Below are 113,193 nucleotides of genomic sequence, written 5' to 3'. Positions count from 1 at the left end.
AACAAGGATACAAATGACTGAAATGAGCTTCTTCCAGATTGGTGGCTGGACTCAGCCTAAAAACAAGTTAAAGAGCTCCATCATCAGGTAGAGCTGCCGTTTCTCCTAATTTGACTGAGATGATTTGACTGTCGGATGGGAATGCCTTCTCTACCTCTCTGTTTGCAGGTTTTGCAGGGGAGCCCTCACTAGACCCAAAATCTACTGGAAGATCTGCATATGAGCCAGAGACTCTGGAGAAAATGATGTCTGGGTTTCCCTCATGGACCTGCAGCCACTTAATCTTGAATAATTAGAAGATGATGGATGGATGGTCTGTTTTAAGACTTATTTTAAGCTAATGTTTTGTGTGATCTAAAACCAGTCGCACAGTTTCAGGTGTTCTGACATTCTCGTGGTTTACCTTCATTAAATCTACAATCCAACAACACATCTGTAAGGCAAATAGGCTTGGATCTCTCTTTTTAGCTGACTCAATGTTAAATGTGGAATGACAAATTTAATTCTAAAAGTACTCAGATTTTTCTAGCTGGACACTTAAAAGAAATAACTATATTTTCCCCTAAACTACTAATTCCCAAAATATTAAGCATTCTTTTTCAGGATGCAAATCCTTTTGCTCCATTGTTGTATAATATATGGCATTAAAACAATCAAGCCAGCAATAGTTCTCCAGTGCTATGAGTACATTATTTGATCGTAAATAATATCCTTTTTGCGGCTTCCACAATACTTGTGAAAAATCCACATTACAGTCTCATATTTACCAGCTTTCCTTGGGCAGCATATGCAACAACTTGTTTCCCAGCTCATGCTACACGATCTCCTAAAATGCCAAAGAATTGCCGTGAGCATAACTTGAACAGACAGTCATGTGGGTTCAATGCGTTTGAATCTAGTGCTCAGACTGGCTCTACTGATGCAGTCCTCCCTCTGGCAGGCCTCACCTGGATGCTGTAAATCAGCTAGGATATGTTGTTCACACACAAACACTCTACAGGTGCTAACCTCATGGGCACCCCGGTAATGTACGGGTCAAAGATCTGTAAAAAGCTGAGAACCCCCCTCCCAAAAAAAAAACATAAGAGTAATGATGTAATCGTTAGAAGCAAATACACTGATTGTGGACACATATAGGTCCTAAATAAAAGCCCTCCAGATAAAACAGGGCCAACACAAAGACCAATTCAGCAATCAATGCTCAAAAGGTTTAAAATACACAAGCACTTTATTTATTTACACTCAACCACTGAATCTGAGAGCACCAAAGCGTGGAGGTTAGACGCCAACTGCCAGAGGAGTAAAGCGACACTAGCTGTTGAGCTATTAGGCCAATTAACAAAGTGGTCAGAAGGGGCCGGGGTGGCAGAGGAACAGCCTGAAATGGAGAGATGAGGGTGTGAAGTGACAGTCAGCACATCTGGTCTCATCAATAATGCAGCGGGCCTTTAAACGGCAGTTTGTCGCATGTTGAGCGCTGCAGACTGAAATCAAGCCTGACACCCAAGATGCTGTCAGGGGAGAGTGGAAGAGAGGAAGAAAAGAGGGAGAAGGAGGGCAAGAACCCTGGAGGGAAAAAAATAACTTTTCGCTATTGTTTTAATGCATTCGTGTGATGCTATGAACTCTGAAAGAGCAAGGTGAAACTTAACTTAAATAAACCCATATTGATGGAAAAAGAAGAGTCAACTAAAAAGATAAACACCAACAACTTCAGCATTTATCTATCATTTTTATTATCAAAATAAAAAAAACAAAACAAAAAAAAAAACAAAAAATCGAAATAATCAGCACATGCTGCACCTAACCTCTTGAGACACAGTGTTGTCGACAGTTTTTCTGTCTCAACAGTGTCCACAACATCCAACATCAAAAAGGAAAAGCAAAAAAGGTGAAAATACATCAAGCCTCTGCCTTCAAAACCTTCCTACAGGTGGAACCCTTTAAAAGTTCATTTTCCTGTGATGAGAGGATTTCTCAGGACGACGATCACAGAGTCTCCTCTGAGGAACATTTTAGAAATGTAGCGGTCCTTATTGACGGGCTTTGACTTCTTCTTTCCCTTCCCGCTTTTGGGAACCTCCGTCCACATCTCCTTCACGTTCTCCAGCACCATGTTACAATGCCTAAAACGACAGAGTAGATGCGGAGTGTAAAGACCTCCTCTTCAAAAATTAAACGGGATAAAAAAAATAATTAAAAAAAAACATTTTATTTTGCACTGCCGCACCACAAATTTACCTAAACTCCAGAGATGTATGTGAGGGTTTCAGAAGGTTACGGTGCTAAACTAAAAAGTTCAATTCATAAAATCCCTACAGTTTAAAGCCTCTTTGCTGATAGGGCAGAGAAACTAACAATGTCTGATGTTTTCTTCAGCTAAATAGCATGCTACCCTTCCCCCATCTGTTGCTGCACAATACTCATCAAACGGCAAAAGAAGGCTTCTACACCTTCCCATTACTTACAAGTAATACCAAAAGGCATGAAAAACACAGTTATGATGTAAAATTAAATTCGTACCATCCATGTGCTAAAGCAACTGTAAGGTAGGAGCAGCATGTTAATTAGCACATTGAAGTTCTCACAGAAGCAGCTAGCCTCATTAATATACATGTGCTAATATCAACTTTGTACTCTTCAAAAAAAGATAAATAAGCAAGAGAAATATATATTCTGCACATTAAGCACTTCTAAAAAAAACCTAAAGATTAAATCATGTTCCATAATCTTGTTTAAATGAAGCCATCAACAGTCATTTACTGGCAGCTTTTCCTCCTTTTTTAAATTGGTTTTATGTTTACAAGATTTTTCTTCACGCTCAAACACCTTTATCCCTAGACCTCTGCGGTTCTTGCGCAATCCTTAAACATTTTTAAGCAGGCACAGTTTGTACCCTGGGGCCTGTTTGGTGAGTCACTGGGTACCTGTCAAAGGCTTTGACTCTTCCAAGCAGTTTCTTGTTGTTGCGACAGTTGATGAGGACCTGAGTGTTGTTCTTCACCGACTGGGTGAGCACTGACAGCGGCCCGGTGTTGAACTCTTCCTCCTCACGTTTTTGGAGCTCCTCAGGGGTCATCTCCGATTTGGGCTTTGTTAACAGACTCCTGCAAAGGACAGCACAGAATAGTAGCTATTTCAGACCAACTCAGAAAACTTGGTATCGGCATGCTTCTCAGGTAAACCTTCAGAAAAAAACTGATACACCTATAGATTTTATAATATCATAATATTCGTTCAGCATGTTTTTAAATGTGCCTCATGCCTAATGGACTACCAAGATTAACTAATTTGGTAAAATAAAACATACTTTAAAAGGCCCAGCCTGGCCGAGTCAAAGTTGAAAAGTCAAACCACGGTCATGTGGTTGCAGGACATACGTTTTCACACACACCCTTCAAGGTCCACAAGACACACCGAGCAGAGTTCTTGTGAAACCCTCCTGCTGCAGTGTACGTCATGGGGTTTTGTCATAGGTGTGGCTTACAACAGTATAGTAAACACAGCAGTCAGGGCAGAGAGCATCACCTATTATAAGAAGTTCACAAACTCAGAGGTGGAGGAAATAATAACTGATGAGTCGAAACATTTAATTTTATTTTCTATGTTGGCGGAAAACAACAGAAAAAGAACAGAATGCGTCAGTGGGACGTTCGCCCGCTGCATCGGACCAGAATCGAGCTGGGGAGGTTCAGTGTTTTGATCCAATAGTACATACTTCCTCAAGGCCTCAGAGAATTGCTCCTCAAAACTATCCATCAAACTCTCTAGCTTAAAAAGAGGCTTCTGGAAGTTGAGTAGTTGGGTTGTTTTCTATGTAAACACACCCATGACCAATCAAAAAGTTGTTTGGCATGCAGAGGGCACCAAAAAGTTCATCAGGGTGTTGTGACAAGAAGTGGACGACATGAAGCTGAAAACAAAATGACACAATTTTCAGTTATGTAACTGCGACAACCAGAACTGATTTCGGCACATCGCCCCGACCATGCTGGGCCCTTTGGCCCAAACAATAACTTGTCCTTTATGATTTTAAAATGCTTTTATTCTCTTAGTTTTGGATCTAGAACCATCATGAACCATCGATACGCTGTCATTTGCACAGATCACTATAGGGCTGGACAATATCAAAGACAAAAAAAATTCTACATTTTCCTCTGTTTGCCAATGCAATGCTTCCACCTCTGCAACTTTTAGCATTCTGGGAACTATTCTTTGTGTCAGGTTTTGGTATCTGCTGCTGACGTGAAACTCTATCCAAAAGGATAAATAAATATTCTAAAATTTTAGAATAAAATTCTAGAATTTTATTCTAAAATTTCTCACCACTTACAATATTCAGAATATAACACAGAACAAATATTCCTAACAGTTCTCTACGATACCAGTCTCGCAAAATCTGATATTGTGATGATATATTTATGAAAAGTTGCCCAGTCTTAGTTTACTACTCTTTATTCTTTTAATTAGAATTCTTAGAATCTGTATTAAAACTCCCCATCTAATTATTCCAACTTATTTATTTTAATTTATTCTAATTTTAGGTTTTATGTTCTTAGTTAATTTCTGTTTTAAACATGGTAAATTATGTCATATGCAACTGTGATAAAATACTTCCTAACCAAGTACCTATTTAATCTCTTCAGTAGAAAGTTTGGTTCATATAGGTAAGCTACCAAGAACATCTGCAAGTTAGCGTTGTAAATACTGCAGTGGTGACATCAACAGCAATATTTGCCCATTTTCTTCTTTCCTCTCTTTCTCATCTGTGCTTCCATCACTATGTTACCATTTGCATTTTGGGCAATGTCATTTGCGTCCAGTGTGAGCATCTGAATGATTTGATTTGATACAAGTACACATGCTTGATTACAGTATTTAACTATAATGTACACTTTGAAATAGAATATAATCTATTATATTAAAATAATCTCAAATTAGCTGTAGTAAACATGACTGACTGGCTATTACGAGTGAATTACCTAAAACTTCATTTCCACCGGGTTTTTTTGGTATCTTTCATTGTAAAAGAAAAATAGTTTCTATTATTTGGGATCACACCATTTCACGTGTTTTAATGTTAACAGAAAAAAAAATTACATTATCCCAGAATATAGACTATATAAATGGCTTTAAAAAAAATAAATAAATAATAATAATAATCCCTTAATGTTCAACGTACACATATTTCATTTCTGACGGAATTTAATTTTTTAGGTAGCTTTTCTGTGTAAAGTAATTTGTTTTAACTCTTAAACCTACAAAATGAACATGAATTCTCTGTCCCTTTCTAGCATTAACTGAGCTTACTGCAGGTTGACTCAACAGAGACGTATCGTTCCATTTAGATACATTTGCTCTGTACTTTAATCTGAGCAAAACATAATGAAATAAAATCCATTTTACAAGATCAACCATTTTTATTTACAGTTATAGCTAGGTAGATAAGACCTAGCTCACCCAACAACACAACCAGCATTTAGTCGAGCTAACTAGCCTCTGTGCTGAAAAGGCTAACTTCATTAGCATTAGCCTAACTGCAAGAAGTTACTACTCATAGCAAAAGCTCTTGGAAAAACAATAGCATTTTACTAAAGACGACTTGCTATAAATTATACTTACATTATTGATAGACTATAGAGTCAGTCTCTGTAATTAATACAGCGCTAATCTCCACCGGTAGCTTCGTAACGACAACGATACTGCCTGACTCGCGTGTTCGAAGTCACTTCCGGGTTACTTGATACGCGCTTGAAGCTGTTGGTATAACTACCGGGTTACAGCAGATCGCCTCTCATTCAAGAGCACAGAACTCTCTCTCTCTCTCTCTCTCTCTCTCTCGCTCTCTCTCTCTCTCTGTTTTTTTTTTTTTTTTACTTTATTTGGTGTAATTCTCACTGAGTCCCGACAAACGTTTTTCAATTTTTCAGTAATAATGTGGATGTTCTTTTTGTACATTCGGGCTTTTTTGAGTTATTACATAACAGGTGCTCCTTTTTTACACATCAATCGCATAAATGATGAAACTAAATTGTTTTTCGACTGGTAAGTTTTAAATGTACCTTACTATACTGCTGCTGCTGCTACTACTACTACTACTACAACTACAAATAATATTTTTTTTCCATTGAAAATTATAACAATGACTTCATTTATTGTAATTCATTCATTAATAAAAATCAGCCTTGAATTTGAGTAGATTTATTTAGTGGAGAATGAACGTGAACAAATAACTAAAGGAGGGGCGGGGGTAACAAATCACTGTTTAATAAGGGTTGAACAAAAGGAAAGAAAAATCTTTGACCATTCTGTTTTGCATAGTCAATGTCATGTGGCTCCTTTCTTATGCTTTATTCTGTCCTCATTTCACTAGTGTGTTTAATAGCACGTTTGTGAAGGACTGGTTGAATGCATTATTTGGCAGCATACAATATTGTCTGCATCGTTTTCCACGTTTACTGTGTTCCCTATTGCTTGTGGCAAACCACAAAATGGCTTTTTGAGAATAACATCTTTTTATTGCCACTGTGTAGTGGAAAGATTCTCCCATCTGAGCTGTCAAACTCTGCAACTCCTCCAGAGCCTCTTGGCTACTCTCTGATTACTACTGACCTCCTTTCCCTACCTGTCAGTTTTGGTAGGTTCATGCTTGTGCCTTAGTTATTTAATTTTCAGATAATGGATTGAGCAAATTCTCATTAGATGTCGAAAGCTTGGGATATTATTTTCTAAGCTAACCCTGCTTAAACCTTTTCCACAACTTTGTTCCTGACCTGTCCACTGTGCTCCTTGGTCTTCATGATGCTGTTCACCAGTGTTCTCATGCAAACCTCCAAGGTCATCACAGAAAAGCTGGATTGAAGTTAAATTGCATGCAGGTGGTCTTTGTTAGTCTGAATGCCTTGGGTAGGACTGGATTTAATCTGTTAGTAAAATAATGGAGAGGACTGAATATATATTCATGTCAAATCTTCCTTGTACTTTTTATTTACACACTTCTTTTGTTTCACAAAAAAATAAACTGCTATTTGTCATTGCAATGTGAAACAACATCACAGTTTGAGTGGTATGAAGGCGTTTGTGCTCCATTATGTTAAAAATAATAAAAAGATGTTTAGAATCAAAAGCCGAATTTCTCCATTTTCAGTGTGACATCACGAAACCGCGACAAAAGATGAATTTGACTTTAAGACGTCTTTACAGAGGTGTTAATAAAAGTGACAAGGATTTCTAAAGTAAAATGTAAGAAAAAACAAATCAGAGGTCTTTATAGATAAACAAGAATTCACCCCCAAACAGTGGGGGGAGGGAGGGGGATGAAAACAATTCAGAGTGAAACAAATACGCAATTTTTGTATTACAACATTCGGACAGATGACAGAAAATGAATTGATTTTATCTGTCAGAAATGTTCTTCTCCTATCCTCAGGAAGATTTCATATACAAAAGACACTGTTAACAGTTTGTAGCTGGTCAATGTGTCAAACACAGCTTCAGGCAATTAAGTTCTGTGACATTTACTTTAGATGTTATGTTCTAAAGTCACTATGCAGATTTGTCTCACATTGGTAGAAAATACTTAACAGGCCTATTATTCCAGTATTAGCTGAGATTAATTTTTCGAGTGTGAGGACATGTTTCAGAATGAACCTTTTCTGCTTATGAACAACCCAGAGGAAATAAATAAGGATGAGGGAGCAGCTAGGTTGATACTGCAATCCAAACAGTTAAGCCTTTGTTATGCTCTTTAACGGAGTAACAGGAAATCGTGAATGTGAGTGTGTCTGTTAGACAGAGTGAGAGAAATGGGGATGTATGCTACGGTGAAGCAATGAGACACTAAGAGATTGGCTTTCTGGCAAGAGACAGACAGACGCCTATGGGTGCACAACCCACCCACCTTGTTCCAAAGGTTACACATCTACCTGAGGAAATCACTTACTGCAGATAAAGGCAGGCTGTGTGTTGCTGAGGGAGGTGAGTGTGTGGGATTGATTTTCAGGGTGCACGGTTCTATACCTTTATGAAGCGCACCATAGCCAAGAGACTCAAATCTTAAGAAGTGGAGAGCTCAGCGTTACCTTGCAGCTGATGGGACAGCAGAAGCTAATCTGGAAACACTTTTCAGCTGCCTAATTAAGAGAGCAACAAGCATTAAATCAGATGGGCCAGACAAAGATTTATTCAGCAGAACTATCAACATATGACACAACCTGGAAATCATGTAGGATTCATTTCAAAACTGGTTTCCTGCAGAAAAAAAAAAGAAACATGATTAACTTTTTTTTTCCAGCATGGATTAAATTTACAGAACCCTCACAGTCACAACATGTTTGCTCGGGTTGGGCAGGGGGGGCTGCTGCAAAAATAAGTCTATTAATTAGACAACTTTTTTACCAGTTGAAATTTCACAATTATTTCACTTTGGAACTGGGATGAGGCTGGAATCTATGTAATTGAAAGCATTAATTTTATTTGAATTTGAGCAGACTGGATTCTCAATGACTGCACCGTGGTGCAGTTTGCCCAGTTGCTCTGCAGCAAGAAAAGTCCCGTATTTGAATCCCGACCAATGAGTTTCTGCATGGAGTTTTATGTCACTCACAGTCCAAATACGTGCACATAACATGCACGCCCTACTTTTACGTTTTTTTTTTGTGCAACATTTTTGAATGTTGTATTTTTACCATCAACCCTTATAAAAGACTGCAATAGAAGATTGAAGTTAGAAATTTTACAGTAAAAAACAACAAACAAACAAACAAACAAACAAAAAAAAAAACAATAAACGTAAAAAAAAAACCCCGCTGAAGGGTTATTAAAACTATTTTCAGTTAGAGTGAGGCATATCCCCCTGCACTTTTCAGAACGCAACATAAACATTTTGCTCTTTTGATGTGCAAGGAGAACCAGTAACAACTTTCTAAAGTGTCGACAACTTGGTATTTCCGTCATTTTCAGTTCCCTGTCAGCACAGACATCAGCACCAAGCTCTGTTCATGAAACAATAATTAGCTCAGTATTTACGTTTATCAGGAGACCTGTTACAGGAAGGTGATTAGCAGAACTAGATCTTCTTACATCTGCTTTTGCAATTAAAACACAGCTTACGCCTATAGATTCCCACCTCTGTCCTCCTCACCAATACCCCCCCCCACCCCCCGCCGCCACAATTACTCATACCACTGATGAACATATTCACCTGCATCTATCTAGACAGCGAGTTTGCCAACACTGAAGTTACCTGATCCAGATCCGTCTGCCTTAACCACAGAGCGACTGTGACTGACGGGCTGATGTCTTTCCACATAAAAGAGCTTTTGTTTAAAGACGAGGCAGCCGTCCAGGGAGAGGTGCTCTAATCTGTTTCCTCAAAGATCTCATTTGGTTTTTTTGTATTAATTTGTGGAGGATGGGCGGCGGCGGAGGGAAGGTGAGGGAAAGTTTAACAGCCATGATAGAAAGACATAGCCAAACACTGATCAAGAAGATCTGCACCACTGGAAATGTGTCGTGTTTGATCACAGTCTCCTCACAGTTTCAACAACAACTGATACTATGATAATAATAATAATAATAATAATAATAATAATAATAATAATAATAATAATAATAATAGACTAACATTTCACTCACAGGCTGCTTTTCATATATTTCATATATTACTTTAAACGTGTAATTTAGTCCATCTGTTTCCCTTTTGCGGGCTCAAACCTCCAGAGTGAAACGCTTAATAACAAAGCCAAATAGGAACAATCAACAACAGCACAAGGCTTTAATGAGGAGGGAAGAAAACACAATTTAAAATGCATTATTTATCGTTTAATTACATGTAAAGTAATTAAAGTAGGAATGTAATATAGTTTTTTTTAGTTGCAACAACGATGAAACCGAATAAGTGCAGCAAATGAACAATTTTAAATTTCATAATGTTTGTGCAATCAGCAATCTTTAATTTTACAATTATTTTTTTTTTTTGGCTCTTTTTAGCTAATTCAATTATTTTCTTTGAACTAGACATTTTTCTTGCTGTTTTGTAGTTTACATTTAGCCTATACTCCTTTAAAAACAGCATTCATACCTGAAATATGTCGCTGAGCAGAAAGGAACCACTGCAACTGAACATTTTCCTTACTGATGTCCCTTTTGCATCTGTACACCAAACGTGCGCACAAAACCTCGAACACACCCAAGCGAATGCGTGGGAAATAATAACACAGAATACACGATAACAATGTGTGTTTCAACCAGAAAGTGTTGCACTATTAGTTATTTTTCTATTTTTAGATAATTTCTGTGTCTCATTTATAAAGTTATTAAATATAATTTTGCGCATTTGTTTGGAGATAAAGGCGTGCGTAATCAGTTACTGAGGCACAACTTAAGTAGTGTAAGCACCAGGAGCCTGTTTTATTTACAACATATTGCATGGCATTAATAATCTTCGAGTTGCATTTCCATCTTATACTATATCACTTAAAATTAACGCAGGTTATTCGTTCATAGTAAAACTTTCAGCAGACATACACTTGTCAGTTTAGGTTGAGTTGGTCTTTTTTTCTTCAATTTCTGTTTTCATGAATGCTACATTGATGTTATTTTTTTTTCTTTTCTTCCGACGTATTCTCATTTTTTTATATCCCAAAAGAAGGGCTTGGGCTGACTTGAGGGTAGTAATTCGGAAAGTCAGTACAATATCCTCCCAGTTCTGAGTGCCCACTCTTGGATAAAAGTTGTCCAGTCTTGGAAGCACCGCACTCCTCCGGACACGGACTAAATGCTGCTGCGCATGGTATTTGGTGGGAGTAAAAGTAGCTGGCCTGTCCGGAGATCATGTTAAATGAGCACGGGTCCGACAAAGGCAGGGTGCATGCGGGGATGGACGTGGCGGAGAAGGAGGCGCAGGCGGAGCCGATCTGATGGCGCCGTGACTGCGCGCAGCTGACTCCGATGTAGGACATCTCCTGGCGCGTCCGCACGAACCTGTCGGCGTCTGCAGTGCTTGTTGCACTCAGCCGGGTCTGATGTGAAACCACCGAGGCAGCGTGGTTGGACAGGCGCGGCTGACCGCGTTGGTAGGTCCCCGCGCCGACATGAGCGCGCACCGGTGCTTGAAGAGGAAGGAACGGCGGCACCGGCCAGTAGAACGAGCTTGCTGCGGCTAACGTAACACTGGCTGCCGTGTTGGGGGGCATCAGTCGGCCTCCCCCTCCTCTCTTCAGACCAAGTTTGCTCCTGGAACTGACCGTGGCTCTGCGCCGGAGTTTCCCAGACGTGCCGCCGATAAACACATCGTCACTGCAGGGGTCCAGCATCCAGTAGTTGCCCTTACCGGGGTCGTCGTAGTGCCGCGGCACCTTAACAAAACACTTGTTCAGACTCAAGTTGTGTCTGATTGAGTTTTGCCACCCCTGTCTGTTCTGTCGATAGTAAGGGAAGTTGTTCATGATGAACTCGTAGATGCCGTTGAGCGTCAGCCGTCGCTCTGGACTTTGGCGGATCGCCATCATGATGAGCGCGTTGTAACTAAAAGGAGGTTTCTCGGGCTTGACTCTTTCTTCCTCTCCTGTTTTCTTTGCTTCCCTTTTATTTTCCTCTCGCTTCGGAGGTTTGATATCCTTTTTAGCGCTTAGTTTGGAGTTTTCGCAGCTTTTGTCGCTGTCAAAGTTCTCCTCTTGACAAGTTTTCTCAGAATGAAGAGGGCGAGAAGAGGGCGAGTCCTGGTCATCCACCATCCCTTCTCTTCTCCACAGCAGACTGCTGATGCTGAAAGAGGACTTGTGGAATAATCGCTCCGGAGTTTTTAAATCCCCCATCTCCATCTGTGCGCGCAGTCGCCTACAGTCGAGCTGCCCGTGAAACTGCGGGAGGGCGCGTCACTGAGCGCGTATAGAGCAATGATGAGCGGATTCAAAGTGGTGACGAGCTAAGGACGCGCTGACCAAAACTTGCCAACACATGCGCATGATAGCAGCACCACCGGCAAAGCCGGGCCAAGGTATATGCAAACTAAGCCCATGGCGAGTGTGTTGCAATTAAATCGATCTTCTAAATCAAAGATGAGCCTTTGTTTTAATATCTTTATGACAATTTCCTAAATAGTGAATTTCAAAGGTTTAGAATCGATTTAAATGCAAATATTACAAAAAATAAACAGCGTGACAATTGTTTAAAGGGGAATCTTGATAGGGTGGTGATAGTTATGCTCAGGCAGTCACTAATGCTACAAGTTTAGTGACTTTCATTAATTATGGTTACATTTTCTGCACTCTGGTTCTCATTTATTAAACATTTGTGAAAAACAGGATCGTTTTAATGCTCACTTCAGGTCGGAAGACATGTTTCAATCTCACACATGCTTTCAGATTTCCACAGGTGTGAAAGTCAAGCTGCATTTGTCTCAGAAATACACTGATGTGAAAAGATCTCATCAGTGTAATTAAGTGTAACTTTTGTTCTCTCTGTCTTACTAAAAGATCGTAAACCAATTTTTAATATATTTTTTTTGCCAACCATTATCAAGGTAAACACAAAATCACTTTTTAGAAATTTTGGAAGAGCTATTTTTAAGGCCCTGGGACTCAAGTGAGTCACAGTGAGTGCAAACATTCATAAATGAAGAAGACATGAAAGAGTGGTGAAGCATACCTAAACCCCACCAATATTCTTAAATACCTTTTTACAGTACTGAGTTAGTCAAGATTTAAGCGTAACCACATACTTTTATGCTTATTGGTGTTTTTATCTTTTTTTTTTTTTTTTTAACAAAAGATTTAATTTAAGCAGTTGAATCTGAAGATCACATAGATCGGTTGGAGAAATGTTCCAATAGCTGGCGTTAAATTATGTCATTGGAGTGACTTTTTACGTTAAATATGAGTGGAAATTTACGAAAAGTCCTCCTTATGTGACAAGACAGAGGATGCTGAAGGAGAATAACTTTACACTTTTGAAATCAGAAATGTTCTTTTTCAGCTTTAACTGAGATGATATTGTTAAACAAAGTTGCTATTTGATTCTGGACTTTGTTTGGCATAAATTGCTGACCAAACATTAAATACTGCTGTAGGTGTTTGTGTGTAATTGCACACAGGAAGCTCACATTCGTACATGGGCCAAAGAGGAGAGGTAACTTGGGGATCCTGAAGGGGTATTGAGAAACCCTTAGGTTAAATGGAGAAATCCTGCTTTACATTTGTGACCTAATTTTGGGCACGTGCAGCATTGCACAATATTATGCTGGACAGTTAGTTTTAATGTGATAATTTCAAAATAATAAACTGATATAAATAAAAGTATTTCTATTATGTGACTTTTAAATACATTCTGAGATGAATGGGTTTAAAATATAACATCTGCAGACTTTTTTTTTTTTACATGCAAAACTATATTAAAGGTTAGGATGTTGCCACCTTCACATGTGACAGATGTATTTTTTACTATCTTTTGTTCTTTAGTATTGTAAATATTGTGGGTGAGGTCATCCAATTTATGAAAAGAATAAGAGAAAACATTTACATCAAGACTATTTCAAAGCATCAGACCTCTGCGAAAGTGTTTTCCATGACAACTTTACCCCCAAATCCACCCCAGTTTTGATGAGGCCGAGTTTGAAACAATACAAACCCAAATATTTGTGATTTACGATAATTGTTCTGGAGAACAACTAAGTACACTTTGCCTCCTCCTTCTTCACTAACAACACTTACAGGTCACACCATTGCAGGGGGTGCACACACACACACACACACACACACACACACACACACACACCCACACACGCACACACACACACACACACACACACACACACACACACACACACACACACACACACACACACACACACACACACACACACACACACACACACACAATATGAAACGGATTTGAGTGTCACAAAAAACAAATTTGTTTTACAGCCAATTTCAGGAATTTGTTAATTCATTTTTCACACTAATTAACTATAAAACAAGTTGTGTTAAATGCAAAATGCGCCAATGATAATACACGGTGAATTAAAATAATAGACTAGAATTGCTTTGGTGACTGAAGCAATGTATCCAAACCTAATTTAATAGCAACATGAAAAATAACACATACCACAATGCCTAGCACAAGTTGCACCCAAACTGTAAACCAGACACTACAACCTGGAGAGAAACAAAGGTTCACGCTGTCAGTCTGCATGACTGATTGGTTGCAATTATGACACTTGTGATGAGGTGAAACTCAAGCTCTTCATACCCTCCTCTCCCCGGGGCTGGACTCACCTTCTCCTTATTTCTCCATTAGCATATGTACATCAGAATCCAACTATTCATGATGTTACTGGTAATTTAATATGTTGTGAGCTTTTGTACATATAATGTTGGATTTTAAATAGTTTTACAACCTTATTAACACCAAATCATACAGAAAACCTGAGACATTTTATTATTATTATATTATTATTATAATCATGATCGTATTTTGAGATAATTTTCGTCCTATGGACAACAAGCCCATTATGTACATTTTTAAATACTGCTTCACAGTTAAACTGTTCAAACTACGTAATTCTGAGATGAAAAGGTTTTCGGTAGAAAGGGGGAAACATAAAGTTAAGAGATCTTCACACTTTTATGTGTTGGCATCCCAACTGGAGGCTCTAAGTCACCTGCTGTCGCGCCCATATTTGAGTCCTCTAAAACGCATCCCTGGATTTAATTAAATTTTGCACACAGTTGCATAATTCTCTATGCGCAAAACTATTTTTTGTGAGCTTTTGCGTTTGTTCAAAACTTCAATCCCTGCACCGAATTGTCTTTAAAATATCCGAGAAATAAGACCCAAATGGAGAATAGATCGGGATAGATTACAAGATACAAGAAGCGCAAATATTTTCATTGGGTGACCGATGCTACAAACTCATTTCTTTTGTTCTGAAAACAAATGTGCATAAAAAAAATCCTTATTTATACATCGCACCGAAACTAGATATAATCAAGAGTGTTTGCTTGTTTGCTTCCATCAATCAGAATCCTTGTTTGAGTTTCACCATGCAGATATCATAATGTTTCTAACTACATGCTATTTGTTCCTGCTGTTAGTCACGTTGATACGGAGGCCTCTCTGCACTATCGCCGCGCCACACAAGTGAGCACTTGTCGGGAATGCTTTTGGCCCTGCAGAAAAGGCGCAGCGTTGCCCCAACAGCTGTAATCCTCTTGGATGTTTTTCCTCTGTCTATCGTATGAATTCACCTCTTGTTTTGTTTTGAATGATCTCAGTGACACCCTGAGAAGAGCATCGCTTTCCTAAGATTTCTTTTGTATATATTTTAGCTTTATTTGTGATTCAGATGGTGAAAATTGAGCACTGATCTTTTTGCGTAGAGCGCTATAGTAAAAAAAAAAAAAAAAAAAAGAAGCACAAGTCCTGCAACGATCTTACAATATGTTTTATTTAAACACATAAAATACATATATAAATATATTAATTCATATTTGCCGGCACCCATTATGCTAGAATCAACAATTAAATAGTATTTTATAGTCATATTGTAGCTGGACGCAAGTAATTAGTCAAGTTAAAATAGTACAACAGAAAACATTGAGGTTTCTGTGTTGCAGATAAGGTGCTCCTTTCCAAGTCTCATCCTTTATCATTGCGCCCTCTGGTGGAGAAGCACAAACCTCACAGACGTCAAACAGGCTGAGGTATGATTCACCGTTTGGGTTTTACACGACGACTAGTGACAGGAAAGTCAGTAACACAAATAATCTCTTCATCACAGCATTTGTTAGTAGAACTAAGATCTTAAACAGCAAGAGAATGTTTTTCCTCAAAGTTGATAGGTGGCAGTCAGTCTCGCAGCAGCTCTGAAGAGCCCTCTGACTAAAGACTGTTGCTGTATGACAGTCTCATGGCCGTCACGACATGCTACATTTTCAATTTCTGGGCAGCAGTGATGATATTCCACGGTGACATATTCCAAATTAGTTATCTTTAAAATATCTGAGAAATAAGATATTTCTAAGATGGGAGCACAGCAGTTGATGTGCTCCCATCAACTGTTGGGAGCACAATCTCTGTCTGGGGTTAGAAAGCCAGGCAGAGAAACATTGGAGTCAGGGATATGATCCCTGCCCATTATGATCGATGTGGTTTGATCAAATAAAAAACAGCAACTGTTGCTCAGATTCAGTCTATCAGAACTGGTCCCATTAGCAATGAAAGAAGGTGCGGGGGAAAGCAGTATATCCTGCTGCCTGTGGCCTCTTTCGCCACAATAATACGCTCTGTAGCAAAACAAAAGCTGTTCAGGACTAATTTGAGAAGCAAAAAAACATGCCTGAGGTATTGACTTGGCCTCCAGATTCCTCTGATTTCAATTCAACTGAGCACTTTTGGGATGTCTTGCCCAATCTTTGGAGTTTCCACCTCACAAGTTGCAGGAAAGTTTTAACTGCCAGTATCTTAGTGTCACGGGTTACTTGTCGTTGGCATAAAACGATCTAGGTGTTTTGACAGCAGCAAATAAAAAAAAAAAAAAAGAGTTCTACCCTCATGACCCTGGTGGTTAAGGGTCAAAATAAATTCATAGCTTAGTCTTCCCCTTCCTCTCTTTCCCTCAAGAGTTTTCTTTAGGCTGAGTTTCTCAGTTGTGATAGTGCAGCATAAAGATTTTCTCCAGGGCATTGCGTAGCTCCTAAATCCCTGTGGCCGTACAGGGCAAACTCTGGCTGGATGAAGCCTTGTAAAACTCCAGACACCAGCAGCTGTTTGACTGACAATATTGCCTCTTTGCTTGGTGTGTCATCTGAAAGTGCAAGAAGAAGAAGGTGGTCTTTATTATCCACACGTTTTAGAGATTAGTCAGCATTTAGCGTCTCTTTTCTGTCCCACTGTTGATGAATCCAAAAGAAGTGCTTACTGTTGAAATTGCCCATGAAAGCGATGCCCAGGGAGTCACCGTTGTGACCTTTGGTATGCGCTCCCATCACGCCCCAACCTCTGCCCTCAAACAGACTCCCGTCTCCTCCAACAAGAAAACTAAAAATAAAAATAAAATTACCACAACATATGTTCACTTCAAAAATTTAGAACGATAAAAGGAAAAATACTCACTTGTACCCAATGTCATCAAAGTGTCTTTCGTCCATGTGAAGCCTCTGGATGCTCAGAACCCCATCTGTACACTCTGCCAGGCCTTTGCAGCACCGGAGGGCAGTGTGGTGTATCACAACTCTCTGGGCTGGACCTTCCAGACTGTCCTTTTGCTTCGGGGCCGCTGCTCCCCACTGTTGCCTTGAAACTATGTTCACTGAACAGTAGATTAAAGATCGAGAGATGATTAAAATTACAGGTTGGTTTTTGACTAAAAATAAAAAAATAAATATATCCATATATAAATATGTATACCTGTTTGTTCCATGAGGCTGAACACAGCAGCTTGTAAGTGTGAAGACTAACCAGGCAGCATACTGCACGCCTACCTTATCGGTTTGTTTAGGAGGGTGTGGTTATGGAAAGTACACCTCACATGTTCTTTGTTGTTGCACGCAAACAAATGATTATGCAACAGATGTAGCTGCCAGAGTCATAGTCATACAGTTGCCCAACTAACTGGTAGAAATAAACATACTGGAACTAAGGAGGAAGCGTAATTAAACATTGGCAGAATGTGGCACACTCAGGCTGAGAAACTGGCAGTTTTGTTCCAGCACATCAGACAGGATTTCAAAAGTTCTTTGGAGTTTTGACAGGAAATCATTGGTGGCAATTTTGAAATGTTGATTCGTTTGTTTTCCCAAAGTAGGAAATTGGACAGGACTTTTTTAATGAGTAAAGAGTCAGAATACCTTTGTAACGTGATAAAGAATCATGCAAAGACCATTCAGGGAATTTTTAAATTTTTTTTTAAACAATAGCAAAATTTCTGAAAAAAAGACAACATTTTTCTTGTCTTCAATTATTTCGAAATTCAACAGTTTGCAAGCCCACAGCCATCATTTCTGAGATTCATCATGAGATCTGCCAGGGTTCTGTCAAATTACCCAGTGATGATAAAATACATGACAAAAGTACCCACACGCTTTGAAATTTTTTATACTTTGCCAGGTTATAACTGAAAACTTCAATCCATCCTATTGGGATTTTATACGATAAAGCAACACAAAGGAGTGCAACACTGTAAAGTAACTCTAAAGTTAAAGCTAAATAATTTTGAAGATCATGTATACTTTCAATCACCATGAACTCTTGATTGACAATTATCTGCTACTTTGTATACTTAGGTTTGTGGTTTTATTGTGAAATATATATTTTTGCATGACATTATAGATGACTTCTGCATGTCTGCAGGTTGAAGTAAACAAAGAGGACCAAGTCAAAACAGTTTTTTATTTGCAAAAAATTAAATTGCAAAAATAACATGCATACAACAGCACATTCTGGCTTTGGATTTTTTGAATCAAGATCTTCCCAGACTTCCTTTTTTTCTGCATCTTTATTCACTGCACGATGATAAACCCAACATTTTTTTATATTTGCTTTTGGTAAGTGAGTGGGAAGTCATAAACCATCATTACGGGAACAAAGTCCTTTTACATCCAAACCAGATGCCCTCAGCCATCACCTGTTAATCTTCCTAATGCAGAAAAATCCAGAGTTTGTACAGTCATTAGTGCTTAGTGGGTTTCTACTGGAACTCCAAACTTTCCTGGGTTGTATCGTCTACGTCCAGATTTAGTTGATTATATATTCATTCAGTCCGTCCACCACAGTTTGTGCTGCATTTTAGAAAACTTAATATATACTTTTTTCTCATGCGCATTGAGTTTGAAGATAAAAAACATTTACCACTAGAAATCTGTAAGTATTGCCCAAATATTAAAACAATGCACTACCAACAGATTAGAGATATTCAAAATTAATTTCAGACTTTAAATTAGACACACAAACAAACAAAAAAATTGCATGAGGACTTCCAAAGTCTACTGATCCGTTTGGTGTGAATTCTCACCGTGATTTCACCATTTGCAGTAGTACTATTTTGGCAATTTTACTCTTCCGTATGAAATAACATGCAATTGACCACATGGAAAATACATCTGTTAGTCAAGATAAAGTACTGCATCTTGATATTTGTAATGAAATGCATTACAACAGCGTTTTATTTTTGGAAAAACTGGAACAACGTCTCACATCGACAGAAACGAGGAAGTAAAATGTTGCAATTTTAAAACTATAAATCAAGTGTACTTTACTGGTGTTGTTGCTTCTGTTTAGTTACAATCTAAACAAAGGATTCAGTGTGTAGCATCACTAAACTGAAACTTCAACTGGGTTCAAAATCACAGTATTGTTTCTTTTTTTATATATTTTTTTCCAAATCAAGACGTAAAACTAGTAAAACGACTTGGGAAAAGACATCCAACTTAAGTTTAAGAATTTTCCAATGAAGGCAGCACATTAATATTTGATTCTGTTGGTTTGTTGTTGAAGCAGCTTATCTGTCTAAATCTAAGTAATTTCCCCCACAGTGATTCAGAGATTAGGAAAATCCATCAGTCTTAGTGTGAGCTCTGACTTTAGGAAATAACACAGTCGTAAGTGCTGAACAATGGTGAATGAATCCTGTTAAAACATAAATCTGCCATTCATTTGGCTAAATCTTTGACTTTAAAATAATTTCTGTTAGTGCAGAAAAAGGTTTATCACAAAGATCTAACAGTAGATATTAAAGGAGGAAATACAAGGACAATGTGGACTGTACAGTACAGCTGAACTTACTGTTAATCTGCAAAAACCTCATTGTCAGCAGTTTTCATGCAGTCACAGGATTGAAAGTAATATTTACTTTGAGTTTTTTTTGGCCTAACCACAACATTTTAACAGAGTTTTGAGCGGATCAGCCCAGAAACTCCAGGTTCACCACTTTGATCCATCTCAAAACCAGTTTTGATAAGTGTTTGTGTTCATCTGACTTTTAGAAACCCAAACTGTGTCAACATAGAATTTTCAGGAACTAAACGGGAACCACTAAGGTCTGCAACCTACCAAACACTGTCAAAATGGGGCTTTAAAATGCAAGAAAAACATTGTGGTGGCAGCATCATAAAGATGGTCTGTGCCACTAGTGGTACTGGTACACAAAGTTGACAGACTGATAAATATGAAGGAATGACTTTATAATGTTCAACTTTTCAAACAGCTTGAATGTTGAAATGTATACAAAGTAAAAGTGAAAACACTAAAACTTTTTGGATTACACAAACCAACTTAAATGAGCATCAATAATAAAACAATTCAAATATTCAGGCAGGACTATGCCTGAAGTTTGTTGATGGCTTAAAAAAAAAATTGCATAGATTCACGCACCATTTTCCCCATTGTTTAGTGGGGTATATGCGCAATTGCAACTCTTTGTGGATTAGAGAAAATCTTCCATGTTCTTCCTCTCACAAAAACAGTTTAAATTCAGAACATAAGCAAAGCTGGACTCCATGGTTCAATATTTTAAATAAAATGTCCTAAATTTAAACAAATGCACTAAGAGAGTTTTGTGAAGAAATAACACAAGCTGAACTTTTTAATTTTTTTAATAAAAAAGTTTAATTACAGACCAAACCTAAAAACAGATTCTACAAATCTATAACTGAAACTGATCACTGCCAAACATATCCTATCCAGAAAGTGGTTGTCAGTATCAACACACACACATATATATATATATATATATATATATATATATATATATATATATATATATATATATATATATATATATATATATATATATATATATATATATATATATATATATATAAATCCTGCTATTAGACGCAAATGATGGAGCTCTTCATGATCGTACAGGCGCTACTCTGTCCACCGGTGTCCACAATGAGGGGCCGTGCAGACGTAATACAAACGCATAGCATCCTGGGAAGGGCAAAACACAGAATAATATAAAACATATACACAATCTTTGTATTTAACTGCAAGGGTTGTTTAATTTAGCAAGTTAATGTTGAAATTGTTTTTCTAATTTTAACATTAACTTACTAATTTTTCACTTCCAAAGCCGATAATTATAAATAGGTGCAACTGAAACATTTATTCAGCCAATTGTCTCTTCCCTGATTCAGATTGGTGTTAGAAGAAGAGCAGGTTTGTGGTGTAGTTCTGAGTTTTCTAGGCTGCAATAGTGAAGCCATTGTAGGTCATTTAATCAGGTGTGCAAAAACATTTATGTAAACATTGTTTTTGATCAAATAAGTTCAAAATATGTCAATAACATCCAATGAGGAACAACGACTGAAAGGTCATAAATACCTCCTTTAAGGGGAATTCTTACCTCAGCCTTCATACTGTGAGACTGGAAGAACACTGCCTCCTTGTGACCGCATCTGGGAAGTAACAAGGCATCAAGTAAATGTCACAAATACCACCACGTTTGGACAACTTGTTGTTGTCCAAACCTGCCATGTTTTAGTGAGATAAGGAAGAACAAGAATGGCAGGCTAGTTCTTTATTCAACAGCAAAATCAGACCAAAAGTATATACTTTTTTTAAAATTATAAATGCAAAGGAATCTTGAAACATTGTACATGCTAAGCTACTCCTAAAGACATGAAGGAAAACTTTACTGGGAAAGGAAGGGATCTGGCTGGTGGGAAAGACATAAGGTCTGTTTAGTGATGCAGATCTTTTCTATTTTCTATCAGTTAGACTCAGCAAATACAAACAGAAATTACGCATTATGCTTTTCACTGGCATATGTAAAAAGTCAAATAGAGCAATATCTTTGTCACTGTCTAGTGATTTTCAGATACTTGTAATAGAAAATGTTAGTAGTAACTGCCATCAATATTGCTATAAAGGCCATTTTCTGTCCATTATTTTTAGACCATGAGGTCAAATTGTAAAAAGATGGAAAAAGACATCTTTGAAGGCAGCTCCATGCATAATTTAGCCTCAAACAAGCTGCTTTTAAATCCAGTTTTCAACAGAGAACAGTTCTCTCTATCATTTAGTGTCAAATCTGCTGCTGCCTGCATACTTTGATTGCTTTAGTATATAAATAAAATTTTTTACCTGTCTTGTGGGAAAGTTAGTCTCTTACGTGTAAACGCAAACTCAACATTTCCAGAGAAAAATGGCACAGACAAAGAGAGCACTTACTTTGGACAGGGGTGGTCCTCTGTTCTCGGCAGCGTTGGATCCTGGGCTACATCAGCAATGATTTGTGTCAGTTCACTGAAGAGAAATCACAAGATTGTTTTAATGAGCAAAATCAATAATTTCAGACCACAAATGAAAGATTTGTAACAAAGCAAACTCTCCCTGATGTGGCATAATTAAGGAAATATTGTTAAACACGTGCAGTTGTTAAATTTGTGTTATTCCAAAAAAAAAGAAGCTACTGTTGGGGTTTGCATTTTAAAATCTTTTGCTATTTTTCAAATACTATTTTATACACCACAGCTGGTATTCATGATTATAACAATAGAGCAAAATCAGCATTTTTCTTTCGCTAAATAAGGTGCAGAGACTAAACAAGGTGCACATTTAAAGATGGATAGTAGATATGACGAAATCTTTATTACATACTCAACTTCGTGGGTGATCTTGTTGACATAGATGCAGCTGTTGTCAGCCTCCTGCTGATAGTCACAGTTTCTACACTGTAGGTTCAATGAGACAGCAAAACGTGATAAAGTCTATTAAAAACTGTAAAACAAGTGTCAGTATTTGTTTGTACTCTTTCCATGCTAACAAATGAGCGACTACTTTCTGACCAAATACTTACCGCATACAGCAAGATGCGGTTCTCTTTGTCTTCCTTTGGGTACAACATGTTGTTACTGAGAGAATAATGAACATTGTCACCGTGATATTTATTTACTGTAGCTAAAATCAACATCGTTATGTAGAAAACAACTTGGTAGCACTTGATATAGCTAGCATGCTAATGACACTTCCTTTAATGTAATTTCTGTCTAAGACTCACCATTCTTGACAAAACCGTATTCCAACAAATCCCGGCTCGTATGTTCCACCTTCTAAATCCATCTGAAATTGATTTACTGAAAGAAATAACCCGAAAATCAAGATAAACGGCGCAACGTCTGTTTATGTAGTCGCTACCATTCAAAAACAGCACGTAAAGCGGGGTGACGGTTGAGTTGCTTTCAGAAACAGCGCCTCACACTGGAGGGAGGACGACCTGCATTATGTATGCGAGTCATGTTTGGGATTAACAATTTTCTCCAAATTGTTAATAAACTGTTATAAAAAACTGTTATGAAAAAAAAAATCACTCAACATTTTTAGTGAAATGCATCTCAAATTTTTATTTGAGATGCATTTATTTTGTGTTAAATAGGAACACAAATTAACAACACAAACAACTTTTTAAAACATAAAATATGTTGGATTTTAAAACAATGAATACATGTCTCATAAAAATTTTATACATTTACATTCAATCAGGCCTTTAACCTCCATATTCCCTATGTTCAAGCACATCAGAAACACTGTTTTCAATGTTAATAATTTCAAAAATAACACTGATGTTTGCTTATATCACTTAGTGTATTGCGTAATATTTTCAAGTCTTTCATTTTATTCACCACCTTTTTTATGTTATCTTAGCAAGATAACATTATACATAATACCAATAAAAACAAACAAGAAATTATAAAATGTGGGCTTAGAAACAAAGTATGTTGTTTTATACTAGATAATGTTCTTATTTTATTAGAACCCATGATCTAACTTACTGAATATGACTGTAATTACAAAAATAATAACAAAAACAAATAAATCTGAAAATTCTGCAAATGAAAAAAAAAGTAAAATGTAGCTATGGACTCTTTGGATTTAAATTGGACATATAGACTCAGTAACATCTTTTAAAGAGATCATAAATGTTTGATGACAACTGTGGATGAAAAATATGATGTGCAGTTTTTAATATGTTTTTCAAAAAATAAAACATATTATTAAAGTTAAGGAGAAAATACACGTTTTATGTTGCATTATCTTTGTTCTGTTTAAGATTTATTTATTTAGCCTACAGATGGGATTACATATTGCATTTTGTGGTGCTCTGCCTGTTTAGCAACAGTCTGCCTGTTATATATATACATACACACACACACACACACACACACACACACGCACGCACGCACGCACACGCACACACACACACACACACACACACACACACACACACACACACACACACACACACACACACACACACACACACACATCCCATCCCCTCCCCACGACTGAGCCCTTGATCCTCTGAGCTAATTCCATGAATTGTCCCAATCTAAATCCACAGATGGAGGGATGCACAGTTGACAACGCAGTGAGAATCTTGATGATAATGATGGACAGAAGGATAAGGAAGACCCATAGACTACATATAAATGCAAAGCTCCAAGTGTCCATCTTGTTGTCATTTCTGCTGAGTTTTTCTATGGCTTTACTGTTGTGTGACCTCTCTTTGCAGATGTACGAGTGACCCAGTGTGCCAACTCATCAGAGGGGATGGTCAAGCCAGACTGACGTCACCCATCAGCCTCTGTAATCGAAAGAGACGCTAATCCGTCTCTGCCCCAAAGCCTTGCAGTTGGTGGGGAGGAAAAGGGAAACATCCAGAGACAGAGAGGGAGAAAGAGAGACGAAACCAAGCGAAGTTGGATACAGGAGAGAGGGGAGCACATGTGGGCAGATGGGAGGACATATTGACCTGGACCAGAGAAGCAAAGGGCTGCCTTGACTGACCAAGGAAGACCAAAGCTTCACTCGCAACTGGATCTTCTATCAAGCTCTGGTATTTCTAAAGGTCTGGAAGCCCAACTTCTTCCAGGCTTCGCCCTGGAGGCCACAAGTTCCTGTGGAAGGACAGCAGAGGGGGAATGCTGTGGGAGCTGCTCACCCCCTCATGCACCCCCTCTGGTGTCGCCTTTGCTCACCGTGGAGGAGCCAAGCTTCACCACTGTGGAACTATGCCAAGACGAACAAGACATGCACCTGACTGCTAAAGAAGGGTAGGAAGCATGGTGTTTTAGACACCAATTAAACCCTAAGTAGTAAAAATCTGCTAAATTAGCTGCCGTATTATAATCACAACTCTGGAATTCAAGTAAGAGTCATGAAGATATGATCTTGAAGAAAATAACTGCAGGCTTTGCTAGAATAAAAGTTCCTGTCAATGGTAAGAGATAGAAATTAACTGATAAAAACATGTTGAAATGTCACAGGAAAGGAAAGTGTTTTAAATTTATCAGTGGATATACACTGTATGCTTCAGAGGCATAGGGATTTTCCATTTATGCCTGACTCACAAACACCAAACAACTTCTTCTCAATGCAACATGGTTTAGACTAGAAGTTTCTTCCCAGGTTTTTTATACAGTGTTTCGATCTATTCACTTCAAGTTTCATAATTAAAGCTTGAACACTGTCAAATTACCTGCCAAAACAGTTTTTTTTAGTTATGCTATGAAAATGAGCAAAAGACTTATCCTTTTTAAAATCTGTATGTGAAAAAAGATATGCATTTTTGAAAATTATATTTTCAAAATGTCATTTGAAAGCAAACAATTTTTTTATGACATTGACATAAGAAATTCTTCCCTACAAATTCAAACATTTAGAAGTAGTGACATTTTTAAAAACTAAAGAAACATTTAATGCAGGGGAGGCAAATTGAGCATCCGCTACTTAGTAAAATCCCTAAGACATCTAGTTAAAAATAGTGAGATATTTGCCACCCACAGTTGCTGTTATTCTTATCTGCACTTCAGATTAGGTTAAACTTTCCCCTCTCATTTCTCCTATCAGTGTATTAGAGAATAAACCACTAAGTGCAAGATAAATATAAGAACCACAGAAAAAAATGAGGGGAAAATTAAAGTGTTCTATAAAAACACTGAAAAACAATCCCCCAAAACTCAGAGTGAATAAACAACTGTATTTGTGACTGAAATAATATTTGCATTAATGCTGTAAAAAACAAAAAATTCTCATGGACTAAGCTTGTTATAAAGCTGAAAATCAAGCAAGTTAAACATCTCATGATGATAAATGGTAAATGGACAGAATTTACAAAGTGCCTTTCTAAGCATATTGACCACTACTTTAGGGACCCCAAAAGCTTGGGGTCCAAAGCTAATCTCCCTTGTTAAAGTTCTGGCCATAATCATAGTTTCAATCATTGACAATAGCACCACAAAATTCAAACTCCATTTATAACACCATATAGAATATTTCCTGTCAACATTGGCTTTATGAGGAATTCATTTGTCGTTAGCTGGTAAAAGGAGTTAGGTAAGCTGAAAAAACTTGTTTTCTAGTGTGAACTAAAAGTCACACTTAAGTTTTTATCAGTTTTTTTATTTGTATCATTATATAGGATAGTTTCACCAATTCTTATTTGATCCTATGAAATAATCTCAGGAAAGTTTGTTTGCCTATTGTCTGCTGCTTAGTAAAAAAATGGAAATCTGTGAAGAGTGATGAGAGTGATGTCATGTAAGCATTGACATGTAAATATATATTTATCCATTAAAGATTCCTATTTTGTGAATATATTGACAGATTAAAATCTGGCCCCATCAGACAGATGAAATTCTTCATGCAGCCAGCATGAAGAATTTTACACAAAACGTTTAAAATACAATCCTTTTTATTTACAGGAAGCAGAAAAATGGACTGTTGTACTTTTTCTCCAGAGTTTTCGCAACACCTGAGTTTCACAGTTGCCAAACAAGAGGGTGTTGTCAAGACACATGAGTTCCTCATCCTCATCAGGTTTTAGTCTGCTTTGGCCCTCAAAATGTTTTGGAGCAGTTGAGGAAATAACAGTGGCAAGACAAACAGAGGTGTGAGACAGGTTTTACTGTTTTTTTCCCCAGTTTTTGTTGTACATTCACGTTATTATTATTAAGCAAAATTTTAAATCAGACAAATATAACTCGACTAAATGCAAAAAGTATGTTTAAAAATAAATAAATTTGGGAAAAGAGCAATCCAAGATAACTAGCCTCTAAGCAAAAATGTTTCCACCCCTAAACGTAATAACTGGTTATTGCCATAACGTACGCTGAGTCTTTTACAGCTGCAATGGAGCTGCAAAAGCAAAAGCAAATTCATGTTCGAATTGTTTAAGCTCATACAACAGCACCTTAACAGGAATTAAGTCCAGACTTTGACTAGGCCTCTTAAAACCTCATATATAATTTTTTTTTTAGCTATTTGGAGTTCAAACTTGCTGTAGCACATTGAACTGTTGTCCTGATGCATAATTAAAGCGTGCTAAAGTTTAAGGTGCTGACGTAGAACAGCGAAATGTATTTTGTTGTAGAAAATGCTGTGTTAGCTTCCTGCCAGATGTATTGGGACACACAGTTCCACTTTTGTTCCATCAGTCATCAGAACTATGTCATTTGGGAAATATGAGTCAGACTAGTTTTGTCCTTACTGAATCATAAACACACCATATTTAACTGAGACAAGTGAGGGTGACAGGGCTTTAACTGTAGTTCTGGGTTGTGACCAAATATGGTAAATAAGTTGTTGATTGCAGTAAATTTTGTAGACAAGCCACTCTCTGAAGATCATACCTCAGTCCAATGTCTCTTTCATTTGTGCGTGACAAAAAATTACAACATGTAGGCAAGTGAGAGAAAAAAATCTGATTGATGTGTGAAAACAGGAACTATAGATATAAACGCTTAACCTTGTTAATCATAAATGTAAAAGATGACTGTTATCATTCAGACCATCGTCTTGCTAACAACTTTATGACCGGAATTTAAGGTGGTGTAGATTTGACATTCAATCATGTTAGACATGGACTGTTCTCTGTGCTAACAAAAATCTATCATTTAGTATACTTTTCTTGTTTGTCATGTATAAGACAAGCGTATTTTGTGGATGAGTGCAATCCATCAAGGGGGGGGGGGGGGGGGGAGTGAGGGTGACTGTTGACTGAGCTGAATCAATGATGAAACAATGATGCATGCGAGGGATTACACAGAGGTTAAGCTTCTTCATCATAATAGCTGCTGAAAGTTTCCATACCAGGTGGCACACAAACAGCTTAGCATGGAACACTTGTCAACAGCACAGTATCAGAAATTGAATTGCAAAGCTGCACACGTTCACAAGTGGGTCAAACATGATAGCATCCTCTCAAAGCCGATCCTGTTTGGATGAGAACAGGGTGTCCTTGTTTTGCCCATTGTGCAAACTGGCTTAGTGTTTGTGTATTGCTCATAGTGAACAATAAATATAGTTGTACAGAATCATAAAGCCTCCCATGATAAATCAAACAAACAGAAGAACAGCTAAAAATCTGTTCAGCTTCCCCCGGTTAGGTGGATCTCTGAAATCTCCTTGCTAAAAAATGACATGTTGCCTTGTAAAGAAAAATATGATTATCCTCTGGTTTCTTTACATTTGCCACATTACCGTAAAGTTTTATTGTGATTTATGACAGACAATATAAACTAGCATATAACTGAAAGGAAAGGGATGTATAGGTTTCAATGTTCTTTCATAAGATACCCTTAAATAATATTGAGTGTATTCAATTCAATTTAATGTCATTGTAAATACTGATGTTAAGCGAATTCCTCAGGATGAGGAAACAAGTCCACGATGACCAAGGAGCTAAGAAATGAATAAGTTAGGCTATAAAATATTATTTCTTACCTTGAACATTTCACTGAGAACTGTTCAATTCTCAGGACAATTCTCAGTAGGGCATTTCATATATCTGGCCCTTATGGAATAATGGCAAAAACCAGCCAATTTTGTACATTACTCTGATCATGCTGTCTCCACAACGACACAAAGTGGTGGCAGCATCATGCTGTGGGGATGCTTCTTTTTAGAAGAGACTGAGAAGCTGATCAGAGCTGATGGCAAGACGGGCAGAACTAAATTCTGAAAGAAAAAAAAAAATCTCAGAAGGATAACTGAGATTTATCCTTCTGATAAAATAAAGGCCTTCAAACTTCTATCTCTGTGTAGTTAATCCATGTAATGTGTTTAATTTTGAAACAAAGTTCTTCATATTAATTGGATTTACAATAATATTCTAATTTATTGACTGGGTTTGCTCTGTAAATGTGGCTCCTGAGAAGAATGACTTCTCTGAAAATTGCGTAAAGGCACTTTTTAAGTCTTAAAGCTTCCCCAAATTAATGTTTTGGAAATACAGCATTGATCCTAAGCAGACATTTGTGCTTCTGTTATTTACCAGACAACAGTGTCAAATAAAAGTATAACTGAAACTGAAAAATTAGGTAAAAATAAGCACAAAATGTGTTTTTGTGGACCAAAGTCCTATATTAATAAGCACCACAAATAAGTGCAGGACAACATTCCTCTTTCTCATCCTCCTGTTCTCAATCAAAAGTCACACAGGTCATCTTTTCAGGGAAGAATTCACAGAATATTTTAATTGCTTTACTACCTAGCAGGACATTTATGTAGCTGTGATTTGATAATAGAGCCCAGAATAGAATTTAGATTGCATCAGTTTTTAAATGGACATTTAATTAAAGAGCAAGACTTAGGAGGTTGGGTCACTGCCCTTGGGGTTATGCACTGAGTGGTTCTTATATGAAACAAACAAAATGAGAAGCAGGGAGAAAAGCAGAAGCGAAGCATGAGAGAGGAATAAATAGAGGATTGGATTCAGCTCTGCAGACCTTTCTATTTCCCATCAGCCATTCTGCAGGTGGGACATTCACAAACACATCCAGGTTACTGACAAAAGAAAACCCAATCAATTATTTATAGGAGCTCGTAGGTTGGCCAAAATGAAACAGAGCATTCGCTCAGGCAGGTTCCGAGCCATAAAATCAAATAAGGGGGAAAGATACAGACTATGATCCATTTTAGTTTACAACCCAGTTTGAACTGTGTATTAATCTGCAGAATTAATGTGTTTCACTTTGTGTGTGGGAGTCATGCTTGCACGTATCTGTACCAGGATTGGGTAACGTGATGTAGGACAGAAAATACATAAGCCAGTCAAAACGCTGGGATGCTCGATGATGCGACTCTGTGGTAACTGAACTTTAATTCTGACTCACATGGTGGCAATGGTGAGGTTACATGGGAGACCAGATGATTTGACTCAGGCGAACAAACTTTCAAAACCTTTCTCCCAAAATCCTCCTGAAACGTCAGCATTTTTATGGTAATAAACAGAACTAAAGAAACTGCAAACTACTGCAGATTTGCACACAAATCAAATAAAAGCCTGAAGTGAGAGTTACACTGATGTGAATGCAGCCATCATTCTGAATTGGTATTTACATTATTATGTAACATTTGAAAAACCATCATGGTAAGCTTTACGGTAAATACTTTTTCCCACTTGCTGCAGAGAATTTAAAACTATTTTTCTTGTTATTTCCCTAATTTTCCTTAGTTTAATTTTACTCTCTTTCTGCAGGAGTGTGCAGAAGATGAGTGATCAAGATCCAAACTGTGAAGATATGCAGAAGAAGGACCAAAGACTGCCATTCCAGGTGGGCTCTGTCGTCATCGTTGTACTACAATGTTACAAGGTTACCTAAATATTTCTGAATCTTTTTTGAATAGCTCAAAATTTCGCATAGCTATGATATAGAATACTCAGTGTCTCAGTTTCATACAACATACAACACAGAGATCCACAACTGAATGTCATATAAGGCATAAGAAATATAAAGTGTTTGAAACGAGCTGAAAGAGTGAATAAAAAAGAAACCCTAAAGCAGGACCTTGTGGGATACCACAAGCAATGGAAGAAGAGGAAGTTCTGAGTTTAGAAGCAGCAACAGAAAAGGATCAGAATATGAGAGTGAACCAAATAAAAACCTTAAATCACGTCTAACGTGAGCAAAACAACATTCTCCTGCAGTAGTATGCACCACTATGCTACTGGAGACTTGAAAAAGAGCAGTACCATTAGCATAAGATGTTTGGAAACTAGGCTGAAAACTCTAATTGAGGCTTTGTCCTAATCATCTGTGAGCTTGAAGAAATTTAGGTAATCCTTCAAACTCCATTAAAATTGAAGTATACGATCCTAAAGCTGAATAAATAATGTGTTTTTGTTGATTTTGTAATCTGCAGGAATATTGACGTTGAAAAACAGAGAATTAAATAGGCGACGGCCGAGGTATTTTCAATTCTGAGAGCAAGACTATTTATTTTTTCAATTCTTAACCAATGATTCTTCCAGATTTTCCCAGACCCGATAGAAATTGTCTTGGGACCAGAGGTGTCACTGAACAGTCCAGATCGGGACAAGGAGCGTCTGCCTTCCATCGTTGTGGAGCCCACAGAAGTGAGCGAAGTGGAAAGCGGCGAGCTGCGCTGGCCTCCCGAGAACATAGAAACAGAAGACGATGAGGAGGACCTGTTCCTGGAGCAGTGCATCCCCCCAGCCAACATTGCTGACTGGGGAGAAGACGAGGAAAAGGAGGAGACATCAATAGTACTGCAGCAGCAGTCAGGCCTGACACTCCTTGGTGAGCTGATGAGCATTCCCCCGGTTTTGGACTTAGCTTTGAAGTTGCAAAAAATTTGATTTGAATCTATCGTTTGCACACAATAAAAAATCTGCAAGTCTTCACAATGATGTTTTACAGAAAATTATAATTTGCGCATCAAATATTAATTTAATGTGGAAAACAGTTGTGCCTTAAAAAATAAACTATTAAAAAGATCAAATTTCTTAAATATTTAGATCAAAATTTTATTCTGTCAAAAATGTTCAGTGATATTTTTACAACAGTTATGAAATCCTACACAATTAAATGTTCACATAAGTTTAAATGTTATTGTTATATATTTAGATTTTCTGGTGTGTAAAACTATTTATGAAAAATAAAGCAAAGTGTTCTTAGCAGCATTAGCCAATATTGAGGGGCACATATGAATATTTTAATTTCTGTAAGCTTTGAGCAATCAAGCATTTTAGGGTCCTATTTGCTCCACACCAAAAAATATTATTCATAAATTAATAACTTTAGAGAAAACAAGCTTAAGATTAAATCAAAATGGAGCAAACAAAGACTTTAAAGAAATATGCTCATATTAAACTTCTGTCTTAAATAGGATGAAACAAAGAGAGAGAGGTTTCACATCACACTGCTACTTTATCTGTGAGCATTTTTTTAAACTATGTGGGTGGCGCCTCACATAGGAAAAAAATGATGTAATATTTTGCAAGGAAGCATAAATAGAACAGGAAATTTGCACACAACTTCATTTCCAAACAAAGCCGAAATTTCTCTACATGTTACATATGACACTTTCTATGATTTGTCTGATGGCCTTCTCACAGGGGAAAATAAAGCAAAAATATAGCCAGTTCCTTTTGAAAATGACTGAAATTATGCATTGTACATTAATTAAAAAAATTTAAGACAACAAATATAAAGTAACAAGGGCAGTTTGGCACTAACTGGGGAACTAAATATGTGCAGCCAGAACAATATCAAGCCATTGAGACCATAGCCAATCCAATAATATTTGTAAACCTAAAAACAAAAAAACACAGCATATTCTTTAATATTTAGAAAAGTAAACACAGATCCTTTCCATAAGTGGTACAATAGGACAGCCCTAATGCAGCAAACAAATCCCTCCATCCATCCAGTTTTCAAAGACAGCTGTGAAATGTTTCAGTCATTTTTTCATTAGTTTTAAGCCCTTGCAATTATTTGATTAGATACTTACTTTGAGAAATAGGTTTTAAAAATAAAAACACACAGCATAAAACAAATTCCTAACTGAAAATTAAAAGCCATTATCTTCCTCTTTTTTTTTTTTTGCTTTTCAAAATTAGTTGTAATGCCCAGAATGAGGGATTGCTGCAATGTTACCCACCTATTGCAAACAACTGCCACATCCTTGTTCGGGTGAAGTAATTGCTGCAAAGCCCGTCGCTCATTTGAAATAGCTGGACTTCATTTGAATAAAAGCTTGATGACATAAACCGAATGCATCGTTTTATAACTAGGACTTTGAATCTGTCTAGATACCAAGATTTAATGTATCATATATTTCTGTATTTTAACTGCACCGGAGTGTTTTGTAAAATGCTTTGAAATGACGCTAGTTTTGAATTGGTTCTATGTATATAAAAAAGTAACAAAGACCAACACAGGACAAACGGGGTAAAGGCAGAGAACCCATGCCTGCTTTTGAAGGCCGAGCAAACTCTCTGAATTTTGTAGTGTGTAGTTTTGCAATGCTTTGAAGCTAAATCAAAACTTTTTTCTTTCTGCAGACCTTCAGTCTGATGCATTTAGAGACGACACACCGACTCTTCCTCCCAACAGTGCCCCCACCTTCCACTAAGAACATCGCCTCTGCTGACCCTGTGAGGAAACATCTTGAGATGAACTGTGGCAATAACTGTTGGGATGAAAAAATAACAACAAAAACAGCTGCAAAGCAGCAAACACGTTATCATGATAATAGTTAGGTAAACAACAACAACAGCAACAAAAACGCAACAAAAAACGACAAGGCAACCGGGACATTTTGGTTCAATGTCTTTGACTGAAAGGATTTTGATGTTTTCTGATCGGGGAAGATAATCATCCAAACACAAATGGACAGATTTTTCTTTTAAAAGTATATTTTAAGGCAACATTTAGCTGAAATTGAAGGTTTGTGTTTCATTTCTTTTGGGATGTTCCATATTCTCAAAAACCCTGATGCCGCAACTTTTTTTTTTCCTTTTCTGCTCCTTTTCCTTTCACATTGGGTAGTTTAGTTGAAATATTTATGTGCTTATTCCTCCAGTAAGTAGGACGTAGTAAATCACAGTGCGCTAGCTGCCTGCTGATGGTTCATATAACTTGGAACTGCACAGGACTTTTACGTGTTTTTTGTAACAAAGGTTTGCTTTCAGCAGCAGAAAACCAACAGTTCTTGAAGTAAGATAAATGTTTGAACAGATCAAACCCCAAAATGTTTTTGCTTTTGTGGGAAATCTGAATAAACAGACATTATTATTTTTTAAATTTTAACAATAAAGTATTTGTTCTCTTTATATGGGAAAGATGAGGGTTGTAGCATATTTAGTATTTTAAATATTCCGTTTACTTGCTTGAAATGTTGTTAAAGTTCTTCTACTTAGGGCAAGATCCAGACACTACACACTCCATTGACGTAAAACATACAAACTTAAATTTTTCATGTAATGAGAACAAACAACTGAAGTAAAATTCAATATTGTAACATGTTATTTATGTACTTTAAATGTTGACAAATTCTTTGAATGTTGTATAATTTCAATGTGTGAAACGCACCTGAGGCAACATTTATCCCATTAACATGGAATAAATTCTATATCTGGTTCCTGTGTTATGGAAGGATTTAATTCTGACATGTGAAATCTAAACACATTACTTTTGTTTTACATGCTTCAGCTTGCAGTCATTTTTAATTGTTAAAATTCCTCCTATCATTATGTAAAAAAACATAGAAAACCCCTCAACATTAGGAGGGGTGTGTGTGATATGTGATGTCACATTTTGCTTCACAAGATTTTCATGCGTTTTACATTTTTTTCCATAGAATTCCTTTTCCATCTGTCTCACATTAGGAATGTTTTCCGTGTTACACATTTTACAGCACAATTATTTTCTCGCGTCACAACAATTTTCACATTTAAAACATCATAATTTTACATTTGGAAAGGTTTTCCTCACAGGTTTCACATGTTGTACAAACTATACATTTACATATTTGTTTCAATGTTTTTACATAAGAGTATCTTTGAATGTAAGATGTGGGAAAATGTTACCCCGAGTTGTTCTTCATGTTACCGCACAATATAATTTATGTGAAACACATTGGGAAATGTTCTTCGTTTCAAATGTTTCCTCAAATGTCACAGGACAACATCATTCCCATAAGTTTACACAATAAAATGTTCAAATGTTAAACATGTAGGACAATGTTTTCTCAAGTTTCGTTTTACTACACAATATGATTTTCAAATCAGAAAAGTTTGCTGGGAAGCAATCCATGTGTAAAACAAACAAACGTTAGTCTGATATTATTATGTGTACCTACTTTCTGAAAATGTCTATTTTGTTTGAAAAAATAAATGTCGCCACCGACCACCGGTCAATGAAACTCGTAGTGGTAAAGTTGTTTGAGTTTCTGAATAAAATGGCTGGATTACCTCCTCAACAATGCAGTCAGGTTCTCCAGAGTCCTGCTGATGACATAATTATTTCATTCAGGTGTGTCGGAGCAGAGATGCATCTAAAGGTTTCAGGTCACCAGCCCTGAAGGACTGGAGAACACCTAGCAAGAAAATGAGATTCCTCCACAGGACTTATGCTTTAAGTAGTGCAATAATCCAAATTTTTTTTTTTCTTTTCCAAGCAAAACTCTCAAGTAAAGTAAAATACACTTCAATACTCAAAAGTAAAACACAGTAATGACAAATAAGAAACTTGTCATGATGTGTAGCAAAAAAGTTAAATTCCTGTTTCTTAAATATGTCCAGGAAATGATAAAAATCCACTTGAAGGAAACGGAAGTGTCACAACAGAAGTGAGAAGAGCCAGAATCATGAACAAGTGAAAGTATGATCCTTCATGAAGAAGAAAAAACATTTTAAAATAGCTGTGAAGAAAATTGTGCTGAGGGTTTCTATGCCTTCTATGTCTTAAAACAGTGTGACAACAAAGGACAAAATAAATCTAAATGAAATAAAAATAATAATAATAAAAAAAATTCTTTGTACTTGTTACACTGTGCTTCCTGTACAAATAATGCCCAATCGTTTACAGGAACACTTAAACACCTTTTGCTGTGATTTAGCTGTTTCAATTTCCTAGAAATTCATTAGCATGCACAAAACACTACATTTTCATGAAAAAGGTCAAGGCAGCCTACATGTTGTCAGAGTGTCATAAACTTTCAAAACAGGGAAACTTGACATTGTGCAAAATGTTCAAGTTGTTCAGATTCACAGATTCTCTACGTAATCACTCTGTTAAGCTCTCATTGGACAGAACTGTGTAGTGACTCTTGTGCAATTGTGCTGATGGGTGTGTACATCTTTGAATGTGTGTGTTACGGGGGTTAGAGTTGTTAAAGGTACTCTTCAATGCAGTCGCAGCTTCATAACTTTCTGTTAAAGAGTCAGGGTGGAACTCCAACAAACCAATCAACCGTAAGTAGGCACATTCATTAAATCTAATAGGTTTTTATTAGTTTGTTTTCTCAGAGGTAATCTACATACCCTTATGAGAATGTAAACTAGATTATTGACTCTAAAATGAAATTAGACAATAACTAATTCAATTAAATCTTGTCTTCACTTACAGATTTAATTTAATATTACATACGTATGTTTTTATTAGTTTGTGTTTTTTCAGAGGTAATCTACATACCCTTATGAGAATGTAAACTAGATTATTGTCTCTAAAATGAAATTAGACAATAACTAATTCAATTAAATCTTGTCTTCACTTACAGGTTTAATTTACTATGGATTCAGAATATTCCGGCAGTTTGGACAATTTCAACTTCTCTGAAGATTTATACCCTGACATCTTTGGGAATAATTTCACAGAGTTAGACTTACTTCCTGAGATTCAACCCATACAGATGGTGTCTCTGGTCCTCTACGCCCTGGTGGTCCTGCTTGGAGTACCTGGTAATGCGCTGGTTTTGTGGGTGACTGGTTTCTGCATGAACCGCTCGGTCACCTCTATTTGGTTCCTGAATCTGGCGCTGACTGATCTTCTGTGCTGCCTGTCCCTCCCTCTCCTCATGGTGCCCCTGGCACATGATGACCACTGGCACTTCGGCCCACTAGCCTGCACTCTAGTTAAAGGCCTTTTCTATTTGGTGATGTACTGTAGCATTCTGCAGCTGGTTCTGATCAGTGTGGATCGCCTGTTGCTTGTTAAAAAAGTCGTATGGTGCCAGAACAACAGGCGACCCAAGCAAGCTGCATGGGCATGTGTGGCTGTGTGGTGCTTGGCTCTGCTAGGCAGCATCCCTCAGTTTGTCTACGCCCAGGAGATTAAAAAAGGGGAACATAAGAGGGAATGTGTCCTAGCATACTCCAAAGAAAGCTCTTGGCCCATCGTATCCTTTCGGTTTGTGATGGGATTCATCCTCCCCTTCTTTGTCATTGTCATCTGTCACCTGGTTGTCTACAGCACCACCCGGAGGGGACCGTCACGTGGTCGGGCCAGATCCAAACGAACCCTGAGAGTCATTGTTGTTGTGGTGCTGAGCTTCTTCTTGTGCTGGCTCCCCTTGCACATCATGGACTTTATCGAACTGGCAACCCCTCTGCACTCTTTCCACAGTCCAAGAATCTACCTGGCTCAGGTGCTGGCCGTCTGTCTGGCATACTTCAACAGCTGCCTCAACCCTCTGATCTACGTGTGCGTAGGGAAAAGTTTCAAAGACAGCATGAACCGCTCAATGCGTCACATCCTCCACTTTGCTACCGAGGACCCAGCCTCAAGGGGGAGTATAAACGACACCAAGAGCACCAGCAACGAAAGGGTGACGACCAAAATCTGATGGACTTGTGTTTACAACCAACGTACAATCTTTAATTCCTAAGGAGAAAATATGTGAATGTTAATTCTGTGCAAGTTTCTTGGCCATGAACTTAAATTCAGTTTGGAATCAACTCTGAAATTTATGCTGTGTTAGTTTTTCAAAGAGACCATGTAAAACAGAATAGTTGACCTCTGCAAAGGCAGCTGTTGGGTCGGGTTCCGCCTTAGTGGGTAATCAGGATGTCTTGCACAACTTGTGATGTTCCAGCAGTTCCTTTTCATGTATTTAAAACTAAAAAAAAACAAGGTCCCACTTCTTCTTTTATAGAAACATGATTTTTATTTTTGTTTTTTTACTTTATCTTGCTTTCACATATTACACTGCTATCAAAGTAATTTTCAAAATATTGTATTCTCTCTTCATGACATAAATTTCCCAGTAGAATTTGTAGGGTGGGCATTTTATTATTTAAGTTGTTGTTCCTAATACAAACCTCAAGAGGGAGACATTTTCTAAACGTCTGAAGATTAAAAAGGGTACATTGCTTGTATTATATTTTATTTAATAAAATGTAGCCCTGATAAAACTGATTCTTTCAAAATATTTTTTTTAACAGTAAACAAATGTTCTATTAAAATGATGCATTTTTTTTATATTTACATAAAGACACAATTTTATAAGAATTACAGTGCAGGTTTTCAAATATTACATACGTATGTTGCTTCTATTTTTAAAAATTGTATTTCAAAACATTGTAAACTTTTACTTTTTAAAACAAGTGAACATGTTTGCAGATTTTTTTCCCTGAAATTTTTGACAGGATCTTCTATCATTGCTTCGTGATATGTTTTGGAAAATAGGTAAACACATATTTTATTCGACAATAACAGTGGTGTAATTGAACTTTTAAATAATAATAATCCTATACAAAATTAAATACCCTTAAATATTTATTCTTCCAACAATTTACTATATTTTCCTTTTTCTCTGGGACTCTGCATGCCAACAGTAAAAAGACAACCGATTCAATTACTAGTCTTAAGTTGTTGAAAAAAATTAAGCACCACTCGCATTGGGATGGTCATGTTTTTTTATTATTTAGTAAATCATAAAAAAGAAAACAAAACCAACAAAATGTGTACAAAAAAGTTACCAAATAGAGACAAAATTACAATTTACATACTACATTCATTGCAAACAAGGCCACGTGATGATATACAAAAGCAAACATTTACAAGTGTGTGGTTTCCTATGCCTGTGTTTTTATTGAGCTTGTGCACTTAGATATACTTTAAGCACATGCATATATGCATACTGGTATGGTAACATGGTATATACTGGACATTGTCACTCAGTCCTCTTAATTTTTGCTCATCAGTAAAGTAAAAAGGTGGTAGTCTCTACATATTGGCAGATGTCAACATTAAACCACAAGTATGCTGAGTAGAAGACAGTGGCATCTAAAAATTGCACATTCAGTTCCTGTTCAGGGTTTCACCATTAGCAAGTTCACCCTGACACAACTTTGCAACAATGACTGAATCTTTGTGCTAATTTTAACTGTTTAATAATTGCTAACTTTTTCTCCTTTCAACAAATGCTTTAATTTTGAATTGAAATGCCTGTTAGGACTGGAAATATGATTTGTGATGATTCTCCTAAAACAAGTTTATTCATGGGGAAAATAGTAGGGGTGCACTGACTGCAGTTTTCTGGTCAATCGCCGATTACTGATCTTTTAAAAAGTCTAACTTACCGATTCCGATTTTGGCCGATACCATTTTTGTCTGAAATGCTTATCAAGAAAGTTGCTGAATTGACAATGATGGAGTGACTATTGTTACCCCATCGGCATGACCTGGTCAGCCGTTTTGTCAGTCAAACCTTTGTCACAGGAGAAAAGAAAAGCACAGTGGTTGATTTTTAGACCTTTGCCGAGGCTGATAACAACGGTGGATAAGATCGGCTTCACATGTAAAAATCAGCTGATCACGATCTCCCAAAATTAAGGAAATCAGCACCGATAAATTGTCTGGCCAATAAATCGGTGCACCCCTAGAAAATAGAGAGAAGTATTCATTCCCAGGTAAGACTTCGAGTTGGCTCCGAGGTGACCTTCAAATGATCCAAAAAGAGTTTAAAATGTACTTTTTAAGACAATATTGAGGAAGGTCTAGCAAACAATATTTTCCCATGCCTATATCTTTCTTTATTTTTATCAATAGTTTTTATATCTTGCAGGTGATCCTTGTGATTGACTGGTGCTCTGTCCTGGGTGTACCTTGGCTATGGTCTACTCACCACTTAAGATAAGCATTACCCCCACGATACTGCAAGGAATAAATACTTATCGACAATGAATTAATGTATTCCATATTTCCCCAATATTTTTTTGGACAAATTATTAGAAAGAAAAGTTACACAACCCTTGGCAAACAAACTGAAATCATTGGGAGTGTTTAATCAGTGAGTTTACAAAGAATCATAGATATGGCAAAACATTAATTTATCTAACAGCTGAAGACTTAAGTCTAATTAAGCAGGTGAGTGAGCGCTTTAATACCTTAAGAAGTTGTTGGATCGGGAAAAAAGAATCCAAGTGAGATAATAGCCAGCTGACTAAACGAGAGTAATGGTCATAAAAATGGAGCAAAAGATGGACCTTGTGCATGCATGCTAAGATGTTGTTGCAAGTTCAAGCAAAATGAACAAGTTGTAAAAGGGAAAAATTAAGGTAGACCAGTGAGGACATGAAAGCAGTGCGACAGGAAAGCTCAAGGTAAAAGAAAAAAAAACGCATGTTTGCAAAATAATAAAGACCCAAAACATACAGAAAGAAATAAGGGCATCCTGTAAAAATTAAAATGAAAGACATATATGTCTTTTAACAATGAAAAGTGAAACAAGAGCCATCATCGTGCAACCAGAAGAAAGAAAGAAGTGGGGACTTAAGGTTTCTTTTGTTACTAGACACCCAATTACTTTTTGTCTCTTGACATGTTTCAGCGTTCTACTTCCCTCTTCGTCAGAGGTCTCCCAGTTGCTGCTCGTTTGATGTTTGAAACAGTAGCTGGGAGTCCGCTGACAAAGACAGAAGTAGAACGTTGAAACATGTCAAGTATGTCTGAAGAGACAAAAAAGTAATTAGGTGTCCAATAACAAAGAATCACTGAGACCTTTTACGTATAGATACAATGATTTTTATTGGAACATGAAAGAAGTTGGCTACGAAGAAGCAAACATGGAGAGTGGATAATTAGATTAAAGAAGGTAGTAGTGAAGTAAATATGTTGTGCTCAAGAGGACAATGCATTTTATTTGGTGGCACTCATTAAAATTCATTGGAATTAAAATTAATCATCTCTAACCTTACCCGGACAAAGATCACAGCCGGAAGAAAATACGCGAAACTCCACAGTCAATAATGATTTGGGGTTTTGAGACCGACAACAGGACAAATAAAGTGGAAAATGTCCTTTAGGAAATGCAACTTGTTGTCACGACCAGCAAACAAATTGCAATCCAGTTGGAGATACATAAAATGGTGCATGACATTGTTCAAGAGATTTCATCTACATCTTCTGCAAAAATTGTAATTAACTAAATTAATGTTTATCGTTTTTGAGGTACACTTTACATAGCCAGAATACTCTGTGATATTCATTAAATTAATTTTGTGTCATAGCTTTAAATATTTTTCATGTATTTTATGCAGTTAGTAGCAAATTCTTGAACCCCACAGTCCAGGTCTGATTAATTTAAAAGGCAATGAACATAAACAGAAAAACAAACAAACAAACAACAAAAAAAGCAAGTTCAATTGCTTAATTTTATGGCTGTTTCTATTAGCACAGTGTAACATGAACCAACGGGAATAGGAGGGTGCCCATCATTTTAGTATCTGATGGTTGTCAAATTGAAAATTATTTCAACCAGACGGAAAGTGGAGGTCATGCAATAGTTTCATCATTTTTCTGAATGTAAATGCATTTCATCAGGGATATGGAAGAGGTAGGTTTATTTTAATGAATGGATTTTATTATTTAGTGTAGGATTCGTGGCCAAAAGCAGCAGCCATGAAGATGTTCAGAGCCGTTTCATACGTTCATGATACAGGTTGCGTGAGATTAGACTCAAACAGTGGTCATGACTTTTAGTGACCCTGTTCGGAATCTGAGTATCTTCTTTTTGAGAGCGTGGGAGGCTTTGATCTTGACGAAGGCTTTGGGCTGAGTCGCAGCACTGGCAGTGGCTTGCGGAGATGCAGACGACGATGAAGAGGTAGAAGCAAGGCGAGGCGGCAGCTGCTGGGGCCACACAAGGCCCCCGCTCTCATCCGAATCGCTGGACAGCGAGCTGGATGGCGGGGAGTACACCTCGCTCATGCTGGATTCGGACTCTGCAGGGGCAGCCCCGGCGTAGCCCTCCTCGCTGTGGCACAAGGGGGCACGGGCCTGAGAGTCCTGGTGCCAACGCTGGGCGTGCTGATGGTGGGACTGGGAGCAAGAGTGACCGTGACGAGCTTTTCGAGAAGAACGTTTATGCGGCTGCGCTGCATTCTGGATCTCTCCCTCATCCTGGCTGAGCTCCAGGTTGGAGCACCAGCGGCGGTTTCCACTGTGGCCCTTGCTGGCCACCTGGGGTGCAGTGACTTGGCTTTGGTTCTGGGCAGGATTGGTTCGTCCCGGACGCCTCTCTGTGGTGCTGTACCTCCTGTCAGCAACCACTCTCTGTCCTGGGAGGCTGTTTTCAGAGTGGGTTCGGTTGGTTTTGTTGTTTGCCTTTTTGGATTTCTGTCGATCGTTGTGATTCTTTTTAGGAGCTTTGGACTTTGAATTGGACTGATCAGGAGAGGCAGCTGCTCGATTGACCTTTGACTGTTCAGGTTTGTAATGTCTGGGGGACCGTACAGGAGCATGACAGGCTTGTCCTGGGATATACTGAGCACTTACTAAATTGTGTACTTGGTAAACAGAGGGTTTTGGATGTAGATAATGTTGAGGGGATGGAGGTTCACAGGAAAGGTCAACGCCACAGTTTGGCTCCAAGGAGGGCAGAGGTGATGGCAGTCTCCCCATCAGGGGGTTTGGTCTGGGCTGGGGGTAGGAAAGAGGCAAATAACAACCCTCCTCAAAAGATGGGGCCTCTGCCCTTCGGGCTTCCCCCTCAGGCAGGTCACAACCCCATTCCTGACTCTTAAGTTTTGCCGATAGGTCAACATGGGGCTGACAATGGGGGTCAGGAAGACGTGGCTCTGTGGTTAAAGAGGGAGTTCTCCTGTGTTGGGAGCTGTGTCCGGAGGCCCCGCTGTATGTGGGGTCAGGGGTCAGGGTGGTGCGAGGCTGACATGGCCGCGGTAGAAGAGCGTAACGCTGGATGAGACTCAGCATGTAACCTTCCACTCTGAAAGCCTGCTGGTAGTCCTCCTCTGTGATCTGATCCTCTGCAGGCTGCTGCTGCTGCCAGGTGTGGCTGGCAACGCTGGTGTCCCACCGCCAAGAGTCCCCAACTGAGCCCTCCTCTACAATGCCCTCTAGTGGTGGGTGAGGTGCAGAGAAGGAACGAGGAAGGCAGGGCCGAATAACTGGTACATCAAATTCCCCATTCAGCATGAAGTTGTCTCCTAAGTATCAAGAGAGACAATGCATGCCGTCAACCTAAGCTAAAATTTTGTATGACTATAAGCACAAGCTATGGTAACCATTTGAAACAATGGAGGTTCATTTATCATTTGAAACAATGGTTACCATTGTTTCAAACTCTAACTTACAAGTTAGAGGTTGGCCTACAGGCTAATAATCCTTAAATGTTTATAAAATAGAGTTCGCATAAACTGCTGTGAAGTTCTTAAGATTTAAGTTCTTTAAGACTATAGAAGTCCAATTTCTACTTTGCCCTTTGGACTAGCTGTTGGCTTCAACCTCTGCAACTGCAAACTAGACCAGAGATAAATAGTATAATCTACAGCTTGTATCTAACAGAACATTATTCCAAATAACCTTCGTTGGTACCTTTAGGTAAACCACTTCCTAAGTTTTCTTACCTAAAGACTTTGGTCTGTCATTGGTGTAAGTCCAGGAGGAGACAGGCTCAGGGCGCTCAGCTGAGGAGGGTTTTCCTTTTGGTGATTGTCCCTCACTTGAATCATAAAATCCTAGAACCACACCAACACAAAGCATATGTCTCATTTATCATACCTTCCTGTTAACTTCTCGAAAATATCCTGCTGGGTACTGACAACTTCAAATCGCATTTTGAAAATAATCCACAAAACTCATTTACCAGCTCCCAGATTGTGAATAAACAAGACTAGCAGAAGGAAATGAAACCTCATTACGGCTACAGTCTGAATAGTTTCAAGATAATTGTTTTGTCTCATAATTATTTTATTCAACACCATGCTTAGCTGCAGTACTAAAAATTATTCAATCACAAGGAGCTTTTGAATTTGGAAAATTCTTAATTACATGGCTGACAGATTTGTGGGGATAGGAAAGCTTTTAAACAGCGGGAGTTACCAGAACTCGGCCGACTGTCACCGGCGTCTCGTTGAGCTCCCTCACAGCAGCCGTCGTCGATGTCAATCTTCAGATCTTCTACCTGCTGTTCTAACGCCTGCATGAGGCCCCATGGAGCGCTGTGGAGAGCACTCTGCAACACAAACACATGCAGATTGTTTAACTGCTCTCTCTATTGTTCTGCACTGTTGACATGTGATCTTGCTACAAGGATTAAGAAGTAACACATGGCAGTTCAGCTATCAAACCAATACTTGGAATGAAAATACTTTAAGTTCCCGGAAGAGGCACAGCTGTATGTTTTCGCTGCGTGCTTTCCCAGCTGCAGATCTTATTTTGTTTGACACTCATCTGTCCTGAGTGTTTCTGCAAAGCCGAGTTGTGTGTCCATTTATTTGATAGATATGAAACAACGAGATGAAACACAAAAGAAGTGATCCTTTTTCAAGTTGCGTGAGCTGATAAACAAAAGGTCTTCCTTAAATGATTTGGGGATTAGCTTGCTTTCATCTTATGACAAAGAAAGAAAATGGCACAAATGAATCAAGACTAAATGTCAAAACAAATAAAAGAACAAATCACATGTATATTTTTGTGTACCCAAAGTACAAATATGGTCACTGCAAAACGCTGCTGTGCATTATTGAAGTGAATCCATATGGAGCAACGATATCTGACACTATGGGCTCCAACATCCAAGGGGGCTCAAATGGAGGGCAGTCAGTTGGAACATGAATAATTCAACGATGTCTGATGGGTAGGGGGATGTACTTTAACTTCGCTGGGGGCGTACGCGCGCACACACATGAGCAGATAATGACTCATTCTGTTTAAATAGGCAAATGTGATGAATGACAGACAAATTTATGATGTGAAATTCATTTAAAAACACTCATTATGTTCTTGTTAAAATTTAGGTTGGGTGATATGGACTTAAATGTTTGTCAGAATATTTTGTGATACTTCTAGTGCTAACAATAACTGATAAGCAGTTTTTGAAAATCATTTGCAGTCTTTTATGGCTGGGACTGCAAGTCACCGCCAGCACACCCCTACAAAAAACACAAATACTGGTCTTATTTGATAATAGTAAATGACAATCGTTACAATAATTGCTCATTCATACCTTCAACAAGATCTTGACAATGTATTATGAAGATACAACAGTGTTATTGCATAGCATGAGAATATACATGTATGCGCTTTATACTGTATGTACCGGACAAGTTATTTTTTTACACAAATTACTTAATTTTCTCTTGAGGTCTTTTATGTTATGTTTTTTTATTTCCAGTGTTTGTTTTTATTGAAATTTGAAATGACAGACAGACAGAAAGAAAAAAAAAAGAAAGAAAGGAGAACAAAGGAAAGAATGAAAAAAGAAAGCAGGAAAGAAGAACAAAGAAAATAAAAGAAGGGAGGGAAAAAATTGCACTGACAGGGAATCTAGACACGTAGCTTTGGTCAGCCTTTAAGTTGTTGCCAGGCTGGCTCTGTCAGATGGTGACATCATCTGACACACACTCTAACATCTGTGGACACTTGCTCGCAACCTTGTCTGGATTTGTTAACAAACACTATTGTGTATCTGTGACTTCTGAGGATAATGCATTGACCTGTAATTCCACACCAACTACTTGGAAAACCTTAAAACCTACCAGGTCTTCAAAAATCCAAGGATTTTTAACCTCGTTCTTTTTTCCTCCACAAGGTGGTAACATCCAGACTACGTGACTGTAAAAACAAACCTAGGTCTTACGGGTCTTTTGGTTTGTTGGGGCTAATGCCGCTGACACTCAGGTCTTCTATTCCAGCAGGTTGAGCATGTCTTTGTGACAAGGTGACACTATTTACACTGTGGACCTTCTGTAATGAAGCGTCTGCTGCTGTTTCTGCTCTCCTGCACTTCTTTGGTCACTGTCTTTGTTTCCCAGGACCAAATTGAACACTGCCGTGAGGAGAGTGATCAGTTCAGTTGATGAGATATCACCAAAAAGCTCATTAAACATGCTGAACCGAGATCTTTTCTCTTTCACTTGGAGATGGTACACTATTTTAGAGCAGTCACTTGTTGGATTCGACATATTTTGCATACAATTCATACAGACGCTGATGTTTCTGACAGCAAAAATGTTAAGTCCCAATTTCTGAATAAAAACTATTTTCTTTGTTAAGTCGACTGATGCCCAAACACCTGCAAAAAGGCATCATTACTTAATAAGGTCTTGCAGTTTCTCATGTCTATGTTTTAGAAGATTTTGGTATTACTAATCAGCAATATTTCTTAAAATAGAAAGTCACCACCATATATGGATGAAGATGTTTTATATGTTTTTAAAACCCTGTGTAAGGTTCATTAGGTTTCCAAGACACTGCTTTCAGACAATACTTCTTTTGACGTCGTCCTCGTCACTTCACCTTGTGAACTTTTGAGCTACAGTCTCTGCTATCACTGCTGTCATCAGGACAGACAGTGTTATGCAGCATCACCGCTAACAGACAACTGTAATATGAGCCATTCTTTACTGCCTTGTCATTGCTTTCTTAACATATTTCTCAACTTGAGACACGAAAATGAATAAAGTACCACGAGCTACAAAACCCATACAGAAGTAATATGTAGCGTTACACATCAGTAATTAAGGGATATAAGGGGTTCAAAGCACAAAACAGCAGCCTACAGATGCATTGTCATTTTAAAATTTCTAAGCATGTCCTGTGTCAATAACATGTTTTGAAAAGGAAAAGTTGTAAAAATGTTTACATGTGTGCTCTTCACCCAACCACTCTAAAGTCTATTTGTCCTGCTTTTGTTTCCATATGTGCCTCATAATGCAAATAACCGCTGTTGTAGGGCAAATAACCCAAGCGATGCTTCCAACATGACCTCCTGACCTCAAACACTGTCTTTCTTTGTGTCGACAAGGCTGCTTATTGTCTTACTGTACACAAAGCCCCAGCATTGATGCATCAATATGTTTTGAGTGGAGAGCTTCGCTTCGGCTGCTGTTAGGACGGTGGGGCAAGGAAATGGCCTGGAGGAAGGGACGCTGTTGGAAATCGACTAATCAATGATCCTGTTTCATGCAATCAATCTCTCACCACCTCTTTAGGTACTCGCACATACACAGGGACTCATGTTGACACACTTAAATCCAAAATAATAATCCTGTACAAACAAACTAATCTTAGTGGACGAGGAGACTGTGTGGTTCATATTAAAACAGGGTTTGTTTTCTCAGACTCACTGACAGATCTCACACTGGCATGCTGACAATGCGTGCACTGTAGCACTGCTGCTTTACTGCATCCTGTGTCCCACAGAGGTGGGGGATGTGGGAGACAGCGGACGCAGTGAAGCCAGACTCTCTTGGAATCAGGGCTGTTACAAAGCGGGCAAACAAAACATCTGGGATGCTTGTGTTACAAATGGAACGAGTTCACAAATAAGTTTCACTTGGCAACAGAATCATATCAGAAGAAATAAAGACTAAAAAAGACCAAAGAGTTGGATGCTTTATCTTCATCAGTATGAAGGCAGAACGAAATCAGCCAGATGCAAGAAATTGTGCAGGTCAAAAAAAAAAAAAAACATAATGGGGCGTTTGTCCATTAAAAATATGTCTAATAAGTTAACAGCATTGGAATGTTTTGAAATTTCTCCAAAAATATGTAGTGATAGCCATGTTTGTCCAGATCTAAAACGTGTCATTGACGCAGGACATGTTTAGAAATTTTAAAATGACAATGCATCTGTAGGCTGCCGTTTTGTGCAGTGAACCCCTTATATCCCTTAATCACTGATGAGTAACGCTGCATTTTACTTCTGATCAAAATGATGTGGTTTTACTCTTAACTCAATAGTTAAAAATTAAAAATTAAAAGTGCCCTTTAGAACTAGAGGATATACAGAAAGGTTTAAGGAGATTTGGGAACTAATTTGTTGAATTTTTGGGAGCACAGTTCCAGAGTGATACTGTAAGACTGCTGCATTTTAAGTACGGGTGTTTCGGTTAGCAGGTTTAAAATTTAATATACATATAATAGTAAATGCGTAGCGTTTCTCGTCTCCTAAGGTAGTGGTAGGTCTTAAAAGTTCTATGTTCCTCTTACTCCTTTGTCCTTCCATCCTAAGGGCTAAATGTCAATGGCTGCTCATTTGTGCCGTAGAACAACTACAACAAGGTCTGAAATAAGGACACTTTCAGAATGTAGAGAAGAGGGGAGACAAGGCATCCAGCCAGCAGGCCCGACCCTATGTAATTAAAGCTATGTTGTGACTGGATCCACACAGAGAAGTCTGTGGGAGGCTGGATCCTCACACATGCACACGTATGCGCACACACACACACCGACCCTGCCCCCAGTTTCACTAGTTGACTCAACTTATGATCTCTTATTTTCATAAGCTCATGGTCATATTTTAAATCCCTTATCTCAACAGTGTAAATGTTTCTTTAAGATTCTTTCATTCCAGTTTGACAGAGGGGCTATTCTGAACAGATGCGGTGTTTATATAGCAGAGTCCGTGAGTACACTATTGACTCTGTTCTACAGTGGTTGGTAGGAAGCAGGTTGAGTTGAAAAGAATCCCTAAACAGACACGAAGCGAGCTCAGCTTATGTGTTAAGAGATTTTCCACCTACTTAGAGTCCACTTAAAAGTTGTTGGATACATGATTTGACTATTTTCTGAAGGAGCATAATTGTCTGAGTCTAAGCAGGTAACCAAAGTAACCCAAGAAACTGAATGCTAGAGCGAAAGCAACGGAAATCAGAGAGCAAAACACGCAAATTGTCTGTCACTGACGACTGATGTGCTGCAGTCCTAACACCAGAACACACACAACCTGATGGCTCATCACACACTCCTGCAGAGTACGGCAAGCAATTCATCACACAAGCCAATAATAATAATACAGAATCCTCTAAAGCACATTTCCATCATTCACTTCTTCCCAGTCATTTGTTTGAGGTTTCAGCTCCATAAATCAACAGCAACTTTCTTCCAATCTGGAACAATCTGATGACAAATAGAGATATTTATATAAATTTATCTCTTTGCTATACAGCTCCACAGCTGTTGGTTATAAGTTTCATTTTGGATGTACAGAATAAATCAACAATTCACCTTAAACACAATTCAATGTAACAAAAATCTATAAAGCCATCTTCCTGCATACCCTTCGTTTAAAAACTAGTAAAAAGTGTGTTCAACTTAATGAGTGGAGACGACTTACGTACAGTCTTGTTTGATTACATGCTACAGTGGGCTACCGTATATACCTGCATTCACAATCAAAATGTGGATTTGATTAAACCCTTCGATCCACAGAGTTAATTTGAATGATTTGACTTTGGTTTCAAAAATCAAGCTCTCATCTCCTAATTGACGCATGTGTGTCACACGTTCATGCAAAATTCATATAATCCCTTCCACCCTCTCCAAACTCTCTCAGCAGGGTTGCTCAGAGGCAGGTCAGAGCTCCATGCTTTCTCAGCTGCTGTCTGGTGTCCCGCAGCTGTCAGCACCTTCATCACCACACACACTGTATTCAGGAAAAATAAGGCCCCCTCACTCTGTCTGGGGACCCACTGTCACATCGGAAACACACACGCACCAACAAACACTAACACCCGAGCGGTCTCCAGGGTCAAATGTTTCTCTGCCTCGCTTTACTGGCTCGGACCTGTATAGAAGATGAGATTGGAGGCGGACGGGGGTCTCGGGCGCAGATGGTGACCTGATATTTACGAAGTCTCAATCTGAGAGACTTCAGCTAAATTAAAGTTGTGCAGAAATTCCTCAGAGGAAATTCCAACTTAATTATTAACACACATGGATGACCAGAACAATTGATAAAAATCAATCAAGACACAAGCTGACCTGTTTTTTTAGTTTTTTTTTTTTTTAGTCTGTGCTCAGATGTGGGGCACAGAAACCCTGGTGCGCATTGGAAACACATGCCCGTCACGTAGCTATTTCTCAAAATTCAATTTGTACTAATCTTGTTTGGAAAGAGAGACGGCCAAGGTTCTGATTCGGACGTGGAGTCAGACCTCAGAGACTGCGTCATGGCACCGGATACAAGGCCCACTTATGCACGCCTCGTCATCTGACTGAGATCGGCATGATTAGTATTCTGCTCCATATGTGTCTTTTGTTAGACCACCAGCGGAGCAGGGGGCGCAGACACAGCCAGGGAGGAAGGAGGTGTGGAGATTAGATACTTTTTTTTTAATGCCTTATTTTTATGGCAGTGCATTGATTGAGAAAAAAAAAACAGAGCCTTACCTATAAAACGGGATTGATCATTTGCATCCATTTAACTTGGGTACCTTCAAATCTGCAATTTCAGTAAATTTATGTTAGATTAACTGCTAAAGGGCAATTTTAAAAATGCATTTGTACCTTTAAGATTCTCTGTTGTGTAACGCCAGAAAGCACCCTAATATCTTACTGGAAGTACACACAATATAAACAAAATAGGTAATATAATAGGTCAGTAAAAGGAATCTCTGTTGGGATCCAATTGTCAGTATAGAACCAGGAAGGAAACCTTCAATGTTTCCTTGATAGTCTTTTTCTGTTCTCCATATTAAAAAGGACAAAATTGGGTTTGATTAAGACATACAGTGTTACTGAACTTTTAAAATGTGTTTTAAAAGACATAATGTGAACCTTTTAACTGACAACCACAGCTAAGATGTTTCACCACAGGGTTAAAAAGTTCACTACCAATTTATCTTGTAGCAATAGCGCTGTCACCAACCCTAGTTAAAGCTTGATACAGGCTTTTATTCCTTCACCAAAGAAACTTTCTTATTAAATCTCTTAATGTTTTAAAAGTTGATAAATATATGTAAAATATTCCCCCTCACAATGTTCTGATCATCCAGTACATTTAAGTTTCAGACACAGACTATCTGAGCAAATACAAACAGAAATTTTTAAATGGTTATTTATCAAGCTTAAATAGCTATCCATACCAAACTGGACTTATGTGAAAAAGCCATTGCCCCCTTGCTAATTCATAAATTGGTTGTGAATATCCACATATTTTCAAGAGCCAAGCATATTTTTATGAACAATATACAGATACGAATGCCCCATGACCTGTGCAATCAAGAAATCACTCAAATAGAATCTGTCACACTGCCTGAAGTAGAATAAAACAGGGCTAATGTAATCACCCACATCTGAATGATGTCTATTGTGAAAAATAACCCGATTCTGTACATTACATGACTCAGACTTGATGCATGTTAAGACTCTTATCTCGGTCACGAAATACCTCACCGCTAAAAATATACCCACAAGCTACCAAAAAAAAACAAAGGTCTCTAGAAAGTGTCTTTGTAAAGGGGAAAAGGTTCCTTCAAGAGACAGAATTGGAGTCTGTGATTTCCAAAAAAATAAAAAAGAAAGGTACATTTAACAGACAATACTAATAGCCCTACTCGAAATATTAATGTATTGCGACCTGGAGTTTTGGCACACTAAGCCCTCTCTGCATACCATGTGGCAACAGGCTTTATAATGAAGCAGTGAAGTCTTCAAAACTGCCCTAGATGGACCGTCTCGCTACAAAGAAGCAGCTGCAGGGCTCTCACTGATTCAGCGTTATGGTGAGTTGTATTTTTCATATACTATATTTGTTTTTGTGGTATATCTTACTTTAAAGACTTATGTTGTCACAGTGACTAGCAAGCATTAAGGGGCAGAGAGGATGTGACTCATGTTTGCTGTTGGTGTAGTGTTATAGGGATGCTGCTAATAAAGTTACAACTACACACTGGATTTATATTTATTATTGTATTTTAAAAACACCCCGGTTTTTATGCCAGATCTTAAAGGCTGGTTCATGAATGTATTGTCTGTTATTCAACCGGTCCATGAAAGGGTTACAAAGACATTTTACTAAGAGTTTTAGAGTACAGGAAACTACAGTGAGAGTCATTTTCCACAAAGAAAGGCAACATGAAACAGTGCAGAATCTTTCCAGGAGTGGAGAGCAAACCAAAACTACTTCAGGGAGCATCGACCTCTCATCCAGGAGGCCACAAAAGAATCCAGGACAACATCTAAAAACATCCAAACAATAATGAGACAAACATGACATCCAAGGAAGAGTTATGAGACCAAAATCACTGTTAATAAACTAGAACACAAAGGAACAACTAACATTGTTTTTAAATGTCTACATGATTTTCAAGATTTTCCTGGTATTCTGTGAGCGGATGAGACAAATTTGAAAGGTGTGTGGCTCAGCATCTGGCATTAAACTAAAACAACATCTTAGAAAAAGAAACTCACTACAGTACCAGCTACAGTGTGACGAACTACTTTGCTCCTTCCAGATGTGGCCAATTATTTTGTAATTCATGAAATCATTAATTCTGCTCTTCAGTAGAAAATACTGAGGATGGATTGCCTTTGTTTGGTTTGTGACCTTAAGGTCAAGCAAACTTGGGTGATGCATCAGGACAATAATGCATACTAACAAGTCCACCTTTACACATCTTAAAAACACAAAATTAAACCTTTAAAACGGCCAAGTCAAAGTCTGCACGTTAATCAAATGCGGATGCATGACTTTACAAACACTTGATTGTAGTTGTTGGGTGGCACATTTAGATATTAGGGGTTGATTCCCCCCCCCCCCGATTTCCCCATGAAAAAATGCTTACTTTAAAATTCCTTCCTTGCTTCTTACATTAAAATTTGTTCAACCATCACATTAAAGTCCGACCCGACATACAGAACGAAAGAAAAATCTAAAGCAGGCAAATTCTTTTCACAGGACTGTATATTTATTCATAGTAACCCATATAACCACAGGGTTGCCAACTCTCACTAAAGCTTTCCTTTTATTTGCCTCCTTTTGGTCCTTGGTCAAATGTCTCTCAAGATAAGAAGAGTGTTTTTGCCAAAAGGGAAAGTCTTTTTATGCACTGCATCTTGTGATCAGTCATTCTAAACCACTGTATTTGAATTTCTATGAAGTCCTGATCTGTGTTGTTTCTTTGCACCAGCTCAATTTGGGATCTATTCTTACAAAAAAAAAAAAAATAAATAATCCTTTCAACATATGACTACCAGATTTACCTGCCCCTGACATGCTCCATCAACTCTCATTGGATTGTCTTGACCTACAGGCTTGCATGGTTATGATATTTCTGAATTTCAATGAAAGGAGAAGAAAGATTATTCTACAAAGACTGAGTTGTATCTCACACAAGTTGCTTACTTTGGTTGCCTAGAGCCATGCATCAAACGGCATGCAGCAAACCTGGGACTAATTATACACACAGATTTTCATAGTTTCAGAACGGTTTTGTCCAGTTGAGACAAATAAGATTGAACTAGTTTTCTCAAGCATTACCTGAAGAAAGTAGCACACACTTTTATCTCAGTTTGTCTCAACTACTGCAATGTACTTTGTACCAGACAGGCATCACTTTCATTTCTTCAGCTAGTTCAAAATAATGCTGTCTGTTGCGAGTGGTGAGTAAGAATGAAGTGATTAAGTACTGGGGAGGTTGAACCCTGAACAAAATACCTGGGCTGATGAGCTAACAGGTTGCAGGTGTGAGTGGAGGGAGCGGCTGACAGACTGAGGAGAGGAAGAGGGAGAAAATGGCACAGAGGGGAACAAGGAAGAGCATAGGCAACAGGAAATAATCTAACACTGAAGAATAACCAGACTAAAGAAACAATTCTACTAGAGTGGCAGAGAAGAACTAGAAACAAGAAATGAACATGATAAACGAGACTCACTAAAGAAGAACTGAAGTGGAAACAAGGCAGAACTAATAGAAAAAACTAAGGAACACACACAAAAAAAATTGACAAAACCCAAAACCAAAACATCCGAGAATCTAACCCCTAACCCTAATTTAACATTTGAACACCAAAGCCTATTTTCATATTGTCTATTCAAAAATGCAGTGTCATCCCACTGTTTGCTAAACACTTAACTATACCTACAATTGTTTCTCCCATCAAATTTCAGTCAGAAGTTGGCAACTCTGACTAATCTAGGCCATTCTCTGAGGGACACTGAGGAACATGACGAATGAAGCTCTTATTCAAGAGAACCAACATTTTCATTTAAACTATAATCAGATTGTTCAGGTATAATTCTGGTTGACAAAATGTGAACAACTTCTATGGCTTGAACTGAATGTCTTTCAGAATTCCTTTTTGCCAGCGCATAAAGTCAAATGGTTTGTTCTTCATTTTTAAAAGAAAAGAAAATTGCTTTTAGATTGAGGCATAAAACACTAGTTAAATAAATGAAGCCCACTTTGCCGCTGGCGGAGCATGTCAGGCTTAATTTTTCTTTGCTCTTGCTAATATGTACCCTCCTTATCCTCTTGGTTTTCATCTTAATATGTTTTTAATCAACTTAATCCTTAAAAGTGTTTACTTATATTCTACATAGCTGCAGAGAAAAGTTTGAGCTCTGTGTGAGAGCACAACATGGATTTCAGGAAAATTTGACAACAACATAACACAAGCAAAGCAGTTTGTGTAGGAGGGCAGAGTGGGATGGACATATTTCATTATCAAAGATCTTCAGGGATCATTTAGAGTCAAGCTGTTGTAAAAGCTTTGCAATAAGGTCAGTGCATTCCATTAGGATGACATTAAAATTTTTAAGATGTTTCCTGCATAACAGCAACAACATTGGTCGGACTTTGAAACAAGCCTAATTCTTCCACTTCGCCCCACCATGGATGCACCAATGTGACTGTTGTCATATACTGTCTTTTGCAGACATTGTCATGCATGGGGAGCAATCATCATTGCACAAGTTTCCTCAGTCAAACTCTTGCTCAAACACCTATGCTTAAACCTTTTGCAGCTCGTATGCAACTCGGATGTTTTTGGACTATGTTGAAATCTGTCTAAAGTTGCTTTTCCACCAAACTGTTTACTGACAATGTAATTTATCTTGATTCTTCTCCCTCTTCTGACGTCATTTACTTATATACACAGCAGGGTATATAAGTCTCCTGTGGGAAACGCTCTTCTCCCGTACTTAAACTTTTGCTTGTCTTGATTAACCTAGTTTTCTGTTCTTATAATCCTGACATTGTCACAGAACGGCAGGCGCAACTTTACAAAAGCTTTGCGTCAAAAAAAGTAAAAATCTCTAAAAGACAATATAGCGTCCCATTTTCAGCAGCGTAGACGCGAATTTTCTTATTTTATGATGTGCAGAAAGCACAAATGAGAGCTTGTTAAGGGGTGAGACCTACAAAAGTCTTCAACGAGGGAACAAAGGGCCATTAAATAGAGGGTCTGTGCCACAAGCGGCGGCTGCTCCTCCCCCTTATTTCGCTACCCACAGGCATAAATCTCAACCCAAAGCACAGAAACGCATTACAGCCTTTCATACAGAGAGCCTATTTATCAAGTTGGGTAACTTTTTTGCAGTTAGAGGTCATCTCAGTACAAAAGGCGCTGGCCCAACGGCAGAGTCCATGCAACGGTCAAGCAGCTCACAATGGAGATTGTCTGCGGGCTTTCAGATATTTGAAAGTGTGTAAGCACTACAAATGACATGACTAAAAGAGGGATAAATTAATGCTGTTTGGGCCTAAGGGGATTCAAACGGTAAAAAAGACGCTCAGCAGAAACTTCTTACCAGCTGACGCCTGAGCGTCAAGTTTTCCTGGCCCCAGCTGCTGAAGAATTCCAGCTCTCCTCTTGAGCCATCCTGGGCTGGAGGCTCTCCCAGAGCCAACGCTCCCAGCACAAGACACTCCTGCCTCTGTCTGCGGAGCTCCAGCTCACACAGCCCGGCCAGACTCGCCTCCAAGCGATCCTTGGTTCGACTGCGCTCCACGGTTGCTGGAAACGAGAGCGCACGCTGCATCTCCACCCAAAGAAAAATCCGCTATAAGGTGCAGAAAAAAAAAGAAAAAAAAATCAAACCGTGTCAGATTTTGTTGTTGTTGTTGTCTTTTTTTCTTGTCTTCGGTTGGTTCAGATTTAGGAGAGCAAACGCAAACTACAGAGGCTCAAATTCCATCCCATTCCTCGTGACTGCGCGGTTATCTTGGAGCAGCGGCATGGTTCCTCCAACCTTCTCTGAGCTGCACATTTTTTTTTTTGACTCGCAGCTGTCAAACGCATCCTTGGAGCCCCGCCTTCGGCGGAGCGGCCACGGAGGGAAATTGGGGGAGTCATTCCGCTTCTCCTCCTCCACCCACTTTTGTAAAATCAGTTTCACCAGTCATTGGATCCTGGAGGCTGGGCTGAGGTGCGGAGCTCTAAAGTGTCCCATCCCCCTTGATTCCTTACAGTGACGCGTCGACCTCACCCATCCCAGGACTAATGGACTTCCAAGGGGGATGGTTATATTTCCATGATTAAAACACTGGGATCTGGAAAACATTTCTTGTGTTCACATGAAGATAAAAAACAACAACAACAGAAGCAGGAGAAAACAACAACAACAACAAAAACGCCAGAGATGCGCCAAGTTGGACTACCAAGAGAAAACAATTTTGACAGATTTGTGTTGCGTGCATGACATTGTTTAAATTATTCAGTTATATTTTTCACTGAAATAGTAATTAAGTTATTTTTCTAACCTATTCCCTTTCCGGTTGCTCCATATCGTAAAGGAAATTGGAACTCATTCAGACTGCAGTGAAAGAATGTTTAGATTTCTAAGTGAATCCTGGATGATCATTTAGTTCATTTTCTGCCTGAAAACATAAATAATGCATTCATAGTCAGGTACATATCTTCAAGGTACAGTCATATCACATATAAATTTACACTCAGTGCCAGACAAGTCAAGCCAGAAGGAATGGTAAATTAAATATTTAATTTCCAAATAGCTGCCATGTCAGACGATGGGAACCATGAGAACTCAAGCCCACTCATATATATATATATATATATATATATATATATATATATATATATATATATATATATATATATATATATATATATATATGTCTGTGTGTGTGTGTATGCCATTAGGAAGGTAAAAAGGAGCCAGCGACGCTAATAACTAACTGTATTGACTCCCTGTCTGTATCATGTTACCTATTCTGCACATTTTCTTTGAACAGCTCTTTGTGTTTTAGAGAGACCTGCTCAAAGAACAGCTAGACTCTAGCCATTATTAAATTTTATGATTAGTCAGACGCACACAATTAACTTGAACACCATTGAGATATCTTTTGTGTCAAATTCGACTCATATTACAGGGGAGGAAATACGATAATGCAAGATATCACTTCAGGAAAATGCTCCAAGTGCAGCAAAGGCTGCAGCTGCTTTTGTTGAGTCAGACATTTCTTTAAAGAAGTGATAAAACCACGAGCACTGTAGGTGATGCCTTATCTGGACATTATATCTGCTTTCTCAACTTGTCAAATCCATGTTAAAGCAACATATTTCCAGCAGAAATTCTTCTTGGGCTAAAACGTGTCAGGAAAAACAGATTGGAGAGACTGCAGATTTGCGTCACTGGTGAGCTAAGTGGAACACATTCACGACTCGTGTACAATGTAATACTAAAGGAATGTAGTGTGTTATTTTACTGGGATTATATTCAGTACATCAGAATATGCTTTCTAATGAGGCACATTTGTCTGAAAAGTAGCTTTAAGAAAGTTATAGCTTTACTTTCACTAAGCTCGCATTTATGTTAAAATGTTTGTTTTTATTGGTATGATGTAATACTCTAATCCTAAATGTCATGTTTTCATTAGCTGAAGTAAAAAATCTTTAAAAAGTCTTAGACGTATCACCATGTGTGTAATTAACCTATATAATGTGTTTGACTCAGTGAGTTGAGTTGAGTTACTGCATTAAATTAATTTTTTAAATAATATCCCAATTAACTGAATCTGGCTCTTTATGGCTTTGACAATAATGAAGTTTCAAAATGATACAGATTTTTTTCCCCGTAGCGCATATTGTGTCCATCTTAAATGTTTGAAAGCTTGTTTCTATTTCAGTAAATTCAAATAGAAAAAAAAAAAAATAACACATTGACATAGTAATTAATACTTAAAAGTTAACAGCAGTACAAGTAACAACAACAAGCTCATCTTCACCAGGGAAGGTTATAAAAAGCTTCAATTCCCAAAATAACAGTGCTTTCAGAACATACCATGAATTATCAATCAGTTTTCATACTAAAGTGCAGTGACAGATGAATATTTCATATTGATATGCCATGCAATCTGTCTTTTCTATTCTTCGTAGAATCTCCTCAGACGATGCACAGCGGACGTTTTGTACACCCGATTGTGGAGATTTAGCTATTCACTTGGATTTCTTGTAACCTAAAGAGCTCTAGATAGAAACCTCACACCCACACAGCAAAAAACCAACAAACAGCAACACAAGTTGTTTGGATTTTTAAAAATCTTTATTCATACTTCCAGCTTCTACTTCACATGAACCAGAAAGCCACTTCTGTTGTTTTCGGTTTCTCTGAGGCAAAGTCATCAGCAAGTCAAGACCCACGCGCAGCGCAGGCCGGATTCTTTTGTCAGTGTGTTTGTGTGCACACTGCAGAAATACACAATATATACTTAAAGTATATTCATCTTGTGTATAAATCTCACTAAAAGTCTAGAGATGAAAACATCTTCTAGAATAATAATTAAAAAAAATACAGTAGAATTGCTTGTAAAAAGAAATACAGCAGAACATGTTATCTCAAGACACACTTGTAGAAGAGTGTTTGCCAGGAGTTTTGATCAGTGGTTGTTTTCAGGAGGTTGCGCGTGATTCCAGTTGGGTTAACACAGTGCCGCAAGTTCAGCACAGTGGACTCGCCGTGCCGAACTGTGTGTATTCACTGAACCACACAATCTCTTAGTTATCAGTGATATAATAATAATAAAATAATAATAATAATAACAAAACAAAAAACCCACTTGGGCCACCTGTGTTACACAGCAGCAAGAGCAACCATACAATCATTCATTTAACACAGGTTAACTGTGCGAGTGCAAGCTAGAAAAGAGAGACTGAAAGCAAACAGGGATTGATTGTTGCTTAAGTTTGTGCAAGTCAAATTTTGCATAACTGTAGCTGGAAATACATCCTGACAACTTGTTTTATCCAAATCGAGCTGTGAGAATAGGCATGGACCGGTTACAGGTATTAAGTTATACCAAGGTCAGAAAACCAGCTAAAAAAAACTTTTCGTTGAGTCGTTCCTGCAGTTTAAAGTCAGGAAATACCAGAAACATTGCTGGGGTGATCAGATTTTCTCCAGTTGCTTGGAGAAAACTCTGAACCCTCCACCACCTGTTGCTGTGCACTGCTGGTTAGGTGGCTGAAAGAAGGGGTCCTTCACTTTTCCCTCACTCACAAGAAACACCAATTTGCTTGGAAATATTTCAAGTTGCAGACAGTCACGGAGTAAAGACTCAAAGAGCTCCACCCGTCGTTCCTTTTACAGGGACGTTTTAAAAGCAACAATCTGCGAGCTGCAAGTGCCGTTTCCGCAAAGCAACCAGTGCAGTCCCTACTGGAGCAGAGAGCCCCACTAACAAGCCTGTTAATATCAGATTGTTATCCTTATGTTGCTCTATTAAGAGCGCAGCAGCAAAGAAAAAAAAAAGTATTACTTACTTAAAAAATGCACCTAAATTTAGCAGGTGGATATTTTTTGCTTACCAAAATTCAAATAAATTATTACAACAGTATTAGTATAAACTATGTCATTTTAGCAGCAGTAAGAATGATTGCTTCTTTTTTGCTATAAGTAAACAAAATTCATGTTATACAATATTTTTTTTTTTTATGTAAATACCATAAAACTGTAATATTGAGATACTGACATTACGAAACCACGAGGACAACAACCCGGCCCATGCCTATCTGACAATATTTTAAATTTTAAATGAAAAACACCTGCTTGGGTAAAAATAACACTTCAAATACCCCTTTAAAAACAAACCTTTAAAGCATCTCGGCCATATTTTTATTTGGAAAAAATATGACATTCCTTCACCATCACTTACATGAAGCACAGCTTCTCTGTTAACCGTGGTAGTCAGGATTTTAAAAGTGAACCCTAAGGAACATCATTTCACATTCAAACTTCTAGATTTTCCTCTGATATCATAACTCTGTGACTTTTTAAAACTACATTAAGCATAGCAGAAATCCAGTCAAGGAGCTTCTCTCCAAGTTTCACCACGCCCACCATTAAAACACAGAGCGGGGACATCCAGAGTTCACTTTTCCCTTCTTTAGCCTGAAAACATAGAGACATCTGATATTTTTCATATTCGGGATGTGTTTAGGAAAGATCTCAGTTTCCAACAAAACACGTCTAATGAGTTTGAAAGTTGTAAATCACCAGTGTAGTATTTCCTCTACATTCATCTCTAAACGCAACCATTATATATATATTTTTTTTTATTCTCTACCTGAAAAGGCCTTAAAGTGCTTCACCGTTTAATGAGGAAATCTTTTCTTTCTTCATTTTTGGAAGTGCTGTACGGGAAACTCTCCAAAGATGCTCTACAACACATCTCCTTTCTTACATATAGATATTTATATATATATATATATATATATATATATATATATATATATATATATATATATATATATATATATATATATATATATATGTATGCATATATATATAGTACATGACATACATGATGAACACTCCATTTAAAACAATGTGAGAAACTGTGATGGTGCAATTCTACTCTTTACTTTTGGTTCAGTTTAGTTGTGTAAAGTTTATTTTCATGCTTTTATTGCACCCAAAACAGACACTTGAAATAAGAGGGAAATTACAATAATCTGGATTACAGGGATAGTTTGGCATTTTGAGACGTGTCATCATTAATGCATTCACTGTTTTTGATCAGTTACAACTTGAATTTCAAGAGGATTTGAAGGATTCCGATTTTCCAAATTTTCCAAATTACTATCTAGTTATTTGCAATTCCAGACGTAGAAGTGGTTAAAAACATGGAGTGCCTTTCTCAAAATGTCAAAAGATTCCTGTTCAGTAAAAAGAGGTCAAGCCACCGGAGTGGTGACGACGGAGCTGCTTACAGAGGGCAAAGGAAGGGTTTTCATCCAAAATATTACATATCCATTTAAATGAGGAAAATCATAAATTTCTTCACTCAATTGGGACCTTCTAATAAATATATATATATATTTTTTAAAATGTGTTAACGTCCACAACCAATCACTTTTTTGCAAAAGCAGGAGTTTGTTTTGTTTTCAGATTCTGGATACATCACTTTGGAACAAAACTCTTCTGGTGTAAACTGGACCCCGGTGGGACAATAATGCAAGGCAGCATCCAAAAATACGTTAGCATTCGAAATAAAATAAAGGCAGTCTGGCTGCAGGGAGCCAGCAGAGGAGAAAAAGTAAGAAACATATGAGTGTGGAATGGTAAAAATGTCACACTTTCCAGCACACACGTGTAAGCACACACACGGACCAACACGCACTCTCTCTCACACACACGCACGCACACCCACACACACACATAGGAGCGCGAATATAATCGCGCAAATGCAGAATCATACTTGCACACTGGACATGTCACAGACATATCTGGCATGCATTTCGTAGAAGAAAACACTTTTCAATAGAAACTCTAACTTGTCTCGAGCTCTGAGAATTTCTCTATGTACATAAATTAACAATAAATATAGGTCATGTATTTATATATATTTATATTGAAATATATATTAAATAGTGAAATATTCCTATATATTTCAAATATATTCATAGAATGTTTTCCAATTTGAAACATCTGTAAAGAGATTTCATCACAGTTTAGTAATAAAACACGTAAGAATACAGTTCTCCCTACTGGCCCGACTGCAGAGTCCCCCAATTTAAATGTTACGTTGTGTTGAAGATCTGATCAAGTCCTGACAGACTAATACATTCCACTTCGTCAGGACGAGGAGACGTAATTGTAAGTTAGTGGTTAGTAACGATCTGATTGGTGTTGTATGCTGATAAGACCGACTGGGTTCTCAGCAATCCACAGATTTGTAACATTTTGACAGGTCGGTCTGACAGGGAACCAGCCCCGACAGGAACCGTGTAGACCAGGTTCAAACAAGGCGAGGGGTCAGTAAAGCTGACCTCCTGGCTACGATACCAGTTGTTTTGTTGGAACGTCTGCTCGGGATCACCGAGAGGTTTGTTAAAGGGACGCTACAGCATGGACGTTGAGGGAACGATTTTGTTTTTTGGAACAGTCAAGAGATGCTTAAGACTCAAAAAGACACCCATGTCCTTTGACTGGGTTTCTCCTTTTCTGGTCTTTTTTTTCCTGACATACATCGACTGGAACTGGACCATATTGACACTGAGGACTGTTGTCTACATGCATGCAGTAGTTCCTTCTGTATCTCGGAGACTCTCCTGTTGACATGGCTTACAGTAGGATGCACTTGAAAATAATAAAAAGAGCTGAATGGAAACGTTTCCCCTCTGGTGTAAAAAACGAGAATGGTCTCGCGTCTTCCCGCGATGCCTGAGAGATGTTGGGAACACCTCCAGCGCTCCCCTCTCTGGGTGCTCCAGAAACTACTACTGTCCTTTCCTCTGTGTCTTTGGACCCGCTCACCGTTGGTCCCACCTCCTTCTCTGCCCTGCTGCTGCCTCCATACCTCTTGACAAACAAAACATGTCCTTATATTGCACGGCACGCCCTCGTGGCCTTGTGGTGGTGTGTCAGTGGTAGCGGCTTTTCTTCTCCTCGGTCTCAGAGCTGTAGTCCCTCAAGCCAATGCCCCGCTGGAGGTTCAGCAACGAGTCTTTCATCTAAAGATGAAAACACCAGTGTGTTAGAAGACAGGGAAAATATTATGAACTACAAACATTTTTTAAAACACAATGGTCAAACCGCATTTGAACGAGTCTGATATATGGATGTTATTGACAGAATTGCTGTCTTTTGGGGTCTCAGAGCAGACAGATTACAACGCCTTTCAACCGTTTTGCATTGTGTTAAGTTACAACCATACGCTTCTAAATCGACTAAAAAAAGAAGCTCAGAGTTTTTGATGTATTCCATGGGAACTTTCTTTGAGTAATAAAGTATTGGATCATTGTGAAGTGGAAGCAAAACAAACTTGATTCCCAAACTTCTTTTCAAAAATAATCTGACAAACGCAGACACAGGGGGTGTTTGTATTCAGAACCAATCATTCTTATCATTGAATCTTAACGGTTTCCCAAAGGATCATACTGCTTGTACTCAGACTGATGTACAGTTTTAGTTTTCCTCCACATACAGCATTTTGCATATTAGCCAAAGAGTTTTGTCATGTGACAAAATTTAACTCTTAATTTATGGGGTGGGTCCCATATGGTTTGTGGTAAACTATTGACCTGTCAACAGGCTCTCTCACCCGAGCTGTGCATTTCTGCAGCTCATCCAGAGCTGCCATGGGCCTCTTGGTTGCTTTGCTCAGTTATTCAGAAGATTGTGGTTGTAACAAGAAAAAATATGAGAAAGCTCAAGGGGTGTAAATAATTTGTAACACACTGTAATTCAGATATAGCCTCAACTGATTTTTCAAAATACTTGGAAATGTGAAATGGCAAATTTTAAAGAGCTACAGAGAAATATTTTCAGCTTCATGCAACTAGTATTTTTTTTTAATTTTTTTTTTTGCAGATGAATGTTGTCACTAAATAAACCTTAAGTTGTGCTTAAAATAGTCACTTTCAATGCTAATTTTATGCAGTGTTTATAATTTCTTCTGTCCATTGTTATTTGTTCAATGCGTGTCCAATAAGTTGCAGCAACTGGTCATCAATCCTTGTTGAACTTCATGTTTCACATCATGGATAAGCTGAGCTGCAGCTTTTAGAAAGTAAAGAATTTTCAACTTTAAGGTGCAGCAGTGAAGTAATAACAGGCCTCCTGTCTCATATTCCTCCACCAAACTCAAGTCCATAGAGACTTTCATGTCTAGTGAAGGGGCCGTTTAACCCTTCAGCTCCAGTTGTGTCAAATTACAGCAGCGCCATGCGTTGGACGTTTCTCATGGTTTGAAGCCCGTGAAACCCCCTTTTAGTGTTGCAGTACCTGGTCCAACAGAACTACTGATGATTTTATGATTTCTCTCCACTTCTGCAGCTCGGCGTCGTGGTAACGCTGCTGCGCCTCTAGAAGTTGGGCCCACTCCATCTGGGTCTGAGGCAGCTTACTGGGAAACACACGCACACACGCACACACACATTTAGGCTTCAATATGAGGGTGAAGCCGCTGAAGCATGATTTCCATTTGGAGTGACTGCCAATAAACAGTTCGGTAAATTGTTTCAGTAAGCCCAAAGCTATTCGGGGGTAATTTTAGAAACAGTGTTTTCCTGTCACATGAGCGGCCATATGGATATAGTTTAGTCTGTATGTCTGAGAGGATGTGTATGTATGCGCGTGTGCGTGTGTGTGTGTGTGTGTGTGTGTGCGTGTGTGTGTGTGTGTGTGTGTGTTAGTCTTTGGTGAAAATAACAACAGCAGAACTCTGCTCAGCCTCTTTGCTGATTGGGTTTTGTGTCTCTCCATGAAGGCCATTAATCACTTCGCACTGCTTTCACAAAAGACTCCTGTGTAGATAATAAGCATGAGGGGAGTGTGGATCCACGCCGACGTACCTCTCCTGCAGCCTCAGGCTTTGCCATGTTGTTAAGGACTGGGCTGAGTACTCGAGCATCCAAAGCTTATAGAAGAGCATCATGTTGAGGAAGACCAGCAGGACCAAGCTAATGAGGACAAGAAGAAAGGAGGAGCGCAGTTAAAACTCCGCTTTTCATTAGAGCGCGTCACGACCGAGCTGAATCATTGATCTGAGACGTGTGAGTTACTTAAAAATTAAAGCTCTGTGCAAAAGCCTTAAATCATTTCTTGTTTCTCCATATTTTTTTTTTTCCAAAGAGAGAAGATGGGGGACTGTTGATCCAAACAATTTAGGTTCAGCAGAAGATCTGCCTGCTTATCTATCAAACTGATGTGCAACATTATTAATGCGTGGAAAGAATTTAGTCACATAAAGAAGTCAGGAAATATAAATCAATATTAAAGTTTATTTCATAGTTAAAATTCATTACACTTATTTAGCGGTTAAATTTATTATCATTTACATTAAGGTATATTTTCAAATAATTTATTTCATAAAAATAACAGGGATTCAGTGTGGCATAGTAGCGAGAACCTCACCTTTCTGCCCTTCTTACCTTGAATAAAGACCAATAGTGCCACAAAATAATAATAATAAAAAATGCAGGAAACATAAAATAAAACAAACATTTTATCACTAATTCTAAAATGACACATTTTAGAATTAGTGCTTAAACTCATGGGCCTTAATTTTTTTTGAGTGAAGTACACATACACTTTATGCACACACACACACACACACACACCCACACACACACACACACACACACACACACACACACACACACACACACACACACACACACACACACACACACACACACACACACACACACGCACACACACACACACACACACACACACACACACACACACACACACACATAAACACAGTTTATGCCTCATGATCAACTGTAAGGTTCCAACAAGGAATCGGGCCTTGAAGACACTCAACTTATATAATATAATACACACATATTTGTCTGAATTTGTGAATTCACACTGTAGGATCTTTATTTTAAGAGGTGCTTTGGCATATATTTACTGACATCCAGACAAGACTTAATTATATAAGGCACTGTTAACACGAATCTAAAAGGTTTGTCAGGGGTATTTACCCAGATCTCTTGGAGGAGATCTGGGTGTTTGTGGTCACTATTATTGGAAGCATAAATATAAAGAAGCAAGAGCTGTTATGTTTTGCACAGTATTGCATCTGGCCCTGGGTAACAACAAAACATATACCTGACACAGATCCTACAGATGGCAGTGGGAGGAAAAGGAGAGAGAAGTTACACAAAGTAAAACAGTGATAACAGACATTGTGTGCAGCACCTCTAAATAAACATTTGTTTGAATATGCAAAGTGTGCAAAGTTTTTAGGCAAGTGAGAATTTTGACCATATGATCATTTTTAGGTATATGTATTTTTTTACTTCGAGATGGATGAACTTCAATTCTTATTGTATTAAAGCATAACAGTGGATGTGTTATCTGTGCAATGAAGAAGGGTCGGGCCTAAGCAGATCAACAACCTATTAAGATGAGCATAATTATTAGGCAGCTTCTTTTACTGAAACAAAATGGGTCAAAAATGAGACTTTGAAAAGTCAAAAAATACCCAAAGTCTCTCAGAGGAATACAGCACTCTTGAAATTGCTGGAATATCAAGTCGTGATCACAGAACCGTCAAATGTAAGTCTGGAACCCAACCACCACTGAACAAGACGTATAAGCTGAAATCTCTACGCTGGGGCAAGAAATATGACAAGTTCCTCTTCCTCACCTGACCTGAACCCGTTTAAGAACTTGTTGGCATTTGCTAAATGGCAAATTTACAGTGAAGGAAAGCAGTCCACCTTTCTGGGAGGCTGAGATTTCTGCTGCAGAAAAAAGATGATCATCAACAGATCATGAAACTGACATACTCCATGAATGGAAAGGTTATCGCTGTTATTGAACAGCAGAAAAATCAGAGGATGTGTTGACCACTGCTTTTTTTTTTCTTTAAAATGTCATGAATGTTTACTGGACATTTTTAAGTTTCCAGTAAAAGTGTTTATAATTCTCACTTAAACAGATGAGAATAAAAAAGAGAGATGGGGAAAAAAAAAGTGTGAGTTATATTGTGAGTTTTTTTATTTAGCAATGGAAGTAATAATTCTGTGCAATAGTTGCATAATAATTGTGCATGTGTAGATATTTTATTAAGAAAGCCAAAACCCAACTTTTACTTTCTTAAACTTTGGACTCATGTTTTAGATTTATTAACATTTTGATTAACTAAGACCACTGCGGATCTTTTTTAAGACTTACCTAATAACGGTGCACAAAGTGTTATGTGTGTGTGTGTGTGTGTGTGTGTGTGTGTGTGCGTGTGTGTGTGTGTGTGTTTGGAGCATACACAAAGCTGATGATGAGCAGCAATTTGGAGACGCTGTAAAGAGCCAGGCCTCCTGGCAGGTGATGGTGTTCTGGACTTTGGTGCCTCGTCTGCGTGGAGCCCACCACATGTTTGATCCTCTGAATCACTTCCTCGTCTGTCGGCGTGGTAACAGGACTGAGGGCCTCATCCAGGTGTTGGCTTCGTATGTGGGGGAGAGGCCTCTTCTTCCGCCTCACCGTGGCGTTCTTCACCACCTTGGCCTTCGGAGACAGCTGGTGGGTCTCCATCAGGAGCTCCTCCAGCTTGGACAGCTCCACCTCTGACGGGGAGGTAGAAAACATCCGTCATTGTCAGGATGGGACGCGATGTGACGTGAGGTGCATGGGTTCTCTGTGGTTTTACTCTCTCTTTTTCCTGTCAATCTTAGCAGCAACACAGAAACATCTGTGTCCGTTTTCAGGGAAGAACTTCATGCGACTGTAACTTATTGGTGTCTGCAACTCCTGCCTTACTCTGGTGAGCAGCCCTGCACTCTAATTAAGCAAACCAGCAGTTAACTGCAAGTGGTGTTTAAATATGCGGCTTATTTGTCAGAAGTGAATTAATGTCCTAAGCTTGTGCCTCTGTCATCAGCATAGGTGGATGTTTGTCTTGCTGCCTGTCTGTAATCGTTTACTGAAGCTTATTTGCATTTGAGAGCAAATAGTATTCGAACATCAAATCTGGATTTATTTATCCTTGTAGGTTGTTTTTGCAGAGAGGGCTTGTCATTATTTCAACATCAAGCAAGGCTGTATTTCCCCCAACATTAGAGCAAAGGTAATTTTAGTTCTATAGAGCTGATTTCTTTCTTAGATTTTTCTACGTTGATACTGTTTCTTTTTGGTTTTTCCTTATATTCACCCAAAGAGCAACAAGCGTCAACCCAATTTCAAGTCGCTTTCTGTTTTGACTGAGCTTGAATGTTATGTTCATAAAAAGTATCCATGCCTCTTGAGCCTTTTATATTTCAACCACTACCTTCAATGCATTTTGTAGGGATTTTATGTAACACATCGGCATAAAGTAGAGCATGACTGTGAACTGCAAGGAAAATAATAAACATTTTTTTTGTAATTTAGTTCCTTTAAAGCAATCCCCTCACAATAAAACTCCCTTAAGCTGTAACCTCAATACTAGTTTTAATCCACAACAAATATATGTCAAAAGGTGCTTTTGTCACAAGACAGCAAAGTTAAACTTTATGACCTACATGCACAACTTCCCTGATAACTAACCCAGCATATCACCCTAAACACACCATGGTGAAACACGTGATGGCAGCATGATGGTGTTGGGGTGTTTTTCTTCAGCACGGTAGAGGCAAGATTAGTTGTCGGAGGAAAGACGAAGCAAAATACAGGCAATATTGGAAGAAAACCAGGCAGCAAAACACTTGAGACAGAGGTGGAGGTTCAACTCTTAGCAGGACAATGAAATTAAAAGTAGCCAGACCTAGAGTGGATTCATTAAAAAAAACATAAAAAATACAAATTTGATGTGTCAAAATGATCCTGTCAAAGTCCCCAAGCTACCGTATATAAAAAATCTGCAGCGAGACTAAAACATTGATTTTCAAAGAGGACTTGTTCTTTGATGAGATTGTTTAGCCATTTTTTGTTGTGATATAATCAAATCAACAAAACAACTATTTAAAGAAGGTTTTTCCTTTCACATCCATCCCCATTTCATAGGGTATCAATCAATGTTTCATGAAGGAATGACTACAAAACAAAAAGCTTTACCTAGTTGGCGAAAGTTCTCTTCGAGTCCACTCCAGAAGTTTTTCTCAATGAATCCTTTGACCAGCCCCCACGGCTGCTTTCTGTACCGCAGCTCTGTTGAAACACTAAGAGACAGAAACACATTTTTATGGTTATAAGCTAGAAATGTAGAAGCAGGGCAGGAATAAAAGTCCGCAAAATAAAACAAACGTGCCCACCGTAACCGACACTTGTTCTTGGCCACCCGTGTGAGCATGTAGCGGTTGAGCGTGTAGAAGTAATCGTGGTAGGGCACGTCGTGCGTGATCACCTCGGCGTCGATGATGTAGCACTCACTTTCCTGACTGGCTTTGTACAGGGTCTGACAAAACCAGAAATGTATGGGTTGAATTTCCTTCATGGGAAAAAAAAAAAACAACAAAAAACCTGAGAGTTTCAAGATAAAACGTCTCTGCATCACCTGCGTTTCTGTGACGGTGGCGGTTTTTGGTGCCAAAGGGTTAGACAGAGAGATGGTATACATTATCACTCTGGTCTGGTTTCCTGCCTCCTCCTTCTTCCACGGGTGGTACACAATATCTGGATCCAAAAATGACCAGTTTTCAGGGTTTTTTTTTCCTCCCTTAAATAGATGCATCAGACGAATTAAAGTCAGGACTACTGACCCGAGAAGCGCCTCTGCTCCATGAAGTCACTCATAAACTGAGACTCTGTGAAGAGGATGTCGTAGAGCTTGTCCACACTGAACTTGTACACCTCGTTGATATGTTGCCTGCCATTCAAGTCTTCATGGAAGGCCTGCACCTCACCTAGATAGCAAAGAAACGCAAAAACAAAGACTTTTACACTTTTTTTTGGTGTCATGTTCTTGTTGCTGAAGGGAAAACCAGGTTCAGTTCAGTACCTACCCTCGTCGTGAGTTTCTGAAGAGTCGCTGAGCTCAGTGGGGATGTCCTCGTTGTCGTTAAAGTCCAGCGAAGGTGAGGGGACGGGACCACCAGGCCCGCTGGTGTCGGTCTTGTCCTCCACCACTAGGGGCACCGTCAGCAGCTCGGTGTGTGGTAGGCAGTCTGCAAATTCTTCAGCGGGAATTTCAAACTAAAAGGATAAAAATGGTTTTGTAGCTTAAAAGATGTTTCACCCCATCAAAAAGTTCTCTGACAGACTTAAAATAATACTTTTGCTGGTGGTAAAACCCCATCAGGGACTTACAGTGATGGTTGTGTCATGGTTTCCAGGACTTGGGAGGGAGTTATTTGGGATAACTTTCTTGTGTAGTGAAGGAGGACTCCCCTCAGGCTTGGCGTCTGCACTGTTCTTTGTCAAGTTGTCATTGTTTATCTCGTTCTCTTCATTGGGAATCTCCTCACTGAACCTGGGGGCAACAGAGAGCTGTGATTTACTCTACTCACTTCCTTATCTTTGAAACATCGGCTTCTTTTAAAATCCACAACATGTCCAAAGCTGCACACAGCCCTCTTGTTTTGCAGAATCTAATTGAGGAGACTGAACTGACTTATGAGGAGTTTTGGAAGCTTTGCTTTTCAGATCCAATTAGCGGTTATAAACAATTCATTTTCAGCCCACACATCAAACTCATGATTCATTTACTTCAGTTAAAAGTATCTGGCCCTGCTTTTGTCCCCCACAAAACCCGGTGTGTGCCAAAGTATTCACCACTGTTTATTTAAAATGGGTTGGGATTGATATGATAAGACCATGAAGACGAGGACAAAGGAAGCATGGAGAGCTGGACCAGGCCCTGTGTTTCAGTGTTTTTATGGACAAAATGCAGCTGAAAGGCTATCCAGCACTCTGTTGTGTTATAAAAGTCTTCTCTATCTGCTCAGAGGAATCCAAACTATTTGATTAATTTCCAGATAAAAGACAAGAACCAAAATGTAAACCATAAATAAAATGGATTATGAAGTCTTTAAACAAGAATGTCCTTCAAAAAGTAAAAATAGGAATATTTCAGTCCAGGTTTAACTTGTCCAAATCTGGTTTTGTCTCATTCTAAAATGATTAAAATAAAGTGATTAAAATAAAACAACAACAACAACAACAACAACAACAGCAGCAGCAGTTTTACTCCAGTTGTTTCTAAACAAATCAGTGTTCAGAATTTTCCGACTCTTAATATTTCAGTTGTTTCTTTAGCGTTGTTAGTAGCTAATGGTTACCCAGTCAGTATTTTCACAGGGCTCACAAAAAATTCATATCTTGTCTGTCACTCTGTCATCCCTTTTTGCAACCAGACAACCAACAAAGGGCAACATAAAAACCCTGAAAGTAGTTTTGTAAATGAATGTTATTAACCAAAATGATCACTTCTCTCCCTAGTTCAAAAAAAGAGATATAGAAACAACAGAGTATCAACCTTAAAACACTCTACTCCATTTCCAGGCTCCTATTAGTCTAAGCTTATTTCTCTAGATAGCTTAATCCCCTTTTGGGCTTCAGTTTAGAAGAAATAAGGGAGATGTCACACCAATTATTGCTCAATATTTTCTTTCTTTTGGGGAGTGAAGTCGCAAGATGGAAATATTTAGAATGGTGGCAGCAGTTATCTGTGTTCTGTTGTAGACGTACCCCATGGTATTGAAGTCATCATCAGGAGGGACATAATCCTCGTCGTCACTGGTCAGGCCTAGCTCGTTGCCATAGCATTGATGGACAAAGTGCCAAAGTTCTTTCGGGCAAAGAGGCTGCAAAAGATGCAAAAAGTCAAATGAGGGATGTGGAGAGGTCCGTTCACAGTAACACACGTGAGAAACAGCAGTGCACACAGTGTATGGTACAGATGTTATGAATAAATAATGTAACTTATGTAAAAGTTCAAACATGTTTGAGACATTGGAGCCCTTGGCAAACGATGTGAAATTGCTATCTTCAGAGGATCATCAGTCATTTGTCTCATTTCACAGTAAAAAAAAAAAACCCTGAAAACAAACAAAATATTAAGTATGTGATTTCAGTGCTAAACACACTGGCTTTGTAAGACATACCAAAAAGAAAAATCCTTTTCAGATCAAGTTGACGAAGCATTTATGTAACCGCCGCATAACATGCGTGCCTAAAACAATACCTGTGTTAGGCTGACTGACAGGAAGCATGGCCCCAACAAGAAGGCTGTCAGCTGAAACAATGGAAAGCATGATAAAAATCCTGCAAGAAGGTAAACTGACACGAAGAGCTGCGTTGGAAAGCTGGAGCAAGTGCATATGAATTATGCACTTTGCACAGGAAAAGTATCCAGTTAAACATGTCAGTGAAAGAGGTCAGAAACAAAAAAGCTATGTGATTAATACAAATAGGCATAAAGATGAGTCTATATTTGAGACTGAACCATATTCTGAAATTTTTAGAAGTAAAATATAAGTAAAAGCCAAACCAGAACCATAATTACCAGCAGGGTTTTCCCCAATGTATTATAAGCCTGGCGGGCCACCAGGCTTTACTTGAACCTCGTCCCACCACCAGGTAAAGCATCCTTTTATTTATTTTAATACACCAGTAATAGTGACAGCAAAGAGGAGTTAAGCTATGTTTATATATAATAAAACATCAGTAACCTTTAGCAGACTATTATCTAGTTATATCTAGTTATTATCTTTTTTGATTCTACATACAAAACCCACAGAAAGACTAGTTTTATTAAGAGCACTGCTAGATTTTCTTTCTTGTTGATGTTTTATTTCCACAATTTTCTGTCAATTTTTAACATTTTTTAACACACAAACACAGTGGGGCAACTGGTGGACTTCCATAGCACTCCTACAACCAGACTTAGCTAGTTTTTTGAGGGAAACCCTGAACGCATAAATAGAGGAAACCACAGTTCCAAGTGAGCTTAAGGAAAGCTGTTATGGACTGACTGGATGAAAGGAGGATTCTATGAGGAATAAAAAAGCCAAAGAGATGGTGCTGGAACACCAAAAAGCATCCTGCCTTTTGGAGACTCCGTCTCAATTTTTACCAGCAGACAAAATAAATACTTTAAAGAAGGGCAGTGAAAATGAGAAGAAGAAGAGTACAGAAACAGAAACATTTAGATGACTGTAGAGAACAAACTAACTTCCAATGAGTCACCAATGATACTGGACTGCATGACCTGTTCAGGTGCAGTGCAGATGGTAGTCATCGCCTCTATAAAAAATGCACAACTGGACACTGAAGTTTTAGACACTTTCCTGACTCCATCAATCCAAGGGATGACTAAGGCAATTTTCAGTGTGATAGTGACTCCATGCACTAAGCTGGGAACATAAAAGGCATTTAATAACACTGCCATCAAAAAGTCTCAACCACGACTAGAAAAACCTAGAAAAAAATATTCCTGCAAAGCTGACCTGTTAGATGCTGAAAAATGATTGATGGAGAATAGAATTTGATTCATTAGTCAATTTCTTAATCTGCTTGATCTGAAAAGAGATTTGCCATTTATGATTTAGGTTTTATTTTAAAGGTACGTCTTTCAAAGCTAGGATATTCAGATCTTTCTTTGTGATTTTCATTTTTGATAAAACCCCCCCTGAAACCCCTAGACTAATAACTAAAAATGACTAAAGCTCCTCTGAGGTTTGCAAGTCCATATTATATCTTTACCAAGGCTTTTAGGATGAAAAGGTGGATATATTTCATCTACCTTCTCAAGCAGGGCATTCTGCCAGAGTCTGAACATCATCATGTACGTCCTGTCTCTGGCTCCAAATGAGGTAAAGAAGTGCTATAAGGCATAGAAAAAAGGCTGTTAACGCTCTCTAAAGACATTAATTAGAAAAAAAATCTAAAAAATAGTTACATTATTTTTCATTCCCCTTGTCAGCTTAGGTTTTACTCTTCATTTGTGGTATTTCAGATGTGCTAGGAGAGCCTATCAGTGTTTATGACATGCCCCCCATACTGGTGATAAAAGGTAAATCATTGTGCTCAGTATGAATGAAAACGTCCTCACCTTCTCACTGTCTGTGCAGACCTGGATGGCATTGGGAATGAGACGAGCAGTCTTCTCTTTCGTCATCGAACAGATGTCCTTTAGCCGCACTGTCAGCTGAGCACACAAGCACAAATTATACATCTGCATTCACACCCTCGTTCCGTCGTATTGATGATAAAACCACAAAGATGAATAAAGAGTGTTCGGTCGTACGAGAGTTTCCCAGCGAAAGATGTTGCTATAAAAACAGATCCAGTTCTCAGAGAGGTAGAGCCGTCCCTGCAGGAGGATGTCCCGCTGAAGAGCACAGGAGTAGTCTACAACACACACACACACACACACACACACACACACACACACACACACACACACACACACACACACACACACACACACACACACACAAGGGTCAAAATGTCAAAGAAAAGACATTGCTGTGTAGAGCAAACAAGAAAAATAATGCTCAGTAAAAAAGCAACTGAAATTCATCATACAATAATTCAACAAAGTCAGACCCACCAGAAGTTAAGACTTCTTAATTTTTATTAAGTTTACAGCACAGCCATAAGTCACCATTCTGCTGTTGTCCTGCTGGATGGTGACTCTCTTCACAGGCTCATGTATTTTGCAGCTTGAAACTGTTTTTTTTTTTTTTTTTTTTAATATATTTGTTCAATGATAAATATTTTTAAAGTATTGGATATATTTTTGTAACCTAACCTTGTTTTAAAATATTTCAAAAATGTTGTCCCTGAACCGTCTGTTGTGCTGTTTGGTCTCCATTGTGCTATTTGTTCAATAACCTTCTCCGACAGATCCCTCACAGCTGTGTTTATTCTGAGCTTATGCTACATAGAGGTGGAGTCTATTTAAAAATCACCTGAACCAAACTGCTTGTGCTATTTTTAACTTAGGGATATTGGAGGAAAATGACCACCACAATTTCCAGGTTTTTACGAGTGTTTTTCCTCTTTCCAGTAAAAACCAATACTTTCCCTTCCACTAACTACTTTGTACAAATTTTGTACAAATAAATCCGACAGTATCACTGTATAATCATGTCAAATAAGGACCTTAGATCATGGAATATGTGTCTGTCGAGTGAGGATTTATCATGTTTTAATTGCTGGCAGTCCTCGGATGGCCTCAGCGTGTGCTGTCCACTCACCCACAATGAGCCGCTCTGTGTCAGGGAGCTGCTTGAAGAGTTTCCTGAAGTCCTCATTGCGCTGCTTGTATGTCGGGCTCAGCACCTGCAGCAGCAGCAGAAACACCACACAGACACACATCTAAATGCTTCCCAAACTCTCCTACTCTCATCCTCATGCTCAGTCACACGTGGCTGTTTGCTTCTGCAATACAAGCGTGTGAGACAACCTGTGTTAAAACCACCCACAGCTTCCGTAAGGATGTATGCCTTTATTTAGTAACTTGTTGACTTGCTGTCTGTGGGGGATTTTTACAGGTGGAGGAAATGGAAAGATAGTGAATGACAATGGCTGAATGTTGCCCAAACTATCTGCCGAGGCTGCGTGATTCTTGATGCTGAGGAGCAAGGTGACATAACGGACAGACTGAGCATACTCGGCAGGGTGACGATTGTTTAGCAAGTGACTAAAGTTTTCAATTTAAAAAGCTAAACTGTCTGATTTTTGAGAAACAAACGTCCATGAATGGGGCTTTTATTCAGTGGGAAGTTGACACAGAATGTCAAACATTGTGGCCTAAAATGCACAACAGTTTTTCCTCCCTTCTAGGAAAACTATCCTCCAATCCAAGCCTGTGTTGAAATTTCCAAATGTGCTCCATAGAGAGAGTTCCTGGAATCTGTGCCAGAGGCTTCCCATTTGGCAGGAAATGCTCAGGAAACCATCGCTGACAATGGAGGAAGGAGACGTTTACTCAAACAAAAGAAAAATAAATTCCTTCTTAGGAGGGATGCACAGACCCTTTAGCCTGAAATAAAGACATATCTTTGGTTATTTATTTTTCAGCTTGATGTCTGAGACTAGGAGGTAATGTAAAACACGGCTCTGATTGCGTGAGCGATGACTGTCTAATGAACTGCGCACACCATCTTTTCTGCAGCCTTTAAAAACAGTCAAACACTCGTAACACAGTTGGGATATTAAGTCAGCAACACAGCAACCTGATGATGTCTATTAACAACAGACCTCTGAGCTCCAGCAGGATTCCAGCAGATATGACTCATAACAAACCCAGTGGTTTTATTTAGTGCCTGGGAATCAGTCTGAGAGCTTAAAGAAGTAAAGACGAAGCTTGTTTGCTGACTTAATCTCTTGTGACTATGTCCATTTGGAGCTTTCGTACGAAAGCCAAAAGAAAAAAATGTACATTTCTGCTTGTTGCTTACAAGCGGTGGTCAACTTACAGCAGGAATATCCTCATTGTCCCACTCTGGATCCTGGAGGTCCGACGCAGCCCATCCCCACTCCCAGCCCCACTCCCCTCGAGCCGGACCCTGCAGGAGCCACCCTGCCAGCGCCTCATCCAGCTCCAGCACGGCCTCCCATTCCGATGTCGTACCATCCTCATCCGTTTCCACATTCATTGTGCCAGCTCAGTTGTTCTGGGTGTCTCAGTGCAACAAAGTTGTGGGTCTCCTCTGTCACTTAAAGCGGTAGAGTAAAAGTCACGGTGTCCGCACCCTCCCACCCCCTGCTTTTCCTTTTGGTACCGATCTCCTTCAGCACTGAGAGGTGGACGCTCAGAGCTCCAGCCACATAATCCGTGTATTACTCTGTGGTTCTGCGGAGCTCTCCCGCTTCCTTTCACACACACAGGGAGAGGAGTTATGGCCGTTGCCCTCTAGTTACCCCAGCCAACAAGTCCTTTATTATCATGCCGCGAGCGTTTTCCTTTTTTTCCTGCCTACTCTCCCTTGTGAGTGTGTGAGTAGAGTGTGTGCGTGTGCGTGCCTGTGTGTGTGTGGCAATGTCCGTTCGTGTGCTCTATAATCATTGTTTACAAGCTGCAAAGAATGATGAAAGTTTACTTTGTGGAGAGGTCTCGTTCAGGAAGAGATTCTGCTGGACATACAGGAGCTGAGAGGAAGGAAAGCAGGTCAGAGAAACGCAGACTGTTTTCTGGCTGTTATGGTATGTGTCGAGTCCATTTTGGAAACTGCTCAGAATGGTTGAGTTACTGAGAACAGATGTGAGCATAACCTACAGTTACCTTCATGTGCAAAACAACACCGTCAATCTTAACAGGGTCTGGAAAGGGGTCACGATCCACAGCGAAGCCAAACCTTTTATAAATACTGTACGCATAGATTCAAACCAAAGCCAAAGGCAGTGGGGGTTATAAAAGTGCTTCTTCCCGCCTTGGAATTGATTGAATTCCCTGTTTTCCTGATACTTGACACCCCCTCTGAGAAGATCTAGGGCGCTCACTGCTTCTAATTTTGGCACCCCTTCAAAACAGTCTGAGAGCCTGTAGCCCAACTTTTGTAAACTTGAAACTTTTCAGCAGACAGGAAGGTATGGAATAGCTCTGTAGGTCTCAGAGGCTTTTACAGAAAGACCAAAAAACAAACAGTTTGAATTGCTGTGCCTCCTGCTGGATGAACCAAAATGTCTAACCCGTATCGGCACAATTTTAGCTCCCACAGTCAAATGGACAATGAATAAAAGACTAATTTAAGTTGGACGATTGCTTAAACTCCTTTGCGTCGGCTAAATTTGTCCGTGAGGATTAATTTCTCAAAAGTTTGTGGTGTCTCATTATTTCTTTCCCTCTTCTTTAATAAACATGGCAAAGAAAGGGGCCGTTGTGACAGACGCCATGTCCAGAATTCAAGTGACTGCACCAGCAGAGGGATGACGTACATCTGTAGATACATAGTGTGTATTGATCTGGTTTATTATTAACCTGCTGAACAAACAGTAGGGGATGCAGGAGACTGGTACTGAAATCCAGGGCGTGTACTGGAGGATCGTGTGTTCATCCCAATAAAATTTGGGAATGTGTTTCAGTCAGTAAAGAAGGTTTGTTGATTTTATTAGTGCAGATACAAACTGCTTTCATTAACATTGAATTCTAGTCTCACTGGTTTTACTGCTTGCTGGTGTTTGCTGTCTTGATCCTAACATTCTAGTAACCAGGGAAGTCACTGCAACAAACATGTGTAGATGCGAACCAAACAAAGAGGAGAGAAATGAGCTGATATTAAATTTTAGAACATCTGGCTGTTTAATCCTAAGGGTAAAAGTGATAATGGAGGTAATTAATGTTGAAAAGTGGTGCACTTGCAAGCATGCACACACAGGCTGACATGCAAATAAAGCACACCAGTTATAGACCTAGAGACAGAACATTCATTAATATGATAGGAATTGAAAACAGATATATATACATTAACAGTAAAGAAAAATGTGTGTCTTTTTATACAAATTGTCCGACTTTAAAATAGACTAAACTTTTTCTATTTGAGATTATTTAGGAACACCACATTTGCTTTGATTTGACAAATACCAGAATTGAGAGCAGAGTTTTTAATTTTATTTAGAAAAATGGTTTTACTTTCTGGATATTCAGATGTTCAAATACATTTCCTCAAAATTTTCTACAAAGGTCTTTAAACAGTAAGATCTTACTGAAGTGTCTGGTGTATCTTTCTACAAACTTCACATAGTAGTTTGTTTGAATTTATTAATCTATGTGTATCCCAAATGGCACTCTAAAAAATATGTTTGAGTTCAGAACCATACACATGGTTGAATTTATACAGGAAGAATTAGGGTAAAATACACACACACATACAGTATACATAGACTTAAAACAAAGAAAGCTAATTTGTTAAATTCACAGGACTTGATTTGCGGTATTTGTGAATAATATAGTTAGCCAGAGCAATTAATGATGTGAAAAACTGAAGTTAATACTAGTTACAGAACGATGTTAGAAGATGTGTGGCTTTTATCAAAAGCGTAGTCCAATCAACAGCCACTCTAATTTGTGTGTTGCTACTTGCTATACTATTCAAGAGTGAATAAAAATGTAAGAGAAGTCCATGCTCTGAAGGTCAAGTCTTCTTGCAAATTATCAGTGGGAGGACTTCTATATTTTCTTTCTAACACACCAAGACATTGTAGTGTCATGTCAATCTGAATGGAGACAAGCCTAAACTCAAACCACCATGCATCATTCCGACGGTTCGTCTTAAAGCCCTTCCGGCAATTTGCCGAATTGTTTAGTACAGCGAGGTGCTCAGAGTGTTTGTCGCCACCTGTTGCATGCCACAAATAGAAGGGTGGTTGAAGACAGACGTTCAGGCGAGTCCAAAAGACCTTCATATACAAATCCATTTAAAATACTATATTTTCATTAGAAAAAGAAGTTATGCAATTAATGCAGCTTTTGTTGGAAAATGGCTTATGCCTGTTTCTTCCAACACATCCCAATAACTTCCTCCAAATTGTGGCTTGCAGTGGGCGGTAACAACGCTAAGCAAACTTAGTGGAATGGGAAACAGGAAGTGGGGATATGACAATTCCCCTCAGCTGAAAAATAGAGACAGAGAAAGATATCTCGGTTGCACAAGAATACAAGTCATGCTTACTCTCATGATGTGCTGTCTTTCATGCTGGGAGAGAGAGGAAGAACGCACACACAGGGAATAAAAATAAGGAAAATAAAAAGGGGAAGAAATTGCAATAAGAACACTCCTGGATAATGTATGACTTATAACTGCCTAGAAAATAGTTTCACACCCCTTCAACACATTTTCTCACATTACAACGACTTTAGGAAACAAACAATGTATTTCATCAGGAATTTATGTGAAAGACCAACACAAAGTGGTGGATAATCGCAAAGTGTAAATTACCTCACTCGTGGACTTTCAATTTTTAGGTACAAAGGCGAGTCACAACTCTAAAGTTCCATTTAAATTAGTCTGAGTCATTCTAACATATGACTATCCTTCAGGCTAAAACCTATTATTGTAGCTCTGGCTGTATGCTTTGGGTCTTTCTCCTGCTTACATGTTGTCTTTGAATATTCCCCTAGTTTTTCAGGCTGAAGAAAAAAATTCCCATGGCATGATGCTGCCACCATCACATTTCATTGTGGGTAATAAATACTTAGGGTGATGTGAAAAATGTGATTTCCAACCAGCACAGCAAAAAGATATAATTTCTCTTCCATTTTGCAATCATGTGCTACCTTCTGCTGGTCTGTCACTTAAATGCAATGAAGTAGTTTGAGGTTCTAACAAGACAACATGTCAAAAAAAATATGTATAAAGGTGTGAATATTTTTGCAGAGGACTGTAATATTGACAGAGCTGATCAGTCTCATACCTGTTCTGACACATTGTCTTGACCTAACTAACGGTGTTCTTTTCAGAGTATAAAATTAGAGCAGTGTGAAGAGTGGCTGCTCAACAGAAGACCAGGGAATAGTGTCAAAACTAGCTTTAGCACACCACCTAGTGGTCCAAAAATAAAACCCAGATAAAATCTATTCTGTTATTCAAGAGGAAGGCTGCTAGGCAGGATACCAAAGATGAACTGTTGTGTTTATGTTGATGTGCGCCTGCTGCCTTTTGTGGTTACTCTGCATTAAAAGGACAACTGTGGCTCTTTCTAAAGCCATGTTAATCCCTGTCTTCAGGACAAGTAAGCCAGTAGTAGTTTGGTACTTGAACTGGACTAAGCACAGCAAACTCGCATAAAGGAAACTCTCCATGCATGACGCAAATTCGTACACACGCACACACACCTTAAATGATGAACACGCACAAGTAAAAACTGTACAAAAAAAAAAAGCAGGAGATGACTTACGTTGTACCAGCTTTGGCTCTTCTGTGAAGAGAGAAAAAACAGGAAAGATTTCAGGTCTATTAGTTAATAACAAAACAAATTAAAGGTTCACTTAAGTACCACTGCTTTAGAAGGGTAGATTTTCTAGCTTTCATGTATAGGAGAAATCAAATAGTTTTGCTTAAAAAAAGCCTATTAAAACACGCATAATGAATTTTTAAATTTTTTAAATTTTTTTACTTTTTAGAAATAGCTAAAGCTTGCTTTTGTCAAAGAAAGATTTTAGACTAAAGATATATTTTAAAGTTAAATTGTTTTTTACTCAACAGCTTTTTCTATAAATATCACATGACATTCAACCATGTAGTGCAGAAATTATAATTTATGTTCTTTGGCTGTAGTAAAATATGGAATTGTTCAGAACCAGTCACTTATACTTTATCCTCTAACCGTTCAGTCCATTACAGTTTTCAGACAGCAGAGGGCAGCAGAGAAATCTCTAACAAAGAACGTGTGCTTTAAATGTTAGAAACCGCACATAGCTTTGCAGTAGAACTACCATAAACAAAAGTCCAAAAGAAAAAGAAGCAGCTTATCATGACAGAAAAAAAAAACATGTGAAGGACTGCACATGGGGAGAGGAAAGGGAATTAAAGGATGAAGTTTTGCATGACAGACGACTGGTAATACCCGTGTTCATTTCTCCAAAAAGTTCAACATAGGCAAAATGTTTTCCCTGCTTGGAAAAAGTTCTCAAACTATAGTTGGAATTTTTACACAAGGGTCAAAGTGACGCATTATAGTTTGCTGAAAACTTAAACTGGACTTATTACTTAATATGACTTAAAACATGCACTGCCAGCTGCAGAAGGCTAACAGTTGCCATGAAGCCTTGGTTATTTTCTGTTGGTGCCGTAAGAAACAGTGAGCTGCAGCCTCTGGCCTCAGGCCTAGCTGTGACGATCGCTGAGATAATGTGGGCTAATCTGATTTGAAGGTGACAGAGGCATGAGTGCCAGTGCAGGGGAAAGATCTTCTTGTATGTTAGAGGGAGAACGATTGATTTTGTGTTGCTGAGTGTTATTTAACCAAGAGACAATAATTATATTGTGATTGAGTATAAATGGTCCCTTTTAAATGAATTAAACTGATAATTGAAGAAAAACATCTCCTACTCAACAAACAAACAACAAAAACAAAAAGAAAGTGGGTGTTCTTTTAGGGTGGGTAATGTCAAACTATTGCAGTAAAAATAAGCCCTTGGTTTATCCTTTCAAATAGATGTGCTACTTGACAAAGAAAACCAAAGAGAATTGATAAATGGTACAGCAAGTGGCAAAGATATCCATTACTGATGTGTTGACAACACAATAACAATGTATTTCTTGACACTGGATAAGGCAAGTTGTACAAAAGTTGTACAATAGGAATGGGTGGACGTAACTTTTATGCAAATATATTTTCTGCTGTTTATTTCAATGACAAAAATGATGATGATAAATAATATAAGTGATTGCTTATCAAATTGCTTACTTCATTACACCAGCTACATAAAGTTGTGCAATTATGAATTTCCAATCAATCATATTATTTAAATATATATTTTTAAGTGACGCTCTCATGAAACCGACAGTTAAAATAAAGTTCAAACAGCAGCTGCAACAATTTTTTTTTGTTATAATGATAATCAATACAGTAATGTTTATGTAAGTATATCTTAGTGTTTTGCAGACTTGAAGTTCTGTGAACTTTGTGGCATTTTATGACTCAGTAAGACAAACTTTCCGTACAATGGTTATTAATGATCAACATAAGAGCAGGACATTCACAAAGCAACACTAACAATGGAAAATTATAAACACATTCATTTGAATAATTAGCATCCTAAATGGCTAATAAAACATGGCCCATAATAAAAAAATAATCAGTGAATAGATTGAATCATTATCGGTTGGCCAGACTGAAAACCACATTTTTCTCCCCTTGATCAGCTTTGATTAGTAATGGGGATATTAAATACTGACCATTTTTGTCTTCATTCATTATATGTACCAAAGCTGAGAATTTCCACCATTTTCTTCTGCAGTAACACATCAACCGGAGGCACTTTGATCCACATCTTGTGTGGTTACTGTGTAATTACTTTAGTTCAGGTCAAAACTATTACCGCTATCAAATAACCTGCAGTCCCTTTTTCTCTTTTATGTGTTAGAGCTTTTAGAAAATCTAATTAAAATCAGACATAATCAGTATCAGCTGGTCAGTCCAGAAAGACAATTGGAAATTAGTACTATAGAGGAAAAAACAGTTTGGTGAATCACTGGGGTTTACCTTCATTTTAAAGTAATACTTTGCTGGATTATTTAAGTGCTATTTTCCCCCATAAGCTGGATGTGTGGCACTAAAAGTACCGCTTTGTGTGGAAACATGAACAAGTGGAGATTTGATTTTAGCTATGGTCCAACATATTTTGTTCTACTCCGTAAGAATGCTATAAACATTCTTCATAATTTCACCTGTGTTGATAAAAAAAATACAATGTTCTTTGCTGCTTCTTGGTAGCAGTTGCCTGTAAAGTTTACAGATAAGCACATTAAAAATTTAAAACTGAAAATAAGTAGTCTTTGGGGGAGTGTTAAGAAGTTTTCTTTCCCCAAGTCTGGAAGACAACTGGATAACCACCAGGTGCTAATGCCGTTTCTACTGGTTAGCATTTCAAAGGTGATAGGATAGGAAGTGCTGGAAAAGACAGGAAGGAGTGACACTGTCCAAGGGAAGTCTTTGTGGACAGAGCTACACTACAAAGAAAGAGTTGGGCTGGGGGATTTATTAAAGGGACAGCAGGGTTTTTTAGCAGGTCAGGTGAAAAAAAAGATAAAATCCTTACTTTAATCAGATTAAGTCTGTCATACTGAAAGGAAATTACAGAGAAAACCAAAAGTTAACCAAAGCAGTGAGTAGGATGGACACAGACAGACATGGAAGATGGGAAAGTAAAAGGTGAGACTTAAAGTTTTTATGCAACTCTAAGGATAGTAACTACAACAAAAAAAAAGCACCGGTCGACGCAGAAAAATCTGAGCGCATAACTAAATTTGACTGTTCATGTAGCTGGTGCCGTTACATGAGAAGCCTGATTGATTTTTTGCTGCACCACTGTCACTCCTGTCATGATTAATCCATTCTCATGGTGAGGCACAGGCTGTCTGTTTCTGCTGAATGCACTCTCATTTGGATTGCATTAGGGTTAGGATGATCGGGCTCACGTTGCCAGGATGACCTCATGCTTTTATGGGTCATGTGACCACCACAGTGGCCCAAAGAGGTCTTAGTTGGGGTACTGCAACAACACAGCTTTTGACTGTAGCACAGAAAATGAATATGTGTTTCGTTAGCACGTGTGTGTGTGTAGGTGCGTGTGTATGTGTGCGTGTGTAGACTTTCCAAGTGCACGGTCACAAACACACTGCACTGACCAATATGAGCAGGACACCTAATTTCAGTATATATATAGTACAAAGTTATGTGACAGGTTTCTTGAGTGAAGAGATTGTTTCTTAACCAGCAAATACGTGATCTAAAATTAGAAAGAGTAAGACACTGCAGACCTACTAAGACTTGACCTTTCGGGGAGGATTGCACATAAACCTTAACACATTCTTCCAACTGTAAAACATGGCAACATCATGCTATTGACTCCAGGAAACTGTTAAGTAATGCATCCCATACTTGCATTAGGAAAAGCATCATTCCCCCTGCACGTCACACTTATTTGACACTTTGTTTTGATCTGCTCCATAAGATCCATAAGAAATTGCTAAAGTTTATGATTGTTGTGAAATCAAACTGGAAAAAGTTCAAAGTATCTGAACATTTTTGGGCAATATTGTAATTTAAACATACTGAAATATGACATGTTTTTTTTTTGGTGCCTTTTCAAGAGAGATTTTTCAACAATATGCTACTAGAAACAGAGCAAATTCCTCATGAGGTAACATCTCGGTTTCACAAGTGATGTAATAGATTCTTAATAAATATGTTGATTTTTTCTAAGATGTTGGATTTGCAGGGTCAATATTTATGTGGTAAAGAAGTTATACAGCTTTAATTACCAAAAAAGTAACAGCGATTTAAGTGAGTCAAGAGAGGTAAAGAAAAACTGCAAAACAAGGGATGGAGAAGAAAAGGTATTTAGAGAAATTTATACTGTGGATCTAAAAATGTTTAATATTCTACCTTCTGTACAAACATTGATTATATTACTGTTATTCTCTTCCAAATAAACTAGCATGAAAACACAGACTGACCCAGAAACACTGAAATTTCCCGTTTACATTCCAAATGCTAAATATATATAAAACAGCATAAGACAATTGCAAACTATCCATACAATGATAAAGAAAGGAAAGTACAGCATCAAACAGAGGAAAACGAAAAGTTCCCCTGCTACAGTTATGGACTTACAACATGGGTTAAAGGTAAAGAGGTGAAACACTAGACATTTTCACAAGACGTCACACAACACAAGTGGTGTAGGAATGGGCATAGAAAAGTTGGAGAGACAGAAAAAAAGAGTAATGCTTACTTTGGAAAGTCGCTTGTGAGACTAGCATGCAAACAAGAGAAGAACAAAGCAAAATCAGATAGAAAAATGTAAGCAAAAAAAAAAGAAAGCAGAAAGAAACAACAGAAGAGGTGAGCAGTATTTATCAGATGAAACATGTTATCATGTGACATGGAGCACCAGCAGAGAGGCGAAGAGAGAAGAAGTACATTGTGTTGAAGAGGCAACAACAATTTAAAGAAAACACAATCAGAGAGTGATTTCTAACATCAGTGATGTATGAGGTCAGGATGGATGAATTAGGCTTAGGTAAAATGAGAAAACACACAGCATGACCATGGATGTCTGTTAACTTATTTGCAGAATGATGTAAATAAGACAGAAAGTGTCATTTTGTATTGTCTACAATTTTTTCCTTATGTCTTTGAACTTGTTCCTTCAAGGATGTTTTGATACTACTTTTTATTCAGGTTTTTTTCTGAAGTCAAACTGTGACTAAAACCCTCTCCTCTTGAAATACATCAAAAACATATTCCATCAAGATGCATCACTTCTGGCAACACAAAGGATCGATGGTAGCCTTTCTTCTTGGGACAAATGATTCTGCAGATAGACAGTAACTGTGCACGAGTCCGAGAGGATTTAAGCCTGACCTTGTGGGTTTTTTTTTTTTTGCACAGGATAATATCCCAATATCCGTAAGAAAACAGCTGCAAATATTGGGCAAGGTCTGCACTGGCGGCTGTACTATTCTGTGCCATACTCCTCAAGAGAAAGTGCTTGATGGACATTCTTAGACATACTGAAACCTAGTTAAAAATCTAGACAAGCCCCTGTAAAGCTGCTTTGTGTTAAACAGATATAAAGAGCTTGAATGAATGAATCAACATTTCTATCCCTGCAAAAAACATTTAGTCCTGACAGTAGTGTTTGATAGTATGTATACAGCTACTGTCTGCCACAGGTCGCTAGTGCCTGGAGGCATATTGCCCTCAGTGTGTGCTTATCACACACGCACGCACGCACGGACGCACGCACGCACGCACGCACGCACGCACGCACGCACGCACGCACGCACGCACGCACGCACGCACGCACGCACGCACGCACATATATCTGAGTGGATGCCATTCTTAATCCATGAGATACTCTATACAGTTGAGATCAGGACTATGTTTTCCTTTGAGTTAAGCTTACTGAGGCCCCTATTATAGTAGAGACTATTATTTCTAGGGCCCACACCACAAAAATCACAGTAAAATCACAATATTACAACCATTACAAGAAGAAACATCACAGATAACTTGCATAGGCCAGCCAAATGTAAACTAGCTCAGGACATCGTGAACCTCAGGGTGTGCACCGATGCACAATCATAATGGAGCAGGATGGAGCCATCCCCATACTGCTTACACAAATTTAGGAGGATGAATCTGTCCAAAATGTCTCAGTGTGCTGGACAATCACGAGCCCCTATCACTGCAACTGAGGGTCTAAGTCCAGCTCCTGAAATACAGGCCCACACCATAATCTCTTCTGAACCAAACGCTACCTTTGGTAAAATCCACTCATGAAAGTGTTGTTCTGGTAATCGAGAAACCCAGACAGATGCATTGGATTGCTACACAGAAAGGTAGGATTCATCACTTCAGAGACCATGTCTCCATGCTCTGGAGTCCAGTGGTGGTTGGTTTCACACCACTGACACTAATGCTGTACATTGGAGTTGGTGATGTAAGGCTTAAGTGCATCTGCTCTACCGTGGAATCCCATTCCATGAATCTGAAAACCTCTAGAAGTTTAGATATCTATAATTACCGACTGTGAAGAAAGCCGGTTACATCTGTACACAACTGGCTTCAGCATCTGATGATCCCGCTCTGAGGTTTTATGTGGTCTACCATTTTGTAGCTAATTTGATGTTTTACTCCAATTACTTCAAGCTGTTATCACTAACAGTTGATATCAGACTATTTAGTAGCGAGGAGATTTCATGACTGGACTTGTTCAGTTAGGCTACAACCTTGTTGCACTGGTTGTAGCCCAACACCCTGGAACTCACAGAGCTCCTGAGAGTGACCCATTCCTTTAAGATGCTTGTAGAACCAGTCCGCATATGAAGGTGTTATCCTCTTGTGGCCATGCATGTGAAGTGATTAGAGTGCTTGAAATCAATGATTTTGAGGGCTATTGGAAATATAAAGCAAATATACACTCTTTACACTAAAATGGGGGGGAGGGGGGGGGAGCTGCTGCTTAGAAAGTATAGTAGTCTATAGTTAAGGTAAATTATGTTCTTATTGCTAAGACAACATACTGGCCCATAAAATGTACTACTATTTAAAGATTTACATCCACTCTTTGTAATTGAGCTTAATATGGGTTTAATTGTTTGAAATATAAAAACCTGTTGAGGAAGAGATGCTGCCTGGAGAGAAATTTCTACTTGTTGAACCATTTGACATGTTGTTCATCTGTTGAGAAAAGATGTGAAATTAACAGGAATCTGTCCCCAGGACTCACCTTGGAGTTCTTTCCACCACTTCGCGCCGACTGCACAGAGTACGTTCTCTGGACGACCTGCTCAGGTGTGGAGGGGGACTTGTCGGAGGAGTGGTCTGAACCCTTCTCCACCATGTTCTCACCCTCCTGGCTCTGTGGTGTTGGAGAGCGCGAACGTTTACGCAGGACTGGTGAGCAGGTGGGCGAGCTCTTGTTTGAGTTACTGGCAGTGCTGAAAAACAAAAAAGACAAAAAAAAATTCTGTTTTAATGTTTTTTTTGTCTTTTTTTTTGTAGAAAAAGTATGCATACCATTATAAATAAATTGTCATTTCACAATTGAAAAACATTGATAGGCCAACTCGAAGTAGCATATAACTGTGAAGTGAAAGAAAGAATACATGGTTTCATTTGAAACAAAAAGTCACAGGAAGAGAAGGAAGAGCATGCATCAGAATAGCAGCCAGCAGGCCCAAAGTGCCTTTGGAGGAGCTGCAGACTCTGATTTACCCTCTATGTGTGGCTCTGCTCTGCTGCACACCCTAGAAGTGCTCAAAGAAGCATGCGTGGGGAAATTTGAGATTGCCAGTGCCAAAAAAGGATGAGTGGTGTCATATAAAATGCTGTTGTTCTCAACTTCCAAAATTAATATTTTTTTGTCCATTGTGTCTCACTTTGTTTTATAAGTTAAACATACCTAAGTAGACTGATATCTACTCCAGAAGCAGATCAAAATCAGGACTTTGTGAATCAGAGTGAATCAATACTACCTCTCACCCAAAATCAGATCTAAAACAAACACCATTTTCACATGACTTACTACACATCGCATTAAGCTTAATAGGCTTGAGGAACTGTGTGCTGACCATGCCAATGGGATCTAAGCAGAAAAAAGAAGTCAACAAAAACAGCTGTGCAGTAAAACAGCTGAGAAAAAAAAATTAACAAGACAAACCTAAGACTTTTTCTCACTACTACAGATAAATGTGAGTTCTTCACCAATCAAAAGACTTGGCACAACATCCGATAGTGTTTCTGCTAAAGTCAAATCATATAAAATAGAAAGTCTGGGAATCATTCCACGTCTTTCTTTTACCCCAATGAGTCATGAGTTACACTCGAAGCCCCTGTGGACGGTGCAACAAAGATTAAGACAGAGATACTGAATTGTTCTCTTACAAATGATAAGCAATGGCGTGTCCTTTTAAAAGGCTTGTTTTTTTTTAACTTCCTAATTTTGGATATGTTAAGATGTTTATCTTAAAATATACATGATTAATGATCCATAAAAAACAGAAAGGTCACCATCTGCAATTCAACAATTTCTCTGTTTAACAGACACCTGCAATCAAGCGCAACTATAGCTTAGCAAGAAGTCGTCCAGATCCAGAGAGAAGCTAACAAAAGCCACTGTAAGTGATCTGTGTGACAGCAGGCCTGCCAGGACCCAGCTTCTTGGCATGGTATTATGCAAGCCCTTACATCACTGTTGACTAGTGGCTGCTGTGACTGGTCATGAATTACTGATCTGCTCAACTTCAGTGCAGATCAGAACCCTGAATTATCAGGAGCAGAGCTGGCATCTTCTGCCTGACTATTACGGTCTGCAGACAGCTCATGGACTTCGAGGACACAAAGACATAGAGAGCTCAAGTAAGATATTTAAACTTACTGGTTCCTACTCAAAGATTTTTTTTTAACTGTATATTACAAATAGTTTCCACAGACATGCCAGTAAATAGGAGGACACACGTTAAGAGCAAAACCAGTGTAACATTTTGCAAACATGTCAACTGTCTTAAAAAAAATTAAATTGGCTTTTGAAGTGTTAAGGGTGTCTCTCCATTCCCGATGAGCCTTTATTTATACATCTCAGATACTGTTTATAATTTCTTACAACAACTTCTGCATTCGTGGCTTATATCGTCTACCACTACACAATTACTGCCAAGACAATTTGTTTACCTCATATTCATGATGCAAGAATGTCTGAGCCAGAAGAACGAATGGGATTTCAAAAAATGACATATCATGTGCAAGTTTCTGTTTCATCCTTAACATACTTGTACAATACTGAAAGGAAGATGCAACTATAATTTAAGTGTTTGGCCATAAAGAACACTGTTATATTTGTAGGAAAAGGGAAGAAGCTTGCAAGCCTGATAACACCAGGTGAAGGAGCTTTGCTGTGGGATGAATTGGTGCATTGACCAAAACAGATGTCATCATGAAATAACTTTCTGTGGAATTAATGAAATAACACCTAAAGATAAGGATAACTTTGGGACAAAACACTGATTAATTACTTAACTGGCTTGTTATGTACAAAATAAAAGAATATATTTAAATAAACGTGACAGTTAAAGCACATTTTTACTGGCTCAACTGTGCACTTTGGGTTATAGCTAACAAAGCACTCGTAATTCTTTCGTCTCATGCTGACAGACACGTGTCCTCCGGCACAGAAACACCCACTTGATTTTGAGCAGGAGAGAAATTTACAGATCACCTCTCCTTTCCAGATACATGGCAGCAAACAATGGAAACACAGATCCGTCATCAGCATATGAATGACTCAACCCGATCAGTCATTCACACAACAGTTTGCTCTTTGAACCAGCAAGGTAAGTGTGGAGAGAGCGAAGATGATGCTGACGCTAGCCTGCAGCAGCGCAGACAAAAGCATCTATCACAAAGGCTTTGCTGCGAACTGCTGCAGGAAACAAAAACACCGACTACCTGAGTTTTTTTTTTTTTTTTTTTTTGAGGATTTTCTCTGGACAGGGGGGCGGGGAGGGGTATGATAATAACAAATAAATAAGATGTTCTGAAGCTCTAAAAACTGTACATAGCTTCCTCTGTGCGGCACCTGCATGTAACAATAAAAATATGACATAAATGTCATTACTTGTTTGCTTCCTGCAAAATTAAAAGTGGTGACACTTAGAAAATCTATTAAGCAGCTCTGCTATGTGCTGTAGAGGTCGTCTAGAGGTGCAATAACTAACTGACCTGAGGGAATTGGCGGTTTTAATAACAGAATACCACTTAGTGTGTGAAACACATGCTAACAACGACCAAATGAAGTGCAGAATTGAATTGATATCGCTATGGCAACAGTGAAATAGACAGACAAACAGACAGTCAGACAGACTCCACAACTACTTGTTACTGATAGATTAATACAAAAGAAGAAGATTCATTCAGTAATTAAATGTAATATTTTAGGTGTTATAGACTGGTGTTTTCATAAAACACATTACGTGAAAACACAGGTGACCTTATTTTGGACCCCGGTCTATTTTTACAAAGTCGCGAAAAAGCATACAACAATAACAACGACGACTCCAAGCGATAAAGAAACAAAACAATCCAGAGGGGAATCTATTGATTGCAGATTTCTGAAATATGGTAAGTAGTTTTATAGAACTTAAAGACAAAAGAGTAACAAGTAGGGCTGCACAGTGGCGCAGTTGGTAGAGCTGTTGCCTTGCAGCAAGAAGGTTCTGGGTTTGATTCCCAACCCCGGTCTTTCTGCATGGAGTTTGCATGTTCTCCCTGTGCATGTGTGGGTTTCCTCCAACGTGACTGTCAGGTCAATTGGTTTCTCTAAATTGTCCCTAGGTGTGTGTGTTTCCCTGTGACAGACTAGTGACCTGTCCAGGGTGTACCCTGCCTCTTGCCTGGAACATTAGCTGGAGATAGGCACCAGCAACCCTCCCAATCCCACTAAGGGACAAGGGTGTAAAGAAGATGGATAGAGTTACAAGTTAAAATGCTCTTTAACCTCCACCCATTCATACACTGTCCTCCACTTTTTTTGGTTCTGTTCTTTCAGAAATAGTTAATATCTTGTGATCATAGGTATACAGACATCTTAATTGAAACTTTTCTTCATGTTTTAGCCTTTTTTTTTTATTAAACCCTGCAATTTATGAGAGTGTAGTAGTTGCTCTGCAGATGTTTAGAGCAGATGTTCGCTGCCAAAACACTGAGGGCATTAATTTAAGGAATTAATCAAATGTAATCTTCACAAAAATATGCGGTTTCTAGAAATGAAAATTTACGTAGCAGTTTTCTAGTAATACCCACAATACAAACCTCATTTTACAGCACAAGTCACATTCACCCATTCTTAAAACACACATACTGGTAAGAAAGTGGGGCCCCTGAAAGTGGGGCCCCTGACTAAAACTATTTCCCAGTAGCTGTTTTTTTGTACTATCTCTGTTCAAGTTTACAAATCTGAATTTTCTCTCACTGCCTATTTGTCCCTCTTTTAAAGCAATTTTCACAGCCAAAGGGGAACAGACTTAGATTTGTATTGTACTAGAAGGGTATTCAGATTTGAACTGAAACATTTGTCATTATTGCATGTCAAGGCAAATTGTGCTTCTTCATGAATCAGGAGAAATTTTTCCAAACCTCTTGTTCACTTGCGATTAACCTGAAATGAGTCATATGAAAACACAGTGAGATTAGCCTGGTGCGTCAAATGAACACATCAGTAAAGGCAAGTTTTGAGCTTACTGCAGACTAATGCTGTATGTGTTGATGTGTTGAGATATTCCTTTTATGGCCAAATAAAAGAAGTTATGTGCATCTTAGGTGACGTGTTTACAGAAAGAGCTTTCTTTAAAGAAGTCAATGTATGTTAGAGCAATGTTTCGAGACTGCCCTTTACAAACTCCTGGTGTGAACAAAATATCTGCGGCTACAAGGAAAAACAAATAAAGAGACTGCGGTGTCCAGAATCTCATTGCGAGGAAGGTAACGCTAAAAAAGTCAGCAGAAAACTGAGTGACGCTGATAAAGTGAAATGTGCTTTGAGTTTTCAAGCTTACATATGCAACTGATTTGATTGAAACTGGAACCTGTTTTTGACAGATGCATAAAACTAAGACATTTTTTAAGAGGAAAACTCAAAATGTTCTTGTTTTTTTTAAATAACCATTTCAAATGTACCTGTCATGATATTGCATGTAATGCTTGACATCAAAATTAAAATAAATGATGCTTAAGGATTAACCTGGAAATGACAGCAGCTCATCCTGGCAACACTTTATGGTCATTCAGTCAGAGCTTTAGTAAATATGGGAAAGCCTTTGGTGCAGCATGCACAAAGATGTGACGCTTTTCTCCTCCAAGGGGAGAGCTGTGTGTGGCCACAGGCACCGTAACGCAGACAGAGGCAATCACTGTTGTAACCCAATAATCAAATAACAATAACACATGGATCTCCCATAATCTTTAGGCTCTTTTTGTCAATCAGGGGCCTCTAGATGGGTTTGCAGCAAAGACAAAGAAATGAAGTTTCAGCTTAATGCATTGTTTTTCTTCTTACTTCTCTCTCGATTACGCAAGTAGGTAGAGCTGAAATAACAGGCCAAGTGACTTTAATTTACATGACAATTTTGTTAGCTGTTGTGGGGCAATTAAATTGCCAAAAATGGGCCACTGTGGCTCAGTGAATAGAGTAATTATCTTGGAATCGGAAGGTTGTAGGTTGTAGGCAGTTTCCTCCTGCCACATGTCGATGTTGGCAAGGCACTTAAACCCCAAGTTGTGTGGGTTTGCGAGTGTAAATGGTGAATTCTGGCTCCAGTTTAAAGTGCTTTGAGTGGTTAGCGTTACTGGTAAATTCAATCCATTTACCGGTCACAAGCATTATCTAAATAGACTGATTGTGAGTCAGAATTGACCCCATTTTGTTTTCCAACAACAAACACACCATTAACACATGTGGATGAGAGCAGCTGTTTTAGGAATTGATTATACAATTTGAGTAAACAGAAAATAGGAGAGAATTAAGCATACAAGCAAGGATTGAAAACCCCAGAGTACCAATACCACAAATGACAATCCACATGAGCCGAACCAAACCCTGACAAGAACTAATCTAGAGCTAATTCTAAACATAGTTCATAGTGATTATATCATCAACTATCAACATGTATTAATTTTTCCTAACTTGGGTAAGCAAATTCTTGCTAAGGGTGTACTGGCATACTAGTCCTGACATATCCTTTTATACAGTGTGATTGACTTGGGTCCCAAAATCTCGTGTGCAAAGCCCAGATTTTTACAGAAGAGCCTTCAAGCTTTCAGTCAGAAAGAATCCTGGCATGTCTGAGTCATTAAAATGGTCAAGTTCTAACAAACAAACCAAAAAAAAAAAAAAAAAAAAAGGGGGAAAAACAACGTTCCACTTTGTAACAGTCTTTTCATTAAATAGGCTGTAAAGCCCTAAATCCTGCCGGCTCAGTCTGTCCAAACGTTCGGCTTCACAATGGAACAGAGTTCCGGGCCTTTCCGAGGGCCCCCAGTTGTTTTCACAGTTTTGCTGATCCTGGAAAATACCCATCTGGCACTTGTCGTTCAGCTCTGCACCAGTTTGAAAAGAACCACGAGGTGCGCCATGAGCATGCTCACACAGAGATGCATCGTGCAGCACGGGGGCAGACATCAACATGGAAGCAGAGGACATACGCCCACATATTGCAGAAATGCATCACGCCTCACTCTGTCTAAGTAAGTGGATAAAATTAGCAACATCGTCTGGATTATTACCGAATTGCCTCTTCATTTAAAATAAATGCAAGAATACGTCAAATTATATAACCAAGCCCATCCCACTCCACCCATTCATTCTCCTCACATTCAGGCAGCCTCTAACAAGCACGTGAGGGAACGTCATACCCTTGGTGAAAAACACAGTCGCTGAGAACCTCGCCGTAGCAGCCCTGGTTAGCCGCCGTCACACACTCGAATGCGACCATGTCCTCGTAGGCAACTCCCTGTAATGAGCTGTTCACCCAGCGGATCATCCCGCGGACAGCGCGGCTGTGTTTTCTCACGAGGTGTAAAAGAGAAGAAAGGTAGCCGGATAGATAATGGAGAGAGAAAGAGAGGAGCTGGAAAAGGCAAGGCGGGGAGATTTTCTCCAGCAGGCTTAGGGCCACTGATCTTCCCTGGCCAGCTCTGATCTCCTAATAACCAGCTTACATCGCCCTTAACACCACCTGCCAAAGAAGAGACACTGGTGGTCTGCGATGCAGCTACCCCCCACCTACCTCTCCCTGAACTCGCTTCCTAAATAGTACATGCTGATCTTTCCAGACAGGGAAGCTAACCAATGCACGAGCGGCCACTGCTTAACTGAGACTGAATGCAGACAGGTAAACAGGCAGCACTAACCTGCTTGTAGCCATGTAGAGAGTCGCTCAGCAGCAACAAGCTCCTTTCACACGGCTTCATTCATACAGCCGGAGCATCGGATGATGCACAGGAGGAAGAAAAGGAGATGGGGGGGTAGATCATGGAGGGGAGAGCGAAATTGAATGATGGGCGAGTTCTGGAGCATGCCAGAAGGATGAGAGGAAAAGCACAAGGAAGCAGGCACATCAGAGGAAGAGATCCCAACAGATGGACTCTGAGGCTGGATTTCACACTCTGTTGCTTCCTTTTGATTTCATTTACTCTTCTTTGTCTATTTCTGCCGTAATGAGCTATCGTTTTCCTTTTCCATCTCTTCCTCCTTTGGTCCTCCAGCTGCTGGATCGTCTGCCTGTTCACTGCTTCTTCCCCCAGAGCCCAGCCGATCCCGTATCTCGCGATTTCTGCTGCTGCTCTGAAGAATTCACGGCCGCACGCGACAGCACACAGACAGAGACTGAGGGGGAACATGCAAAACGAGGTAAGGGAGAAAAACAGAGGGAGGGAGAGACTGTGAGAGACGCGGATAGAGCAAATGAGAGAAGAGATGGCTTTCACTTTGCATTCCATCTCAACTCGGAGCCGGTACATCGAGGCTGGGCTACCTCAATTATTCATGTGTTTCATGAATGGAGGGGCTGACATCATTGGCATCCAGGTCACCTTACATTCAAAGCTCGTTCTAAATCACACTAAAAGGAGGTCCAAGTCTTTGCGGTAAACACAATTCAGGGTCTCACACAGACACACACACACACGGACACAACTCTGGGTATTTGATGCATTTTGTGTAGCAAACAGCAAACAAGAGAGTAGAAGTTTAATTTAAACAAAAACTCATCTTTAGAAATCTGACATTACATTATGACTATTTAGCTGTTTTCTCAAAGTGAGTAAAAGTCTATCATCAGTTCATGAAAAAAAATGTTCCCCCCACAGTTACAAGTTTCTAATTGCAATTGAAAAATGTACAACTTTTAATTTTAAGGTGACTGCACTTACATAGTCTGAACTTTTAATTTTTACAGACCCACAACTTTCTGTTTCTCTGCTGCATATCGGCGAAGTGGCAGAGTCTTATTTATTTTAGCCACTCTTCAAAGTAGGGAAGGCAAAGAAAATATACCAATCAACTAAGGCAGATGCTTAATTAGCTCTTAAAATATAAAAAGTAGGCCTGGATAAGACGTAGAGGTATCTTGAAACCACATAAATGATTATTCCCACAAATAAGGCTGGAACAAAATAGCAAACAAGCAAAAAAAAAAAACAAAAAAAAAACATTATTATGCACAGCTTGGCAACAAAACAAAAATCGCTATGCAAAGAAATGTAGTTTTTTCTTTTCTTCAATTTTCTATGGAATTAAAAAAAAAAAAAGATCAGAAATAATAAATGATATAAAAGTGTTAATCCATGACAGGTGACAGTTGCTAAAGGGCATCTAATTTTGTTTTTGAGTAACAAATACTGCGTGCTTTCTACCTCATGATCTTAGACTAACAACAAACAACTTAGTCAACAGACCTGTTACGTAATTGCTGGAATTGTGAATGTTAATTACTAATTTAAAAATGTTATGAACAAAACATTACACCAAACTGTGGTCACTTTTAAAATCCTGCAACCAGTTAAAAGTCTTTTTTACCAACTTGCCCACAAGTTAGGCAAGCGTCCTAATTGTGAAGAATCAACAAAATTAACGCAAGTCAAAATGACAGAAATTGTTACTGCATGCTACTCAAAAAAGTTCAGACCAAACATCTTCAAAATTAAAAAAAAAAAAAAAAAAGCTACAAAACAACACCCAGTGGTTATTCAAACGTGATAGAAAGGGCAACTTACAGCTGCTCTCAAACGTACACCCACTCACACGTAGCAATCATAACACTGAGTAATCACCTCTTCAGATCTGTAAGGAAGCAACCAGAACTCTTAGCAGTGCTGCTTTTGAGGCTTGACCCCGGGACCGGGAGGATGCTGGCGGCTTCTGTGGGAGCCCTCAGCAGAGTCGTTCTGCGGAACAAAAGGAGCTGGTCCACTGAGCCGGACCACTGTGTGCCCAGATAAGCCTGTCCAGCCTCAAACAAGCAACTGACCTACTTAGGGGTCCTCTGTTCTCACTGTTGTTGTACGAGGGGACACGCTAATGGTCAAGCTGACCACAATTTCATACAATTGCCATGTAGACTACAGTGACTGCAACCACCAAGCAAAGTTTATTTTATTGGCATCTTATGAGATACACTAGACCAACGCAAAGTAGTGAATAGTTGTGAAATGGAAGAGAGATAATAGTTGATTTTTTTTTTTTTTTTTACAAATCTGATAACTGTAAAATACTTATGTTTTTAGCCCCTTTCACTCTGATGAAGATGAAAGGACACAAGAGGCAGGTCATGTTGTAGAAGGTACGTTGGTTTGATGAGACCAAACTTTTTTGTCGACATACAGCACTCTGTGTTGAAGAACACAATTGTTGCCAAATACACCATGCCCACAGTAAAACAGAGCAGTACTGGCAGTGTCATGTAGTGGGAATGCTTTTCTTTAAGAGGGGCAGGGAAGCTGATCAGAGTTGATTTTGGACCATACAAACGGGTTGGTATTAAAGTTTTACAAAATTCCTGTCAAAGACTTGAGAAATGACAGATGAACTTGCCAAATGTGACAGAGCTTGAGTTATTTTTCAAAACAAAACAAAAAGTCATTGGTCTGTAGATGTAGAAAGCTGCTGGCAACAAGCGACAGACATCTAGCTCTGACTGCACCAAAATGAAGTTCCACAAACTTTTTACTTAATAAGGGGTGAATGCATAAACATGTATACCACACTTTTTGGATTTGTAAATTGTTTTTGAAAAACACGTTATGACACACTACTTTATGTTGAGTTGTGGGTAAACTTTGACATGATGTCAAAAGGTTCAAGGGCATGTGCATACTTTTTGCACATGCAGTAGTAGAATCCCAGCATGGTCATAAGTTTACCACAAAAAAAACATTTTCCCAACTCAGCCTTGTGTAGAAGCAGACAGATCACACCCCAAAATGAAAAAAAAAAAAAAAAAAAAAAAAAAAAAAAAAATCCAATGGCATAGCTTTTTTCGCATCTTTTTAGGAAAATGTTACGTTATTTACAGCGTTGCCACAGCAACGTCATTATGGTGACGCCTGGCTGGGTCGGAAATGTCTGTCAGGCCGACAGTGTGGGGCGTGCAGTTACCATGACAGCATGTCAAGCCATTCATGTGCACTCAAACTGTTTTCAGCTACCGGGAAAACGAAAGAGCTGCAGGAGTGTGTTTGTGTGTTTGTAAGGGGCCAGTGCTGCTGCATAAAACATCCTCACACACGATTAGTCATCTACAAAGCAACAGAATTTAAGCATACTTTACTGTGCAACAGCTTGTAAGAATATAAAAAGAAAAAAAAGAAAACTGCTTGGCAAACAGAGACCTGGGGATCGTAGATAAAGTATGTCAAGGCGTTTATTTTATCTATTTAAATCTAGTCTCACAGGCGCAAGTTAAATTAAAATACTCATCCTCGGTCTAAGAGGACCTGACACTGGCAAACCTGTGACAATTTTTGGACTCACATAGGAAGTTGTGACCTACTGCCTAAGGCTGCCAAAACCCGTTTTCTTAAAGCAGATATAATTTAACGCACTGATTAAAATTCAAAAGCAATGTCAGTGTGGTGAGGGGATTTAAAAAGATCAAGAGAGGGAGCAGGAGGAAACAGGAAACGGGCAGCAGAATTAAGCAACTGTGGGACATTTAGTCTCATGGGACCGGGCACAGTCCCTGCCATCTGCAGGGGACCTACAGGCATAAGGGGACAACACAGAGGGCCGACAGAGTGTGAAGACAAAAGATATAAAAAATGAAATAGTTGAGCAATTAAAGGCCAAAGTAATTTTCGCATCAATTCACCTGACGTGAACAGCGCTTCTAAATGAAAATGCAAATATTACTACACAAGCAGAAGTCCAGAGGGTTCAGCTGACATACACCGAGCAGATTTTTGTCAACAAAAAGCTCTCTTTCCTGTGTGTAGAGCAACGTCCGGGATTTATTAAAGGGCAGGAGAGTGGGCCCTCAGTGTTCTTTTCAACATGCTTAATGGCTAAGTGGCTCTATTGTTTTGGTCAAACAAGTTGATGTCAACGCTATTGTGAGAATCAGACGTCTCTTACAGAGATGCACACATTAACAACCACAAATGCAGTTTCCAGTCCATTAAAAACAAAGCAAACAAAAACCAAAAGGATTAAATATTCCCTCCTTCCTACCATGACATTATCAAGGTTTAATAATCAGTATAAGATGAATAACTATGACAGCTCGCTTATTCAAACTGCAGCAGTCATACATCCCTTCTGAAATAGAAAACAGGTAGGATGCAATGAAAATGTTAATTAAACAAAATCTGATATGTTTTTTACATTTAGGGTTGGGTAAACCCTAACCCATTTAGGTATGTAGGTTTTGTAGCAGAACATAGTTGTCATAGCAAACCGTTTAGTACTATAAAATGTTGCAGTTTCTCATCTAAAACAGAAGTCAATCTTTTCAGATTTTATATTTTCCAAATGTTATACAAGTGTGCAGCCAAATATAGTTCTTATTCTCTTGGAAATATGCATACATCTTGATCAGTGACAGGTCAGAAAAAAAACAGGCAGAGGAGTTCAACCCTTTTGTCCCCAACCATCCCTTTGTAATGTGCGCTGACTGCGGTTTCACATTGTCTTCTTGAAAAATGCATGGCTGTCCTTGGAAAAGACCTGGTTTTGAAGGCAGCATTTGTTCCTTTAAAAGCTTAATGCAATTTTCAGCATAGAAACTGCCATCATAGAGACATAGCCTTAATTTGTCACCTGAATTTACACAGTTCCCCAGCAGAATCTGGTGTTGTGACTTACTACTATTATAGAAACCTATTTAGCTTCTCTTTTTTTGTGATTTCCATATAGCTTGCACTGTCCATTTCTGAAAAGCCTCTGGATAACTAATTAAAATTAAAACATTTTCACTTAAATGCCAATGGCACCTCTGTAAAGGTGGACACTCTTGTTAAGTAACATGGCCTCTCTATGGCTCTCTCTCTCTCTCTCTCTCTCTCTCTCTATATATATATATATATATATATATATATATATATATATATATATATATAGATAAAAGGTATATTCTGTGAAACATTTTTCCTTTAACATAGTTAAACATTACACTGTCAATACATGCCTTCAAATGGTCAAATAACAATTTGCTGAATCATTTATAACGTAGGTTCCAGCACATAAACTGGAGGTGCTCTCAGCATTTGAAATGCTGAGGTGAGTAAATGGACATCAGCATTATTTATGGTTATGTCTGAGAGTGTTATGTCTATGCTCAAGCTGCAGCAGAGAAGGATATATGCGGCATGCATCTAATGTTAAGAGTTGCAATCACCTCATGTTTGGAATTTGTCAGCATGTCGAAGCAGCATGTTGCTGTGCTTCATGCAGATTTCCCAAAGTAATAAACCAACAAAAACCACTGCATTCATACTGGTTATAAATTACATTGTACACATTAAGCACAAATAATCTATGCTGTGTTGTAATTTTATGTGGCGTAAACTCTTGATGTTTCTTTGGGCCTGATTCTTTGATTATTATGTGCTGTGAGAAGGTACTGATTATATAGATCTGTGTAAATTACAGGTATGTAAGGTTACTTATTTTTTAGTCGCACTGCACGTAAAAGAAAAATAAAGCAAAATAAGTTTTGTACATTAAACATAGCCATAGTGGTAAAAACACACAGTATAATCAGGGATGACAAATGACTTGTGGGCAGGACACAGTGAGAAACAAAAAACCTAAAAAACCAGCATGAAATAGAGGCAGAAACAGAGAGATAATAAACTGAGGCCATGAAGGAAACAATGCTGCAGTTTCTCCTCACTGCAGAGACCCTTCTGCGAATTTAAACCCTACATAAATATTTATATATCAAAGGCTGCACTTGGGTTCAAAACCTGGCATTTCATTTCTGACTTTCACCATTTTGTCGATTTAATCATCACATCTGATAACCCTTATATGTTTGAGGACCTGCAGAAATAGCCAGTAATTCGAATAAAAGAAAAATCTTTGGCGTATGACTCTTTAATGCCATTCAGATAGGACAATTATTATTCATGCTGCAGAGACCAGGGAGCTACAATTTTAAATTGAGCTTAAAATAGCCCAGAGAGACATTAGTGGCTCAATGTGGGGTTTTCACTTAGATGTCTGCATGAGGATGTGACCGTGCAGATTTTTTTTTTTTTTTTGCTGGAATCCTGCTAAAGATCAATTATCTTTGATGTTTTGTTTTCTTGACTGCATGTGTGTGTGTGTGTGTGTGTGTGTGTGTGCGTGCGCGTGTGTGTGTGTGTCTAAAGCTGACTACTGCATCCTCTAAGTTCCAAAAACGGACTGATAGGAAACCTAAGAGTACAGTTCATTCCTGAAATGTTCACTATGGAAAAACCATGAAAAATGCATTCTTGTAAGTAATATTTCATTAAGGAGGTAAGATGGATGCAGTGTTGTAATGCCTGGGTGCTTAGTTTGTCTGTCAAACTGTCCAGCAGTAACAGGAGGCTGGTCCACCTTGCCACGTGCAGCCAGAAATCTCTGCCTCAAGCCTGCTGTCAGGGCCTTGGTGTTGCTACAGCTGCTGATGCTGGCTGTGAGTGCACATCTGTGACTGAGCGCTTATGTGCGTGTGTGTGCGTGCGTGTGCGAGTCTGTGTGTTTGTGGAGATTTAAGTCACACCAAATGTCATACCAAGAGCAAATATCCATACACTGGGACCTTAGCCAAATCCTTACAAATCTCCCTGCTCCCCTTGCTGTCACACACACAGACATGTGCAAGCTGGTTTCTTTCTTTCTTCTTCTTTTTTTTATTGTTATCTTAAAAAATAAATGATGCAAAAATAACAAGCAAAGCACTCTCGTGCATCACAGCTGTGTAAATCTGTCTTTAAAAGAACCGATGCACCATATCTCACTATGATGTGTAGTAAAAGTGTACACAGCAATAAAGTCAAAAAAATTCAAAATTCTACTAAATAAGTGGGACAATAAATTATTTATTTAATGGATTTTTTAGTTAATTATTTATATATTAATTTATGGCATTTATGACCCTGCACTGTTTACATTTATTAGAAGATAAGATTTAAAACTGCTCACTATTTTTGTGATAATATAATTATAGCCTGCTGACTCAAAGAAGATTATGACTACCAACATCAAGACAACTATATATAAATATGATGATAAACAACTTGCTATTGTCTAAGCTGCACATCCTCTGATGTCACATCAGTAACTGCACCGGCTAATCATCTTGTTCAAATAGTAAATCATTCAAATGATATTTAGCGACTCTGCAGCCGGATGTGATTTATGTTGCTTATCTTCATTAATGATCTGAGGTCATTTAATACAGGATTCAACTGGAGACGTCTCCATGTGATCATCATTATGGAGCCATAACAAACGTGAATGTTTTGTTGGAAACAGTTAATTTTGCCATGGTCAACAAATATCAATGACTAACCACGCAAAGTCAACCTCTTAATATAAAACATGAACATTCAGTGTATCACCTGTTAGAGCTCCTTACACACCTTCTTGCTTTGTCTCCAAATTAACCAAGACAAAGACTGTACATGACTTCACTTTTGATTATAATAATAAAACATAATATTTTCTACACAAGAGATTGTTAAATGTACTGGATTAAAAAAATGCACAGGCAGTTATATAATTTTATTTATGTGTGGCTTGTCACCAAGACAAGTCCTTTCCAGGTAAAGGACCATGTGATGCCAACAGATGGCTGTTGAGTATAAAGTAACCTGAAAACAGATTAACTGAGGACAGACTCAGGTTTAGCAGTGTTTCTACACTACAGAGTAACTATGGCACACTGCAAGCACGACACCAACGCTTATATTTAGGTAGCTACATAACCTAGGTAACCTACACTTTGCACAGGGCATCTAATTCATCCTAATGGGCTAATAAATAACATCCAAAGGCTCAGTCTGCACTGGAGAACAATGACGGCGAGATTAGTTCATTTCCAAGACATGTAAGATAATACGAGAGGAGACGACAGATGGGTGAAATTAGGAAGGGCACGTACAAATATAGAGATAATGAAAGAGAGACAGGGGCTTTAGGGAAAACCAGAACTCCTGTGGGGAAAGAAGAGGTCCTCATGAAATTGAAATGGGAGAAAGGAAGCGGGACGCACGTTGCCGAAGCTGCTCCCCATCTATTTTTTTCTTTCTTTCTTTTTTTTTGCAGTGCTCTGTAATTCGCCTCTAAAAATACCAAGCTAGAAAAAGAGGAGGGGCACGAAGAATCGCAGGGGGTAGGGGGGAATAACAGAGAAGATAAAAGGATAGATGATGGAGCACTTTGGCAAAAAAGAAAGTGAAACAAAGTCCACCTGGTTGTGTGTTTTTGTGTGTGTGTGTGTGTGTGTTTTTTTTTTTTTTGTACATGTGATATGACGAGGAGACAGGAAAACATGCGAGTGGGAATGCCAGGGAGAGACAAACGGAGCATGTGCCAGCTCTTTTCCAGGCGGCCACGTGAGCGCTTTTCCTCAGCTGGTCTGCTCACACTGAGCCAGCCAGAGGGGAGCTGTGTGGGGCCGCTGGAGTCACAGTGGAAAAAAGGCATGCTACATGGAGCTCATACTGCATGTGCCCAGCCTGGTCACAGCCCACTGATTCTCACCTAACCCTCATTCCAAACCTGCATGCTATCTGCAGATTGATAATGAGGACGCAAGCAGAATTACACAAACGCTCTCGTGTTGACCGTTGTTCAAAGAATAGGTAGCATTACATGGACATTAGGCGGAAACGACACAGCAGGAAGCGGTCCCATAAATCTTGCCCCTGGCTTAGCTGTGCTATGCATACGTGACAGCCTTAAAGCTACGCACAAAAACAAGTGCAATTTTAAAATCACAGTCAGAGCAACACATTTCATCTGCCTCTGCTGCGCTTATTCTTACCAGGCGAGCTTGAAGCCTTTCATTAGTACAGTGAGGATTGTCTGATGTCCATAGCGCGTTGTGGGCACAGGGCTGCCCGTTCACACCGCTGCATGATGACTGACAGACCGCCAGTGCCTCACCTCCCATACAAAGCCAGAGAGATGCACAGAGGAGGAAGGGAGGATCGGAAGCAGAGACTGATAAACGGTAAAAGACTGAAGTCTGGGAAGATGATCCTGCGCCTCCTCCAGCCCATCTGCTACATTCTTCTGCTTGAATCAAGGTGCCGCAGTACTCAGCACTTGTGCCAGAAACTCACACCTCCCTGGGCTTCTTTGGTTTTCCCAAAAGAAAAGGAGGTGACCCGCACTGCAACATTCGCAGCACAAACTGCAGCATGCCACAGAGGCAAGGAAGGTTTAAGGACTGCAAATAAATGCAATCATGGCTTGTTTCTGATCCTTTCTGACTGTTTCCCTTCAGGTCGTGCTCCACACTGTCCCTCCGAGGTTCTCTTTGCTCAGTCAAACTCCGTCTGTATCAGCTTCAGCCTCCGCAGTGGATGAGAGCTGCACTTGCTGTGCTCACAGTGAGCAGGCGCAGGATCCCTTCCCTTCCTCCCTCCCTCCCTCCCTCCTGTTCACTCTGCCCTTTTCCCTAGATGGCTCCCTTTCTCTATTGCACTCAGAGATAAACCTGGCAGATCCAATGTGAAAGACATGGTGGCTGTTTCTATGTGTAACTCTGTGCAATGATCTGCAGCCCCCACCTCACACATCACAATGATGGAGAAACACAATAGGTGAGATAACCTGCAATACTTTCATAATTTATTCAACTTGCAATCTACTTAGTTAATTTAAGTTAAGGTTCACTTATGCACCATGGTGCATCACTTGCACATAAACACAAATAAAGGGGGAATGTGAATGACACGTTTGGCTTGCGATTTGATTTTTTTTTTTTTTATTTAAAAAAAGAACATGTTGCATCAATAGGGAAGAAAAAAAATCCAAGCTTTCCACGTTCATATTATTAATTCAACTCAGACTAATCCTGCACATATGTGAATTTTGTTTATGCAAATAATCACCAAAGTACTGTGGGCTCAACCCTCTAAGAAAAGGGAGGATCTCTTACCATCATCCCAATTGTGTCTAGTGGCAAAATAAACTCAGGTCCTTGTTATTTGAATGAATAACTTTTAAAAAACTCTTCAGGGCAATTATTAATAAAACTCATAATTTAGAAGGAGGGAAGCATTGCAGGAACAGTCTCTATCCAACAGGAGAAACCTCTTGTCACACTGGCCCTTTCTCTCGCATCTAAATGAAATTTAAACCAAAGGAACAGTTTCATGGAAAATGTTGGAAAGTGTTATTTTAAAACCTCATGTGGCTCGATAGTAGCAATGACTGTCAACTCAGTGATCCTGCTCACAATGAAGAAATTAGTGGATCTTTGAACTTTGTGCCACCAAATAGTCCACAACAGACAGTGCAGAGGATGCTCACATTATATTTCTAGGCCCCACTGTTGATTCCCTGAGGTGCTGTGAATGTGGCTCTACTGGAGGAAGAGAAAGAGAGGGAACCAAGTAGAAGAGACATAAAAGCTCACCCTAGTATCCTCCCAGGGTGCAGCTGTAAGTGCAATAGCCTGTACTTCATTGCAGCGATGTGACAGCAAGTCATCTCACACACAGCCCATCTGGTGCTCATTTACTCTTGAACTAGGACAAATTTCACAGACACAGTAAAAATAATACTCCCACCTGCGATGCACCAATTGTTAGCATGAATTATGCGCTCAGGATTTCCAGGTACATTCAAGGAGCTTACAAAGTTCATCTATAAAAACATGGCCAAATGAAAGCAGAATGTCTTGACCCAGCTCTATTCTATCAATATTATTACTACAAACAAATAAGATAAAGCAGACGGAAGGGTCATTGTGACGTTCTTTTCATTCTAAATCCTAATATATATATATATATCTATATATATATATATATATATATAGATATATATATATATATATATATATATATATATATATATATATATATATATATCTATATATATATATATATATATATAGATATATATATATATGCAAACCTGGCCCTTGTGGTAAAAAAAAAAAAGTCCCACTTGTCAAATCAGGAATTAACTGTGATTACACCACTCTGGATTTTAGAAGCCTGTTTATAACATGATCTGCAGATATAATACATATTTTAAATAGAATCTATCTTACAGTTGAAAGATAAAAAAAAACAACCTGAGGCAGCTCCACTGCCTCAGGTAAGACCAGAGTTCAACAGTAAGAAAAGAGACTAGGCAAAATGGTCCCTAAAGGAGAGTCCCAAGGCCAAAGCAATTGCTGAACAAAACAAGCATAAAGGCCAGTCTCACCTTAGGCAAATAAACATCCCAAGGAATCTGGTGAAATACTCAGTGGACTGATGAGACAAAAGTAGAGCATTTTGAAAGATGTGTGTCTTTTAAACCTAACAGAACATTTCAGAGATAGACCATCATACCAACCGTTAAACAGAATGTTGGAAATGCGAGGGACCGCTTCAAGAAATGGATAACTTTCCATAATTGACAGAAATTTTTGTGAGAAAATCCTGCAGAAGAATATCCAGCCATTAAGTCAGGACCTTAAGCCCAATTACACATAAGTAGCAAGACAATGATCTAAAGCACAGTAGCAAGGCCACATATGACTCAAAAATGCAAAAAATTAAGTTTTGGAGTGGCTCTCTCGAAGTTTTGGACTTAAATTCAAATTACGTCTAGTATGACCTTAAACATGTCATTCACACTCAAAACCCCTCTAACATGCCTGTATTAAAACAGGAGAAACGCTGAAACAAGGTTCCTCAGATGATGTTAACATTACACAATTACTCTATTGTTGCTCCCAAGGCTTTCACAAGTACTTGCATGTGTGTGTGCATGTGTGGGTTTGACACCACATACATTATTGAGAAATTAAAGAACTGTTTGTCATGTTTAGAGAAACAATGCAGTATATTTTTGTTTCCGCATTGCAGGCTGATTTTAAGATGAACTAATTAGTTAAGCTAATGTAGGAAAATGAATTACCTTCATTTATAATTCATAGCCAAAATGTATTCGCTATTGCTAATCTCCCTGCCTTTTAACTGTGACTGTACCTGAGTGCTTGCCAGGGCCGTGTCCTGAAATCTGTTGCAGAATGGTGCTGAATGGACAGCTCCTTTCAGTGTCAAGTTCAACAGTCAGTGAAGCTGCTTATTCTCAACGATACCACCTGCTGGCTAAAGTAATAAAATGGACTAGTTTGTTTTAAGTAAAAGGACAAGAGTATATGTAGGGCACACTGTAATTATCCTACAGAAAGGTACATAAAAGTTTAATTTAAATTATGTTAATTCTGCTTGTTTAATTTAAAAAGAAACAAACATTTATATCAGCATTTCTGATTTTACTCCTAAATCAATTATACCAGACAAAACACAAATTATTTATGTATTACCAAAAAAAAAGTCATGCAAATTCTCACTTATTTCTCTTCAGTGTTCCCTGCATCTTCGTCTGCACCAGAGAGTTTTCATTCATGTCCAAGAATAGCATTGGCAGATAATCTGGAATAATCCCTCCACGCTGCTTTGTGGGATTGGACAGGAGTTTGGCTCCCCCATTCTGCCTGGTATGCGTTCTTTGCTCTTTAACATAATGCAGATTAAAATTTCAGCTGTGTAACAGTTTAATCACTACTTCCAGAGTGATTGTTCTACTTCTAAAAGTCTGGTTCTGCTCTGCTCAGCGGGCATCAGCTTGCTTTCAATAAAAATGACATTATGGGAAGAACATTTATTGTTAAACAAAATAACTCCTCTCTGTCTGAGTGAAACATTCTCAGTGCCCGTGGCTACAAGACACCGAAGTTTCTGTCATGATATTCCATTGTTTAATTTTTTTTTTCAAACTTACTTCATGTATGCAGGCCAAAACTTTTATAAAAAAAAAAAAAAAATCAATCATTTAAAGTTATGTTTAAATGTTTGGTGGTTGATGGAAATTATAGGAAAGTTCAAAATATGCAGCCTAAAGTTGTACTTAATTTTTTATATCTAAAAACACAAACAATTACCCGCCGTCGTTCAGAATTAACAATACACGTAGCTGCATGATGATCAGCAGATTAACGTTTAGCTTTCCAATTCGGATGTAAATGTATTCTCCAACACTTAAAATAGGAGATATTCCCATGAACTGCCTAAGGTTGGAGTTGGCCATTTTTCTGTCTGTTGGCTCTGTTTGGTGATCGGCAGGCCACTACTGCCCAGATTTAAAAAGAAAAAAGAAGAAAATTCTTAAATGCATCAATGCATACATACATCAAAAATATGTGCAAAAATAACAAAAGTAAATTAAAGGACATATGGTTTGTTGCATATGCTGTAATGCATATATGTGGGTAATCCTGTTATTAATTATTTGACTACTTGATTTAAAATAACTATCTCAATAAAAGATCATGTTGCACAAATGTCATAATCTGTTCATATTGAACATAGGACCTCCAAAATAATTCTGAACTCTGAATAGTCCGTCTCTACTTAAATTCCATTGAACAAAAGGGCACAAAATCATGGTAATCTGACCTGATAACGGCTCTTTGTCGTCTTAATCTTAGCATAAAAACAGTCATCTATTCATCCATTTTCTATACTTGCTTAATCCCGATAGTGGGGGGACAGTGTCTGTCTCCTGTGATCAAAGCACAAGAGGCAGAGTACATCCTGGAGAGGTTTCCAGTCCATCATAGAGACACAAAGGACACAGAACTGTTTACACAAAAAGATTTCAAGAGGCAACATATAAGTCAGGCAATTATGTGACATCTACCAGAAAGAATAAACAGACGCATACATCAAACAGAGATATATAACAGACATCAGCTCTGGGTGCAGTACTGGCAAATCTAATAGTATTTTAAAGATACAAGATGAATATTTAAAATAAAAAATAAAAAATAAATTAAAAAAACATAAATAAATAAAATAAAATAAAATAAAATAAAATAAATAAATAAAAGCAGTGAAACGATAGGGTAACAATAGTAAACAGTGGCAGAGATTAAATGTATATTCCAGAGCAACACTGTGAGGGACAGATATATTTAATGTTAAGCTGACAAACACTGCTTCCTCCTCAATCAATCAACAAATGAAATTTATTTGTGTAGGACATTTTAGCAACAAGGCGGTTCAAAGTGCTATAGATCATGAAAACATAAAAAAAAAAGTGAAAATTAGTTAAATAGTATATTGTATTTGTCAAGTGCCATTGTTAAAATAATCAATACACATCAAATATATTGGTCAATGTTTCATTTATTATGCTTCAGAAGCAACTCTAAACAGTTGGGTTTTTAATCCTGATTCAAAGGAACTCAGTGTTTCAGCTGCTGTGCAGTTTTCTGGAAGTTCATTCCAGATTTTAGGCGCATAGAAGCTGAATTCTGTTTCTCTGTGTCTGGTTCTGCTTTTCTACAACAACAACAACAAAAAATGAAATCATAATATAGATGGTTTTCTGTTAATTTGTCACGTGTGGTATGAAAATGTGAACAAAGTACAAAATGTGTTAACATTAAAGGCTGATGAGAGACTAAATACTATTTGACATCATTCAAAAGACATTTAAAGTACAGATTATTCTCTCAGACAAGTCCTTTCACGTGTTTTCCAGGCTGTGGCGTTAATGAATTAATGAAATCTATTAGCTGAACAACAAGAATGACATTTTCAGTTCCAACTGGAGTAGTTGTTATGAAGCTAGATGTCAGTGACTCATCGCCTCCCTGACCCTGGGTTTTTCAAGCAGTGCCCAGCCGCCTTCAACAGAGAAATGATGCGAAACACAGAGATCGGGTTTCGCTGATCTTTCAAGAGTCTACAGTCAGATCCATTGTAACACAGCCCGTTTGCCAGAGTTGCTTTTGGGAAGCTTTTACCTGTGCTCACTGTTCAATATTAAATGAATCATCTGACACTAAGTTTCCTCGCAAATCTGGTCATCATAAATCATTCACAAAAAATGTTTCTGTAATAATAAAAAAAGTTGCATTAAAAAATATGAACGTGCACCTCAATAAGTTAGGTTTTTAAAATGTTCATTTATTCAGTTGAACGGCTGAAACTCAAACATTATACAGAATTATCACAGGCAGTAATAGATTTTCTGTTACTTAATGATTACGAGTCAAAACAAATAAAAACCTAAACTACATTTTCTCAGAATTAATGGTGGATGACGTAATGGACAGGACTTGAAAATGCTGATGTAAGGCCATCTAAAAGGCACATTCTCCACATTATAGTTCTATGCTGAAAGTCAGATGAATAAATTAGATTTTTTTACTTTTCCTTCAGGGTAAACTACAGCAAGTACAGCAATTGTATACTGTTAATATAAGTAGATAAAATAGACGCCTTGTGTGTTGCAAAAAAAAAAATTATGCTTAAACTTATAGGTAGTAAAAAGAAATTGTCAGTTGTACAAATTATTTCCAATTAAAAAAGCTTAGTCCTATATCCTTAAATTTATCAGTGGCACGGATATGGCAAATGCTTTTCAGGTTGAATGAGGAAAGCTTTTATATTAAAGGTTTGGCTTAAGAAGAATGATGAGATGAGAGAACGGTAGGAAAGATATTGATTTGACCCCTCCATCCAGTAAGTCAGAGCTGTTGCCTCAGAGATGGTGCTCCAACCATCAAAGTCAGGTGCAGTCTGACCTGCTGCTTCACAGACACATGCGGTTCTTTGATGCAGTTTTCAGCCGCACATAAATATTAGCGGATAAAACCTCAATGCTATTACAAACCTTAACCTCGACTCAGTCTTTACAATTAATTGTTACTGGCCCTGTTGCGTTTAACAAACTCCACATTGCCTTAGCTTTTCTGATTGCAAAGCCAGCTCTGTGAATAAAACATGACATGAATACATCAGTCAGATCAAACAACAAAAAACGAGTCGCATGATAGGACACTGGTGGTCAGAAGGCAATGCATTCACCATTTTATATCTTCAATCAGTGCAGTGGCTAAACCCAGTGAATTATAAAGGACTATAATCACAACGTTGCTTGTACAATTTGCAGCTTCTGGTCTCGTCTTCTCCTTGAGGTTAGACTATTCCAGCATTAATACAATGTTGGGGAAGTTATATGTGTTTTTTTTTGACTACTGATGACATAAAGTTGTTTTTTTTCTTATCTATTTCAGGCCAAATGTGGTTTTAAACACCAATAAATACTATTTATCAGCAGGTGTGTGCTCATAGTTACTTTGGTTTGTCAAGGCTGATAATTTGTTATATTTTATTTGAGCCATGTAGAACAAACAATAATCAGAATACGTATAGTTTAGATACCCCTGCTTAACTCCCAGGTTGTCGTGATGTGACAGATTAGAAAATTATGAATAATTTCACAAGTTTTTACATCTCGAATGTGTTCTGCGTTCTGTGTTGTTTAAACTGGAAAAACAAACAAATCTTTGAGACGTATTTGGCATTTACTTATTTGATCCTTTAGCTGAAGCCATCATTTGATGGGAGATTAGAATGGTGTGAGGAAGAAAAAGGTTAAAAAAAGAAAAGAAAACTGACAGCCTAACATATGCACCTGAGCACAGCAAAGACAGTTTTGAATAATCAGACAAAATGAGGACCTGAAGAGAGCAATGTGCTCACATTCTGAGATTTAGCAAATATTGCTAATTTATGATGTAGCATCCTGATAGATAACAAGTAAAGAAGACTGAGTGCTGAAATTGAATCAATAATTTATTAGTTTAAAGATGTGTGGGTTTAAGCAACAAGGCTGTTGATTTTTTATTTATTTATCTCAAAATTAATCAAACAATAATTACATACTAAGAGAAATAAAGTGCTACTCAATAAGTACATAGGTATAAGTTGATTTGTCTATAGTGTGCAATGATTGAAGTTAATGTTATCTAACAAGGCAAGTCAGGTTTAATATGATATATCAAAGTTTTGACAGGACAAAATGGGATTTTTCTGAATTATAATCTGTTTATTTTGCCAAAAGTTTGTTTAACATTTCTTGTCAGTGGATTTTGTATTTTGTGGAAATGCTGTAGTTTAGTGATCTAAATGCATTTCTGTATTGACTTAGCAGAAACGTGAATATTGTGCCTATGCTCTCACACTGTAGTTCATCCATCAATCCATCCAGGTGCAGATCCATTCACAATTTCAAGTAGAGAAGCAGTTTTACACATCAGAGATGATCAACCTCTCTCTGTGCCGCTCTTAAATTGCAGAACTCTTTCTGCAAAAAGCTTCAAGCCAGTCTTACCTGACATAGAATATGATTTTATCATTTCATGACTTTGGATCATATTGAGAAATTAATCTTGCAGCTTTACTTATCGCCACACATCAAAGACATAGTTTTACTATTCCAAGCAGTTCTTCATCAGTTAAGATTTCCATCCAGTTGGGCGTCAAACTGAAGCTAAACCAAGCTCAGATTCCCATTACGCAGATGTGCTCATGCAAAGGACAATGCCGAGAGCATATCAGTGAATGATGCATCAGCAGATTTGCTCGTGGATCTTGTTCAGTGAAATCTGAGGCCAGGAAGAAGTAGTTGGCAGACGGTTTATTCTAGGTACCAAGCCAAAACTGCTCTCCCTCTCAGTGGCTGTCAAAAATACATTCTCATAAAAGATGGCACAATACCAACGCATTCTATAACGCATAAAAAAAACAAAACAATAACAAATGTTCATTTTAAATGTAACAAGTCAGAATATGCATCTTTAATTATCTGTAATGCAGCACATTCACATCCAAATTAAGCTGTCTCTGCTTTGTGAAGTGTCTTATGCTTGTTGCGTTATAGCCTACCTTCGAGGTTTCCATATCACTTCCTTCCACTTCTTTTGCTTGGCCTATCAGTAAAGGTAGAGAAGAGGAAATAAGTAGCTCGCCTGCTTTGATTGTTCATGATCTGATTGTCTTTAAGACACCTGCTCTCAAATGTATGTATGTAAAAAACAAAGACGATGAAAAGTGGCACTAATATTTGTTTGGTCTCAAGATAGTGTTTTAAAATCTGTAAAAAAAAAAAAAAGAAAAAAGTAATGGACGTGTGCACCA

The 113,193-nt window shown here is 38.5% G+C and overlaps 8 protein-coding genes across 9 annotated transcripts; 2 read left to right on the top strand and 6 right to left on the bottom strand.

Annotated features, from left to right (window-relative positions):
- Window positions 1-1,712: 1,712 nt before the first annotated feature.
- snrpd2 (small nuclear ribonucleoprotein D2 polypeptide) lies at window positions 1,713-5,775 on the bottom strand. The gene is made up of 3 exons (XM_014982478.2): window positions 5,623-5,775; window positions 2,928-3,107; window positions 1,713-2,126 (listed from the first exon to the last, which is right to left on the bottom strand). Coding segments are annotated over exons 1-3 (357 nt in total). The 5' UTR covers window positions 5,625-5,775; the 3' UTR covers window positions 1,713-1,951.
- A 3,983-nt stretch (window positions 5,776-9,758) lies between these two features.
- On the bottom strand, window positions 9,759-11,941 carry foxg1c (forkhead box G1c). The gene has a single exon (XM_014982480.2). It carries the CDS (start codon window positions 11,820-11,822, stop codon window positions 10,635-10,637), a length of 1,188 nt encoding a protein of 395 aa, XP_014837966.2. The 5' UTR covers window positions 11,823-11,941; the 3' UTR covers window positions 9,759-10,634.
- A 3,483-nt stretch (window positions 11,942-15,424) lies between these two features.
- pglyrp5 (peptidoglycan recognition protein 5) lies at window positions 15,425-17,491 on the bottom strand. Its single transcript, XM_014982482.2, has 4 exons — window positions 17,407-17,491; window positions 17,113-17,308; window positions 16,919-17,037; window positions 15,425-16,804 (listed from the first exon to the last, which is right to left on the bottom strand). The coding sequence occupies exons 1-4, from the start codon at window positions 17,417-17,419 to the stop codon at window positions 16,629-16,631; spliced, it is 504 nt and encodes a 167-aa protein (XP_014837968.1). The 5' UTR covers window positions 17,420-17,491; the 3' UTR covers window positions 15,425-16,628.
- A 3,084-nt stretch (window positions 17,492-20,575) lies between these two features.
- Window positions 20,576-23,186, bottom strand: polr2i (RNA polymerase II subunit I). 2 transcript variants are annotated; one of them, XM_014982484.2, is made up of 6 exons: window positions 23,000-23,185; window positions 22,799-22,853; window positions 22,600-22,673; window positions 22,171-22,245; window positions 21,344-21,395; window positions 20,576-20,928 (listed from the first exon to the last, which is right to left on the bottom strand). In XM_014982484.2, exons 1-6 carry the CDS (start codon window positions 23,059-23,061, stop codon window positions 20,866-20,868), a joined length of 381 nt encoding a protein of 126 aa, XP_014837970.1. In that variant the 5' UTR covers window positions 23,062-23,185; the 3' UTR covers window positions 20,576-20,865. The 2 variants fall into 2 exon arrangements, with proteins under 2 accessions (XP_014837970.1, XP_014837969.1); XM_014982483.2 differs by lacking the exon at window positions 20,576-20,928 and having other exon boundaries at window positions 21,055-21,395; window positions 23,000-23,186.
- A 1,722-nt stretch (window positions 23,187-24,908) lies between these two features.
- lbhl (LBH regulator of WNT signaling pathway, like) lies at window positions 24,909-35,169 on the top strand. Its single transcript, XM_014982487.2, has 4 exons — window positions 24,909-25,052; window positions 30,479-30,554; window positions 31,253-31,541; window positions 33,308-35,169. Exons 1-4 carry the CDS (start codon window positions 25,030-25,032, stop codon window positions 33,376-33,378), a joined length of 459 nt encoding a protein of 152 aa, XP_014837973.1. The 5' UTR covers window positions 24,909-25,029; the 3' UTR covers window positions 33,379-35,169.
- Window positions 35,170-36,113: 944 nt separating this feature from the next.
- c5ar1 (complement C5a receptor 1) lies at window positions 36,114-38,158 on the top strand. The gene is made up of 2 exons (XM_014982489.2): window positions 36,114-36,220; window positions 36,526-38,158. Exon 2 carries the CDS (start codon window positions 36,538-36,540, stop codon window positions 37,588-37,590), a length of 1,053 nt encoding a protein of 350 aa, XP_014837975.2. The 5' UTR covers window positions 36,114-36,220; window positions 36,526-36,537; the 3' UTR covers window positions 37,591-38,158.
- Window positions 38,159-38,644: 486 nt separating this feature from the next.
- LOC106915113 (dapper homolog 3-like) lies at window positions 38,645-56,444 on the bottom strand. Its single transcript, XM_014982490.2, has 4 exons — window positions 55,747-56,444; window positions 44,091-44,223; window positions 43,616-43,726; window positions 38,645-43,195 (listed from the first exon to the last, which is right to left on the bottom strand). Exons 1-4 carry the CDS (start codon window positions 55,975-55,977, stop codon window positions 41,706-41,708), a joined length of 1,965 nt encoding a protein of 654 aa, XP_014837976.2. The 5' UTR covers window positions 55,978-56,444; the 3' UTR covers window positions 38,645-41,705.
- Window positions 56,445-60,794: 4,350 nt separating this feature from the next.
- gramd1bb (GRAM domain containing 1Bb) lies at window positions 60,795-88,528 on the bottom strand. The gene is made up of 17 exons (XM_088011827.1): window positions 87,737-88,528; window positions 80,671-80,691; window positions 75,030-75,114; window positions 74,075-74,178; window positions 73,880-73,975; window positions 73,571-73,651; window positions 71,515-71,630; window positions 70,135-70,297; window positions 69,831-70,020; window positions 69,588-69,731; window positions 69,383-69,501; window positions 69,141-69,283; window positions 68,944-69,047; window positions 67,178-67,478; window positions 64,752-64,859; window positions 64,183-64,303; window positions 60,795-62,909 (listed from the first exon to the last, which is right to left on the bottom strand). The coding sequence occupies exons 1-17, from the start codon at window positions 88,022-88,024 to the stop codon at window positions 62,820-62,822; spliced, it is 2,274 nt and encodes a 757-aa protein (XP_087867953.1). The 5' UTR covers window positions 88,025-88,528; the 3' UTR covers window positions 60,795-62,819.
- Window positions 88,529-113,193: the final 24,665 nt, after the last annotated feature.

This window comes from Poecilia mexicana, unplaced genomic scaffold (assembly GCF_051168715.1).
Source record: "Poecilia mexicana isolate PSO_F unplaced genomic scaffold, ASM5116871v1 scaffold_13, whole genome shotgun sequence".
NCBI lineage: Eukaryota > Metazoa > Chordata > Actinopteri > Cyprinodontiformes > Poeciliidae > Poecilia > Poecilia mexicana.
Note: the sequence above shows the minus strand (reverse complement) of the source record. Positions and strands in the feature narration are given on the sequence as shown.

Coding starts and splice junctions, on each gene's coding strand:
- c5ar1 (XM_014982489.2), top strand. CDS start 36,538: ATGGATTCAGAATATTCCGGCAGTTTGGACAATTTCAACTTCTCTGAA.
- gramd1bb (XM_088011827.1), bottom strand. CDS start 88,024: ATGCATACTTTTTCTACAAAAAAAAAGACAAAAAAAACATTAAAACAG. Junction 70,021..70,134: donor ACCATGACACAACCATCACT/GTAAGTCCCTGA, acceptor TTATCCTTTTAG/TTTGAAATTCCCGCTGAAGA. Junction 69,048..69,140: donor AAGAACAAGTGTCGGTTACG/GTGGGCACGTTT, acceptor TCTGTCTCTTAG/TGTTTCAACAGAGCTGCGGT.
- lbhl (XM_014982487.2), top strand. CDS start 25,030: ATGCACCTGACTGCTAAAGAAGG. Junction 30,555..31,252: donor ACCAAAGACTGCCATTCCAG/GTGGGCTCTGTC, acceptor TGATTCTTCCAG/ATTTTCCCAGACCCGATAGA. Junction 31,542..33,307: donor GTCAGGCCTGACACTCCTTG/GTGAGCTGATGA, acceptor TTCTTTCTGCAG/ACCTTCAGTCTGATGCATTT.
- foxg1c (XM_014982480.2), bottom strand. CDS start 11,822: ATGGAGATGGGGGATTTAAAAACTCCGGAGCGATTATTCCACAAGTCC.
- pglyrp5 (XM_014982482.2), bottom strand. Junction 17,038..17,112: donor TTTGATGACATTGGGTACAA/GTGAGTATTTTT, acceptor TTTTATTTTTAG/TTTTCTTGTTGGAGGAGACG. Junction 16,805..16,918: donor TTTCATGGGCAATTTCAACA/GTAAGCACTTCT, acceptor TTGCACTTTCAG/ATGACACACCAAGCAAAGAG.
- snrpd2 (XM_014982478.2), bottom strand. Junction 2,127..2,927: donor AGAGTCAAAGCCTTTGACAG/GTACCCAGTGAC, acceptor CTGTCGTTTTAG/GCATTGTAACATGGTGCTGG.
- LOC106915113 (XM_014982490.2), bottom strand. CDS start 55,977: ATGCAGCGTGCGCTCTCGTTTCCAGCAACCGTGGAGCGCAGTCGAACC. Junction 44,224..55,746: donor TGACGCTCAGGCGTCAGCTG/GTAAGAAGTTTC, acceptor TTTGTGTTGCAG/AGTGCTCTCCACAGCGCTCC. Junction 43,196..43,615: donor TGACAGACCAAAGTCTTTAG/GTAAGAAAACTT, acceptor CTTGATACTTAG/GAGACAACTTCATGCTGAAT.
- polr2i (XM_014982483.2), bottom strand. CDS start 23,061: ATGGATTTAGAAGGTGGAACATACGAGCCGGGATTTGTTGGAATACGG. Junction 22,674..22,798: donor ACCGCATCTTGCTGTATGCG/GTAAGTATTTGG, acceptor TTGAACCTACAG/TGTAGAAACTGTGACTATCA. Junction 21,396..22,170: donor GAGGACCACCCCTGTCCAAA/GTAAGTGCTCTC, acceptor GTTACTTCCCAG/ATGCGGTCACAAGGAGGCAG.